Raw genomic sequence first — 144179 nt, forward strand, 5'->3', positions numbered from 1 at the left:
ATAAGATTTGTTATCTAGACTTATGTTGTTTTGCTTCTCAAGTAAATGCATCTTAATTTGAGAGTGTTTAGATATTTGTACTGGAAAACCAGATAAAATTTAAATAATGTTTTTGCAGTGTCTTCCTCTCAGACTTTGCATTCACTCTCCCTCTCCATCTTTCTTCCATTTAGAGCCCCACAAACTTCGTCTTCATCCCAATCTACAGCCTGTTCTCCTCCCACTGACCTCTCTTTTACCTCTCTCTCCATCCTGGTCCCACACTCTCTGGCCGCTGTTCCCCACTGCATGCCTCTAATACTTGCTCCATGTGCTTTTATATGGCCTTATTAGAATTTATATCTAACAACTGTTTCCCGATGTTATGATTCATCTCCTGCCGCATGCTGGATCCGCTGCCTGAAGCTGCTAGAATGGATTCTGGGAATCTTCGCACACAGTAACACCGTCTCCAATGCAAGCATGCAGCACGTTGCTAGAAAACTACTGCTTCCATTATAATCAACAGAGCTGTTTAGTGGTTCTCAGTGTAGGTGTAAAGTGGCAAGATTCCAGTGACAAGCGATTTTTTTTTTTTTTTTTTTTCAGTCCACAACGAATGCAAAAATGTTGCATGACGAAACTAAATAACAGATAATCAGAGCAGTGTGTGAACAAAAGTTCACTGAGTAAAACTAAAATACACATAGAGCCTATTTTGTATTTTCATGACTTCTGTGATACTACTTTAGACAGAGATTTTTATGGTGTTCATTGTGGAACTTGAGGGATTAGTCTCATAATATTGGATGTTTTTCAATTTCCACAACAAAATTCTCCTCATCTATTGTTACAAACCTCTATTTTAAATTCACCAGGAAGGGGAACATAAAGAAGGACACGTGAAACCAAAATACAGTGCATAAACATTTATTAAATAATGAAACTAACTATAACACAAAGGAAACAGATAACTATAACACTAATAGAAACTGTGTTTATTGTTGTTTAAAAGGCTTGTTCACACAAAAATAAAAATTCTGTCATTATTTTCTCATCTTCATGGCCCAAACCTTGTATGCATTTCATTGTTCTGTGGAACACAAAAGAATACATGTAGGAAAAAACATACACTACTGTTTAAAAGTTAGGGTTTTTTTTTTTTTTTTTTTTTAATGAAAGTATTCTCTTATGCCCACCAAGGCATTTGTTTAATATTAAAATTATTACAATTTTAAATATCTGTTTTCTACAATATATTTTAAAATGTAATTTATTCCTGTGATGCAAAGCTATATTTTCAGCATACTCCAGTCACATGATCCTTCAGAAATCATTATAATATGCTGATTTGCTGTTCAAGAAACATTTTGTATTATTATTACTGTTGCAAACAGTTGTACTGCTTCATATTTTTGTGGAAACCATGTGTTTCTCGCTGTCATTGTAAAGAGGGTGTAAGGGGAACCTCAGGTAATGGAGCACAGATAACCTTGTTCCATTCAGAGGGAATGAAAAATGAGCAAAAAATAAAAATGAATGGGGAAGAACTGTAATGTTACATCGTTACTGTTTGACAGTGGAGAATCCCTGGAGCAAAACGGTCAGATTTTCCACAGTTTGGGAAAGAGGGTTGGAGGTGGGGGTGAGGGGCTATTTGGAGGGGAAACTCCATTGGCTCTGAGGCCACTGAGGCACGTCCTGTGTCCACACATACATACAGAATGGGAGAAATTTAAGAGAGACCCTGCTCCAAAACCCACTGAGCTGACTTACCTTAGCATTTTAAGGCATTGTAGGCAAATGCTATTTCAATAGATAGACAGCGACATTATGCTGGCTTCTAAAATACCATTTTATGATCAAATTTTTATATGTCATTTTGTTTTTGGCCTTTACAATGAGGAAAGGAAAGTAGTGATGAGATACTGTGTTAGAAATAGACATGACCAAGGTCAGACTCAAACATGTGTCCAAATAAACCAACAGCTCCTGTAAGTCCTGAGTATATGTGCACAGCCCAGCATGCCACAGCTCTAAAACAAAATCACATGTATCCTTTGAGGAGAAGGTTATCCCATAATGCATTGCAACAAGTTCAATTAAATATAATCCATTCATTTTATTTTATATATATATATTTTTTTAGCTTAGCAATGGAATGACATCAACAAAAAAGTTTGCGTCAATCTTTTGAGTAACTTCTAATTAAATTACATTGAACCAGCAAACTACTTTGAACTAATTACTCATAAAAATTAAGTGGTTCCAACTATTTCACTCATAAACATAGTGGTGGCCATGGAACCAGCTAATCTTATATATTTTAGTTCAAATTAACAGCTAACACAGTGTCACGGGTCAGTGGGAAAACAGAACCAAAACACAATTAAACTAAACAGACATAGAACTACACGTTACATTAGTCCCCCCTCCCGGAAAGGCACGTCCCCGCACCTTAACGAGTCCAACCGAGGAGGAAGGGAGTGAGGGGGCTCTGGAGGAGGATGTGTAGCAGGCAAAGTGTAGGACACCAGAGGAGATGACAGAGGGAGAGAACAGGGCGGTGATGATTGTGGGAGGAGCCAGGAGCAGGAGGAGCCAGACGGTGGACCCAGACCACAGCCAGGACAAAAGCCCATGGCAGAGTTGACAGAGGGAGGAGCCATGGTGAAGACCTGGCAGGTGGACGACAGACGGAGAGCCAATGAGACCATGCGACACCGGGAGCCAGGGGATCCCCTTGACTAGGTGAAGTTGGAGACCTGAAGTCCCAAGGCAAATCCACACAGTAGAGTGGCATCAGAGGAGGAGCCAAGGGACTGAAGGGAAACAGTGGAGGTGGAGCCGAGGAACTGGCTGTCATTAGGAGAGGTGGTGGGAGAGGGAGGCTCTGTGGGATCTCTGGACACAGGTAGACTTTGAGCTGGGCAGGTCCAACGGAGACACAGGAGACTTTGAGCTGGGCGGGACCAGTGGAGATGGGAGATTCAGGAAAATAGCCACTTCCAATTCCTCAATATGATTCCCAGAGGAGAGGCCATATGCAGCTCACCCTCAGCTTTGGGAGTGTGGGCGGGGCTCTATTCCATGCCCTCGTACTGCACGAGCATGCCCACTGGTGTTGCCGGCTCACACACCTGGTCAGACTCTTTGTGGGGCTTGGGCTCTGGGGCGATGGTTGGCTCAGTCCTCACTAAAAAACCCCCAAAAAAACCAAAAAAAAACAAATCTTCTGTTAGGGTTCGGTCCTTTGTCAATAGTGAGTGGCTGCAATGAAGTGCACAATGATACAATCCAGCTAGAATAATCTTTAATTACAAAACTTCATGAAAATAACAGGAGACAACTCTCAGGAAAAGCAACCACAAACAATAAACATAAATGAGACCGAACAAAGAACTGAATGAACTGAAGGCTTAAACACACAGGCTGAGTAATCAACGGAAAGCAGAACAGGTGCATAAATTAGGAACTATGGAAACTAATAAGCACAGGGAACTCAGAACCAAAACTAAACAGACATAGAACTACACATTACACATAGCACATAATAAATATAATTTATTTAAAGCAACTGTTTGTGTTGCGGTCCTGAACTGACCCGCATGCGCAAAAGAAAGATAACAAAGACAGCACGCAACAAGCTGTCATACTATATTGTACATCATTTGCAAGCATCAGGGAGGTGCTATCAATATGCGGTGTATTGAACTAGCTTTTGAATGCACGCTCGCTTTTTAGTTTCACTTTCCAATTATCGATAATGCGTACTCTGTGTATATGGAGCGGCGGTTGTGACCACGCATTTTACAAGATAATATATTTGTCAATGAGGCTCAGGATCTGTTGCGCACCAAAACTTTGTCATGATCCTGTCAGTCATCTCTCCTTACTATCTTCACATGATAAGTGAAATTTGATGTACTTTAATGTAACCGACTACCACAGCAAGTCTAACCATGTCCATTAAGGGGGTCCACAGAATGCGTTATTCATTTTCCATGCCTTTCCAAATTCAAAATTAGGCTTCGAGCACATCCCTAAGCCATTCAGCGTACCATACGATTTAAAACAAACAACAACAACAAAAAAATGTAAAGCTGCTGAAACATAAGTAGTATACAACAAGGCAGCTTACTATGTTTTGGAACAGAGCCAGAGAGATGTGCTTAAGTTGTAGTTAGACTGGCAGGGAGAGGAAATATTTAAATGCTTCCATGCCTTACCACTGAAGCATTCATATAGCATTTATGTTACAGCTATCAAACATACCTGAAACATACACACATAACAACACGCAAACAAACATAGAATTCAGATGTTAAGTAATGCTAATGCATGCTAAATAATACACACATAAACAAAAAAATGTACCTTACTTTGTGAAGTCACCTTGTCATTATAAACATTATGAGGCCACACAGGTTCTGAGCATGTCAAAGCACATTTCTGCAGTGCACCAGTTATAGCATTCGCACATATTTCATGCAAAATAACTGTTTGACAGAAAGCAGTGTGGCTTCTTATGTAATGGTTTTTATGCATTTGTGTGTAGGAAAAAAATAAACTGTCTGTCCAGGATTACATGCAACTAAAGGATCAGATGGCGGCCAAGGCATAAGGGAGACAGTGTGCGTGTGTTAGGGCTGCTGGGTGGGACGGCAGCAGGTGCCTGCACGTCGGACAGCTCGTTTAGAAGAGGCGAAGGCCTCACATGTCTCAGATTTGGCACACGGATCCACCAGCTTCACACGCTACAGACAGATCCTCTTTCAGCACAGACACCTCTGTTATGCGGGATTCCCTTCCTCTCTCTCTTTCGATCTCTGTTTTCTCGGCTCTATACAGCTCCCGTCTGTCTGAAGAGATAGTAGCTCACAAACAGCGTGGAGTAACACAGCCCTTTGTCCCTGCAATGAAAAAAATATGTTTCTTAATCAGCATTTGTTTCAGTTTCCAGTAAAAATATCACAAAAAGACACACTGAGAAGCACACTATAGAACTGCTCAGTGAAATTAATTAGGGCCCGGACTGATGGTGTAAGGACCCTATTGTAATTGCTCGGTCAATTATTCTTCTTCTCCAAAATGAATCACATTTTTGAGGGCCTGAACATGCTCGAAAACTCATTAAACTTTGCACACGCATCAGAAGTGGTGAAAATTACGTCTGATATGGGTTTTCAGAATTAGGTGTGGCAAAATGGCTCGATAGCGCCACCTACAAAATTTCAATTAAGCGCCCTTCGCACTACGTTTCATGTATAGGTATGAAATTCGTTAGACATATGTAAAAGCCCAATACCTTCAAAAAAGTCCCTGGGTGCAAAATCTGAAACCCCAACAGGAAGTGAGATATTTTGAGTTTTCTCTGCAAAATGTTTGAAGTTTTTGCCATTTCCAGACGTTGTACTTTAAAGAACTTAACAAACTAGAGCTTTAATCAGATCAACATCATATTTGGTCAGTCTAATCTTAAGGCCTTTGCGACGTTAAATTGCGAAGATCTTGAGTTTTCGCTTAAGGGCGTGTCCGTGGCGGCCTGACAAAGTTTGATGTTTCACCATGAAACAGGAAGTTGTTGTAACTCGGGCATACAATGTCGAATCTGCCCCAAACTCCACATGTTTTATAAGAGGCCTGGCCTGAAGACATCTACATGCCAATATTCACTTACAGTCATAGTGCCACCTGTGGGCAACAGGAAATTACATGCTTTGCACTGTAATTCACTCCCTGAAACACATTTAAATATAAGCCACAAAGTACCAAACATGCTAGAAACACGTTAAATCATGCAACACTTGGCTAAGTGCTAATGTATGCGATTAATGCCACAAAACAAAAGTTGTTGTAACTCAGGCATACAATGTCCCATCTGCCCCAAACTTCACATGTTTGAGAAGAGTCCTGCCCAGAACACATCTACATGGCAATATTCAGTTATAGTAATAGCGCCACCCACTGGCAACAGAAAGTGACGTGTTTAACACTGTGATGCACTACTAGCAACATCCTAAAAAAAGCAATTGAGTAATAAACATGCTACAAACATTCTAAAACATGCTAGCAACACTTAGCTGAGTGCTAAAGCATGTTATTATCGTCATGAAACAGGAAGTTGTTGTAACTCAAGCATACAATGTCCAATCTGCTTCAAACTTCAGATGTTTGATAAGTGCCCTGGCCTGAAGACATCTACATGCCAAAATTTAGTCATAGTCATAGCGCCACCAGCTGGTAGCAGGAAGTGTGGCAAATACAAATGACTGACGTAGTCCTCCTATATTTATATACTTAAATGCATTTTGCCCACCATGCTCTGTTTTCCTAAAGCCACTGGGCAGCGGTGGCATGGGTGCAAGGGCCCTTTCATCGCTGCTTGCAGCTTTAATTAAATGAAATGACTTTGTTTAACTCATATAATAATGACAGTTCATTGCACTTAATAGAAAAACATAGCATGAACTCAAAATTTCATTGTAGTAAGCCGAACTTAATATGATTGAGTTGAGTTGCATGTTTTGCGTCAGACTGTATAAATAAATGTTGAAATTAAGTGTTATTTTGTGTGTTTATGCATAAGATTAACAGGAAGACATAAGTTAGTGTTTAATGTTGTGTTATGTTGGGATTTACAGGTTCTGTTATGTTAGTTTTAGGGTTGTGGTGAAGAGTAGAGCCTGTGGTTAGGTTGAGGATGGGCTGCAAAACTTTTAAGACAATATATGCTGTACGTTGTTTGATTATATACATGCAAGTATATAATGACAGTCTCTTTGATTGTTATAACAGCCTGTGTTATTTGCTATGTAACATTTAACCAAGATCTGAATATGATGTTTATGTAAATGAACTGTATGTAATTAACATTATGATAAATTGGGCGAGGCTGAGAACTGTGTGAGCGAACACAGTTCACCTGTGCACCACACTGGCCTTGCTCCGCCTCCATGGCTCTTGGCCCCACCCCACTTGTCACAAAAATTTTAAGTTCCACTAACTTAAAAAAAGAGTTAGTTTATTTAAATGTTTTTGAGGTAATAAGTTTCCTCAAAGGTTTTGAGTATTCTGAACTTATTGAGTTTTAAAGTGGAAAATTGTGTAACAGAGCTTTTTAAAAGATGTTTAGATGTTTTTACTGAAAAAAAAAGGACAAAACTATAATTTATCTAAAAACTATTAAAACATCTCTAAAGATTAATAAACTTTGCAACTACATGTCAACTAACTCTCATTAATTTGCAATTACATGTCATCTAACTCTCATTAGAATATTAGTAGACTGTTAGGTTAGGGTTCGTGTTAGTAGACTAAGTTGACATGTAGTTGCAAAGTTACTTAGTAGAATTTCTAAAGTGGACTATCGAAATAAAGTGTTACCTAATAAACATCCCTAACACTAGCAATGCAATGTAAAAATTTGGTTATAGTTTATGCCTTTTAGTTAGAATACTCAAAAAAATGAACTTTCACTGTTGTTAGTTTCACTCAAACCACCTTTGCTCACATTACTTAAAAAACTCATGTAATTATATGAGATTAATTTAACTGCATTGTTTCTACTAAAAATGATTTGTCAACTTAATAAGTGTTTGTTCAGTCAACTTAACACTGCTGAGTGAAACGCACAAATTAATGTTGACGTTAGGCAGTGGATCCATAGTTCCCAGCATGCTTTGCAAGGGACTGCATTAGGAGAGTAAATTTAGGGATTAAAGTGTTATTTTACGTGTTTTTCAGTAAAGGGAAAGATGTTATTAGTTTATGTTAGTGTTTAATGTTCAGTTATGTTGGACATTTAGAGGAGTTTCTGTAATGTTTTTGAATGCTGTGGTTATCTTTATGCAGAAGAGTGTCACCTGTTTAGGCTCTGCGCACCCATACACACATTTTTAGGATGGAATTACTCTCAATTCAATTGAGTTTGTTCAATTAGTTATTTTTTTGAGTGCATTTTGTAGAGCAAATAGTTCATTTAATGAGGTAAATGAAGTCAATAAATGTGTTCACCTTACATAATAAACATAACATTATTAAGTAAACTGCACATATTAATATTATGTAACAGTGACAAATTCAAATGATTTGTATTTACTCAAAGAAATTTTGTCAGCTTTACTTTTTGTCAGCTTTAATTTCTTTTGTTTATACAACTAAATTGTTGCTAAATTGTTAATTACTCAATATAGTTGCATGGAACCACTTGACACTTCTTTTTTAAGTAAATCAAATTCAATTCATTTTTTTGAGTGAACATCTGGCCTTCTCTCAGAAATTATGGCTAAAGACCAGGCCATGAGAGACTTTGCAGTGACTAGCTATGTCAGCAAACTGTTAAGGTTCAAGCAGATGAGAATCTCAGACTTCCGACAGGAAATGGCCGTTAATAAAACAAGGCTTTATTGTTCTAGGGCAGCGCAGGGTTGATTTGTGTGTTATGTTATGTTGTGACCCCGGATGAATCTTTGAGCTGCAAAGTAAACATGTTGAAAACCTAGGATTAGATTGAGCCCTGAGATTCAGAGACAGAAACAACAAATGAGTGTTTTACCACAATAAAATCATGAATCTACACACAACTGAATGACATCAGACACCCATAATCAAACCTTCTCCAGCGACAGTTTGGAGGTGCACAGTCTGGAATTGTTTCACATGCTTTTCCTGCTAAAAAGGTGGGTCACTGCTCATAAAATGATTGAACCTACTGTATGATGCCATGTAAAGTTTTCAAAAACAACAATTCAATTCGGCTACACTGACACAAAATAGTCTTGATTGATAAAACTATCACTCTTATTAGGTATGATTACATGTAATAGTTCATCATCAATCGGAATGAATCCAATCCAATCTGAAAGTTGATGCCTAAATGTTGCAGTCCGATTGACATTCGCTTACATGTGCATTCATGTATTCTGAGCAAATCTTCAGCGCATATGCGCCGAAGTCAAGTCACCGTGTTCAGAACTAATGTAATTTGTTAATCATAAATGCATTCAAAAATTAAACAGTTTTGAGCTGGCCCTGAGTTATGGAAATTACATGTAGGATCTTTATACACAGTGCATGCCATTGTAAAGACTGTAGGTCCCCCTGCCTTGAATTCATACAATGGATAAGTCAAGTCCTGTCCTATTCATTACTTTAAGTTTGCTGGGAAGAATACTAATAATTAGATGATGTGAATTCAAAAATCTAAATGGCAAAATGCAATAGAGGTTTGCTTTTGTTACATTTAAAAATTGACACTTTTTATAAGTTGTTAAGGTTTAAAAAAAGTTATTGACTCAATGAAATACAGTATTGTTTAGTTGGACTCAGACTCGACTAGGACTCTGACCTTTTGGACTCAGACTTAAGTCCGACTTGGCCCCTTTTGGACACAGACTCGGACTCAACTAAGGTGGACTTAAACATTAATATTTCGTATGTCTCTCTAATTTAACACACCTGATTCAAATCATCAGCTCATTAGGCGAGAGCTCCATGAACTGCGTTCCGATTGACAGGGTCCCTACGCAGTGTTCACTACTCCCTACTACTTGAAGTTCACTTCACTCCGGAACATTAATTCGTGGATTTGCACTATGCCACAGTCTGCAATGTAGCACTTATTAGAGAAGTTTGAGGTATGTTATAATATACTTCTGTAAATAAATACAATAAACATTACAATACTTTCATTTAGTATGCATGCAACATAATCCAAGTATATTTATATGAATATTAAGTTATTATGAATTTAACATTAATTTTCATGTTTAAAAGTGATAAACTATGTGATAAATGTCTGTTGCTATGTTTAATGTGAAAATAAATGTAATTTAGTTGTCTTTATATCTTATTTAACCATAATAATGAGATTTGCATTTAGTAACTGTCATGTCTCATGCTCTCTAGAAAGTGAAAGTGACATGCGGCCAAGTATGGTAACCCATACTCAGAATTTGTCCTCTGCAAGTTAGTGCACACACATCAGGAGTAGTGAGTAGTGAATACACACAGCCCCGAAACAGTGGGCAGCCATTTTGCTGTGGCGCCCAGGGAGTGATTGGGGGTTAGGTGCCTTCTCAGGGAATCTCAGTCATTTCCTGCCAGTATTAAGAATCGAACCAGCAACCTACGGGTTACCAGTCTGACTCTCTAACCATTGAAATCTCACTTATGGTGGCGGAATACCCTGTGAAGTCCACTTCGCAGGGCACTTACAGTCGAATTGAATGAACCTCTGATGTGATAAGAAATACATACAAAATCTGCAGAGCATGGAGCGTGAGGTATAAGATTGACAGCCAGTGATTTAAAGGGATCTGCTCTCACTGTGTCTCTCATCTCCAGCCTACATTGTTTCATCCTCTGATTCTGATCAAAACATCTACACCACCTCCAGACTCAAAGACAATGCACTCCATGAGTTACGGCACCTCTTACACCCACTTAAGAATGTGCATACTGCAGATTCCTCTGAAGCGGTTCACTTCGGCTGTCCTCCACCCCCGTCATACCTGGGAGATTATTCTCTTCGGTGCAAATGCTGTGAATTTTTCACATTCTTTCCCCATTTTCATAATGCTCCGGAAAAGTGAGATGAGAGCTGACTGGGAAGGCCAGGAACTGCCTCTGAAGTTACAGGGTTCATCCCTGGTTCATTTGTGTTTGGTTGCAGATGTGTGTTTTAAATTGTGTGGGAATGTAGGAATGAGCGATTTAGAGCTGCTTTTTTCAACGTGGGAGGGTCAAGAGGACATGCTTGTCAGTCGAGTGGGTTAATTACCATTCGCCCTGCATCTAAAATCATGATGCATGATGGTCGGTCATTTTCCAAACTGTTGGTGCGCGACGCCTACGTGCGAGATTTTCATGAAGGCTTTGGCATGTCACAGCTGAAGAGTGGGATCCCATTCAGTGGAGTCCAGGTTAATGTTATCACTTAACAGCTGGCTGGGAGATGACATCAGATAAAGTCAAAAATGTGTTTTGGAGGGAATCTCAGGTCACAGAGACTGGGAAGAAACAAGAGGAGAAAAAGGGGTAATGAGAAACAACTGTGTGTCAAAGTAGCAGGCTGTCTAACATCTTCTACACTGCCGAGAGATAACCTACAACCCTGTTTTCCTGCTTCCAGAGTAACACGACCCCCTTTGACCTTACTGAAAAGTCCAGCATGAATTCCCCTTCTGGGTGAAGGCTAGTCAAAGCCTGGTGGACCAGCACAGCTTAGCTTTGAAACTCTATTGAAACTGACGCATTGCATTCAGGTTAGGACACAACAGTTGTCGCCAATGACGTCAAACCTGGCATTGCACTTCAACATGCCATTTTCAACCCAATCTCACAGGAAAACGTAGCTATTTTACGAGGTGGTGATTTGTGTGATTTGAGTCACACGGAAACGTAAGATTTTTAGAAAAAAAGTAAGCATGAAGGTCCACCCATAAACCAAACCATCAGTGGAGCTTAAGCAGATCGTACAAAAACCTTCAAATGAAATGTTCCAGATGTTCCCCAGTTCAAACAAATTAGCAACCAATTCACCATAGCATAAAATAGTTAGGAATTACCATGAGATTTTGTTTTTCACTTTTTAATCTGAATGCAGATGCAAGCAATTTCAGTTGACTTTCAGCTGAGGGAAAAATTTTCACTCAAAAACTAGTGATGCACCATAACTCATTTTTTACCGAAACAATGAAATCAATCAAAGTTCTCATCTACCCAAAAAACAAAACCAAAAAAAAAAAAAAAGTTTCGGCAACAAACCAGATTATGGTTGATAAACCAGCTGTAGTAAAGTTCTTTGGCAAAGAGCCGACAAATTATAACAAATTATACATATCGCTTGCTTACTTTGTGGTCACAGCGAAATGTGTCCACATTGCTGATATGTTTACCTGTTGTATCTTCTCCACATTGTATGCACAAAATAGATACTGATGCAGTCTGTTTCGATCAATGATTTCAGTGAAAACAGATTTTTTTTTTTTTGGCTGTTTCGGCTGAATATATTCGGTTGCAGAAATTTCGGTGCGTCACTATAAAATATGACTTATATTTTGATCTGAAGTTATCAGAGTACTTGAAAAATAGCTCACAAGTCACATAGACTATTTTATAGTACTTTTATGGTACCATGTTTTTTTTCTGAACAGGTCACTTAAAAATATTTAGGCCTAAATGTAAGATATATGTATGACGGGTAAGATTTCTGTAATAGTACTAATAAACTGAATGTGTTTTAAATACACAATAACCATGTTTATATATATTTATCATCAGTAAATTTGTTTCAATCTCATGCATTTTTAACAAACTGAATATTGCTTGTTTTTACAGCTAGCTGAATTTTAATCATGTTCATACTTTTTAATTGAATAAATTTAATTGTTTTCACTGTTTTAATTGTTTTTACAGTTTCTCAGCAATTTGAATGAATGCATTTCGCATTAGAACATATGTTTATTAAATAAAATAAATAGATGCAAATAGTTAATCATAAACTATGTCATGTTTTTTTGAGTGCAGAAATCTGACCTATTTCATTTATGTATGACTGACAAATATGCATCACGTTATTCCAAATGGATGGAAATTTTATATGCATTTCAAATACATAAATTGGTTTCACTTTATTTTGATGGTACCTTTAACACATTCTGTTGACTATAAGTACTGTTGCACCTACATGTCTACTAACTCTCATTAGAGTTTTAGTAGAGTATTAGTAGACTGTTAGGTTAGGGTTAGTAGAATAAATTGACATGTACTTGAAATGTACTTATAGTCAGTAGAATGTCTGTTGGGGAGCATCTAAATAAAGTGTTACCCATAGATTTAAATTTAGGCCTAAATATTTTTTGAGTGGTCCAATCCTGCTTTCTGCAAAGTTTAGTTCTAGCTTGAATTAAACACACCTGAATCAGGTGTTTCAGAAACTGTAATCTTCCAAGCAGGAGATTTGAGGCAAGTTTGAGTTTATTTCTGCAGAACATTAGCCCTTCAGGACCAGGATTGGACACCCCTGAATTAGAAAGAGCACTGGATAATAGAATGCTTCTGTGTGTTTGCAATTAGTATACAATGGGTATGAGAAAGAGATGTTCCCATGCCACTCTGACTCACTGGCCAAAGACAGGAAGTGCTTAGACCTTCACACATGAAAGCACCAGCACTTGCTGACAGTGCAGCAGACACACACCAGCCCTGCTCAAACACACACCCCTACATACAGTCCATCACACACTCGGCTTCTCTCTGTTCTGTCTGCCTCCCACACACAGTCTGTCTATAAAACTGGCCGCAGACACAGAGAATCGCACGGAGCACACTGTGTTTGGATAAGATATGTTGGAGAGGGGCTTTCCCTGCTGGAGTGAAGAACATCAGATGCCCCCTGTCAGACCAGCGGCCTTCTGTTTTAGTCTCCAGTAAAACACACAGAGCTCTTAGATTCCCACAGGAAAGAAAATAAGTTCTCCTTAATAGCTCAACTGTTTCTTCTAAACAACAATGAAACTAAATGGACACTTTTTAATTAGTTTGCTACTCAGATTTTTCTCCTAAAAGCTTCAGATGAGATCTTGAGATACTCCAATAAAAAGTTAGATATTTCAGTGTGAACAAAAAACATTTTTCATGAAATTCAACATACTTTTAAAAACAGGACTTATTACAGAGACTTTACAAAAAAGTAGGTTATTACTGTTTATTATTAAAGTATTACAGATAAGTGCAAACTGAATGCTGTTTTCAGACACTCCTTTTGTTTGCATGTTAATTGCAATTGCATGAAAATATATTATGTTTTAAATTCATATTAAATGCAATTAGTTCACTTTCTTTTTTTTGGTCCAATTAGGTACATTGTTATGTATTGTGTTTGAAATATGGTTAAAGTGTATTGGCAAATGTACTGACAAGCAGATATACTAAAATATACTTTAAAGTCATTTCTTTTGAAGCTTGTGTCAATAATATTTGTAATTACAAATTTGTAATATGCGGTTGCAATTTAGCATATTTAAACTATATTATCTTTAAATGGGCACTACAGTTAATAATATAATGAGGTACTTATGAAGTGCATGCTTTAGTATGCACATCAAAATAAGTGTACTTATTTAAAGCACAAAAAAAAAAACATACTTGAACCGTACTTGAAAACCATACTTGGCAGGATTGTGTTGTTTTAACTTTCTTACATTTTGTTTTCTTTGAATGAAAAAAATGGCAAAATGTTTATTGTAAGTTAAATATAAAAAATACTAATATATTAATTATACATTGATCATTCATGTTAATTCATAGTGCATTATAACTAATGTAAGAGACAACTTTAAAATTTTAAAATGTAAATGTTGAAATTATCAATGAACAATATTTTTATTAACCTTATTTAATACAAATGGACTCTTATTGTAAAATGTTACCATTTCATATAAATCCAAACAGTCATGCTTAAAAATTGCCATCTTTACACACAAAGGCATAGCATAGGTCTATTATATGTATACTTTTTTTTATTTGGTTCTATTTTAGAAAACTTGATGATTATCTAATCAAAATATGTGTTATAGTGCCGATAAAAAAAGAAATGAAATCGAATACATTTATGTTTCTGTCGCTTCATGATGAGGATACAGTTTTATATGCAACTTCACTGGATAACGAATGCATAACAGCGAACAAATGGATATAAACAAATGCAAATGAATGGTAACAATCGTGACATTAAACAGTTGGTGTTTTTGTCACATTGTTTTAACCGCTTGAGATACTAGCTACTAATGTTAGCATCCTCTCAGCCTCGACGGCAAACATACTACTGTTTTCCACTAATGCAGCATCTAGTCAACAAACTAATTACTTTATAATGATATGAAAATGTACTGTATAACATACCGTTTTGTAGTCTATGTTTTAAATCTGTTTTTGAAGTGTCATGCTCTGTGCAGCGCGCAGCCTCACATCACGTGTCAAAACAAACTCTACGAGCATCAGTGATAGTTTTAATTTCGCCTCTAGAGGTCGCTCTCGTACTGTATAATGACAGCGCACTCTTCTCAGCCGCTCCAGCAACGGACGCAACCCGGAAAATGAAATCAACAGCTGTTGTGCGAGCACTTGTTTGCACATGCTTGCTTGCAGAAAGAAAACTCTGTGTTCTTCCGCCTTTATTTTGTAGTAAGTAACGAAAATGCTTTGGGGAAATGTATCGGAGTAAAAGTATACATTTTATTTAGGAAATGTAGTGGAGTAAAAGTAAAAGTTGACAGAAATATAAACTCAAGTACAGATTCTCCCAAAAAATACTGTACGAAGTATTCTACATTATTACAAAGTGCACCTTAAAAAGTATACATAAGTGTGTTAAGAAACAGTCTTAAAAGTGTACTCTCTTTAAGTACACTTAAGTGGCCTTTTATTTCATTAAAGAGGCCATGAACTGCATTTTATAAAAATATTTTGTTTCCTGAGATGCACTTATAACGTTAGTATGATTTTTACATCAAGAATTGTCATAATTTAGAACTAAAAGGCCATTTTCTACCCAGATTTTAGCCGTCTGATTTGAACGCTGTTTGAAGGGGCGTGTCTGCTGTGAGACTTCAATGTAAACGCCCACTGCTGTGATTGGCTAACATCTTTGCATATGAAATAGGTATTACATGTGGCACTCTCTCGCAAACCTTTACTACATTTTTACTATTACAGGTTTCGAGATTAACTAATCGTGAAAAGTGTGGATTTGCACAAAAAGTTGTACAAAAAGTGGTTTTGGTCAATATAACTAATTTTGCCCTTCATGACAACTGTGAGGGGGGTGAATTTTTTATTTTTTATAACTCATCCATTTAAATTATATTAACCATAGACTGTATAAAACAGTCTGAAACATTGTCATATAATGTTATGCCTGCATTTCATAAATAGTGTAACATTTACTAACATACACTATATTGTTAGTACTTGTTTTAATTGTTGACATGTCCTCAAAAATATGTGTAGGAAATAGGCCTGTAATAGACAGTGCAATGAAACAGAATGAGGACTGTGATGTCCACCACCTTTTTTAAGCTAAAATACATTTATTATGACCTTTTGGACACTGTACAATATCTTCCATCCCAACCGCCAATGCGCCCGACTAGCAACCTCTATGCTACCAGTAGCATATAGCATTAGCTCCTTAGCCTGAGCTAATTTGATTACGTCGAGCTAGGCCAGGTACCTCAGCTCCACCCACGCCCCGCCTCTTTGCCCATTTTCGGCTATCTAGGAGTGATGGGCTGCCAAGATGGCGACGGCTGGCGTCGCCCACTTTGGGCTTAAAAAATGCTCTTCAGAAACCTACGGTTGACGTCACAGGCACTACGGCCATTGTTTTATACAGTCTATGATGTGATTGGACACCTGGACTAACCAGCAGATCCGTTTCATTGCACAGTATCACAAATGTTGGTTTGATCATTCTGAAATGCCTGAAACAAAGTGTGTCATCAGAATGATTTGGTATAATGATCTCCCAGAAACTTCTCACATGATTGCGTTCCCAAACATCAGGTATCGGAATGCAAGATAGCATGCATTTTGCATTTCATCTGTGCGCTCTGAGATGCAAGTTATTTATAATGTAGGAAAAAAGAGCAGTTTCTTTCCCAATTGCAACTTTCATTTTTATTACAGATATTTTGCACCAATTTCCCAGCAAGTGACGATTTTGTTCTCTTGAACACACAGAATGGAAACGCTTCTTTATTCGCAAATATTTTTTGCAATATTCCAATTTTTTGGCATAAGTTACATTCGTGACTTTGGATGGAAACATAGCAAGTGTAAGTTCATTTTAACTACTGCAGTAAACTAAAGTAAATGCTTTACAGTAAGGTTCCATTTGTTACCAAAATTTCTCCTTTGTGTTCCATGAAAGAAAGAAAGTCATACTGGTTTGGAACGGCATGAGGATGAATGATGACAGACTTCATTTTTTTAGGGGTAAACTATCCCTTTAAAGGTGTTTTGTCATTCCTCCTCATCATCATTTGAAAGCTACTGTTACACAAAACAGAATTTAGCTGAAAGGGGAGAATGGATGAGAGAGGCGTCTGTAGTGTCAGTCACGGCTCAGGAGTCAACCTGTGTGAAGTCATGAGCTGTTTAGAAGAGTTCCTCCTCTCGTTCTTTATCTCTGTCCTGTGAAAGCATTACCTTGTTTTTTTCACACGATCCTGCCAGCCTCACATTCAATAGCGCTTCCCCCATCCCTCACATGTGCCCGGGAGGCGTTCTCTCCCTGTCAGTCACTGCAGCCTGAGGGGGAGTTCGGGAGTTCACAGTCTCAAACCACCCAGCGAGACATACAGGTACCGTACATCATTGCGAGGAGAGATAGTGTCAGCTCCAGCAGTCGGTGAAGGCAGCCAGCAGGTACTACACCCTCAGCAAACCACCCAGGATGCACCACTAACGTCTGTCAGCGCTGGAGTCGGCTGGTCTCACAGCGTGAGAGTTATGAGACTAGGGCGGAAACACAGAATATGTGCTTATGTGGAAGTATTCAATAACATTTACCACCAAACATAACAGTGAAAAATTCTGAGTGCAGATTAATAACATTATCATTTTTGTGAGTGTGTGTATCTATACAAGTTTTGTGGTGTGTGTTTAAATGAATGACCTTCTAGAATATTCTAGAATATCTAGTGTTACAGCATTGTTGACACAAAGTAGAGTTTTACTTTTTCTTTTAAGTTATATTTTTGGGCTTTTTTAAACAGTATAGTACAAAATTTGATTTGAGGTATTATCAGGTTTGAGCTGTTCATGGTGGAATTTGCATGCTGTGGGTTTCCTCCAGGTGCTCTGGTTTCCCCTACAATCCCAAGATATGTTATGCTGCCTTCACGTACTATCAAAATTATCCTTATGATGAATTTCATAAATTGAATGACTTCTCAAGTTTCATTTACAACTAGAAAACTCATATATAATCTTGATACATGTGTTTTTGAGTTGGGCAGGCCATAAACTTTTGACATGGTGGAGGAGAGATCTATTGTAATTGTAATGTAATTTTAGTTTATTAATTTTTCCCCATAGCATCTATATTGCATTCTGTTGCCATTAAAGTCATGTATATGTACAGATATAATTGTCATTTGATGCATGTTGTATGTATTTTACACACAGCATTTACTTGACCAAAATTCTGTTATCGTCAGCAAGCTGATTTAGATAAATGTGTGCATTAGTACAGTTAAAGAGTTAGTTCAACCAAAAATGAAAATTCAGTCATTAATTACTCACCCTCATGTCGTTCCACACCCGCAAGACCTTTGTTCATCTTTGGAACACAAATTAAGATATTTTTGATCAAATCCGATGGCTCAGTGGGGCCTCCATTGACAACAAGATAATTAACACTTTCAGATGTCCAGAAAGCAACTAAAGACGTATTTAAAACAGTTCATGTGACTACAGTGGTTTAACCTTAATGTTATGAAGCGATGAGAATACTTTTTGTGTGCCAAAAAATAAATAAATAACAACTTTATTTAACAATATCTAGTGATGGGCGATTTCAAAACACTGCTTCATGAAGCTTCGAAGTTTTAAAAATCTTTTGTTTCAAATCAGTGGTTCAGAGCATGTATCAAACTGCCAAAGTCACGTGATTTCAGTAAATGAGGCTTTGTTACGTCATAAGTGTTTCAAAATTTCAATGGTTCACCACTGGGGGGCGTGACTTTGGCATTACTCACCCTCATGTTGTTCCACGGCCTCCATTGCCAGCAAGATAATTAACAGTTTCTGGGCATCTGAAAGTGTTAATTATCTTGCTGGCAATGGAGGCCATGGAACAACATAAGGGTTAGTAATTAATGACAGAATTTTTATTTTTGGGTGAACTAACCCTTTAATATTTATGTGGTTGCCAGCAAATGGGATGCTACATTTTTGTCAAAATCCATTAAATATTGACTAAATATCTTCTATATGTTTTGGCTTTAATAAAATGTATCCAAGAAATAGGCAAGAATGAACCTAACGACAATTATGATTTCAGAAGTGTGAAGTAGGACATTTGCTATAGGGCCAGCATTAAGCATGTAGGCAGCATTAGCCCTGCGATGGACTGGCCATCTACATCCAGGGTGTTTTCCTGTTGATAGGCCCCAGCATTCTCTTGACCCTACACAGGACAAGCAGTTTGGATTGATGAAATTCAAAGAAATTCATATTAGGAAGGCAAAGAAAAATGTTTAAATGCCACCTGTTGACGTTTCATTTGTAATACGGTACCATGACCAGGGTGGAAGTACACTTCATTTCCCAGAATGCATCACCTATGTTGAATTTCTTTGAATTGCAATTCAGTATATTCCTTCATTTAAGAACAAATTTGAATTTAACTTTCTTTAGGGGAATGGCTAATTCAAGTCAAATGTACATTCATGAATTGTTTTTAAAAAACTGTACTTGCAGATAATATATAAAGGCCACTTAAAGAGAGTACACTTAAATCATGATCTTAAAGGGTTAGTTCACCCAAAAATGAAAGTGTGTATCAAACTGTCAAAGTCACGTGATATCACGTAACAAAGCCTCATTTACTGAAAAGTGTTTCGAAATTTCACCAATGGTTCACCACTGGGGGCGTGGCTTTGGCAGTTTGTTACGCGCTCCGAACCACTGATTCGAACAAAAGATTCGTAAAGCTCCGAAGCTTCATGAAGCAGTGTTTTGAAATCGCCCATCACTAGATATTGTTGAATAAAGTCGTTATTTATTTTTTTTGGCAGGCCTCATTGAGCCTCATTTGTGTTCTGTAGATGAACGAAGGTCTTACGGGTGTGGAACGACATGAGGGTGAGTAATTAATGACAGAAATTTCATTTTTGGTTAACTAACCCTTTAAGAACACTTTTAAAAAGTGCAATTTGAAATAATTTCAGATTAACAGTTTTACTTAAAGTACATTTTAAATCATTCTGTTTTAATCTTTTGTCATGCTTTAAAGAAGTACACTTATTTTATTTATTCGATATTACACTTTAAGTATACTAAATTGCAACTTCATCATTATAAACATGTAATTACAAACACATTTAAATACATGACATACAAGTTTCAATAGAAATGAAATGAGTATATTGTAGTTGACCATAAATACTTGTAAGAACATTCGGCAGTGCACTTAAATCATATTTTAAAGACAATAGAAATAATTATGAAATTACATATAAAGATGTACTTTAGTCCTACTTACAGTAAGTGGGTTGAAAAAAGCATTTATTAGTTAAGCTAATTGAATTTAATATAAATTTAAACTATAATATATTTTCATTTCATGTAAATAACATGCAATTAAGTGTCCGAAAACATTACAATCAGTTTGTAAAGTATATTATTTTTAAAGTAAAAAACTGTATTATTTTTTATTTTAAGGTATTATTATATTATTATTTTTTACTTATTATTTCTTAAGTATTATTATATTTAAAATATATTATTACTCTTTTTAAAAGTATGCTAAAGTGTACATAATTTCCACAACTGTAGTAATAGTGATTTTTGCCTTACAAAGCACCACTAATAAGCTAAAAAAAAAAAAAAATAAAATAAAAAAACTAACCTGGCCCTGTCATGCTCCAAAAGATCTGACCTCAGAAGTGAGATTACTGGCTGATTTGATAAACACATTGAAGGAGTGTGTATTTGTCTGTGTGTGTGCTGAGTTACGAGACCACCAGGGCTCTAAGCTTGTGCAGTGGTCTGTTTTGATCTTGCTCTTGTAGGGCATTAGTGTGGTATCAGTGCACACAGCCTGTGGCATTGAGACGCCCGCTATAGTGTATCCATGTTGGCAGAGAGAAAGGCAGCACATTGTTTAGTATATGAGTGAGGGCTGCTTCAGAGAGCACTCGCCTCACACACACATGCTCGCGGACGGTTTGGCAGGTTTAACCTCGATTAAACCCATCGGACTGATAGACAGGGACAGTTGGGTTTCCTGGCTGCAAATCAAGAAACGCTTTATTCAATTAAAATCGCATTTCACATGGAGGCTCTAGCGTTCAGTTCTTTTTCATGTGCTTGACCTCACCTAATAAATTGTGGGCTAGAGTGTGTCAAGCATGTGCATGCATGTAGTAATTGCATGAACCTCCATGAATACATTGGTGTATTTGGTGTGCAGAGATGTGTCTTTCGTCTTTTTTTGAGTTTGCGTGCTAGAGCTCGTAATGCCAGCCGGCAGGGATGGATTGTCCATAGTCTCTCCTAAAAGTCGCTCAGCTGATTCCCATATATGTAACAGCCAGAGCCGTTGAACGTAAGCCAAGCTGTAGTTTATGGGATGGAGATAAACCTTTGGTAAACAGCAGACTCATGGCAGCTATAATTGGGTCTGTCTATTTGTGTGGAGCGGATACAAGGAGATCAAGGATAGGATAGGAATCATTTACTTGGGAGGTCATTTGCAGCCAGCACCCTTTTTTCTTCCTCCGAGTTTTTCACAAAATGGCAAAAAAAAAAAAAAAAAAGTGAGACATCCTCTGTTTGCTTTTGTAGCCTGTAGTTCATGCACAAAAAATATGTTATCGGCTTTTCAGAGGTCTGATTTAACTGCATGGATGCTGTCTGAAATGCATTCTGTGACTTACACTTTTAAAAATAAAGGTTCTTTATTAACCTTCATGGTTCCATGAAGAATTTGAATTTATTGCAAGGATAGCCTCTTGAGATGTAACATCATTTTCAAGGGGGTCCTAAAAACACAAACAAAATATTACAACACAACAAAACAAACAATATGTTGTATTAACAATATAATCAATATGAGGCTTAAAAGTAAGTTCAGGGTCAATCCAAAGTTGAAGATACTTAAATGAATCAACATTATCAAGAGATAAACCATTATCATCATACAACAAGACTTCTTATTAAATATAAGCATATTGTTATGAAACCATTTTTAAACCAAGTTAAAATCAGATTGTAAAAAATCAGAATTAGTGGTATAAATAACAGTGACATCGGCATAAAGATTTACAGAACAATTTGAACATAATTTAGGTAAATCATTAATAAAGATAAAAAAAAATGTAATGGTCCCAGAGTAGAACCTTGAGGAACACCCTTTTCAACAGTTACATAATCAGACTGAAAACTAAAATCTTTAAATTCCACAAAGATTCTTTATTGTGTAAAAAGGTTCTTTAGATTATTATTAAAATGTTTTTCACACTAATAAGAAAAAAGTTTTTTTAAGAACTCTTAACTGAAAGTTTCTTTGGGGAACCAAAAATAGTTCTTCTATGGCAACTCTTATGGAACACACTCAAACACACACCAGGAAGAGCTGAAGGTCTTGAAGCTCTTGAGACACAGCAGAGGTGCACCAGTTCCCTGGAGGCCTGGCAAACTTGTGAATTATCAGAGCTGTGCAGGACTTTTTAGGGACATGTGAAAAATGATGTTGGCTCTGCAATTGCTCAAAGGCACCCCTGACAGCTCGATTACGCCCAGCAATGCAAACCATTATGTGCCATTAATCTTAGAGGCTGGCGCGAGTCATTACGTACTATTAATCTCAGCAAGCTGGGTGCGACCCATTATACATCATTAATCTTTGGAAGCGGGGTGCAGCGTTCGTGACCACAAGCTGAGCGGGTTCCTCGGGTCACACTCGGATCCCTACTGGTACCTGAGTACAGAGCATTCATCACCACCGAAGATTGAATGCCGTTTAATTGCTTCCTTACAGAGACAAGGTACAACAGGGTTAAAGGAGTGATGGTTATTGTTACCTCTCTGCCTCGCTCTGACCTCGCTGCCCTCCACCAATACATCTCATCCACAGGAACTGATAGATGTGCTCAAAACACTTTTTCCTGTTAGGAGAGTTGTCTAACTATATATATATATATATATATATATACACTCACCGGCCACTTTATTAGGTACACCTTGCTAGTACTGGGTTGGACCACCTTTTGCCTTCAGAACCTCTTTAAATAAGGTGCTGGAAACATTCCTCCTAGATTTTGGTCCATTTTGTCATGATAGCATCACGCAGTTGCTGCAGATTTGTCAGCTGCACATGATGGAAATCTCCCGTTCCACTACATACCAAAGGTGCTCTATTGGATCAACCAGTGTTGTCTTCTGCTGCTTCTTGTGTAGCCGATCTGCTTCAGGGTTGGATGTGTTGTATGTTCAGAGATGCTCTTCTGCAGACCTCAGTTGTAACGAGTGCTTATTTGAGTTTCTGTTGCCTTTCTATCAGCTTGAACCAGTCTGGTCATTCTCCTCTGACCTCTGACATCAACAAGGCATTTTTGCCCACAGAACTGCCGCTCACTGGATATTTTCTCTTTTTTGGACCATTCTCTGTAATCCCTAGAGATGGCTGTGCGCAAAAATCCCAGTAGATCAGCAGTTACTGAAATACTCAGACCAGCTCATCTAGCACCAACAGCCATGCCACGCTCAAAGTCACTTAAAATTACATTTCTTCCCCATTCTGACGACTGGAGTAATGATGTTGAAAGTTCAGCTTAAGCTCACAGGAATAAATTACATTTTAAAAATACCACCTATAAATAGATAGAATAGAAATAGAAAACAGTTATTTTAGTTAGTAATAATATTTCACAATATTGCTGTTTTTATCAGATAATTGCAGCTTTGGTGAGCAGAAGAGAATTATTTCAAAAAACGTCTTACCCTTACCCTTGACCCTAAACTTTTGAACAGCATTTGCTTTGAATTATTATTACCAATGTGTATTGCAAAATGCATGACTGTAGTTGTGACTTTAAATTCTGTTTGGATGAGCTGCATTTGAAGACCTTGTGAAATGCAAATAAACAGACCTGTAACTGCATGTTCTATATTAATGCTTTTATACCTATCTGGAATGCTGGTTCCAGACCCAAAATCTTACATTGCTCTGAGAGCTTATTTTGAGCTGTGAACAATATTTCCACAAACTTTTTATTACATGATTCATATTCTCTTTCTCTCTAAGTTGTGCCATATTTCCTTTCCTATCCTTGTAGGGTGTAGGTTGGCATGGATCATTAAGGTAGACTTTACTTGCAATGCACTGAACATACCCTTGTGAAAAAGAAATACATTTCAGCTTACTGTTAGGAGATTTCAGACTCAAAAGAGAGATGGATGAACAACAATACAACACATTATTGAACAGTATCCAAAGCATTGCGGGAAAGCTGGAGGGACACTGGAGTTGGAGAATAGAGGACCAGGCTCTGTGGGGGAGGAAGATACAGGAGAATGGTAAGGTTTCAGGTGAGATACATGGAAAATGGAGTTAATACGATAGTGTGAGGGTAATTGCAACTCATACATGACCGGATTGATTGGCCTGATGATAGGTAAGGGGCCAGTGATCTGGGACTAAGTTTTCTGCAGGGCAGGCGCAGCTTGATGTTGTTCGTGGAGAAACATACCTTCTTCCCGAGTTGGTATGATAGTGCTTAGGTTCGTCGGGCATCGTCATGACTCTTCTGGTGCACTGCCCTCTGGAGCTGAGGATGTGCAGAGTCCCAGACCCTCTCACTCTCGGAACCAGTAATCCACAGCTGGAACATCAGATGGTTCCCCGGACCATGGGAACAATGGTGGCTGGTAACCTAGCATGCACTGGAAAGGAGTGAGTCCAGTGTGTAGCGAATCTGTACAGGTATTTAATTAATTTATGGGTGAAATATATGAATATAATAAATCATAAAGCTTTATGATTAATTATAATACATATACCGACCCGAGAGGGAATTATACATATATTGTGAATTAATTACAACGAATTATAATCAATTACATATATGATTAGTTCTGACTTGATAATAATTTAGAGAAACTAGTTTGTCCAGCAAACTGTTAGCTCTTCATAGCCGATTATAAAAGGAAGGTTTTTCTCTGGCCACGAGAAAGACTTCCTATTCTAGCATCAATGCGTAAAGCAAGGATACTGGATCGAAACGTTAAAGTGACCTGGGTTTGTTGCATGAGCAAAAAAAACAATCGAGCATGAATATAATGTATTTAATATATGAAACTACGGATACAGAGACTATACTACTAAACATACACAAACAATACACATATATAGAAAGCGAAAGTAAAGTCAAGAAAACAGGTGATCAAAGGAATGGCAACTTACTAACAGTTAAAACCTTTGAGAGCCAGCAAGGAAACTCAGCTTACACATCGAGCTTAAAACGCTTTGGAAAGAATGGTTCTATACTTGCATAGGTTCAGGTGCTGTGGTCGTTTCGTGTTTCTGCAGTAGTTTCGATGCGTGCGGCTGAAGCGATTGGTCCTTTTCCGAGAAGGTGTTCTTCGGAGGGATTTTCAAACAAGGGTTTAACTTAAGAGTAAGATAACCGGAAAATAAAGAAAAAGAGTCCGTCTCCTAGGCGATGAAGAGAGAAGACTTAGGGCGACGGATGAAGAGGGTTTGACAAAGAAACTTGTTGCCAAAAGATGGTCGTCCCGAAGAGAGGGGGCGCGTGATGGAAGCGCGGTCGCCGAGACGTCCGGGAGAGACGTGTGTTAAATGGCGAGAGACAATCGAGAGACAATTGAGAGATGCGTGTCATTGTGTTTTAAGGACAACAGGCCAGAACGCCTCCTGGGATACATCAGCCAATGATGAGGGTGCGATTTTGGCGGGCAAACTCTTTCTTTGTCTCCATTTATGACCTAATTTGCATGGTTTATGAAGTGTCCGATCTGAGTACATTTTCTTCAAAGTACCATTGAAAATAGAAAAATGCATTTTACAGTCATGTGACATACATTTTCAATTAGAGCATAACGAAAGCTTTACAATGAGACCAAACTTGTCAGATGGCAAAGACATAAAAGGTGAGATACAGTTTATACTTGAGTTTTATCGTTTAGAAGAAAACTAATACAACTAGAGTCATAGCTAAGCTTATATACTAGGGATAAATACATGCACCTTTAAATACAGCGACGGGTACATATTGGCACAGTCATATTTGGAGGATAAATGTACATTCACAATCTCCATGCGTGTTTGTGAGTGTCTGTATGTGTGTGTGTATTGGGGTTGTGGCCAGTGTCTGTGACCATATCACCTTTAGTCCCACCAGGGTGACTCTTTGAAGTCTCTGGAGCTGGTGAGAATATGTTCTGTTTTTCTTTACTGGGGTAACAAAGGTGCCAATGGGGCAATTGGTCCCGGACTTGCCGGAGCCGATTCGTGATTTACATGCACAGTTCAGGAGGCTAAAAGCATTCTGAAGATTCTAAAGTTGATTGACCCCGCCGGATCTATCCAGACGCTACAAGTGGTTGGCTGACACGGGGAGTTCTGAGCATACTTGGCTCAAGCAAGGAACTGGTTTCAAGATTTCTGGTGGCTGTGGCAGAAGGTTTGTAGAAAGTAAACAATCTCTTGGATTTTCCAATCCTTTGAGTGGGACAAATTGGCATGCCTTGGAGAAGCTATCAATGATGACAAGGATACAGGTAAAACCATCTGAAGGGGGTAAATCCATTATAAAATCTACTCCTAGGTGTGACCAAGGGCATCAAGGAACGGGCAGAGGAAGGGGCTTGCCTGATGGTAGATTGCGCAGTGTTTTCGAGATGGCGCAATCTGAGCATCCTTATATAAACCTTCTAACATCTTTAGCCATACCTGGCCACCAGAAGTGATCTTGCGGCAGTAAGAGTGTTTGACTGGACCCTGGGTGACCAGTGCCCACTGAGGAGTGAACTGAGGTAATGAGAGGTGTACGTTGAGTACATGGAAGATACTGGCATTCTGGTGGACACCCAGAGGATTCTCAGAGGCATTGGCTTGACTCAGTTGTTCCTCTAAAGACCATTGTATGGGGCTTACAATGAGATGTGGAGCGATGACTGGTTCTGGGGTTTTCGTAAAATCATCAGGAGCATGGAGATGAGATAAAGGTTTGGTTTTGCCATTCTTTGATCCAGGATAATAGTAAATAGAGAAATCAAAATGGGTGAAAAAAGGCCCATCTGGCTTGGCGGGGGTTGAGTCTTTTGGCTTTACAAAGATATTCAAGGTTCTTGTGGTCTGTCAGAACTGTGAACAGATGACGAGCACCTTCAAGCCAATGCCTCCATTCCTCAAGGGCTAACTTTATAGCGAGGAGTTGTCTGTTGCCGATGTCGTAATTCTTTCTCCGCCGGCTTGAGATTATGGGAGAAGAAGGTGCATAGATGAAGCTTAGGTGGAATCCCCTGCTACTGAGAAAGCACCACTCCTACCCCTGTAGTAGATGCATCTACTTCCATGATGAAGGGCTTGTTGGGGTCTGGATGGACAAGGACTGGCGTGCTGGTGAAGGCTTTTTTAAGCTGTTGGAATGTTTGAGGCAGACGGGTCCCAGGACAGAGACTTGGGCATGCCCTTAAGGAGTTTGATAAGGGGACTTCTGATGCTAATTAAGTTGACGATAGAAGTTGGCAAAACCAAGGCAGTGTTGTAATTCTTTAACTGTAGAAGGGATGGGCCAGTTGTGGATAGCTTGTACCTTCCCCTTGTCCATGGTGATGCCGTCTTTACTGATGTTGTAGCCTAAGAACTGTACTGATGACTGATGGAACAGGGTCTTCTCGGCTTTGAGGATGAGGTTGAACTCTCGTAGACATTTTGAGGACTTCTGTGATGTGCTGCCGATGTTCGGCCATGGTCTGGGAGTAAACCAGGATATCATCTACCGGAGCATCTCGTGCATGAAGTCCTGGAATATGGAGGGGATGTTTACCAGGCCGTAAAGCATTATACAATACTCAAAAGCTGTTTTCCATTCATCCACATCACATATCCGGATGAGGTTGTAAGCACTCCGGAGGTCCAATTTAGTGAAGACTATGGCACCACGCAGATGTTCCAGGGCTGAAGGGATGAGGGGAAGTGGATACCTGAACTTGAACAGGATTTTATTGAGGGCTCTGTAATCAATGCAAGGCCTCAAGCCTCTGTCCTTTTTGGCCACAAAGAAAAAACTCAAAGCAGCAGGGGAGGAGTGCTTTACTTTCAAAAAGAATACTTATTACAGAAAGTAAAAGTTGAAGTTTGAATTTCTATTAAATGCAATTTGCTGAACTTTAGAGTGCTTTTTGACCCACTTAAGTAATACTTAAGTATCTTTATATGTAATTTCATAATTACTTCTATTGTCTTTGAAATATGGTTAAAGTGTACTGCTGAATGTACTGCCAAGCATTTATGGTAAATTTAAATATAATTTAATATAATTTCTATGAAAACTTGTATATCATGTATTTAAATATATTTGTAATTACACATTTGTAATGATGCAGGTTCAATTTAGTACATTTAAAATATATTAACTTTAAATGTAACATTAAACAACACACTACAGTTAAAATCAGGTACTGTACATCTGTACCCTACCTTTAAGTGTTAAAAAAAGTACACTCTTTAAGTACACTTAAGTTCATTAATAAAACACTTTTATTTCATTAATTTTATATTATCTGCAAGTACAGTTTTTTTTTTAAATATATACTTTTAATATTTGAAGTGCACTAAAACGGCACATTCGATACAATTAAGCACACTTCTTTTTCTCAAGGGTATCCACACTAAAAAGACTAGATTAACTGGTCACCAGCATAACTAGCAGGCTGCTTAACTAGCTTGACCTTGGTAAACCAACATCACCAGAAAGACCATGCTGGTTGACCAGCTTCACCATCTAAATTTAGTTAGTTAGGCCAGGACCTAACTAATACTGACCAGTAAGTTTGAGAAGCATTTTGAACTTAATGAAACCTTTCTCACACACAGAGCTTCATTGTCATGAGGTGATGAAACACACTGGTTGCTTATGTGCTGAATAAGCTTATGGTGACTGACAGAGCTATGAGGAATGTCTCACCTGGGACGGTCCAAATAAACCTGCTCATCACAGTCAGAGGTGAGACTTAAACTAGCAGCTGACAGGAGTTAGCCTTAGTTAGATAAATGTTCATAAAGTAATGAGATGATGATTTAATGCATGTGAAGAGTCCACATACACTTGGAGAGAGAAGTAGCTGTTAGCATTCCCATTCATCTAAGTGGCAGTTTGGCTACATCTGGAAGATGATCTCTGATCTGGATGCAATCTTAATGGACTCTCTGTTCCAGAAGCCACCATAATAAGCTGCCTTTACTTAGAAAACCTGAAAACATTTGCAAGTAGTTGATCACTTTTGAGTTGACAAAGCTTACTACATTTCATGGGTAACTTGTGTGTTTTTATAGGTAACCAGGAAATGTGAGTGTTACTACCTCAGTTTGACTAGTTGAAGTTAAGCCAACTTAAATCAAGAGAAATACATATGAAAGCTTGTTTCCACCACAGAAACAGGTAATTATGACTTTATATCTCACAATTCTGACTTTCAATGTATCTTAAGACAAATCAATGTATCTTAAATAGGGTTTAGTACTAACTAAGGCATAGTAAATCATTCAGATTACTAGTTTTATACAAACAAGTTTAACATATCGTTACACATTAAGTCAGTTGATAAATGTGGAGTCCTCAACTGTGTAGAGTATTTTGTGATGGTAAGCAAGCTTGCAAATGTTGGGCTCCCTTTAAAAACAAGTCCAGAATACTGTTATTAGAACTGACATGAATGATCAGCATACACCCAAAACACATTGAGCTTCTCTTCTCTGTACCTCCAGTGAGAAGCTGGGTCACTTCCAGGAGCTGCTGAGTTTTAATTGTTATTTTATACTGTGGTGGGTCATATTTTATATGTAAAGCTGGAATGCTCCACAGGGATCCTAAACTTCCCCTCACTCAGCGGCAGGCAAGGTTTCTCACAACAGCAGAGAGACATTGAGTTCCCACACTGAAATGCATCTAATGCCCCTCTTAATGTTGAGTATTCAAGAGAGCAGAGCTCTCATATGTCAGTGTGTAGCACTGTACAGTTAATCTCACAATAATGATTATACTTTCAGAAGTAATAGCAACACTTTTAGTGATTCTCTAATCCAGACTGCATTTTTCATCATTATGTGCGTGATAAATATGATTAGGGTTGTGCAAACTAGGTTAATATTTTGTAGCCTAGTAGCTTTGTGATCTCTGGGATGACATGAACATGCTCCTCCCAGAATTTAATTTGGAACACATTTTGTGGTGTTTCTACTTCTGACCAGCAAACAAAAATATGTTCTAAGAACGTTGTGCAAATGTTCCCATTAAATTATGAAAATTAATGTCTGAACATAAAGACTTCCAGTTCCCTTTTCAAGTGGAACTCAACGCTTGACGCTATGGGAACGATTCTGTGTGAGTTGGTGTCTGAAGCACATGAGGGAAACACCAATCTTGATTGGCCAAAAGCCTGTCAGGTGATGTAGTGTCACCAGCTTCTTTGTCTTCAGGATGTCGTTTGTTTGCATGTGTGGGAATTCACGTTCTGTGTTAGTTCAAAAAAAAAAAAAAAGAAAGAAAGAAAGAAAAAAAAGAAAAGTCGTTATATCACCAAGGATGACGAGCACAGTCTTTGGCTACATTCACACTTTTAGGGATTGACAACCGAATTTACTTACAGGTGTGAGTCTCGAAATGTCCCATTTACACAGCAACTTAGCATCTCGAATACTGTATGAACGTGCAACGAGAGTCGAGCTTGTATTCTCTAGTAACCGTAGTGACAGTGATCAAAGTAATATCAAAGATGGCGACGTCCATAAAACTGAAAAGTTTATCACTTTTGACAGGACAGAGTCTAGTCCAATTGAGTTCATCCATCAAATCTTCATTAACTGACAGCAGCTTCAATGTAAACATGTGCTAGCCGAACACATTTAACCATTGCACTGGCGTCTCACGTCCTTCGCAGTTTCTCATCCATTACATGGCATTTAAGTCGTGCGTAGAAAACAAAACTGATGGGAGCAGCTCCGGTGGAGAATAGTGACTGGATCTAAAACCTTCAGATGACACACAGCTCATATCTCCCTCGTTGTAAGTTACAGAAAGTGAAACAACACACGAAACCCCTAAGCATAGCGGCTCTCTCGCACTGTATGACGTTACAGACAACTAGTTGTCTAGTCCTGTTCTGTTCACACAGTGCGAATTTTCCGAGAATGCAGTTGTGAAAATTTACGGGTGTGAGTTCGGTTATAGAATGCGGTTGTCACTCCCATAAATAACCGTACTGTGTGTGAACATAACCGTATTAAGGACTCAAATACAGGACTGACAACCTTATTCTGTTGCTGTGTGAATGTGGCCTTTGTGTCATCTGCTTGGGAGTGGAGCACGCTTGATCGGCTCTCGAGGGAGCCGATTCCCCTAAATGTGAGAAACTCACTTTGAGAAAGCTCCGCTCACATTTGGCTCTCTTCACGAGCGATATGAGTCTGTGCCCAGTAGTTCAAGTCCCACGTCTGCCGAGGCTACGTGGCGGCTTAAACCATGGGGTTCACAGATCTAGTTGATGAGTTTAAGACAGGCTTTCTCTTGCTCAATCGGCAGAATCCGAGGGACGCATTATGGATCTGGAAGTTCGCCTAGCAATTTCTTCTGATCCAGATAAGGACCTTTCGGTCGCCTCTGGTTCTAAGGAGCTGGGTGGTGACCCAGATGCCGTAAGTGCCACCCATACATCTAAAGCACAGTCAAATTGTGTGTTTGAAGAACTTTTGGAAGTGGTTACTTGTGCACTAGACAAATTGAAGTTAGAATGGTCAGAAGCCTCGTAAGTGCCATTCTTCCCAGACCTCCCTATTGAGGTATTGAGGTCTTGGGGCAACCCATACTTGGCATGAGTCCATTACCACTCAATGTTGAATTACTCCTCCATCGTGGGGCTTGGAGAGTATGGGCATGGTGCATTACTGTGGTTTGAGGACACGCTTGCTTGCTATCTCTCCCCCAGGGTGACGACTTCACTAAAGAAACCCACACTGCCCTCGAGGCCTTGCAAAGTTACATCCAACCTCATGGGAAAAGCTTATTAAGCAGCAGGTCATGCTGGTGCATCCTTGTACACTATGGCTATTCTGCAGGTGTACCAGGCCGACCTGCTCAATGACCTGGACTCCAATGAGGCTACTGACCCTGAGTCGGTCAGGGAAATCCGCCGGGCCACATACCTTGCCCTCCGTGCCACTAAGCAGACGGCCCGCTCCATTGGCTATGCAATGGCTGCTATGGTTGCCACAGAGTGGGATCTGTGGCTCAACCTGTCTGGCATCAGGGAAAAAGAAAGCCTTTCTCCTGGAAGCCTTTTGCAGTTGGGCCTGTTCGGTGGAGCAGTCAGTGCTGTCGCTGACAGGTTCCAGCCAGCCAAAAAGCAATCGGCAGCATTCAGGCAGTTCCTGCCTTTCTAGAGCCAGGAGCCGGAGGCTTCCTCAAGCCAAACCAGGCCAACTCTTCTCTGGTTCATTCCTTCAGTTGAGTCCATTGAGGTAAGATGTCTGCGGGTAAAACCATGAGCACACTGGAGAGCCACTTTATAGTAGAAAATGAAGTTGTGCTTCTGATGAAATAAGACACTAACACAGTAAAGCTGCTTGCTTTTTAAGCAATCTATTGAATAAAGTGCTATTTAAATAAACGTGACATGACTTTACTGGAGTGCGAATTTGCAGAGTGCTAACATTTACATGTTGCTATGATCAGATGCTTTTCTTATGCTTTCTATAAAAAATGCTTGCTGTTTTCTCATTTTTGTTGTGGTTATTTTGTTATTGAAAGGAAAGCACGCAGAACATATTTACGTATTCATCTAAACGGCACTCTCAGCAGAGTGGGTGGTGTTGAATGTTCGCTAACACATAATGCTGCTTTGTTTTACACCTACACGAAGAATGAAAAAGCTGTGAGTATAGATAGCTTCATTTGCATTCCACAAAGAAATGCATAAAAGTTTGGAATAAAGAGCATCTAAAGCATCTTCTGTTGCAGAGCCAGTTTTTCTAGCTCATAACTGCTTTTTCTGATGTGGAAATGCATACAACAGTTCCAGACTGAGCACCGACTTTGTGAAAAAGGCACTAATGACTGCAGCACGTCACCTTTTTTCCCAGAGGGATTGATACAGACCACCCCATCTCCTCACTTAGCCTCGAGTATGTGCTATAAATACATCCCTCACCCTTCTTCAACTGTGTTTGTCCTCATTCCTCCCAAGATTTAGGATGTATACAATATGACCATATATGTGTGCAAGGGTTACGGGGGTCCGTAGTTCAGTGGGGGGCCCAGAGTCTGGCCCCGTCGCCAGGCAGACCGGCGCTGCAGGGATTGAATGTCCACAGATCTCTTCCTGCCTCTCTCTATCATGACATCTCCAAGACGCCTGTCAAACTCAAGGGAAGGGCGGGTGGAGGAGCACTTTGTACTCGGATTCTGTGCGATGCTTCACTTGGACTGCCTTCATGCCCCTTTTCAGTGCTAACACAAAGAGTTACTAATCCTCAGCTCAAAGGAGCTGGCTTTCCTGTGTAATTACAGATGCAATACAAGCCTCTGTCTGCAGGGCAATTACTGCTGACACACACGAGACAGGCCAAGAGCGCTAGAGACAGATGTCAACACGGCATCAAAGGAATTCTTTGCATTTTCATACAAACATTTGAGACAAGAGGAACGTTGCTTTCCTCTTATTTTTTTCTCTCTGCATGAATGGACACACAAACAGCCTTTGACAAGTAGTCCCAAAATTCCTCTGTGTGCTAATGGGGTCCCTGCATGGTTTAGTGCTGACATCACCGCTCAAAATGCTTCTCGCTAATTTCATATTGTTGTGTGCAGCCAGCTGCGGCTGAATTACTGAATCCCCAAATCATTCAGATCCCAAGGGGCCAGAGACCCTTTCACCTCAAACCTCTCCTGCTGGATTACAAGAGCTTTTTTGTGTGTGTGTGTGTGTCTGTGTGTGTGTGTGTGTGCCTGCACATGAACACTTGACGGAATGAAAGCAGAGAGCAAGGAGTCGGTGAGAGAGAGAAACTTGGATAAAGAGATAAAAGAAAAAAGTGTTTTTGTTGAGTGTGAAACTGCTTTTTTCAATCCCATTTAGGTCTCATTCTTACAATATGACGAAGACCTGAAACACACTCTATGTAAAAGCATGTGAACGCAAACATTTCTAGCTATGCAAGCTCAATTTTTGTGCATTGTTCAATTCATAATGTAATGCCAGTCTCAGGCATTTGTGTATTAGCAACTATTTTTCCTTGTGGAAAAGAAGTACCCCTTTCAGTGGCCTTTTCTTTCATTAATATTATCTACAAGTACAGAATTTTTTTATTTTATTTATTTTTTTAAATACTTTTAAGATTTGAAGTACACTATAAGTGCACATTCAATACAACCCGAATTCCGGAAATGTTGGGACGATTTTTAAATTTGAATAAAACGAAAACTAAAAGACTTTCAAATCACATGAGCCAATATTTTATTCACAATAAAACACAAATAACATAACAAATGTTTAAACAGAGAAATTTTACACTTTTATCCACTAAATGAGCTCATTTCAAATTTGATGCCTGCTACAGGTCTTAAAAAAGTTGGCACGGGGCAACAAATGGCTGAAAAAGCAAGAAATTTTGAAAAGATTCAGCTGGGAGAACATCTAGCAACTAATTAAGTTAACTGATATCATGTCTGTAACATGATTAGCTATAAAGGGGATGTCTTAGAGAGGCAGAGTCTTTCAGAAGTAAAGATAGGCAGAGCTGTGAAAGAGTGCGTAAAAATATTGTGGAATACTTTAAAAACAATGTTCCTCAACGTCAAATTGCAAAGGCTTTGCAAATCTCATCATCTACAGTGCAAAACATCACCAAAAGATTCAGAGAAACCTCTAGAAATCTTTGTGTGTAAGGGACAAGGCCGAAGACCTTTATTGGATGCCTGTGGTCTTCGGGCCCTCAGACGACACTGCATCACTCATCGGCATGATTGTGTCAATGACATTACTAAATGGGCCCAGGAATACTTCCAGAAACCACTGTCGGTAAACACAATCCGCCGTGCCATCTGCAGATGCCAACTAAAGCTCTATCATGCAAAAAGGAAGCCATATGTAAACATAGTCCAGAAGCGTCATCATGTCCTGTGGGCCAAGGCTCATTTAAAATGGACTGTTTCAAAGTGGAAAAGTGTTCTATGTTCAGACGAATCCAAATTTGACATTCTTGGTGGAAATCACGGCTAAAGAGGAGGGAGACCTTCCAGCGTGTTATCAGTGTTCAGTTCAAAAGCCAGCATTTCTGATGGTATGGGGGTGCATAAGTGCAAACGGTACGGGCAGATTGCATGTTTTGGAAGGCACTATGAATGCTGAAAGGTATATAAAGGTTTTAGAGCAACATATACTCCCCTCCAGATGACGTCTATTTCAGGGAAGGCCTTGAGTATTTCAGCAGGACAATGCAAACCACATACTGCAACTATTACAACAGCATGGCTTCATCGTAGAAGAGTCCGGGTGCTGAATTGGCCTGCCTGCAGTCCAGATCTTTCACCTATAGAGAAAAATACATCAAAGACGACCATGAACTCTTCAGCAGCTGGAAACCTATATCAGGCAAGAATAGGACCAAATTCCAACACCAAAACTCCAGACAATGCCCAGACATCTTCACACTGTTTTGAAAAGAAGAGGAGATGCTACACCATGGTAAACATGCCCCCGTCCCAACTATTTTGAGACCTGTAGCAGGCATCAAATTTGAAATGAGCTCATTTTGTGCACAAAATTGTAACATTTCTCAGTTTAAACATTTGTTATGTTATCTATGTTCTATTGTGAATAAAATACTGGCTGATAAATATTTTATTATTATATCATATTATATATATATGATAAAATATTGTGATTTGAAAGTCTTTTAGTTTTCATTTTATTCAAATTTAAAAAAAAAAAAAAAACATCCCAACATTTCTGGAATTCGGGTTGGTCAACTGAGCACACTTTTCGGTTGGCATGGAGAAATCCTGCTGAGCAAGTTGTCAACACATTTATATCTAGCTACCTGAATAAAAACAATCTAGTTTAATGGCAAAATTGCAATTTGAAAGAATTTAGAAATGAGATTCAAGACCTTCACGGATATCTGTAAAACAGCATTGTGCACTTGCATAGTGTCAGCGAACCATTTCTATCTGCATTTGCGTACTAGCATAAAGTATGTTTTGGCTTTAGGCCTACTTATTTAGCTTGGTCAATTTAAGTTTGCTTCAAAAGAATGGAAAATCTTGGTTTATGCTTCTTTATGCCAGGTTATCTTGAAACATCCAGCTAACTATGTAAGCCTCATTTAAATAAAGGGACCTTGGACTAAAGATTCATGTGAGATTCCAAAACAAACACAAAGCCACAGCTGAGCTAGTTGCACATCAGTTCTATGTTGCTGGGATGAGTGAAAGTCAGCATATTAGCAAACAAGATTTATAGCATGAGGAATCAATGTCCTTGATCTTTTGAAATAACTTAAAAACATACTGTGACTTTCAGTACCAAAAATGTTCTAATTAATCTAAGAAGGACATTTACTGAAAATAATCTGCAAAAACATCTTGTCCCAAACCTTTTGCCTTCATTTATTTGTAGAGTAGACAGTGGAACAGGATTAAAAAAGGACCTTAAAACTGGGACTCTTGTTGAACTTGAAGGACTGATTGTTTTATGAATTTGTCACAATGTGATGCAGCTTTAAAAAAGAGACTGTTATTAAAGTATCCTGTTTGACCCGACCACAAACCAAAAGACTGTTTGTGAAAGTATTGAAGCTCTGTTCACATGTGAGGAGAGCATTTACGTAGAAGTCTTAAAGGCGCAGTGGCCTAAATAATGGTTTTTGAAATAATACATTATAATTCAACCTCAAGGAAAAATCGAATAAGAACATATAGGAAAAACATGTCTCCTCTGCTATCCCCATATCAGCCAATGAATGCCATATTTTACAATGTGTTGCAAACCATTTTTTAGAATTTTGTTTTATATATTTTTTATTACAACAACAAAAAAAAAAAAAACATTAACAAATGATAATAAAAAAGATAAAACAATAAAATAAATACAACAGCAATAAAACCCATTACAAATACAGTATTAGCGTACGTTTACACTACAACGATGTACTAAAAATGGAAAAGATTTGCATTTTTCACATACAGATGACAACGTTGTCAAAACAATCCCTGTTCACATGGATCCGTGAAAATGATTAAAAATACTGTATTCTGCTGCCAGGCCAGTAGTTGGCGATGTCACTTTGTAAAGAAAAACTACATGCCTATAGACTAGCACTGTGTGCTAATATGCATGTGCATGACGCCACTGTTTTCACAAATTCACAAAGTTTACACGATGATAACAGTATTGTTTTAAAAAACCTACACTTTGAATCCTTTTTTCAAAAGTTTGTATTTTCAGGCCCCCAGAATGCCATTGTCGTGTAACGTTTGGTCTGTGTATCTGTTCGATTCTGATGCATTTGGTTTGTCTCTGTTTTCTATTCTGTTTCTCTGTTTGCATTTGTCGCCATAGTTGGTCATTGTTTCTTGTTTCTTTGAATGGTTTGAGTTTGAAGCTATCCTGATTTTCAGTTGTTCTTGGTCTGATCTCATCTATACTGTGGTTGTTTGGTTTCCCATGTTTGTGTTCCCAGATTTCTTGAAAAGTGTAATTTTGAGTTTATTCTGAGTAAAAGTCACTGCTTGCACTTAGAGCTCTTTATTTCTGTATTTGCAACCCATTGCGTGACAATTAACCTCTTTAATTGTTTATATACTCTGCCTTCCGTCAAGGTTTTCTAAAAAGGTCAAACACTTTCCAAACAAACCAAAAGCTTGTTTGTCATAAAATATAAGTAATATATATAATCTAGGTAATGTTTCTCTTCCAGCAAACAAAGAGTTAACAACAATCCTTCATATTTGGCCATTTTAAAATTCAGAGATTTGCAATATGCACAGCTTTACAAATATTTGGACTTATTATCATTATTTTCAACCAGAAAAAGTCCCACAGACAGTGGAGTAAATTTTGCAAACTAATTTTCACAATTGTGTCCTATGTCAGAGTTTGTTCTGCTATGTTTAATTATGAATTCTCTAGTGAAGTACCAAGATGGTATCCGACTGAAAAAAGTCGACGCCAGTCCCAAGAACTTGGTAAAAACCAGCAATTTTCACACAGCCTATATGTGTGACATCATCCGTTTGCAGAGCGTTTATCTGCAGAATGTTGAGTTGAGTCTTAATCAATCCGAACCTAATTCCAGATTGACAGTCTCCAGAGCTTTCTGCTGCTCGAATCCTAAATAAGGAACCACAAACTCTCGGCTAATGAGCCTGGCAAGCCTCCAGAGTTGAAAGGCCACTGGGAGGATATACAGTATCAGAGCGTCGTCAGAATAAGCTCAAGGTTTTGTACTGTAGTTTATGTCCACTTGCTCATGGCATATGTAAGTTAAATAAACAAATGGAGTAAATGGAGATTAAATGTTTAGGGTTTTATCATAAGGCAGTGTAATAGTCTGGTTATGTTAGCGGAGTTTATAAAAGTTTATATGCACCGATCAGGCATAACATTATGACCACTGACAGGTGAAGTGAATAACACTGATTATCTCTTCATCACGGCACCTGTTAGTGGATGGGATATATTAGGCAGCAAGTGAACATTTTGTCCTCAAAGTTGATGTGTTAGAAGCAGGAAAAATGGGCAAGCGTAAGGATTTGAGAGAGTTTGACAAGGGCAAAATTGTGATGGCTAGACGACAGAGCCAGGGTCAGAGCATCTCCAAAACTGCAGCTCTTGTGGGGTGTTCCCGGTCTGCAGTGGTCAGTATCTATCAAACGTGGTTCAAGGGTGAACCGGCGACAGGGTCATGGGTGGCCAAGGCTCATTGATGCACGTGGGGAGCGAAGGCTGGCCCGTGTGGTCCGATCCAACAGATGAGCTATTGTAGCTCAGATTGCTCAAGAAGTTAATGCTGGTTCTGATAGAAAGGGTGTCAGAATACACAGTGCATCGCAGTTTGTTGTGTATGGGGAGAAGGTGGCCTGGTCTGATGAATCACGTTTTCTTTTACATCACGTGGATGGTCGGGTGCATGTACGTCGCTTACCTGGGGAACACATGGCACCAGGATGCACTATGGGAAGAGGGCAAGCCGGCGCAGGCAGTGTGATGCTTTGGGCAATGTTCTGCTGGGAAACCTTGGGTCCTGCCATCCATGTGGATGTTACTTTGACACGTACCACCTACCTAAGCATTGTTGCAGACCATGTACACCCTTTCATGGAAACGGTATTCCCTGGTGGCTGTGGCCTCTTTCAAGAGGATAATGCGCCCTGCCACAAAGCAAAAATAGTTCAGGAATGGTTTGAGGAGCACAATAATGAGTTTGAGGTGTTGACTTGGCCTTCAAATTCCCCAGATCTCAATCCAATCGAGCATCTGTGGGATGTGCTGAACAAACAAGTCCAATCCATGGAGGCTCCACCTCACAACTTACAGGACTTAAAGGATCTGCTGCTAACATCTTGGTGCCAGATACCACAGCACACCTTCAGGGGTCTAGTGGAGTCCATGCCTCGACGGGTCAGAGGGACCAACACAATATTAGGAAGTTGGTCATAATGTTATGCCTGATTATATATATACATATATATATATATATATATATATATATATATATATATATATACACACACACACATATATTATATATATATATATATATATATATATATATATATATATATATAAAAGTTGAGACATTTTTAAAATTTGAATAAAATGAAAACTAAAAGACTTTCAAATCACATGAGCCAATACTTTATTCACAATATAACATAGATAACAAATGTTAAACAGAGAAATGTTACACTTTTATCCACTATATGAGCTCATTTCAAATTTGATGCCTGATACAGGTCTCTTGCTACAGGTCTCTTCTTTGTTATGTTATCTATGTTCTATTGTGAATAAAACATTGGTTCATGTGATTTGAAAGTCTATTAGTTTTCATTTTATTCAAATTTAAAAAAAATGTCACAACTTTTCTGGATGCTGGATGGAGAGTGATGCTCAACTTGTCTCTGCAGAATTAGGTGTTTGATTGGGTTCAGATCAGGAGCCACTGAATCACTTTCACCCTGTTCTTCTTCAGAAATCCAACAGTGGCCTTAGATGTGTGTTTAGGATCATTGTCATGTTGGAAAAGTGCACGGAGTGATGGTAGCATCTTCTCTTTCAGTATAGAGCAGTACATCTGTGAATTCATGATGCCATCAATGAAATGCAGCTCCCTGACACCAGCAGCACTCATGCAGCCCCACATAAGGACACTGCTACCACCATGTTTCACTGTAGGCACCATGCAGTTTTCTTTGTATTCCTCACCTTTGTGACGCCATACAGTTTTGAAGCCATCAGTTCCAAAAACATTTATCTTGGTCTCATCACTCCAGAGTATAGAGTCCCAGTAGTCTTCATCTTTGTCAGCATGGGCCCTGGCAAACTGTAGGCGGGCTTTTTTGTGTTTGGGCTTTAGGAGAGGCTTCTTTCGTGGATGGCACCCATGCATGCCATTCCTCTGCGTATTGTGTCACGGGAAATAGTCACCCCAGTTTGGCTTTCTACTTCTTTAGATAACTGCAGTGAACTTGCATGCCGATTTTCTTCAACACTTCTCATCAGAAGACGCTTCTGTCGAGGTGTTAACTTCCGTGGACGATCTGGACGTCTCTGTGAGATGGTTACAGTTCCATCTTTTTTAAATTTTTGTACCACTTTTGCTACAGTATTCTGACTGATAAGTAAAGCTTTGCTGATCTTCTTGTACCCTTCACCTTTCTGGTGTAAAGAAATGATTTTCTTTCTCAGGTCTTGTGACATTTCTCTTCCATGTGGTGCCATTGCTGACAGCATGAAATGGGAAGGGGTTTTAACACCCTTTTATAGTCATCTGTCTGCTGGACACCTGTGTAATGAATAATTAGACTCACCTGTGGTTGAATTCTTGTTAAATTAGACATTTGTAGTATAAAATTTAGCTTTGCTCCAGAGACTTTCAATGGGGTGTACTCATTTTTTGCATCACCCTAATTTGAGTAAAACTGAAAAATGTGCAATCTAAGTTATATTATTAACCTTACTTTCATGTTATAAGTTAAACAGATGTTACATAAAACTTAGTCCTGTCAACATTTTGGAAATTGTTTTTGTGTTCATTGAGATATTGTTTAAAATGTAACTTTTCAAAGGGGGTGTACTCATTTACACTGAGCATATATATATATATATATGTATGTGTGTGTGTGTGTGTGTGTGTGTGTGTGTATGTGTAAATGGTCCTAAAAATAACTTTTCTCTATGCAAAATGTATTTTTTAATAAGTATTTAACTTAAGCACATTATCATCCCAAATAGAGCACACACACACACCATCCCTTGTCACTTAAATAATTTATTTACCACTAGAGCACCACAACAGTAATGTGTTACAATACATCATAGTGGGTCAACAATATCGACATCATCATCATCATCATAGACAACAATAACAATAAACAGCTCTAGTGTGACAATGCTGGTGTCTCCTTCTGCTTCCTGTGTCTGCAGGAAGTCCACTGGCATTCTTGCCCTAATACAAATAAAATAAGTGTCACCTAAAAATCCTGGGCGTGAGTGGACGTTTCTCTTTTTCTCTTCTCTAATTCTTGTTAAGATAAGGACTTAAAAGGTGAACCTCCACCTGGAAGCCACTCACATCATCAGCTCATGTTATGTGGGTGAAGCTATAACTACGAATAAAAACCAGCAAACAATAGTTACAAATAATAAAACAAAACAAAACAGAAAATGTAGAAATAAAATAGTCAGTGCAATTCTTCATAACAATGGATCACTTTCTCTGAGAGAAAACAAAATCACAAATTCAGGAAGACACTTTGAGATGTGTATAAAACATTTCTCCATGAAAACGCTGCTGCAGTGCATTTGTCAAGCTGGCCTCTGCACAACATGTTCAAAAGGATGAACCGGGGTTACTGTCTCTCACTTACATGACCTGTCCGTTACATGTCTGTTCACATTCTTCAAATCCTTTCATCAAAATCTGACTTTACTGACACAACTCTTCTAACATCAATAGCTACGTTTACATGCGAGACATGACTTCTCACTGGTAAGACTCGGAATATTTACAAAAGCTCCTTCTTTTTAGACGCCATTGAGGCAAAAATATGACAATTTTACTCACGGTAAGTCTGGTTTTGATTGGAATATATGTAATGCACACGAATGTAAACGAATATGTGAATCAACGCAACGCTTAGGGAACGTTCAGAATCTGAAATGGGATTGGATTCATTCGACTGACGAAAATTAGTGCATGTAAACATACCTATTGTGAATTACCCACCGTCGCCTCAGTCTCTGTACCATTCTGATGACATCACTTCCTTTCAACACTGTTGAGTTGCTGACATCATAGCTGCACCCGCTCTGTAATAAGGCACCAAGGGGTGAATTCATGAAGTTGCCACTTTTGCGTGCTTTATTTCAGCACAAAACCAGCGTGTTATTCACTAACCACCCGTATTCCAGTTTAACCAGGCACTATATGCTCTGGTATAGCTCTGTGTGGTTTTCTGAAACGCCTCCTTTTTGCACACTAGCATAAACTTCTAGTCGCTTTTCTCTTTTAGATCAATTACTGTCATGCTGGAACAAAGCTTCTTGCTTAGCGATGTCGACATGTTTATATCTAGCTATCTGCATGATGAAACATTTGGCTTAATGGCACAGACATTTGATAGAAACTGCCACAATAATGTAAGAATGTGCAATGGTTTTGCTTGCAATGTGTTGGCCAAGCATTCGCGACTGCAGTTGCAGTTGTACTTGTGTAGAGAATGTTTCTGACCTAAATGACTGCTCGCAATGGAACAAAAACGTCCTTGGCTGCTTGGAGCAACATGACTTGTTGGTCTTGGCCTTTTTTACACCATGTAAGGTGGTAAAACTATGTATTTCTGAGGCACGCATTAACTTTAAAAATATTTCATCTTTCAGTCGCCAACTCTACCCCCTTGCAAAAACGGTTTATTCGTGCCAAACTTGGAGTTCATTTGCAACAGCTACACAGTTTGCGACAAACGCTTGCCAGAAGTTTCCAGCTCTTCACCGGTATTGGTGAACAATATCATGGGTTTTAAATATTATCAAATAGTCAAGCAAACAATATCTGAATTATTGAGGGAAACAAAATCAACAACAACGACCAAAAAAAAAAAAAAAAAAGTGTTTGTTTGAAATAAATGGAACAAGGGATTTTTCTTCCGCTTGCTTCACATATAGACACCTATAACATACTTCCAGTGTTTGCCAAACTCACATCCATAGAGTGATGAGTGGGTGACGTGACACATGCCGACAGTTCACACATCCACACACCATTCAGTTGTGTGTTTTTACATATCATCTTGGTTTTTGAGAGTTTTTTATGGTCTGTACTTGTTGTAGGAACTATTCTGTAGGAAGTACCTTGACACCCTGCCCAGCATGTTTGTGATTGGGTTTAAATTATTGTATGTTTGTTTGTGTGAATGTGTGTTCTTGGAAATGGAGTTAATCGGTTCCTAGCTGCACTTGCAGGACTTGACAATCATGTTGGAGAGCTGCTCAATTTTGGGGTTTTTGCCGATGTAGTAGAGGATTGTGAGGGGTTCCAGATCCTGAGACACACAGCAAGGAGATGCAGACGCTTCTGGATTAATGGTGTTATAGAGGCCAAGGATCTGAAACGGGACATGAAATGCAGTTATTCAAACTATTTATTATTCATCTGTTGTCTTCGGCACTTAGTAGCTTTACATCTACAGTAGAATCATTCCAGCTCATTCCAACCAAGCACAAGGTAATAAACGATACAAGTTTTTTTCCTACAATGTCTTACATTGCTGTGCTGAGTGTCTGCGCTCCACAGATACGGACAGGCTCCTGCACAGAAGTTGGCGTTGTAACCTTTCGGTTCATGGATCCACCTCCAGCCCAGATCCTTCTTGAAGTCGATGTAGAGAGAGCGTAAACAGCAGTTGTCCTGCACATTTCTGTGGGATGATGAGCAGAACTGATGTTTAACCCAATGGCTTGAGGGCCAGAGAAGTTTGGCATGCAAAAATTATTTATTGCCGTATTGTTGCTACACTTTCATATTACATGCACATAAAACTGCATATTCTTTAAAATGTAAATAATCAATTATAAGCTTAAAATGAGAGGAAAAAAAAAAAAAAAAACACTTTTTGACAGAAATAACAGCAGTAGCCTTCTCTATAGCTCTATGCATATGTTCACAGGACTAGTTTTACATGAATAGATTTTCCACCGTTGAATCCCACAGTAAATTTTGCAGAGGCATATTTATTTTTTTGTTCTACAAATGCAAATGCACAATAGTGGTATATGTTAAATGTCCAGCATTCAGAATAAAATGAAGCAAGTAAAGCCTTTAAATTTAATTTCAGTTATTGAACTTGAATTTAAAATGGAATTAGATTGAAAGAAAATCATATAACTGCTCAAAATTTAGTTTTTAATGAAACATTTGATGTTTTTACCCATAAACATTTTCATACACAAAACGTACAGTAGTGGCCAAAAGTCATGTTTGGCCTAAGTAAATTGACATCTTCACCCTTTATTCAAATATTATTAAAAATGTGTTAAAAATTTTGTGAGCACATTGTGTATATTGTGCTTTAGTCAACTGTTTCATTTGTGATGATATCGCAATGAAACATGCCAAATCGCGCAGACATAATTTTTAGTCAGGCTGTCATACAAAGAAATTATGAACACATGCAAAAACAAGAGAACCAATGAACAGATTATTAGCAACTGATTATGCTGTAGTCAGTGTATGCTTTTTACTGTGAGCTTTTTGTTTTCTCTGCTTTTATTTATTTATTTTTTGCATAGTAAAAAAAACGAAGCTTGTTTCAGCCATGAAATAAAAAATAAAAAAGGCAACAGAAAAAACTTGCAATAGCGAGTTTATATCTCACAATTCTGAATTTTTTTTCTCAAAATTGTGTTATAAAGTCAGAATTGCGAGATATAAAGTCAGAATTGCATGATATAAAGTCAGAATTGCGAGATATAAAGTCAGAATTGCAAATTATAAAGTCAGAATTGCGAGATATAAAGTCAGAATTGCGAGATATAGTCAGAATTGCGTCATATAAAGTCAGAATTGCGTGATATAAAGTCAGAATGGCGAGATATAAAGTCAGAATTGTGTGAAATAAAGTCAGAATTGCGTGATATAAAGTCAGAATTGCGTGATATAAAGTCAGAATTGCGAGATATAAAGTCAGAATTGCGTGTTATAAAGTCAGAATTGCGAGTTATAAAGTCAGAATTGCCAGATATAAAGTCAGAATTGCGAGTTATAAAGTCAGAATTGCTTGATATAAAGTCAGAATTGCGTGATATAAAGTCAGAATTGCGTGTTATAAAGTCAGAATTGCCAGATATAAAGTCAGAATTGCGTGTTATAAAGTCAGAATTGCCAGATATAAAGTCAGAATTGCGAGTTATAAAGTCAGAATTGCTTGATATAAAGTCAGAATTGCGTGATATAAAGTCAGAATTGCGTGATATAAAGTCAGAATTGTGTGATATAAAGTCAGAATTGTGAGTTATAAAGTCAGAATTGCGTGATATAAAGTCAGAATTGCGTGATATAAAGTCAGAATTGCGTGATATAAAGTCAGAATTGCGAGTTATAAAGTCAGAATTGCGAGATATAAAGTCAGAACTGCGAGATATAAAGTCAGAATTGCGTGATATAAAGTCAGAATTACGAGATATAAAGTCAGAATTGCGAGATATAAAGTCAGAATTGTGAGATATAAAGTCAGAATTGCGTGATATAAAGTCAGAATTGTGAGATATAAAGTCAGAATTGCGTGATATAAAGTCAGAATTGTGAGATATAAAGTCAGAATTGAGTGATATAAAGTCAGAATTGCGAGATATAAAGTCAGAATTGTGAGATGTAAACTTGCAATTGCAAGAAAAAAAGTCTGAATTGTGAGATAAAAAGTCGCAATTACCTTTTATATTTTTAGTTATTTAGTGGCAGAAACAAGCTTCCATAAAAACCTGTAACAGTTTGCCTTTTTTCCCCCAAATAATTTTGTTAGATAAATACCTTAACCAAGTTTAGTGTTTTGTTCTTCCCTCATATTTAAAATATTTGAAAAAATATTGCTAAACGAGTATTGGATTAATGTAATTTCACTGTGACTAATTCAATTCTAATTCACAAACATTTAAAACATTCATAGACATTTAAAATATTGATGACTCATCCTGCGCTACAGTTTTCTGACCAATCAAATACTTTCTAGAATGAGAATGAACCCCCCCCCCCCCCCCAATATAACCTGCAACTGACTAGAAAGTAGCAAATAATGGTTCACAGCTGTGATGTGTTTACTGTCTACTGGCTATTAAAAAAAAAGAAAAAAGAAAAAGGATGAGTCCTTGGAGACGTCCCACCCAAACCCTCTATTCCAATAGGAAATTTGTCAACACGGGAAAGAAAATGTTTTGTTATTTTTCAAGTGATTTCTTAAAATTCTGAATTCTGGCCAACACTGAAAATCAGATCAATCCACTTTCCATTTTCAATGTCGATTTTTCTTTTTACGATTTGGACAGAAATGTCTGATAGTTTCTCAGCTTGTTAATACTGGATGTTATCATGGAAGTTATGTCACGATATGTCAGGAAGTATAAAATTAACAGCACATTCGTATAACGTGATCGTGACAGCAATGGGCTTGACGAGAAAGAATACAGATGATTTTTATTAAAAGACAATTGAGCCACATTAGCTTTAATCTAACAGTGAAAAGCTTTCCAGTTCATTGATTAAGTTCAGTCTGCATTGATAGGTGGTCCATTCTGCTTTGATATGTGGCCCAACGATTGCATAACCCTGGACTGACATCTGGCAACGACAGATGAGTATCTATAGAGACACCAGAAGCACTGTGCTGTTTTAAACAGTTGTGCTTCAGATACAGACTCTGGGGGAAAAAGTCAGTTTAGCCGTTTGTGAAAAGGTCCTACCTGGAGCAGAAGGCTGCGTCCAGAGCTCGTTTCTGTCGGTGGCTCTTGTGTTGGGACTCCAGACGGTACGATGGAAGCAGCATCAGCAGCAGGTGTGGAGACTGGCCACTGTGACGGCGCTTTTTAAACATCTTCAGATCCCCTCCGTGCACAAAGCTGTCATCTATACCTGTGAGACAGACAGAAATCAAACAATTATACAGGGCATTCCTGCAGCTCACTCAGTAGAGTATGGTGCTGGCAAGGTCAAGGGTTCGATTCCCAGGGAATGCCATGACCTAGTCATCGAGTCATTTATTTAAATTGCATTTTTATATTGGTGTAATTGAGAATCATGGTTTTGTTAATATTCTCCATAGAAACAATTAAAAAGAAACAATTTTGTTTAATATTAATTTTGCTGTTGATATGCAGAACACACGATGGTTATAGTTTTACAGATTGCTGAAATTATTGTGGATTTTATTAATTTTCTGTTGTTTTTTATTTTTTAATTAATTTAATTAATTTAAATTATATATAAGTAATATGTTTTTGGCTTGTGTCTAAAGCAAACTGATTAAGTACGGTATGATCTTTGAATGACTGTTTATGTCTTTGCGAAAATAAATATTTTGAATTAACATTAAATCTAAATTTAAGATTTTATACCAAAAATATAATTTAAGATAAAATGTCTGTAACAAATTTAGAGTTTTTTTTTTTTTTTTTTTTTTTTTAAAGTAAAAGTATATTTTTTTTCAGTGTACCTTGAATGCAATATCACTTTGGATAAAATCTGCCAAATTAGCTCTTCCAAATGCATAAATGTAAATCTATACAAAAACAATTAACCAGGAGACTCAAACTCAGGTCGCCTGAAGTGCAGCCGCGCTATACGTTGGAGCGCTGCCCACGAGGCTATTGGCTCCGACCTGTCAAAACATTCTTTAAATAATAATAATAATAATAATAATAAATTATATATATATTTTAATAGGACCAGATAGTCAAGGAGAAGAATCAACATGTGTCTAGCAAACATAAAAACTTGTTCAATACAGTTGAAAGCAGTATTTGACTAGAATCTGGAATCGAGACAAAGGGTGGAAACTTTAAAGAAGTTCAAATATAAGCTAGTTTTCATTTGTGTCACATTTTTTGGTCAATACATAATTCCCAGGTCTTCAGTTGTGTTGTTTCATAGTTTTGATGACTTTATTATTATTCTAAAATGTGACAAATAGGCATAATCTATAATGAGTTGGTGTGTCCAGACTTTGGACTGGTTTTTAAGCACCCTTTTGCTTTGAATTTATTCGGGGGGATTCAGGCCTCAATCAGACCCACTTCTTTTTGACAGAAGTAAATATATATCTGATGGACTCTATGAAGAAATAAAAACATTTTTTTTCCCCCACTTTTCTTTTCTTTTTCTCCAAGACACACACACACACACAGCCCTAACACACAAACTAACGCACTCACTCGCACCCCCACCCAAAGCCACCTGCAAAGCGTGTCTCCAGCTCCTCGCTCTTGTTGGGGATGATGTAATTATTTGACGGCACAAATGTGCAGCAGGGACAGTGCAGGCTGATCTTGAATCCATTGTTTCTGTCTGGTGGGAGAGAAAAACAGTGAAAAAACCCCACATGCACAGCAAGGTCAGATAATCTACAGCAGATAAATGAGCTCATCTCTGGATCGGGCCCCTGATGTGAGTGAGTTAGGCTGAGATAGCCCACTCCCATGATCCCTCAGGAGTCACACACCGTCACTGCTGTCTCTCAGCTCCAGCATTCATCATAGCCACTCTAGTAATGCTGAATATCTCCCGCTGTAGCCTCTGCTGCGCGGATGTCTATCGCTCTCCTGCGTAATGTGATGGAGAACCGCTGGGCTCCAACTGTTATGAGCTCATGTATGCTGACGATGATCCTACACCATCATGATTTCTTTTGCTCTGGCCTGTTATTATTGCTATTCTCTTGCACTTTTAAAAGCTATGGTGAAAACTCACTAAACTTGCATGCTTTGAGGATGTGATTTTTTGAAGATTATTAAAGTACATTTTACAGGGGAATACTATTTCACACTTTCTACTTCAGAATGTCATGCTTAATTTCGATGTGTTATTTACCATGTCTTTGTAATTATTTGTGAATTTTTTCAATATTCTTTCAGACGAACACAATCAGAGATATATTTAAAAATATTCTGCCTCTTCCAAGCTATATAATGGCAGTGAATGAGGGGGTTTGAAGCAAAAAAAAAAAAAAAAAACGTCTACAAAATGGTAAAGCTGAAAGTGCATCATAAAGAAAGTTATTGTCTCTCAAAATAAAGAGTCGACTCTGAACCGCTAAACCGAGTCGTTTTTAGTTCGAATTCAATTTCGCGAAGTTCATACGTCACGAGTTAATACATTTGCATAATGCCCGCCTTTGTTCTGCGTGGACATCCCGCGAAAACTTGAACCCTCACAAAGGCTGTAGCTTGTTAGTGTGGATAACATGTCGACAAGACGGTGTGCTCTGTGCTGTGAAAGGAAAGATTTCTGATTCGTTTTACATACTTTAATAGTTATTCATGTTAGTACTCGGCTAACGTATGCACTGTTATTGATACGGTTAAATGATACAGTTCCCACATGTGCAACACAATAAACTAGAAATATACACATTTAATTTGTTGATGGACATACACTTGTTGATACTGATGTAGAAGAATTACAGTTGCAACATCTCATAATGAACGTCAAACTGAGTAGCGTATCACTGAGAAATGTCCTGCTCAAGTCGTCCTTGCGATGGATGATCGGGTTGAATAACTAGTTCTTCCAATATTTCATCATCGGACTCGCACTCGGAGTGATATGGTAAAATCGACGCCATCGTTACTGTCTTTACGGTGTGTACAATCGCTGAGCTTTAGGAAGCTCCGGGAGCTGCAAGCGGTAGACCAATCACAACAGACTGGGCCATCTGGCCAATCAGAGCAGAGCAGGCTCGTGGAAAGGAGGGGTTTAGAGAGATTGAAGCATTGGACGAGTTGTTTGAGAATCACTAAAAAATGTGGTGATGTGCAATGTATATTATGAGAAAATGAAAGTGATTTTTGACCTTTGATGCATGTAAACCTGTTATAGGAGACCTCCAAAACAGAACTAAGAACCTTTAATATAGCATAATAGAGAGACTTTGATACTTTATTAACTATAATAACTAGCTTCCCGCAGACAACCATATGCATCATTTTACAGCGGAAGAGTGACCTCTGACCCGACGCATGACGGAATGAGGAATGTGGAAGTGCAGAGGATAGAGCAAAACAAAACACCGGTCACAAATTAGATGTCTAAAACAAGAATTTTTAAAGAGAGGATTTCGATATAAGAGAAGAGGAGCTTGAGTTTGTTGCACGGCCCTATTTGTTTAATTCGCAAGAGGCGTCTAAGCTTACGATACTCCTACATCCTACGTCATACATCGCGTCACGGGTTACTCTTGTGGAGCAAGTCTACTTGCGCAGTATGCGAAACCAATTGTTTCACTTCAGAAGGCTTTTATTATCCCCCTGTAGCCGTATGGATTACTTGGATAGCTTGGAAGAGCCAGGATATTTTTAAAAATATTTCCGATCGTGTTTGTCTGAAAGAAGATAGTCATATACACCTAGGATGGCTTGAGGGTGAGTGAATTATGGGGTAATTTTCATTTTTGGGTGAACTAACCCTTACAAAGTGCACTTTTTAAAAGTGTACTTAAGTTGAGAAACAAAGTGTACTCTCTTTAAGTGGCCTTTTATTTCATTCATATTATATTACCTACTGTATATTATAGTACACTACAAGTGCACATTCAATACAATTAAGCACACTTCTTTTTCACAAGGGACACACCCTTGAGTACAAGATGAGTCATCAAAATTTTTGTCGAGAAAGATTGACATTTTTTGTCAATGTTTTGGAGAAAACTACCATTAATATTCAATTTTGGTTTCATTAGGTCTTTATGTTGGTTTTGGGTTGGATTTTCCAGCAGGACTTATACATAAATATGCACAAGACATTAATAGTAAAACACTCTTTACCTCTGTGCAGCAGCCACTCACTGACGGCCTCCGTCACGTCAAATGACAGCCACTCCCCCTCCATACGGGTGCGCACCACCTTGCTGTCAATGTAGCGCTGTGTGGGTGATGTGAGCTCTTTATGACCTAAAATCTAAAGAAATAGGAAACGCATCAGCATTGGTCGACCACAGACCGTAAACACGTTCATCGATGTGCCAGCCCCCGTTCACCCCATATATAGCGGTACCCTGTCCAGTGCCTCAACAGCAGTTCCCTTCCTCCCATTGGAAGCTCCCTGATTGATTAGCCAGGCCTGGGAAATGCTTGGAGAGGCTGCGGTGGCGGAAACAGATGCTGGACAGGGTGCACTGTTATTCCTCTGTCCTTCGTGGCTGCGTGTTTACATTGGACAGCGCAGCTCTTAATGCGTAAAACACTGCTTCAGCTGCAACGCTGCAACGGCTCAGCTTCCTTCCATCAGGCCGTGGAGGTGAACGTGGGATGGAGAGGCTCAGACGGAGGCCAAAACGGAGATACTAATTGTAGGATCCTTAGACTAGAGCTACAGGGGTCTGCTGTCCATAAACCAGTCGAGGGGCTTTTGGGCCAGTTTGGAATCTAGTTACACAACTGCTGATATGGAGATAAATCTTCACGCTGAACTGCAATAACACTTGATTTGTTTAACAGGAGAGCTGAATTACTAAGATATGAGGGATCTATTCATTTATTGTAAAATACTCTAGCGTAAGATTTTGTTTCGAAAGAGATTAATATTTTTATTCAGCAAGGATGCATAAACTGCTCAAAAGTGACAGTAAAGACATTTATAATGTTACAAAAGATTTGTATTTGAAATAAATGCTGTTCTTTTGAATTTTCTATTCCTCAAAGTATCTTGAAAAATGTGTCACGTTTTCCACAAAAATATGAAGCATCACAACTGTTTTCAACATTGATAATAAGAAATGTTTCTTGAGCAGCAAATCAGCATATTATTTTTATTTGAAATTGTAATAAAATTTAAAAGTATTACTGTTTTTACTACATTTTTGTTTAAATAAATGCAGCCTTGGTGACTTTCTTACTGGCCCCAAACTTTTGAAAGCTATTCATGCCTTCACTCTAAAAAATGCTGGGTTAAAAACAACCCAAGTTGGGTTGAAAATGGGCAAACCCAGCGATTGGGTTGTTTTAACCCAGCGGTTAGGTTAAATATTTGCCCAATTAAAATCTGGCTTAAAATGAACCCAAAATAGGTTGGAATTGAAAAATCAGACACATAATTACTAGAGGCAACAATAATAATCAAAAGGTGAACATTTATTAATAAGCAATTTAATAAATGTTTATTGTTTAATTATTATTCATTAAACTTATTAATAAATGTTCATTTCCAACATACTTTAGGTTCATTTTAAGCAAGCAATACAGTAATATTTAAACAATAGTTGAGTTGAATAAAACTACCCAGCCGCTGGGTTAAAACAACCCAGTCGTTGGGTTTGTCCATTTTCAACCCATCTTGGGTTGTTTTTAATCCAGCATTTTTTAGAATGTACAATTCTACACCTCTTCTGTAATGAACATATTTAATTTAATTTATTTAATTTTATCTTCAAAACTCCAGTGCGATATCTCTGTCCTAACATTTGTAAAGCAGTTTTGTTGAAATATTATAAATATCTGAAAAAGTTTTGTTCAAGTCATGACGACTGTCAATGTCACTGATATTCATCAAATAACAATTCATGATATTTGAAAAAAAAAAGAAAGAAGGTTTGCCATTTTCTTGGTCTTGCGGTTTGACAGCATAAATAAAGTATAGGGAAAAAAACTGAGAAATTGCATAAAATATTGCTCTTTCTTCTCTTTCAGTTTAGCTGTTTCATAATTTTTTCATATATCAAACTTCAGACATCAGTCCATTCCTGAATCAAACTTTTGCCTGTATGGTGATTAGATTGACTGTTTTTGACTCATCTTGAACTAATCAATCCAATATGTAGTTACACTATATTAAATGTATTATATAGCACTACATTAAAGTTCACTTTAATTATAATGACTGTATTTTCCTGACCAGCTACAACAGATCATTAACATGAGTAATAAAAATGGAACAGGATCAACCTCTCCCTTTCTTGCAAACTCCTTTTAAAACCTCCCTAACACATTCACCATCTCTGTGTTAGTGGGACAGTGTTTACTGCACCTGTCATGACAGACCTGACACATGAACAGAGAGGAGGGGAGCGAGGTTAAATGGAGAGGCAGGTGGGAGGTGGGGAGCACAGACCTCGACAGCGCTGGGATTTTATTTGGCCCTCGAGACCCTCGAAACTCTAAATCACCAAACAGCATTCCACACTCACTTCTCTCCACACACACATAAAACCCCGCTGATCGATGGGCCGGAGCTCTACAGCACCCTTAAGATAAATAAACGAACATACGAGGAAAGAGAAGGAGGAGAAGAGAGGTTAAAAAGTGCATGTGTGGGCGCTTTCACACTGCGTACACAAGTCTGTTTGACGTCAGAGTTTGGTTCACTTGGTTGGTGTGAAAACGTTTTTCTGAACTTGAGTGTGAGTTAGTCCATCTGAAAAGTGACCTGGGTTACAATTAACTCTGGTATGGTTCACAGGCTCATTCATTGCTTGGAATATTTATTTATTAATAACTTCATCTTCGAAATTTCACATTTAATTCAATCCGTTACTTGTAGATTCTTTGTAATTATTCGTGAAATGTACTAGAAATTTCTGAGTGACAATTTCTTTCAGTGTATTACCTAGAACTCCTTTAGCAAAAATAAAAATGCACATATAAAACAAGTGTTGATTATGGAAGCTTGTTTCCAAGGAATAAAAAAATAACTTTTTTTCCTCGCAACTGCAAGTTTTTTCCTCACAATTTGGACTTTATAATTCGCAATAGAAAATGTATATCTCACAATTCTGAGAAAAAGTCAGAATTGCAATGTATAAACTCGCAATTGCGGAAAAAGTCAGAATTGCGGGTTTATAACTCGCAATTTTGAAAAGGTCAATTGTGAGTTTATATCTCACAATTGCAAGAAATAAAGTCAGAATTGTGAGTTACAAACTCACAATTGCGAGATAAAAAGTCGTAATTGTTTTATTTAGTTTTTATTCTTTGGCGGAAAAAGCTTCCATAGTTAACATACATACATTAAGAATACAGGTCTTTAATGTGGATGGCATAGCTCAGATCATTTGGTTTTGGTATTTGTATTTGATGAGAAATCTTTGAGTTATTGAAATCTCTGAACTCATTTGTTTGTTGGGATCTATCAATTTATTTATTTATTTATTTAAAGGTACACTATGTAACTTTTGGCCCCATATAGCATTTAAAAACAAAACTGCATACATTTTGCAGAAGAACGTTGTTTCGGTTGTCCTTCGGCTCTGCGTGTATATGCGGATGAATATAGTTCTTTCTCATAACTAAAAGAGAGAGAGAGAGAGAGAGAGAGAGAGAGACTATCCTACTGCTCATAAAACATTCACTACCAGGCTTAAGAGATATAATCAGTTTAGATGGAAAGGTTCTCAATCTGACTAGCTGAAGACGTTACTAGCTTTAGCCATTAATAGACAAGGTACTTTCTTGGAAATAAATTCCAGCACAGTGCTAGAACAACCATAATGTAATGAGCCTTCATAACAGATAATGCTTTACAATGAACTGTTAGAGAAATACATATGGCAGTTTATCTGTTCAATAAAATACATTACTCACCTGTGGAGTAATAAAAACGCCATCATCTCCACATCGCTTTTACATTTCAAATCCCTTTCTTCGAAAAGCCAAGCCAATGTTGATTCTTGTTTTATTACAAGCTCTGTCACGTTCTCTTTTTGCCAGCAGACTCTCCTCTGTTCAGCATTTGTTTAAAAAAGGGTGATTCCCCAGAGGTTGGAGATTTAACTGCTTCATGTCAACCTTTCTCACTCGTTGTGACAACTAACCTATTCCACTCCACACAAGACTCGCATCAAAGTAGACGGAGCAAGTTTTCTCTATTTACGGATATGACGAGACACTCACGGGTGAGTAACGTATATGCAATTTCCTACGAAAACCATCCCGACAGGTCTTAAATATAAACACTTATCATAGGCTTACCATAGTGAATCAAAAATAAGACAAAAACATTTTTCGGAAAAAGGATTGATGATGTATGGACTAATTATTTAAATTTAACAACAAAAAAGTTACATAGTGTACCTTTAAAAATAAATCAAATTGCAATTCTTACGTACAAAGGGCCTCATTTATGAAACACAAGCTGAACAAATTTTCATGTAAATTGTTTGTAAAGCCATTCTGAATGTAAATTTTCAGATTCATGAAAATGTTCGTATTTTCAAAATATTAGTTGGTACGAAAGAAATTTACACCTGCTTCCAACCACGTGTAAATGGTGCGTAAAACATTTGAATGTTCTGCATTCTTTTAGGCAAACTGATGGCACTGAATTTTGATGATCTATGTACCATAATAATATTTCACGAGTTTGTTTGCCGGTCTTTTTTATGTAGCTGAGAGTTGAAAACTGTTCAACTTGGGGTAAAACACAGAAATCTCTTTTTTTACCCAGCCATCATCACAGTGGAGGGGCGGGACAAATACTACACCGACCAATCATCCTAATTGTACAATGAGAAGTTAATATTGCTTGTTACTGCATTTTTATATTCAGTAATATTCTTCAAAATGAGATACTAGTAACACATTACTGCCATGGATATTCCAAATCATAGCAACCAAAGCGTCTCAGCTTTAAAAAATGCTGCGCCTTCAAAGCGCTCTCAAGCTCCACCAGCTGGCTGTTTTCAGAAGAGCACCAGGCACTTATCAGCTGGCTAAAAATGCTTTGGTGGACACGCATTAATTGAATATTTATTGTTAGGCATATGGCCTATTAGTCTCTTTTGCATTTATGCAATATACTGGAGCCAATCCTGAGAAGGGAGTTCGGAGGATTCCACAGTGTTCCTGGACACGTAATTTATGTAGCTGAAATTCGTAGGTGGGGATTATGCTAATTGTAAATGAGGATGCACGCACGCCCTATTTATGAATGATTGGAATTCATTAACACACAGGTTTAACTATCAAATCTGAAGCATTTGTGAATCCTGAGTCGAGTTTTCAGGAAGGTCTGTTTTACGTGCAAATTACTCAGAATTTACTCATATATTTTAAGAAAGTTTCATGAATGAGACCCAATGGCTTGAATACACCTCTTCTATGATAATTATGTTTTCTGAAATAATTTCTGAAACAAAATTCATTAAAAAAATGTTGGGGGGCATAAAAAAAAAAAAAAAAAGGGTGATACATCATTTCAGATCTCATAATGAAGAAATTATAATAGTTTGGCATAAACTTTTAATATTGTTTCTTAGAAAAACAGTAATTGTGCAGACAAGATTGTACCGCTGCTGTCATGACAGTTGTTCGAGGAGTTGAATGAGCGCCTGAAATCAAAGGAAATGCTAGAATGATGAAGGTCTGAGGGACAGGAGAGAACTGACCTGGTAAAGCTCAATCCGCTGCTCAGACACACGGGCCTTTGGGTTCTGCAGCCTGAAGATCCTGAGCTCTGCCTTCACCAGGTTTGAGGCGTTTTTCTCCATGGAGCTCACATCAAACCTCAGCCTCCTGAAGTATGGGTTGTAATGTGTTGGAGAGATGACATCTGGAACAAACAGTGGCCACCGTTACTGACCTGCTGAGACACTTTCTTTATACCTGCATGTGTGGAGCTACAGTATGTACAAAGAATCCAGTTCATTATAATTTTATCTGTTATTTGATATTACATTTAAAGTTAACATGGTTACACTTTATTTCAGTGGTCCACTAACTAACTACAACTATAATTATATAATTATAACTAACTATAAGTGACTTTGCCACTACATGTCAACTAACTCTTAGAGTATTAGTAGATTGTGGTAGCCTGTTAGTGGGCTGTTAGCTTAGGGCTTGAGTTAGTAATTATTAAGTAATTAGTAATTGGAGTAATTATTTGTTAAAATTTACTGGAAATTTCTGAGTGAAGAATGTTTCAAAGTAAATCTAGACCATTTTGTTTTTGTCAGTGTATAAAATTACATATAAAGATGTACTTACGCCCTACTTAAGTGGGTCAAAAAAGCACTCTTAAGTACTACAAATCGCATTTAACATAAATGTAAACTAAAATATAATAAATGTAACTATATTCATATTCAGTTCACATTCATAAAAAGTGTACTTCTTTTTCACAAGAGTCTGCATATTGCTTACACAGCGTATGGCACTCAATGCGTTTAAACCATTTAAAAACGTTGACTGTGCAAGGCAGAGTCTTGTAGAGGCAATGCACAGTGCTGCAATGATGTCACTGTATACGTGCAAACCCTCGTGCTTGTTGGGCAGTGATGTAGTGTGTACACTCAAAGTGTGATGAAACAACAGCGGGACACACCTCTCGGGCCGAGCTGTCACGCGAGGGTCAGCTGGGGTACAGACCCGCTCCATATGCTTCCCGAGTGAACCCAGTAGCCCAACATTCATGCAGTACTCAAAACCATGTGTGAATGTCATGTGCTTTGACAGGCTCCGTACGCACACTGCGCGTGCCGAGAACCATGTGTGGAACAGCGAGATGAGAGCGACACTCCGCACAGTAGCTCAACAAATTAACAAAGACAACCAAAGCCACATGCACTAACATTTGAGGGATACGGCAACAGGCCGCCGTGACACCGCATGAATTACGGTGGCGTAATGTCATGTGACATGCAGCGATATACACGGTTTGCTCGAAATCATCCCATGTGGGAGTCTGATTCGAGAGGGTTAACGCACATACAACGGCAACCATGAGCTTAGCATGCAGTAATACAGAGAGAAACCATGTGTGCGACGCTGTCAGGCGGTGTATGATGAGGCCTGAAGCACTTAACGGATCCTGAGCGTTGCACAGAAGCCAGGGATCACAGAGGCTCAACGGTTTGTTTAATAAGCCTACGCAAGCAGGACGTCCGTCCACATGAGACAGACAGAAGAAAACATTCGGCAGCTGCAGTGACTGTAAGAACAATCAGGGCTTTGAAGGAAAGCTGTGAATTTTCACTTTAAGAGAAATAACTTTATTACGAGGCTTTCTGAATACTTTATTCTGATAAACGTCTTTACTGTTACTTTTGATTAATTTAACGGATTCTTGGTGAATAAACAAAATAATTTATTTTAAAAAACAATATCTTACCGACTCCAAACCTTTGATCGGTAGTGTATATCCCAACAAAAGTGTTTTTTCTAAGAGGCTGACTATGCATTATTAAAAATATAGCTGCAAGCAACAATTAAGGGGTCAAGCACAACAGAAGCAAACAAGGAAGCTAGCAGCAGACCAACAATGTCGTAATAGACTATGATAGCAACTGAGACAAAGACACTGCATGTCAATTTTGAAGTCAACCAGACCAACAGTTCTGTAGTTAGAGCCAATTTCATGTTTTGTGCAGTCCCATCACTTTTTTGTGTGTCCTCAGAGTGCCCCCATACATAAGCGTGTCAAATTTGCTAAAAATATCTCATTTCATTTAGGATTTATAGACGTTTATATGTATGAACACATAAAAAAATACCCACACCTGACTGTGTTTGCTTTATTTTTTGGCACTTACTATCAAAATTTTGACATTTGGCAATTAGCGTTTAGTCAATGGCCTGTGTTTTCGATTTTCCTACGGTAGTTTCGTCTCGATCGGACGGTTTATATGATATTCGCAAATGCTGATTAAACACTAAATCACAACGTTGCACTAACCATAAGGTGAAACCTAGCATGTGTGGTATCGTTGGAGTCGGCAAGGATTCAGGAATCCAAGGAGATGACTCCCGTGAAAATAAGTCAACCACATCCGAAGTTATAAGCATGTAAATACTTTTTTCCACCACTAGGTGTCGCTGGTCCGAAACTTCTCAGACTCCTTCAGGGCATCGTGCCTTTGACCCATACTGAGTTTCGTAATGATACGTTAATGCATTCATAAAATACAGCATTTTACTACAAAATTCAAAATGGCCAACGCCCAAAATGGCCAATATCGGAAAACTGGATATCATTCGACCTGGCGTGACACCCCGAATTTAGACAAACCGTTCAGAAGATATAAGCAAAAATAGCCATTTTTTGTATCTCTGGACCAGTAGGTGGCGCTGCCCCGACATGTAGCATGTAACCTCAGATCATGCTATTTTCGCAAGTGCCACGTAAAATTCGTTCGCACATTTTTTTAAAAACGGTTTGACAAATCAACTTAAATTCCACAACTTTTTCTCAGCATAGTCTGAAGATGATGTGGTTCAATTTTTGTGAAAATCAGAGCAACAGTTAGAAAAAGTAGGCTTTTTTGGGAAATTTTTGGCAGAAAATTTTCATGATGGAAAAATGGCGTAATCAAATCGTCTTGAATCGTTTTGTTTCTAGCCCTTATGGTTCAAAAGTTATTAGCATAAACATAAGTGCAAGTTTGGACAGTTGGTGGCACTAGAGGGATTGAGTTAGAGACTCCAAATTTGCTGACAGTTCAGAGTGGCCTCTATCAGTGTGCCAAATTTCATAACTTTCCCGCAAGCGGTTCTACATTTTACATTTAATAATTTAGCAGAGATTTAAAACAGTCAAACCGCCTGAAAGCCACTGGATAATTCTTGAGGGTCATGTGGTTCTTTTGAGATTAAAATATATTATATTTAGAGCAGCCTTTTGGTTGTAGGTTGTAATCTTTCACTGTAGGTTGTAATCGGTTCTTTATCTGTAAGAGTGTTGAAGCACATAAAGAGGATTTGAAAGTTCTGATGGTTTCTGCGTTTTACATTTGCAAATGTGAATTCTCAAATGCTCAAGATGTCAAATAACAGACATCTATAAAACTTTGTAAGCATGATCACATTCATGTAGGAGGCAATTCTACCTCTAGTGCCCTTCTCTGAAGCTTTCTCCCTCCATCAACAGACAAAGTCACACTTACAATGAGCCAGCATAAGGCGCAGTATTTACATCCTGACTCCATGAAAGGCTCTGCTGTGCTGGTTTTACACTGGACGCTTTGAGCAGGGTTCACTGGAAACCACAGCGCACGCTCTTCTGAGTTCACACACGAGTGAGTGCGCACATACGTATAATGATACTTCTAATCTCTATACACCACAAGTTTCCTGTCACTCTCCAATCCACTGGGGAATATGGGCTGACGCAGGAAGCAAACCGCTGATTTACAGAGATTCAGTAGCAGAGACTCTATAACCGCTGATTTATACGAACGTGACATAAAAATGATTAGTTACATGTGGTGCCGCTGTGGTCTGAACAAACTCATCAGAACCACATTAACATACACAGAGAGACTGTATTATAATTACAGTGAAAACACAGAAAATATTAGAATGTGTATAGACTTTCAAAAGTGATAAGTACTGATTATTTCGCATAAACAAAGCAGATTATATAGTGCTGCTTGTGGACATGTGGTTTAATTTTTCCTAAGTGCCTTCAACATCAAACTCTTTCAAAGATTAGAGGCTAAAAAGTAATTCAGGGGAGCTGTTACCACAACTTAAATAAATGCATGGTTGCAAGTTAAAAATTCTAATTTATTATCTTTTGAGTTGCAAACATTATTTTGTAGAGTTCTGTTGACATAATGATGTTGATCATTACATCAACTTAATATCGTCTGTAATTTTAAGAATAAATGTTTAAATTAGGTGTTAATTTATTTGTTTTTAGTGAAGAGAAAGACCTATTGGTGTTTAATGCTGTTATGTTTGACATTTAAAAGAGTTTCTGTAATGTTGAAGTTTTTGTGGTTACCATAAGTTATGTTAGCATGTGCTATGATAGCTGTTGCGACTTAATTTTTTTGAGTAATCAAATTAAAAAGGTGTGTTTATGCTACAAACTCAATGTAGCTTGTTAATTGAATGTAAATTCACTCAAAGTTGTCATAACTCAAAACAAAATTGATGCAAACTGTTGCGTTATTTTTTGTTGTTGTTGTTGTTGAGCCAACACATTATTTTTTAGTGTACTGACCTAAACTTTTGAAAATTCAGTGATTAGTTCTTCCTCAAAAGTCAGCCAGTCAGTTAAAATGTATGAGACTGAAACAAACTATATATTGATGATAAATATATAAACCTAGTTATTCTGTATTTTGGTCATTGATGATTAAGGTTTTTAAAAGTGTAAAAAAACACAATGGAGATATAATTAATTTTGAATTTTTTATATTCAGTGTTAACAATGTGATTATGTGTATAATCAAACACTGCTTTTGTCATTTTTTACAATATGGACAAAATTTGTCACCAAAAAAGTCATTCGGTTTAACCAAAATTTCGGTTTTACCGAATTACACTTTTGGTTATACCGAATGATTATATTTTCAAACAATGCTAACAGGCTGATATCTAGCTAGCTAACAAATGGTCAATCAAAATTTTTATATTTAGTAGAAGTTTTTAAAATATTACAACATTTTCCATGTTTTATAGCGGTTGTACCGAATGACCTGATGTTAAATCATTAATTTTTCAAATAGTTACAAGAGATTTAGTTACTTTGCTTCATGACCATGTGGTCCTTTGCAGGTGTCTGAATGATGTCACATCCTGTCACATGATACTGACCGCATGACTTGATCCAAAATGGTCTCTTTATATTGGTTACTCTGAATGACATCAATGAAATTAATTTTTCCGGACATTCTTTCTCATAACAAAACAACGACTTCTACACATAATTTTAAAACCATTTTGCACTTTGTTGACATATGATGTTATAAAATCATGCCAGAATAAAATATAAATACATTTATTACATATTAAGATATGTTAATCCCAAATGAAATGGCTGTATTGGCCTTTGAACGGTTAAACCGAATGACCTTTTGACACTTCAAAATCTTTAAAATACCTTTATATGTAGCAAAATATAATTAAAACTTTTTGGATTCAATAAAAGAGATCTAGTTGTACTTCCTTACATACTTTGGATGTCATATCTTTGTTTTTTATTATTATTAAAGCCTTTGGACAACAAAAAAATAAAATTAAAAAAAGACCTGTCACATCATTGACCCATTTAAAACATATTCAGTTTATTACTTTTCCAGAAATCATACCTGTTTCATTTATGTATGACTGAAAAATATGCATCCTATTAAGTTTATTTGTTTCTTTATGTTAAAACTGTGTAAACCAAATGGTTGGAAATTTTATAAGCAATTCAAATACATAAATCTTAAATTTAGGTCTAAATATTATTTTGAGTGCAGCATGTACAGTAGTTGCCAAAAGTTTGTTAATAACCCTACAAGTTCAATTAAACTATTGAAATATGAGAAAAATATTTTATATTTTTCTGCAACAAAAACAAAACACTAAACTTGCCAAAAAGGCAACCTACAGCTACAGGTTTTATTTTACTATGCCAAAGAAAAAAAGAAAAGAAAGGGAAAAAAAAAAAAAAAAAAAAAAAAGAAAAAGGAAAAAAGTGATTGTCTCTTGTTTTTGCATGTGTTCATAATTTCTTTGTATGACAGCCTGGCCAAAAATGATGTTGGCACAATTTGGCATGTTTCATTGCATTATTATCACAAATAAAACAATCGACTCCAAGCATAAGTATGCAATGCTTACAAAATCTTTAACACATTTTCAATAATATTTGAATAAGAGGTGAAGATGTCAATTTTCCTAGGCCAGACATGACTTTTGGCCACTACTGTATGACCTGGCTTTATAGGCACTGTAAAAAGTGAAACTGGGCATATTTTCTTTTTGATCGTGCAAGAATGAAAATATCTTGCAAGGGCTTAATATTCCCATCTAAGGAATTTTACTGGCTTACATAAGCTCGTTGATAGCACCTCGTTACCAGACACACAAAAAATGATGTAATATAAAATAATGTAACAGTTTTTCAATATAGATAACGTTGGAAAAGATTAGTCAGATCTGCTGCTGAAATTGAACTGGTTGAACCCGATAAAAAGTGCCCTCAAAGAGCAATAGCCCTGATGAATGATTCACATCTCTCTCTCTCTCTCTCTCTCTCTCTCTCTCTCTCTCTCTCTCTCTCTCACACACACACACACACACACACACACTTAATACACATTAATAATAACAAAAAGCCTTTTTTTACGTACTCATAAATCACTCGTCAGGTTTGCCATTGCAAACACTTGGATCTTAAACTCAGGAAGTCTTCGTGAGTGAGGACCACTTGTGATGTGCTCCAAAAAATATGCACAGTGGCTTGATCTCACAAGAGCTTCCTTCCTGAGAGGAAAGACGTTACAGAGCTTCACCAGTTGTTTAGTTATCGAAAAACACTTATCTGATTCTTCTGCACAGTTTCCTATATATAAACCTTAACTGAACCCTCGTACGCACATCTGTGAAGACATGACATCATATTCAATTTAAACACTGAAACCATAAGCTGTTTACCCTATGTGGAATATACATCTTGAAGGCATTAAGTAGTTAAATAGACATGGAGACTGAATCCCGGTTACTGATCTGCACCCCTGAATGCTCACTGATCAAACACCTGTGCCAGGAAATGCCTCCCAGTGTCCTTTGCCTCCCCACTGACCCCAGTCCTACTTCCTGTGTGCTGGATTTCCTCCAGGCTTTAATGAAACAGATAGATTAGTGAGCTTGTCTGCTCAATGACACGGCTGTCCGTCCTTCAGTCTCGAAATAACTCCTGTTGCTGAGTGGACAATCTCTCTCTCTGGCTGGAAAACACTGTCAGATGTGTGGTTGACAGGGAAAGAGTTAGCATTTGAATCAAATTACACATACAGCGCTACGCCTCCGCGACACACACCAACTATACTATTACCTTCTATCTACATTACAGTAAAACACCCCACTCATCATCTACTACAGATGTTCCAGGTCGTCAGTCACAGGCCTCATTAGTGGCCAGAGCTCTTCATCAGTGACCTGTGAAGAGCTTTAATTGGAGTCAGCAGACAAATACAACAGTTGGATGGGAAAGCTATTTGGCCATGTTAAATGAGCAATCCCACATGAGTAGTAGTTCAGCCTTAGGCAATCACAGCCGTGCTAATATAGAACCATATTGCATGGCTATGAGTGTGATATTGTGTTTATACAACAGTTCGATGGCACAAGTGTGTAAATAAATAAGAAACAACAACGGAGTGTCTTTAAAATCCCTCTTTTGTGAGGAACTAATTCCTTCCGCCATGGATTCAAATCTCAAGTTGACAGTTTAACAGTTGAGCCCAAGCCTCCGTTACTAATCCTAAAACGTCATTTTAGAACTAGTAACGAAGGAATGTTGAGTCACATCATCGAAGCTTATTGTATTATGTAGAGTATTATGAGAGAGAGATCAACTAAGCAAGTAGTAATGGAAGAAACAAAGCTTTTCAAAGCTTCGAATCAATTGAACCAATTGCTTCGCAAAATGATTCACTGTCTCGCTGGTGACCCCTGCTGGTCAGAACAGTGTAAATGCAACAAAAACTCAAACCAAACATACATAAAAACGCCTTTTACACAACCATCACTTTTTACTGAAAGAAAAATCTATCAAATGCAATTAACTAATCATCTGATAAGATTAAACATCACATGTCTGTATAATATGTGTTATTTTATCAATTTTCAGGGCTTGTTTTGTTTGTTCCATGGATGGCTCAGCTAAACAGGACAATAAGAGACTATTATTCCTTTACTATTATTCCTTTTAATTATACTAACGTCTCATTAAAACGTCTACAAATGTATAAAACTGATCAGAGATCAGGTAAAACCCATAGACATTTGTTCAATGGCTCGCCGCTGGCGGGCGATCTCAGTAAATCTGCATGATTCATTAGTTCACAGAGATCACCCCCAGCGTTGAACCATTGAAATTTCGAAACGTTTCGAAACAGTTATGACGTAACGAAGCCTCTTTTACTGAAATCGCGTGACTAGTGGCAGTTTGATACATGCTCCAAACCACTGAATTTTATTTCAAAACAAAAGATTCGTAAAGGTTTCGAAGCAGTGTTTCGAAATCACCCATCACTATAAGCAAGTGCATTACCTGCATCTAGCTGATATTCTTCAGGTCAATCTTATATACATAATCACAAAATCAGTATGAATGTCTGCTGATATCTTTGTCTTTGTCCTTTTAACATCTAAGGGGATTTCCTATGACAGCGCTAGTCAATGCTTTTATAAGTTGCGTCTTATAGGTTTACGTCCTTGTTTACAACCTGGTTTCACTCTCTTTCAATATAAAAGTCTTTGCTACTCACTCACTGATAAAGACAGTCTTTGCTGCCATCTACTGGCGTAATAATGTAACTTTCACTGAAGTCGAAATCACAATCACTCACGGATCATTTCTCAATACCAAATATGACTTGTTATTTATATAAAATATTACTTTTTGAAAAATAATATTTAAATAAACAATATTAGTCACGATGAAAGTATACGTTTGTACAACAGCAAATAAACACAAGCAAACAGTTCAGTCAAAAGTACAAAAGCAGCGCTAGTTATAGTACAGGATTTAATTTAAATAAAAATAGAAAGTTATGAAACTGAACTTTGCCCTTAGCCAAATCGATTTGCTCTGGAACAAGTAATAGATTAAAAAGACCAAAGATTGCCCGTTTGATATACTACCCAAAATGAATTATATCTCATGTTTAAACACTATCTACATAAGAGCCAGCGGCAAATTCCCGACGGGCTGGTTGGGATAAAGCTGTTCTCTCGGCGGGTACATGAGCGCTGAATGGCTGTTGACGGCCTGGAGCTCCAAAAATGTCTAAACAAAATGTCAAATAGGCGCTATGTTTATATATAAGTAACATATTTGAGGTCTAAATAAGTACATTCTCACCTTAAAAAACACTTCAAACTACATTCCGTGATACAACAACAACAGTATATGTAAAAATATGGTGGGTTTGCTCATCCACGCTGTGAGAATGCTGAAAGCGGAGTGATACAAACAATGAAATGGTTCCCGTGGCGATACTGGTAGAATATCGCATAGCTAGAAAAGGCTCTCAGCCAATCAGACTAGAACCAGAACAAACTGTTGTATAAACAACAAATATCGGTCACACTTTATATTAGGTGTCTTTAACTACTATGTACTTACATCAGAAAATAAGTACGATATACTTATTGTGTTCATGTTGTATTGCAAAACACTTCTGCTGCTATTGAGGTGGATACGGGTAAGATTAGGGACAGGTTTGGTGGTATGGGTAGGTTTAAGGGTGCGTTAAGGGAAGGTCAAAAGTGTAATTATAGAAGTAGTTACAGAAATTAATTGCAGATGTAATTACATCCAGGTATTTTTTTAAAATATAAGCACAATGTAAAAACTATATACACAAGTGCATTGTATAAAATGATTAATTTAAATGTTAGTACATAGTAACTAAGACACCCAATATAAAGTGGGACCCAAATATTTGTTATATTTACATTATAGTGTTGTCATGATAGTGGACTTTCTAACTTTGATGCACTCCCCTGAACAATATAGATAGTTGATACCACAGGAGAAAACTGACTCAACATTAGGGACGTAAAATTTGAGCAGTATCTAAGTTAATTTAATTAAAGTATTTTCTTATTAATTAACAACTTTCCAACAAGATTCCTCAGGCCTGATAGCTCTGAGTGGGATAATAATGATACTAATCACATTGCAATTTAGTTCGCAATCAAATTTGTATTTTTAGGTAGCAACAGCATTCATTTCACTGTAGCTCGACATCTAAATCATCTAAAACGCCTGTTTCACACTGAACATGTAAACAGAGCAATTTGTTTATTTATTTTTTTGTGCCTATGTTAACAGATTCGAGCATTCAAACAGCACGCCGAGGCTCACATCGTTTTGGCGCCAAGTCTGCACTGCTCACACTGAATTAAAGCCACAGTGCATTGTTCTTGGTAAAAATACACCTGAGTTAACACGAAAAAATAACACATTTCAGCATAAGAAAATCATATAAGTGAGGTGTTCTGTGTTTCACAGTGACCAGTGCTGCAGCAGAAAGGAAGATACTTACTGAATAACAATGTAAATTTGAGTCTGTTTTCCCATACAAAGCTACCATATGATTGCAGAGGTTTTGGTTACACTTTATTTCGATATAGTCCAATTTGGACATTCTACTAACTAGTAACTTTGCAACTACATGTCAACTAACTCTCATTAGTGTTATAAGTTGATATGTACATGCAAAGTTACTTAGTCAGTAGAATGTCTGTTGGGGAGCATCAAAATAAAGTGTTAGCAGACAGTCTACTAATACTCTAATGAGAGTTAGTTGCAAAGTTATTTATAGTCAGTAGAATGTCTAAAGTGGACCATCAAAATAAAGTGTTACCATTTTTTTTTTTTTTTTTGGAACCATTCCTTTAAACAGCTGAGCAAGCAAAAGAAGAGCTTTCTAACACACACACAAAAAAAGCCTTTTTGCCTTAAATATCACAAAACCAACACTGAAGCCTACTTATGTTTAACACACAGACACACAGAAAAGTGTTTATATTATTTTCAAAGGTATAAGTTTTAGTTACCGTGGAGACCTATGGCACGACATGTGGCTTCAATAAAACTATGACATTAAGGGCCTTATTTATGGGGATATATTCGTTTTCTCAGTTTTTACAAGCAGTGAATTATGAGGAAAATATTCAAACGTTTGTTCACATTCAAAAGACTTGATCCTGATTTATGAGTTCGAGAAATTGCCGGATGCAACCGTTTGCAACCTCAGAGTCACTTTTACCATTTGAAAATGGAAACTGAGACCAAATACTGGTAGCAATGTGCTAAAACTCCGGGAAGGAGAGCGGAGGGAAAGCATCTGACCTACTTTTGAGCATTTCTCACTTCTGTAAGACATGCTCTCGGATTCCCCCGTTCCCTCAGCAGGACGCGCTGCTCTCGTCCTGTCCTGTGAGGGTCAGAGAGAGAGAGGAAACAGAAGGCAGCGAGGTGAACGTCGCACTGTAAGCTGCTGCTGTGAAGCAGAGTAACGAAGAGTAACGAAGACAGTAGTGACTCTAGTCCTAACTAGAACAACATTTCAATAACATGACAGTAGTTAAACTGTTTTCAAGACACTGTTGCCCTTCCAATAATGAGCTACTTTTTCCATTCACATCTTAAAATGCTACATCCCCAGCTAACAAAAATATGAACATTTTGCTAACATTCCCATTAAGTTATGAAAACACTTCCCTTTTTTATGTTTTAAAAAACCCATACTGCTGGGTTCTGCCTGTTGGCTCATTTTGTTGGGTTATTTGCACAGTGTTGGTGGGTAGTTTTGTGTAACACACTGCTGGGTTAAGTTTCACTGATAGTGGAAATGATGCAGCTCCTCACAAAATACCCAGCCTGCTGGCTTATACTCACTGCTGGTTTGCCAAACTAGATTTAACCGGATCGGTTTATCAACGGTCATTTTGTCTCCTGTCCTGAGAGAAAACTTCCTGAATTAAGGTTTGTATTCACTTGTGTATCCGATAATTAGCCTACCGTACAGACAAAAACATCTGTAGTTTCACATTTTTTCAATTACATTTACCGTTGTTTTGAGTTGAAGACCGATGGAGAGATGTGATGTGGACATTGAAGTTTCATCTCCCATTAAGAAAGTATCATGGCACCGGCCGTGATGTGTTTCGACTATGGCTGCCAAGTGATTTTTTTTTTTTAAACGAATTAATTACATGATGTGGCAATTAATTAGTTAATTGCAAATTAATCGCACACCAAATTTGACTGAGAAACTACCTCCAAAAGATAAAGTCATTATTGTGTAAAGCATCAAATAGACATTACAAAAAGTAGCTTAATATTTGATTCAGCATAGAATTTATTACACATAAATATATTTGGACCATGAGGCTGAGTAAATGTTGACTGAATTTTCATTTTTGGATGAACTATACCTGTAATCATCAAACTCATACAGGGCATTTTTGCACTCATCTTGACTTTTAGGGACATTCTTACTGTATTCTAAAGGCTCCATCGTTAAAGTGCGTTAAATGCGTTAATAATTTTAACACGTTTTTTTACTGTAATTATTTCATCTAATTAACACGTTAAATCGACATCCCTAGTTTCGACACAACCAGGGTTAAAATCAGCTGCCACTATGAACATCTCTGTTGCTTATAATGGGAGAAAAGCTTGTGCCATGCGTTTGATGGAAGGTGAGACTGTAATTTCCGACAGAGGAGACAGAAAGCGTTTTTCACTTAGCAAACGCGAATATTGTCATCTGTTGCACAAGAATAGACATTTCACACCATACTGATACCAGTTTTCTTCTTCCCACAGATGCCAGAAGCGCAATGAGTCTGCTCCTGTCACAAATGTTTTATGATGTTAATGAACTTTCTATCAAATAAATTAAATGATCTAGACTGTTTGTTTAATGTCCATTCATTTCATAAATAGACAACTTTTATCAATATATGTATAGCTAAATAATTTATATAAATTGAATAAATACATAAATAACATTTTGCTGCGAGAAAACTGGTAATAACCATTTATGAGGTAAACTGAACCCAGCTTTTAGTCAATATGAGCTGACTTAGCATGAGCCAACTTACTAGCATGTGTTCTGTCCAGTATCTAGCACTGGGTTGCCAATTAGGCTGTTTTTAACCTAGGGTTTTTTTTTTTGTTAAGGGAACATTCTATTGTTCGAATATTATACAAATGTTACTTTTGAATGTTCTCTGAACATTCTAAAACAAATAGTAACATTTACAAATGTTGGACGAATGTCCAACTAAAACGTTTCCGAAAAAGCACTACATGAACAATGTATAAATAATGTTTTTGTGCTAATGTCTTGTTACTGGAAGAATGTTTGCTCATAACTTTGAGAGAACCTTGTCAGGATGTTAGTCAAAGTTCTAAGAATGTTCCCTGTTCCCAGCTGGGTCACTACTTTTGGTAACATTGCAATGCAATGTATGATTCATTGTAATGTATCAGTTCATTCAGATGAAAAAAAAAAAAGCACTACCATTCAAAAGTTTGGGGTCAGAAAGAAAATAATACTTCAATTCAGCAAAGATGGATTGAATTGATTAAAAGTGACAGTAAAGGCATTTACAGTAAAGATTTCTGTTTCAAATAAATGCTGTTCTTTTGAACTTTCATCAAAGAATCCTAAAAACGGTATCACGGTTTCCACAAAATATGAAGCAGCACAACTCTTTTCAACATTGATAATTATTTAGAAATGTTCTTGATCATCAAATCAGCATATTAGAATGATTTCTGAAGGATCATGTGACACTGAAGACTGGAGTAATGATGCTGAATATTCAGCTTTGATCAAAGGAATAAATTAGTTTACTATATATATTCAAATACAAAATATTTCTTGTAAAATATTTCACAATACTACTGCTTTTACTTATATAATGCAGCCTTGGTGAGCATAAGAATTTTCATTTAAAAACATCTTACCGACCCCAAACCTTTGAACGGAAGTGTGTATGAATTATGTTTTCTCTCTCTCTCTCATTTTCTAAAAGAGGTATTTAGTGTAAATAGATCTGTTCAAATATTCAGATTGGAGAAAAACAACAAAATTGTCATCTGATGATATATTATTAAAAAATATATTATTTCTTTAGCGTTGATATTGCCCACCTCCACCACATACCTTGAATGATGTTAGCTGCTTGTATTAGTATCTTATAGTGAAGCTAACTACTTAACTGTAGTTTAGCTACTTAAATAGTAACTTCGTTTTCAAGGCTAAAATCACACAGCCGCTGAATACAGTAGTCAGTTTTGTTTAAAGCACCACATAAAATTCTGTTCAAACTCAGAGACTGACAACATCATACTATAACCCAAGCATCTACCATGCATCAGGACTCAAATTTTGAGTTTGGTTTGGTTGATATATGTGCTGCATGACTAGTTGTTCACTGTAAGGTGTAAGCAATTCACTGTTTTTCTTTTCTGTCAATCACCAATGTTAGGGCTGTCAACTTTACTCAGGTTATGAAAACTGGCACAATATAGTGGTACTGTGCAGTCATAAAGTGAGACAAAACTCCTGTTAAGTGTTTGTGCAGAAGAGAAAGAGAGGAAAAAAACAAGCCAGATCCTGCAGAGGATGAAAGCATTGGGAGCTGCTTTTTAGAAATAAATATGATATGCAATAAAAACTCAAGACATTTAGTATGGTTACCTGCATTCCACAAATCAAAAATGACTCAACTTGGAAATGGACTTTGTTGACCTGTTCATGCAGACATTTTTCTCTTCCTGTCTGCTGTTGTATGTACAGGACATTTGGAGAGTCGCACGACTCGCACCTGTTAGTAAACACTGTTTTTCCGATCTCTGTGGAAGCAGCCAAAGTAGCTTCCAAAAAACTGCTGCTGAGAGTCGAGGCCTTGAGAGGCCGAACGGAAGCCAGATTAAGCAGCGAGGGCAGAGGAGTGGGAGTGGGAAGAGAAGGGAATGCTGGGAAAGAAATGAAAGACTGAGAAAGAGTGGGAGGGAGAAAAGTGACTGAGAGGGAAAACAGAGAGAAATAAAGAGAGGGAATGTGAGATGGAAGAGTTCTTCCCTCCGCCCTGACGCTCACCTGCCAATAGCAAATTGAAAACAACTCTGTTCATAATCCCTGGGAACTAAAAATACTTTTAACCCATACTTCTGAAGGCCCTTCCATGAAGGCTGCTCCGTCCCTGCAGGACTCCTTCTGAGCAACGGTCCAAAACACACACACACACACACACACACACACACACACACAGAGAGAGAGAGAGAGAGAGAGAGAGAGAGAGAGAGAGAGAGAAATGATAGACAAAGAGCTGGAAGAATATATATTGGCACTTTAATTTGAATCAACAATCAAAAAAAAAAAAAAAAAAAAATTGAAAGCGTTCAACTCTTCTTCTTCTTCTTTTTTTTTTTTTTCTGAAGAAAATGAGAGTAGTTCTTGCCATGCAAAAGTTGCTGCCACAATGCTAGGGTGTTGTGTGTGATTGCCAATATGCATGCTGCACTGTCAGAAAAATGTACAAAGTTTGTACCTTCAGGGGAACAACAGCTTGTCTTCTTGGGCAATACCCTTAGAGTAGTAATATGCACCCTTAAGGTACTATTATGAACTTTTATGGGTGGATAAGGTAGGGTACTGCCCCAGTGACAAGCTGTTGTACCCTTAAATGTACAAACTTTGCACATTTTTTTCTAAGAGCGTGTTGATAAGGTTTTCTTAATGGTTGCCAGGGTGTTATGAGTTGTTGCTTACTGACCAAAAATGTCATGAGTCCCTTCTCAAGTCTCTGTGTATATGACGTGTGTGCCTGTATGTCTGGAATGGATGTTTTTTTCACCTGTTTTAATTTTGTCAAAGTAAAATAAAAGTGATAGCACATCTCTCCTCAACAAGCTGCATGACTTGATAAATCAAATCTGTAGCACAAATGGTTCTGGATGACATTTAACACTAGAGTTCAAATCCTTAACCCTGAAAAGCATGACATATGAAAAAATAGTCAGGAAAAAAAAATCATTTTTGAAATGGAATAGTTGATTAAACATTTAGACTAAATATTGTTTAAAATCTGTGGGTAGGGGGGTGAGTATCATATTTGATATATCAGGGTTTTATGGCTCATAAAGTGAGAATATGGAGCTCATGCTAGAGGAGGAAAAACAGCTGTTTCATCCAGAGGTTCAAAGTGAGCAAAAACATGCAATTTGGAGTAGATTGCTGGTATTTATATGGACAAAAAGTGCAATGAAATTATGATATATTGCAGTGTAAATCAATGAGATCTTCATAATTATAACAGTATAACAGGCTTCTGACATAAAATGCTTATAAATATCACTTGTCAATCAAAATATCCCCCAATTATATGTCTTTGTGGGATGGTTAGTTTTATGATCAAAACTCTGTAGTTTTTATTGTGTGGGCAAAACATATAAATCAATGCAATAAATTGATGATTGAGAGATGAACAAATAAACGTTCCTCAAAAGCCTGATGATCATATTTGATACTTATACTTGATACATTCTTATACTTGATACTTGATACTTTTTAACATGATGTATGGATAATCAAGTAAACCTAAGGTGCTTCAATCCAGTAAGTGTTCATCTTGAAAATATTATAGTTATATATAGTTATTCTTACATTGCTTTCTCTTCCATGTAAATCTAAATTTTTGTAACCAGCCAGGACCACCACTAAATGTCATTGGCCCAAAATCCTGCTCCACATTTCTGCATGTTAAAATGTCAAATATGATTATGTGGCAGAATATTCCCATTCAGTGTGTACAAAAAAGTGATTTGTCTTTGGAAACTCAGTATGCATGGAAACGTATCTCTGTTCCTGCGGCCATCTGTCCTCTACTTTCTAACCTCCCAGAGCATCTCGATCTTCCTTTCTCGCTTCTTTAGAGGCCCTGGACATGTAGAAGGGCCCCAGATTTCATTCCCACACTGTGCTGAGCTCGTGTTAGAGTATTGTATTACATGAGACCTGGTCTCTGCCTGTAAACAGTATAAAAGCGTTGGAAGAACAGTTGTTATTCTTTCACAATCTCTCTCTCTCTCTTTCTCATCCTTTACTCAGACTCTTTCTGTCTCACTCCCTTTCACTCTTTCCCTGTTACGCAATGCAGTTTGGCTGTCGCTAACTCCCTAGTAGAAGCAGAAGAGGGTCCAGGTCTTGCGTAAGTACCGAGTCCCCCTTTTTCGACAATAACCCCACTCGAGAATCTTACCGAGAGATGTTTGGTGGACCAAAACCAAATCTCTCAAGGCAGCTATGAGGAAACCGAGGGTTTTGTGATCAGGATGTTCTGTATAAACACACAGGCGGTAAATCTGCACTCAGTCTACTCTTAATGCTCAGATCCAACTCGGTACATTTCTCCCCAAGCTTTCATAATATCAACAGCTTGCACTCACATCTGAGGGAACCCAAAGAAATGTGCTAAAGTAGACGTTCATAAATAAATAGCTGGTGGATAATCTCACTCATCCAGACCTCTGACTAAATTGCAAATGTCTGGTCCACATCGCAGCTCATTCTGGTAAAGAACCACCAACACATAGACAAGAAAAGACTGACTCACATGTAAAACAACCAGCCGTAGTTGGTTTTTATCTTCCATTCAGGGGTGCATTTACGTTATGTAGACTATAGAAATAGATTATGCCACAATAATAGGTCACTGTGTGGAGAAAAAAACAAAACACTAACATTCAATAGTCTGGGGTCAGTGAGGATGCATTAAATTGATCAAAAGTAACAGTACAGACATTTATAGTGTTACAAAATATTTATATTTCAAATAAATCTTCTTTCGTGACAACTCTCTGAGTGTTTGACATGGTAATGGGTATGACACTGTTGATATGTTTGGTCTTGGCGGAATAGATCAACTACGCTGCTGCTGCTGCAGAGCAAGTACAGGACTTTCTATTGCCAATACATACACGACACGCTGCTGTGAGCAAGTAAGACATGCTGCTGCTGTACAATATAGAGTACATGAATTACCCGTAGCAGATCTATACAGGTGGAGCTGGGGAAGGTGGAGGGTTTCTGAAAGCGAGCTGCACTGCTAAGGCAAATGCTAACCACGTACAGTATTTGAAAGTTGAGCAGCGAGCTCATTTGCTACTGATATAGCAGGAACCAATCATCTGTGTGCAATAGATAATGATGTGATTACGAGCAGGTTGAGTTAAAGGACCTATTAGCCTGTGCCATCTAGAGTTTCATGACAGAACTTGCATTTCTGTTTAACTTTCTATTCATCAAATAATCCTGAAAAAATGTATCACCATTTCAATAAAAATATGAAGCAGCACAATGTTTCTCGAGCAGCAAATCAGCATATTAGAATGATTTCTGAAGGATCATGTGATCATGTAAAATAGAAAACAGCTCTTTTATATTGTAATAATAATATTTCACAATATTACTTTTCCCCCATATTTTTGTTCTAATAAATGCAGACTTGGTGAGCAGAAGAGACTTCTTTCAAAAACATTAAACTTGAAATAATGGGTCAGAAAACTCTGATCAGAATTTCTCCCAGTCCTAAAGATAAGAACCTATTATTTCATTGACATAACTCAGAAAGCAAAGCGGAATATGCTCATCTTCTTGTGAACATGCTGCTACTAAGACAAAGCTCATTGTATCAACCTGTTTCCTTGTAAACAACCGTTTCCAGAGTGATTAAAAAACATTTTACTCTTGGAAAGTGCCTAAACTCCAAGATTAGAGCTTGCCAGTATGATAAAGTGCCTTCCAGTTTTGTGTGCAATACGTGGGGTTGGAATAGCATGCTCTGATTGGCTGGCTGTATGATGTAATGCACGCTTTCTCCTGCAGGTTGCTCAAGATCAAACTTCATTTGTATCCATCAATATCACTCAAATCGGCTCAAAAAACAGCCACGCACGCCCCAGAAGAGCTGACGTGAGTGGCTGTGACAGGCAGCGCAGTGGAGGTTCAAGCGCCCGCCCTTGGCCCACACTCTCTGCTGTGTTGGGTTGTTTTTGGGATGGCCTGTCCGCACGCCTGTGTTTATTTACAGAGGGAGAGGCGCTGGGAGATCTCTCAGAGTCACTAAACATAATCCGTCATGCACACGCACCGGCCTCTTCTGGAACGAACACAAATGCTGACACACTTCTTACACCCATGCACTCCAAACACACTCAAGAACGACTTCAACTTTCTAAACAAGCACAGAGGACCCTGTATTTGGACACAGAGAAATGACTAAACGTCACTGCAGTTGATCAAAAAGCAAGTGGAAAGATGACGGCACGAGCAGACCTTTCTAAAATAAGTTTGTTAGGTTTCAAATGATAAAACACTAGATCTTCAGATCGTTTAGCTACTATTTACTTCCTCATAAATCTATGATTCATTTAGTATCATCTTGTGAGCGTGTTTATATACTGTAGCAAGACAGATATTCTCTGGAATATGTTGTTATTTGGGTAAAATTAGCGCCATTTGCCATATGTAACAAATTAGTTTGTACACCCTGTAATTTTCTCAGAGATAAAAGAGCAACTTCTGTCTACAACTGTGTTAAAAGGCACAAATTACTTTGCTCTTAAACTAACAGAATGGCTGACCTCAGACGAGCAGAAATAGCAACAAAAGCAATACTGTTTCGATGCGGGTTTAAATTTAGGGTGTTTGCAAACCTTTTCATGACTGCATGTTTGCTTAGAGACAAAACCTCACTGTCACAGAGATTTGGGTAACACTTCATAATAACTTCATCAATGTACATTAGTGCGTTATATAACTCTCAACAAATCACTACTTAATGTACATTCTGATGAAGTAATGAAACCTTGATTCATACATTTTCACAAACATTCCTTCATTTGGTTGTACAAGAACGACTGATATGTTGAGCATAATGCTTGTTAATGATATATTAGCGAAAATGAGCGTTAGTATGATCTGGATCCTTTGGCATTCTCAGTGATTTTACCCACAGGGTAGAATGTGAGCCGTCTGGCACTGACTGCAGTCATTCTTCATTTTGAGGAACATTTAGGTTTATGTTAGTACGTGTAGTGTACAGGAGACAACGTATATTTACTCAGTGAACTACACTGTTACAGGTATCCTGCTATAGTTCAGTACATTCACTCACGTAAGGCCGGAAGGTGATTAAATAAACACAAATCAAACATTGTATAAACTCCTGTAATGATTAATGTTCTATAATAAATCATATGAAACTGTCTATATGAAAACTGGAAAGGTTTTTTCTACGATTAAAGTGCTGAACAATCATTAAAAGAGTGTAAGAGCTCAAAATATTTCTACAATGCCAAATACTGAAACTAAAGCAATGATCAAGTCAATCTGAGATGGCAAAGCTCAATTTCGCTAATTCGCTTTAATGAAAATGTAAATTTAAGCTATTACAAATAATGGGGAGCATGAATGATATCCCCAGCTAACAAAACTATTTTCTAAGAATGTTTGCTAACGTTCCCATTAAAGGGATAGTTCACCCAAAAATGAAAATTTGATGTTTATCTGCTTACCCCCAGGGCATCCAAGATGTTGGTGACTTTGTTTCTTCAGTAGAACACAAATTATGAATTTTAACTCCAACCGTTGCGGTCTGTCAGTCGTATAATGCATGGCAATGGGAACACAATCTATAAGAGTAAAAAAAAACATGCACAGACAAATCCAAATTAAACCCTGCGGCTCGTGACGACACATTGATGTCCTAAGACACGAAACGATCAGTTTGTGCGAGAAACCGAACAGTATTTATATCAATTTTTTACCTCTAATACACCACTATGTCCAACTGCCTTGCGCATCCGGTGTGTGAGGTGTGTACACGATCTGACAATGGAAGTGATGTCTCGAACACATTGAAGTATAAGCGCCAGTTGGACATAGTGGTGTATTAGAGGTAAAAAATCATATTAATACTGTTTGGTTTTTCTATGACCTATCGTTTTGTGTCTTAGGACACCAATGTGTCGTCACAAGCCGCAGGGTTTAATTTGGATTTGTCTGTGCATGTTTTTTTTCTCTTATAGATGGAGTTCCCATTAACATGCAGTATACGACTGACAGACTGCAACGGTTGGAGTTAAAAATCATCATTTGTGTTCTACTGAAGAAACTTTTTTCTGAACATTTAAAATGTCCAGCATATGGAAGAGGGTTAGGGCCAAGCAATAATAAAAAATAAAACCATCTCGAGATTGAAGTCATTATAATGCAAGATTAAACTCTTAAATTTTAAAATTAAATTCCGAGAAAAATGACGAAATACAATGTTGAGAGTAAAATAATTACATTTGGAGAATAAAGACATTGTGTTTCGAGAAAAAAATCGTTAAATTTCCAGAAAAAAAAGTTGAAATAAAATGTCGAGAATAAACTCATTAATTTTTGAGTTGTTGTATTTTGAGAAAAAAAAAACACGTTGAATTTCGAGAAAATAAAGTTGAAATACAATGTTGAGAATAAAATAATTTAATTTTGAGAATAAAGTCGCTGTGTTCCGAGAAAAAAAATTAGTTAAATTTCGAGAAAAAAGTCAAAATGAAATGTCGAGAATAAACACACATTCAATCAGTGTCATGTTCACTGCATACTGATAGAGGACATGACAGAGTTGGATCACCGAGTCAAAAAGCTTAACGTGGCTTAATGCATTAACAGTGATATTAAAACATCAAATTTTGTACACAACTTAATAAAGCATTCTATGTAAGCAGACGCCCAGAATATGAACACATATGAACAGAATATGCAGGGGTGCACATAAGTGGTGGGCATGCGTGGTAAAAATAAACGATGCGCACCAGAAAACATGGAGGGAAGCACTTTTGAGTACCAAGGACCGGTTCACACGTTTACTTACTGGAGTAGGATTTTTCTCCATCTCTGGTAAGATAGCAATCATGATGATAAGTGTATTATTTAATTATTAGGTGTGCAACGGATCGCAGTTAATCCGTGATCCGTACGGATAAGGTCCAACGGTTCGGCACGCATGTGATTCACGAATTAACTGCTAAATTTAACCATCTTAGAGTGAAAGTTTATCATTTGGACGTGTTTTGTCTCACCAATTAACACATTCAAAGTGGAAGAAGAGGTGAAAATCGTGACTCACGAGCTGTTATCTGTGCGCACAGCCTCACACTCCCGAAACACGCGCACGCAGAGAGAGAGAGAGAGAGTCAGACACCGATTTAATTCCTCTTTCACGTTTACTTGCGCTTGAACGGACACATACACACAAAATCATGTCAAAATACCCGTCTCAGCAAGTTTTCTCTCGGTTATGTCATAAGTGAACAGCTGAGAAAGAAACCGGATGTGTGTCAGTTATTCGGTCCGTGCTTTCCTTCTTAAAGTGACAGCAGCCTAATATTCTTGCTGTTGTCTGTGTCATTAATGTGTCATAAAAAAACTGTTAATAGGTTAACAGTAAGTTCACGTACAGTGAAAAATTCTAAAAGATCTAACCAGACATTTCAATTTAAATTTGACAGCTGTTGTACGTTGTACAGTTTTTAGAAGTAAAAAAGAACAAATCAACATATAATTTACAGTAAAACAAAAATGTAAACTGACATTCTCAGAATTCCCTGTGTGACACTTCACATTTGAAGGTATTTTGTTTAAATAATCATGTTTCTTAATAGTTTTTGTTATCAGATATGTACATTAGGGTTTTATGTTACTTCTTCTGTTGTTTAATGAATGTTTATTGCATTATTCAAGTGTCATCTGTGTCAATAATGATGGTGTTTTGTGGTAGCGTGAATGACTCTGAGCACCTGCTATATACTAGTTTATACTTCTGCCTGTGGAAAAGCTAATTGTGATGAACTTAATCATGATTCCTCATGTGGATTCCTCTTTTGCTACCTGCATTATGGTGGTTGTCAGTATATTTTAAAGGTACAAAACAGATTTTAGTAGCAGTTGGCGTTGTTGAATTTACTGGGTTAATTTTTTTAAATGACAGTTTTATACTGTAAAATTTATAGGTTGTTTTATAAATATGTTTACATTTTTATTATTTTTTTTTTTTACAGAATTATTCTGGAAACCACAGCTGCCTTTTTTTTTTTTTTTTGAGTGAACGATATAATTGGAATCACTTTCAGAACAAGTTTTTTTTTTTTTTTTTTCCAGCTGATAAACGATAAAAACTTCCAAGAATGATGTATAAATAATGTTTTTGTGCTAATGTTTTGAGAACATTATTAAATAGCAGATAACTTTGAAAGAATGTTCTGTTAACGTTACTGGAAGAATGTTTGTTCATAATTTTGAGAGAATATTTCCAGACCATTTTCTGAGAATGTTCCCTGTTAGCTGGGTTCATGCTTAGAAATGGCTTTTGTTCGGCTAGTTATTAATTGCATGAAAGTTGGTTTAACAGTGTAATCATGAGTGCTATTTTAGTTGCTCAGAGGAGATAACGTTAAGAAGTTTAACAGCCACGTCCAGCTGTTTTTGCTCAATGACTCACTGTCATTTTTTAACAGGTTAGGTGTGTTAGTGGCAAAAAATACAGTGCTGATATCCAGCGCAAACAGAGAGCATACTTCAGCAAGCACTCAAAGCACGTATATACTAAGTCATATACTCTTGAACAGCATAAACCACACAAAGTCATAAAACGGCTGCAACATAAACCATTTCCTAGAGCCTGGTCCCGCTGCACAGAGGCGGCCTTGTGTTCCTGTGCATACAGTCACAAGGGAGCTCTGTACTGGGCTCCAAGAGACCTGCGTTTAAAAACTGACCGGTGGGGCCACGGTATGTTAGCATTTATGCATGCATGGACATTTAATACCACAGTGAAAACATACGGACCTGTTGAGCTGTATGGGACATTAGATTTAATGGACATTCCTGCAAGACGGACAATATTTAAACGAGTTGGTTTGTTTCTTAAATAACGGGGCAGAATAATCCATGTGTCACGAGAGTGGCTGTAAATAACCGGTGTTGTGAGCGTGTTTTACTGTGTGAATGATGTATGGGCAACGTTCTTGCTAATAATAAAGCAGTAAACTAAAAATTGATGCAATTTGGTGAATAAAAGTACTCTTAAAAAAATATTCCAATTAGAACCAAAATGGGTTTTAGAGCCTGGTTTCATTACACTCCAAGAACTCTATCAATGCAAGAACATACATTACTGGTTAAAAGTTTGAGGATCATCATATTTATAAATAATAATAATAATACTTTCATTCAGCAAGAATGCATTAAATTGATCAAAAGTGACAGTTAAAGACTTTTACATTGTTACTAAAAAATCATATTTCAAATAAATGCTGTTCTTTTGAACTTTCTATTTATAAAAGAATCCTGAAAAAATATGAAGCAGCACAACTGTTTTCAACATTGATAATAATCATAAATGTTTCTTGAGCATCAAATCGTCATATTAGAATGATTTCTGAAGGATCATGTGACACTGAAGACTGGAGTAATGATGCTGAAAATTCAGCTTTGATCACAGGAATTGTAATTGTAAATTTCATGATAGTACAATTTTTACTGTATTTTTTGATAAAGTAAACGGTGAGCCAAGTGACCTCTTTCAAACACATTAAAACATTTTAACTGACTCTGAACTTTTCAGAACCTTTCAGTGCACATTTTTGTCTTAGTGTGTTGTCAAGAACTTTTTTCCACTAGAACCTTTTGTGGAATGGAAATGTTCCGTGGATGTTAAAGGTTCTTCATTGATGCAAATAAACAACCTTAATTTTTAAAAGTGTACCATTTTATTTTGGTGCTTTAAGGCAGGAACACACCAAGCCGACGCCGACGAACTAGTGGCGACGAAAGCAGACTGCAGGGTTGGCTCACGTCGGCAGCGTCTGGGTCCACAGTTGCCCTGACAGACCAAACTGACGCTCGACAGCCAACGGCCAAGTAGCACGTCTGTTCTGCGCCTGCGTAAGATGAAATGCCTTTCCGTACCAGCAGGTGGCAGTAGCTGAACAGCCAATCAGAATGATCAGATGGCCCGACAGACCGACGAGCTCCGACGCCGATTCAACATGTCGAATCGGCCGAAAAAAAGCAGACGAGGACCAACTTCAGCCGACGGTGCGGAACACACTGAGAAAAATTAGTTGGCCGACAAACAAAAACTGCCCGACGGCCGACCGTCGGCTTGGTGTGTTCCTGCCTTTAAAGAACCCCCAAACCAGTATGTCGTTCTGAAGAAACCATAATACACCACAAGAATTTTTTAAAGAGGCCATATCATGCCCTTTTATAAAGTCTTGATTTTGTTTTTGGGCTGTACTTGAACTGGTTTTCATGCTTGAATGTTCAAAAAACACATTATTTTCCCCATATTTGACATTGTTGCAGCTTCTCTCTTCCCAGTCTCTCAGTAATGCTCTGTTTAGTTCCTGTCTCTATGAAGCCCCTCCTTCTGAAGAGCGCAACATGCTCTGATTGTCGGGTGGAGCAGTGTCTTTTGTGATTGGACAAGCGCTTCGAGCGTGTTTGAGAAATGTCCCGCCCCTTACCATAACCGCCAGTTTTAACACACTACTAACTAACTCAACCACGCCCCGCCCCTTTATTCTGCATATGAATTATTTAAATGAGGAATATTGTGACGTGTTTGTTCCCAGAAGAAAACTCAAGACTACAATGGAGGCGTTTCAGGGACTTCAGAAACAGTGACACTGATATAGAGAATAACTCCCGCTGGAGGGACTTTGCAGACCTTTTTCATGCTCAAACAGCAACATTACAAGAAAGTTGAAAATATAAAAAAGCATGATAGGTCCCCTTTAAACTCCACAGAACCATCCAGCCAACTCTTAATCAGAAGTGAGTTCACTGCTGAACCCAAGAGCCACTGAAGAACCTTTATTTTTAAGAGCACATGAGATTGGCTGGAGGTGGGGGAGAGGGGAGAACCTCTCCAGTGACTCCAGCTCCACACCCCAGCAACAGTGGGTCTCTGGGTGGAATTTTCCATGGAGCATGTGGCACGGTGCGGAGTATACGCACACTGCTCTCTAGTTTAAATAGTGCTGTGTGGGCTCTGCCAGCGCTCTGTCTCCGCATGAGCCCCACTCTATATCTCCCTCTTTCTCTCTCACATATTTGTGTGGCTTCCAGTGCCGTTGTGCCCTGCAGTGCTGCCTGCGAGCGCTTCCTGGCGTCCAACCAAATAAGGCTGATAGGCTGGATGTGTTTATTAGCCAACACATTATTCTGACACAGGACACTTCATTCCAAGTCCAGGAAAAAAAGTTAACTATGTCCTATATATTCTGTTTTCTTTTCTATTTGCTCTTTGTTTCTTTGCCACACATTGGCTCCGTTCCAAAATCTGCACTGTCTACATAGGCAGCTGCCTTCTAAGGATTCTGAACTGAAATGGAATCTCACAACTGACCGATTTGGAACGCTCTACATAATCAGTCACTACAAATAGCACTCCTCATAGGAAGTGCATGGGATACTTGACTCACAATTGATTTCAGTAAAGTTTGATGTTAGCGTGTTGCTAAGCTAACGTCATTAAACTTTAAATAAAGTACATGGCAGACAAATATTTGGCACATTTGTTCATTTTTAACTATTTTTAGTCCATACTTTTTACATACTTTTTAATTATATTTGTAGGGTACAACGGGGTTAAATTCACACTCTGGTAAAAGGTGCATTTTGATTACATTCTCCTCTAAACCACTAGAAGGTACAAAAACTCTTTGCAGCACTATACTAACCATCACTGTTTCACGATGCAAGTGTAAATTTGGCTGATTCTTGATGCAATCATTCTGCGCTAATTTGATCTAATATTTAATGTTTTTTTTAAATGTTGTAGATTTATGTGGCAAATGGGTATCAATACAAGAACATACTTTTGGAGACAAAGGTCTTGTTAATGATTTTTCAGTTTTGTACAAGGTAATTAAATCAACATATCAACATATGTTGGGACTAAAGGCACAATAATTGACAAAAAAAGCTGGCTTACTTTTCCATTTGTTATCATGATACGGTCAGATTCTGATTTTAAAGGGGACATATCATGAAAATTTGACTTTTTTCGTGTTTAAGTGCTGTAATCGGGTCCCTGGTGCATCTATCAACCCAGAAATGTGAAAAAGGACAACCCAGTAACTTAGTTTTGGCAAGCTTTTCTCTGCAAGCATGTGAAAAAACGAGCCGCTCAGATTTCGCTCCACTTGTGACGTAGGAAGGGGATCTTATTATAATATTACCGCCCCTTAATCTGCACGTTTCCACCCACGGCACCGCCATTTTGTTTTCACAAGTGACAGCAGTGTACCAGTTCTAACGCCGTGGCAAAAGTTTGAGCAAAGCATGCTAACTGTTCTGTCGTTGGCTGCACAGACGAGCGCAGAACACTATTTAGAGACTCATTCGCTTGGATAGCCTGCAAGTTGACCCTGGTAAGCTTGATTGCTAAAAAAAGGAGCATTTCTGTCCGAGCGATATTTTGGAAAAAGATATTAGACCATTCACAGCATTTGATAGCAATCATAAACGTTAGCCTGGTGTGTATGGCTCTGTTTGGCAAACAGGTACACTATGTATAGTGGTCATCCATACTGGATTTGCACAAAAGATTAACATGACGGCACATGCTAGTCGATGAGTTGAATCAACTCCACAGCAACTACATAAATTTATCCACTAACCGTTCAGAAACATCCAGTTTCATTCTAAAAGTTGTAACTTCTTCCTGAGTCTCTCCATCAGTGTCGACTCCGGTTTGAACAATGTAAGGCTGAACACCGTTACTGACAATCCTCATTTTGGCTGCGTGAGATTCTCCAGCTTTGTTGTTGTTGAGCAACCGAAGCGTGAGCTGTTAAAGCTCCGCCCTCTTCTGGAAAGGGGGCCGGGAGCAGCAGCTCATTTGCATTTAAAGGGACACACACAAAAACTGTGTTTTTGCTCACACCCAAATAGGGGCAAATTTGAAGTTGTGAAAAGGGTCATTATAGGTCCCATTTAAATATCATTTAAGTTGGGTGTGACCTTAGAGATAATCACCATATTTGTAATTAAACCATCATATTAAAACTGTGATATTATATCATATAATAAAATATATGCATTGTTACTACTGCAAAGCTTTCAGAATCTTTACTCTTTTTTAAAATATTTTTGTGTATTCTTAAAAAGAATGATAATTTAAATAATGATAATCTTCAACTGAGAATTGGGAAGCACATTTTCCTTAAGATTAGCCCTGTTATTCCCTAATCAACATTTCTGTTTTGCTTCGCTTGAGCTCATCGCAATGCATTCTGGTATTTCAATATCCATTAGGGACACATGTGATACTGCTTTAAACTTGTTGCACACCGCATCGCAGACAACTCACATCACAAACCAGACGAGCCATTCTGTACTTGCATGCTCAAGTTCAAGGCAGACGTCCAAAACAGTGAATCTAATCACCATACAGGCAAAAGTTCACTTCAACAATGAACAAAGTGGATTCAGTGCATTTGGTGTATATATACAGTATATATATATATATCAGCTCAAACTGTTGAATTTGATTAGAAAATGTGATGCATATTATGCTTTATCCAAAGGAGAGTGCCTATGATGCCTTCAAATGCTATACGTAGGCAGCTCAGGTTTTGGAGCAGAGCCATTGTGATCTAACCCACAATCTTAAAGTGCAGATTGCCAAAGTTCAATTCTAAAATAATCAGCGCCGTTTCTCTGATCGTTGACACAGGATTATTTATATCCCGTAAACTGACTGGGGCTGGCACTGTGCCATCTCTATTCATATTTGGAGTATTTATACAGCCGGCAGAGCCAAGAATAACATTTAATGCAAAATATACCTTGGGACATAAAAGATCTCCTCGTTTATTTTGCTTTCATGCTGTATACTCACATTTGATCTGGGAACTCACAATGATTACATAATTAATGGCACAATAAGGACATTTAAATGCATTGATTTGCTTATATAGGACTGACTTTCAAGACACAGTGGGGTAGTATTTCGGTACACTGAGAAGCATTATTCAAACGTGGTGTGTGTGTGTGTGTGAGAGAGAGAGAGAGTAATGGGGGAAGGAATGAGGATAACATTCTGGTTGCTAAAAGAGAACATGAAACATCCTTTCAAATGATTGCTCAGCCCAGCAAATTGGTGTAAATAACGTAAAGATGGTGCACGAGGGTTGACGGTCCTCACTGCAGACAGCTGCACAAATATTGATCAGGGGAGACCACACTATAGCCTGTGATGTGGTGACTGTGGCTTAGTGGTTAAATCTGTGCTGCAACTGAAAGGCTGTGGATTGAAACCCCTCCAAGGGGTGATGCATTGCCACTGTGTGCTTGAAAAAGAAGCTTGGTTATTCCAGTGGGACTGAACCTCTAATATGTGTACTAAATGACAAATTTAGAATGTAGTCAGGACTCTGGCAATAGTTCTTGGATAGCAAAGTAAAATAATCTCACCTTACATTTGACATGAGGTTCACATTACACAATGGGATACTCCAGTCTATAACTATAGAGCATCATATTTTCTTTAGAATTATGTAGGATATTTTACAAAACAAATTTCATAAAGAAGATAATAAACCATGAACCAGATCTAAAGTGGTATCTAAGGATTAGGGGAATGAAGGGAAGTTAAGTAAGTCATTTAGCTGGTTCTTTTATGGGAAGTGCCTTAAACAGTGGCGTCACTACCGGCGGTGCGGGTGGATCTGGGGTTCTGTGACAGCCGAAACCACAAGCCACAATGTTAAATGATTGTGGTAACTGAGTAAATGCCAATTTTCAATTTTGAAAGCTCTCTATATACACACATATTGCATTTTATCCAAAGCAAAATGAGGCTAAAACTCAATAAAAAACCAAAAAGACACTAAAATATCAATAAAATTGTCATGTGCATTGTTAGTACTTTGATAGTTAAAAAGGTGCTTTGAGAAGATCACCTGCAAACAATGATTGTTATGAATAGCAGTGTTTACATGTATTCCTATTTGCATTCTTTCATTTAAGCTGAGGGAGGGTGAGGGTGGCAGAGAGCCCATCAAGTGTTTTGCACTTGGGCCCATGAGATCCTATTTACACTACTGGACTTCCGCACACACAGCGATATCGAGGTTTGAACCTACAAGCCCAAATCTTACACCATTACTCAACCCCACCCCAGAAACAGGTTTGAAACACTCACTCTCGGCAGGGTAGAAAGGCTGCATGTCTATCTTGTGGACTTCTTTGGCGTAGTACTCCTCCTCGCTGCGCTGTCTCTCGCAGGTGGCCGCTCGCTCGTTGGCTTTCTCCTGCAGCAGGTCCCGTGTGCTGTTATAGATGGCGATGATGTCCCGGGATACCTCCTCGGGCTCGGGGTAGATCTCAGGAGGACTGCTCAGCTTGAGTTTACTGAGGATCTGACCGCGGATGGCCTCGATCCGTTTCTTTTTGAACTGGTCCATGTCCAGAGTGCTGCATGTGGATAAACTAACGGCCACTGTGGCTAAATCCAAGGTCAGAAGGAGACTCAAGACGTACAAGTTCATTTTGTGCTTTTGTTTTTGTACCAGAAGCGAGTCTGAAAATGCTAATTAATGAATTGAGTCACGCAGAAGCCTAATCATTTCACTAAAATATCCAACTTCAACCTTTATTGTCAATGGCAAACGTCTCTCTCTCTTTTTTTTTATTGTACCTGCAAATCCATCCGAGGTGCCCACATGAAATGGTCTGTCAGATCCGTTATATGCGGGAGAGAAACTAAGATCTTCATTCCAAATCACTTCATGGTAAGTGCACAAAAGCACGGGGCACTAAAACAGCCGTTGATTTGGCCATCAAAAGTTTCTGCTTCTCAGAGCTCTGTTGATGCAGTTGTTGATGACAGACGCGTCGCCTGCGGGCTTTTTGCGCGCACCTCCACCGCATCAGAGCGCCGCGAACTCTCTCCAAACCGCCGCGCAATCACGCCTCCCACTCGCCCTCAGTGTATGAGAAGATGTGGAGGTCCAGGAAAAGCCTCTGCTCACTCCGCAAGTCGCATCGCCTCTCCTCTGACGCACAGGTTTGCGCGTTTGGCACCAGCAGATGCTGAAGAAAATAAAGCTGTACCTGTCTCACGCGTCCTAAAGTCGTGGAACAGAAAAGAGTACGGAGTGATGGGATAAATTACTGTAAGAGCAGGTAAAAGAGATTTCCTTTTCAGTTTACGCACTCCTCCATTCCTTCTGGTGGAAAACAACGGTCCCTGTGCCAGCACACACATGCACATCTGAAGGCAGCCGGCTGGAGAGGGAGATTTATATAGGACTGACTTCACCACGTGGTTGTGGTCATCACGGTGAGACCGGGAGATTCGTCAGCGCGCGGGTTTACCGAGCACTTCAGTGTAAATATCTCAGCGTGTCGTTTCGCTTCAGCACTGCGGCCAGGTCCTAACGCCCACTGGGTAGGCTACTTTCGCTCTGGCACAACCCGACTGGGGGACCCTAATTTGAACCTCCCCAATAGAAAATCAAAGTAAACCACAAAATAGCAAAAACGCTCATAAGGTACATCGACAAAACATAGGCTACTGTAAATATTTACAACTTTATCAAAGTGTTACACATATAACAAGGTCATTAAAAACTTTAATGTTTTCTTTAAAAAGTCTTTCAGATGGTTGACGTTGGCGATAAAGTGGAAGTACAATACATACACAACATAAACAAATAAAACTAACTAGGTCATTTGAAAGGTTGTAATTAAACTTTGTAAGATTTTATATATTGTATAATGTATTTAATTGTTTTTTGTAATTGTAATTCATTACATTGCAGCATCAAAACATTTTAAATAAGTTTGGTCATAATTAAGCCTTGAGAAATTTACTAGTTTTAGAGTATTCATTTGACATTGCAAGTCTTGTGTGTTCAAGATGCTTCTCAGAAAGAGATATTTTTACAACCATCCACTTATCAGTTGTTTACAGTATCATGATAACAGGGTTGATATTTTAAAATTACACACACACACAAATATTAATCATAACTGTCCACATGTAAGATATCCATCATCAGGCAAACAGTATTGAGGTTTCAGGAATAAAATGTTCACTTTATTATTCTGCAGTGTGGAACAGTTTATATTTATAGCCTTTATAAATTCAATGAAATGAGACAGAAGTCCTTGTACGAAACCACCCATCTAATCTGTACTGTTATCTCGCTTCATTTGGTATAGTGCAAAAAAACAAAAAAATACAAATAGTAGCGTATGGTATTACTACTGTTATGACACAGGCAACTGATAAGGACTGAGAAAGCAGGCCCAGCTGTTGCATCAGCGTATAAAAATCTTGCTGATAACCTATTTCGGGAGGTTGCTAAAAGTTGGTGGATCACAGGGCCTAAGCAGTGTGGAACATGTAACGGCAGGCATTTTCCACTCTTCCTCCGCCTCCCTCAACGCACCTGCTTGATTTACTCTTCCATCCATTGAGCTTATGCTTTAAAAAATTATAATTTGCCAAAGCCTTTTGTACCCGGCCCACACTCCAGTAATCTATCAGGAATGACAGGCCTTCAGAACCCCACCGAAAGCCCTACCAACTGCTGTAAACCAGATGTTATCACTAAATCAGTACCAACAAAGACAGATGTAAGACTCTATGAGAGTGAGGGAGGGAGAACAAGGTTAAGGATGTAAAGGAATAAGCCAAATCATATTAAGTGTAGAGAAATTGCACAACTTTTTTTCCCTGCATGGTCCACCTGATTGTTCTCACAATCACTTGCTGTGGACTCAAGCAAGCTGATGAAATGAGGAAGAAATTTTGTGATACAGGAAAAGATGAGCAGTAAGGGAGCAATAGAGGAGCTTGACCCATTCTAGGGCGCTGTGTCAACATGCCCTGGTGAGGTCGGGCATTCCTGAGTGGCAGGTCACAGTGTTGTCGTGACAAATGGGCGTTTTGCATTGGCCAAAATGAAGTGCTGTACCCTCTGAGGGTGATAGCGTACCCTCTCAGACACTGGGTAAATATATCCCAACTGGGTGTGTACACATAGCTCGACTGAGAGAGATAAAGAGAAAGTCTAGAATCAGCACAACTGTCATTCCGGCAAGGCTGCACCCTTGAAGGTCAAAGGTTAACTCCTGGCAACCCTCCAATCAGAGAGGCCTACAGTGCACTTCTGCTAAAAGGGCCTGTTATATTACAACCTACAATCCCAATGAGCTCAAGAGAATACAATACACCATACGGCCCATATCATGATGGAAAGTATAAATTCAGTAGGAGTTCAGATTGCATGTACCGAACCGGCTTCTCCTAGAGGTCAGAGTGTCAAACCAGCGGTAGAGCACTGCACTACTTTGACAGCAGCGCCTCCCTATGGTCAACTAAAGCATCACTAAAGCCAAGGGTGTCCAACCTTGCTTCTGGAGGGCCAAACCTATCCGGCTCCAAACCTAATCAAACACTTGAACCAGCAAATCAAGATCTTCAGGATTACTAGAAGCTTCAAGGCTGGTGTGTTGGGGAAAATTGGAGCTAAACTGTGCAGGACATAGGCCCTCTACAGTCAGAATTAGACCCCGACTAAGAAACATTTGGAAACTTGTACTTTGTGTTTGTGAAATGTTAGTGCAACATGTCTAATGTAATGACAATCAGATTAAAAGTACCTAAATCAGGAATGTTGTGCTCCTGGAGGTCCACTGTCCTGCAGAGTTTAGTTCCAACCGTGATAAAACACCTACTTTCAAATAATCCTGAAGACCTTTATTAGCTTATTTAGGTGTGTATGATCAGAGTTGGAGCAAAACTCTGCAGGACAGTGGACCTCCAGAAGCAGAATTGGAAAAACCCTGACCTAAGTATCCTGCTTCGGAGCCAACCCTGCTCCTGTAGTACCCCCAACTGTTCACATGTTGGATGACTCCTTTATCTGTAACACCCATTTTTAGTTGAGCCGAAGAGATGATTCATGTGTGTTTAATTAGGAAGACACTAGTCTACTGCAGGCTTGTTTTAGGGCAGGGGTGCCCAATCCTGCTCCTGGAGCACCACTGTCCTGCAGAGTTTAGCTACAACCCGAATTAAACACCTGAACCAAGGTAATCAAAGTCTTCAGAACCTCTACTAGAAACTTCTAGGCAGGTGTGTTGGGTAAAGTTGGAGCTAAACTCTGCAATACATTGAGCCCCCAAGACCAGGGGTACTTCTCATTTATTATTCGTGCATACTCTTTTCCTTTCCTCGCGTCTCAGCTCCACCCCCTTAGGATGCGAGGGAAGGATACACCTGTGTATCCTCGCTCATGACTCCTCTGGTAGCTTCCTCGTGGTGCAATTATAGAATTGAGATGCCCTTCAAGGTGGCTAAATTCGATTGGTTTCCGGGTCGCGGGTTGGAGAACAGAGGAGCAAGGAATTGAGGAAACGTCAATTTGAGTATTGAGAAGCACCCCAGGATTGGACATCCATTTGACAGTCTCTGATCTTAAAGGGTTAGTTCACCCCAAAATGAAAATTCTGTCATTATTTACTCACCCTCATGTCGTTCCAAACTCGTAAGAGTTTCCTTCATTTTCAGAACACAAATGAAGATCTTTTTGATGAAATCTGAGAGAGTCTGTTCCTCCATTGACTGCCAAATGTGCTGTGTAACCAATGAGGTTCATTCTGGTGTGTTATGCGGCACATTTCCGGAAGGTTTGTTTACATGTGAGTAAAAGCCTAAACTAATTCTTCTCATCTTTAAAAGCGATCGAGTCTCTTCAGAAAATTTGAACTAAACCACTCGATTCATATGGATTAGTTTTCCAATCACTTTATTAACTTTTTGAAGCGTCAAAATGGTAGTTGCAAAGGGCGTCAATGGAGGGACAGAAAGCTCTCAGATTTCATCAAAAATATCTTAATTTGGGTTCCGAAGATGAACGAAAGTCTTACGAGGCTGGAACGACATGAGGGTGAGTAATTAATGACAGAAATTTCATTTTAGGGTGATACTTAAATTGATGCTTCCTCGATTCCTTGCTCCTCCGTTGTCCAGCCCATGACCTGGAAACAGATCAAAATAAGCCATCTTGAAGAGAATCTTAATTCATTAATTGCACCACAAGGAGGCCAGGAACAAGGAGTGAGGTGGAAGTCTTTGTCAAAAAACCTGACGAACATATAAATTCTCCTCCCCCTTCACACCTGTCACATCTGTCAAGGTCTCAGCATCAAATCAAACTATACAGTAGTTGTGCACAAATTCATCAAATGATAGAAGCTAAGCCAATAATAAACAAGTTGCATGGCATCTCATCCTCAATCCATGAACAAAACTACACAAAGTTAAAGAAAATCCCAAGTTCACTTGCAGCAAGGATAAACATGGTTGTGCTGAACAACGTGTTTTGTGCAAGTGAATTCTTGCCCGTTGGAAGCATGAAAGTGACCATCTTACATGTGTGACTAAAACAAAGCAAAAAGAACATGACATTATAAACACTTAATAAAGAGTGACGTTAAACGGTTATTATCTAATCGTAAATCCGCAATATTTGGATTGGTCTAATAATATTTTGAAATTAACAGCCATGATTCTCCATACTGCTCACTTTATCTTTATATTTATTGTTTATTTAAAATGATATACTGTATCAATATAAAAGCCAACAGAAATCATGACAGAAATTTTTTATTAGCAAAAAACACTGATATAAATGGCTATATACATAAATAAAGCACTGAGGTTTGGCTAAACCTGCAGCACTCATCAATGCACTCAAAAAGAGACCCAGCTTTACTAGGAGATCAGGGCAACATCACAGATGAGCGTCTCTCCCTACTCCGGTATCATTAATCCACCCTCTGAGAACTCTGGGTAATGTCGAGTCTTCTCTCTCTGTGCACAGGGCAGATCTCAGGGTCTGGAAATACACTTGTCTGTATGCACTACTCTACGCACATGGATCAGTCTGATTCACTGCTGTAGTCTTCAGAAGGCTCACGGCGGCCCTCTTCTCCTCCATCCTCTTCGTCACTCTCCTTATCCCAGTCCTTCATGGATGCGCCCATCATGAAATCATCCTTCAACACGCTCCAGGATGGATTCTCCACTTTCACATTTACAGGCTGCTAAGATCAATCAAGAGGACGAGTTCAGAATCAGTCTAATAAATCACACACTGCTATGTTTGGATTGTTCTTAACATGACTAAATACAGTAAGACCTGTAATGTAAACAGTGCAACTAAGTGGACACAATGAATGAAATTAAGAAAAGCAAAAGAACTAGGGATGTCCCGATCTGATCTGAGTCAATGAATATTGAGTATCTGCCGATACAGAGTCTTAATTCGATACTTGTATTTTCCTAGTGTTTGGTTCACACTTCCAAGTAAATTAGGCAGTCAAATAGTCTAATGGCAGATAAAAATAAACCGTAAATAAATTACTCTTGAGGGATTCATTACAAAAGTGTGCATCAAACATGCCAAACACGGAAGCTTGAATGTTTGTGTGTGACACATAAGAACAGACCTCACTGCACACACATTTGAGCTTCTTCCTTTCCTTTTAGTGGCAGTTGGCAAACCCATTTGAAGGTGCATACCGCCACCTACTGCACGACACCTGCATGACAGCTGACGTAATATAAAGGATTGAGCTTAGGATAGCCAATACCGATCAGTTAAAAAAATGCTTAATGTCCCCAATACCGATCCTTGAGATCGGCTTAGGACATCCCTAAAAAGAACAATGCATTTCTTGAATAGTGCCTGAGTTTTTAAAGTGCATCCCGCCATCATAAAAGTAATCCATATGACTCCAGGGGGTTAAAGGGTTAGTTCACCCAAAAATGAAAATTCTGTCATTTATTACTCACGCTCATGCCGTTTTACACCCGTAAGACCTTCGTTGATCTTCGGAACGCAAATTAAGATATTTTTGTTTAAATCCGATGGCTCCGTGAGGCCTACATAGGGAGCAATGACATTTCCTCTCTCAAGATCCATAAAGGTACTAAAAACATATTTAAATCAGTTCATGTACAGAGTACAGTGGTTCAATATTAATATTATAAAGCGACGAGAATATTTTTGGTGCGCCAAAAAAACAAATTATTTAACAATTAAATAAAATAAACAATTATTTAGTGATGGCCGATTTCAAAACACTGTTTCAGGAAGCTTCGGAGCATAATGAATCAGCGTGTCGAATCCGCAGTTTGGAGCGCCAAAGTCATGTGATTTCAGCAGTTTGGTGGTTTGACACGCGACCCGAATCATGATTCGACACGCTGATTCATTTCGCTCCGAAACTTCCTGAAGCAGTGTTTTGAAATCAGCCATCACTAAATAAGTCGTTTTTTTTTTTTTTTTTTTTGGCACACCAAAAATATTCTCGTCGCTTTATAATATTAATATTGAACCACTGTACTCACATGAACTGATTTAAATATGTTTTTAGTACATTAATGGATCTTGAGAGAGGAAATGTCATTGCTCCCTATGTAGGCCTCATTGAGCCATCGGATTTCAACAAAAATATTTTAATTTGTGTTCCGAAGATCAACGAAGGTCTTACGGGTGTGAAACGGCACGAGGGCGAGTAATAAATGACAGAATTTTCATTTTTGGGTGAACTAACCCTTTAATAAAGGCCTTCTGATTGCTTCGCTTCCAAAGGCCTTTATTAACCCTCTGGTGTCTTATGGATTAGTTTTATGATGGATGGATGCTCTTTTTAGAGCTTCAAAAACTAAATGCCATTATAAAACTGGAAAGAGCCAGGATATTATTATTTAATATAACTGTAATCATATAGGGATGACCGAAATGAAAATTCTGGACCGAAACTGAAAATTCTGGATGCACTTGGCCGAAAACTGAGGCCAAAAATGCTTTTAAAAATTATTTATTTATTATTTTAAATTAGCTTATTTTTGTATAATTGTATTAATACTAGACTTTTTAATGAAATTCAATGATTTTAATGATACTGAATTGAAAATAATAATAATAATAATAATAATACAAGCCAATAAAATATATATATATATTTTACAAGCATAGATAAATAAAGTACAACAAGGTAATGTAAAGTCTAACTGTAGTGTATTCAGGTACAGACATGTAATAATTCGGTCTAAATGTAAAAAAAAAAAAAATACTATTGTGTATTAAATTTAGATTAATCTTTAAAAGCTTTGTTGTTTGATTAACATTAATGACTTAGCAGCAGGTTGCTGTCACTTTAAGACTGAATGCACGGATCCAATAAAATGATACACATTATACGATTTCTTTCTCAACTGTTTACGTTCATTTAAAGACATAACTGACTGTGTTTATGAGAATACTTGACCAGACTGGTATTTTGACAATTTTATATGTCCGTTCAAGCGCATGGAGATGCAAAAGAGGAATCAATTCACTGTTCGCATGCACTATCTGAAACACGCCTCTCTGTGCGCCCTTCGGGTGTGTGCAGCTGTGCGCACAGATAACAGCGCGCGAGTTACGAATCGATGGTGAAACTTAGCAAATAATCCGCGAAACACATGCGTGCCGAACCATGGGGCCTGGTCCATATGGATCACGGATCAACTACGATCCGTTTCACACCGCGCAGTGATAACATCTAGAGCGAGAGTGAAACCTGAGCTCTGAACACTGAGGGGCAGGGCGGCATACGGCTTATATTTTCGACTGTTTTTCTCTTTCGGCCAAAAACGAAAAATGCCATTTTCAGTGGCTGAAATTTCAGTGCATCCCTAAATCTGAATATTCAGTAACATTTAAGAGTGAGTTAAAAAACAACAACAACAAAAAATAATAACAGTAAATGCCAAGGACAACTGTGATTAAAGATGTGATCTGTAAAGATCTTTGAGACCCCTTTTGACAAAAAGGAGCAAAAAAAAAAAAAAAAAAAATTGTTTGGTGGCAGTGGTCAGTAATTTGATTACCGTAAATCTACACTGAATGACAATGCTGTTATTTTAAAATTAACACGAAATGGCATTCAAAACCCATTTTACTTACGTTATGTGTATTGCTGAATGGAAAATATTTATTTTTACTAGTTTGAGTTTTTTTTATTATAAAATATTTATATTTAGCTTTAATTTATTTCAGTTTTAGTATTTTTAGTACTTCAACTTAATCTTATTACAGATAATTATTCATTTTTGTTTAAGTTTTTTTTATCTAATATTTATATTTTAAATTAAATTGATTTTGTTCTAGTTTACAATAAAAACACTGGTAAACTCATGCTGACTTGAAGCAAGGAAAATGTGCCATGTAAAAAGGAAGAGGAAAGAGAGAGAGCAAGTGTGTGGGGAAAGTAAAGTAATCTCACCACCTTCTCTTTCTTGACGGTCGAAGCGCGAGCCACATCTGCTCCTCTAAGGACATCAATGAAGTCCTTCTTAGACACGGAGGACAGAATTTTGGATTTCTTTCTCTCTGAGCCCCCAACTTCCTTCATCCTTTCATCAACATTCTTCTGATGTTTCTTCAGCGCATTGAACAACTGCACCACACCTCTAAAGGCATCACACAAAGAAAGAATAAACTACATTAAACTGAAACTAGCTCAAGAGGTCATAAATTGCTTGGCTAATCACAATAGTGTTGGTAAACGGGGACTGAATGATGTTTCACCTGGTAGCAATTCTTTGTAGGTTCCTCTCGTGCTCTCGGTCTCGAACCACATCAGGTTTCACTCGGCACATATTCTCCCATGCTCGTTTCTTTTCAATCTGTCAATTATATATGTATACATAAGAAGAAGAAAAAAAAAAAAAAAAAAAAAACATGCTCCAATGTGATGTGCCTTTTAACACCTCTCTAATGCAATGCAAAGAAAAAGGGTGTTTTTTACATCTCTTTTTAATCTTCCTTCAAAAGTTTAGAAGTTCATACTGTGCATTGCCACTGTTCACAAATGAAAAAGTAGAACATCATTAAGTAACATCTACATTTGCTCCAAGATTAAATTAATTAAATTTCTTTTCATTTACATGCTGATTCTTAGAAGTGACAGTAGCTAAAGTGTTTTTAGTACCATAGTGAGTAACAGTTCTGTACACTTAGTTTAAAGCTTAATATTAAATAAAATTGTACCCCTTTCTAGACTTGAAAAAAAAAAAAATTGCTGTTCACAAAAATCTTAAATTCATTTGAGATTTGGTAAAGCCCAGCTTTGAAAAAGGTCAATCTTAAGTTCACCTGTTTCTTTCTTTTAAGACGCTCTTTCTTCTCCTCCTCCTTGATCTTGTCCAGCTCTTTGTTCTTCAGGAGGATGCTGGGTTTGCTCTCTGGTGTTTTTTTCCCCAGGACTTTGGCCATGGCCTCTGCCCATCCAGCGTTGGGATTTTCCTCAGCGTCTCCATTCTGTTCTTCTTCACTCTTTCCATCCTGATCACCGCTGTCTTCTACATCACTTCCCACATCAGATCCATCCTGATCACTTTCTGGTCCACTCTCTTCATCATTACTGATGCTGTCATCAGAAACTCCACTCTCTTCCTCTGAACATCCAGACAGATAGATAAAAAATATATATATATATATATATATATATCGCTATGTCATCACGGTTTATGTTCAAGCAGCTGCTGCTTAATTTTAAAAGTGACCAAATAGACAACCAGTGAAATGTTGTAAAAACACAAATGACTGAAATTGTTTCGCCTGATCTTAATCTCTTAATCAAAAAGCTTAAATGCTTGAAATTTGTTTTGTAAACAGCAGATCAGGATGCACCATATGAAGTTAGTTGGGAGAATTTGCAGTCGCGTGTTGTACAGTAAAGTTAGAATGACCCTAAACTGTATAACTCTAGGCAGTTAAAATGTAATCCATGGAGATAAGAAAACGCGTAACACTTTTGGCAAAGACAAGTCAGATATCCAGCAAGTCACTAATTGCAAAGAGGATGATTGTGTATTCTAACTGTAGAGTCTAACGTTACATTATCTACTGTAAAAGGAGACTAAGTTTGAGTTACGAACAGTCGTTTAATTAACGATTAATAATACGTATCCTGTTATATGTGCTACATTATAATTTGATCGTAAAAGTGCAATTTCTCACCATTTCCATCTTCAACAACGACATGTGGCTTCTTCATGAGCGTCGCCATCTTTACTGATATTTACGAGTACTCTCTAAACAGTCCGTGTGAAACAAGAGGCGCTTCAGGAAAGGTTCCGCACCTATTTAGTTTCGACGTTTTCTTCTAGTCCTGTCACGAACATTGCAAAACATTACAGAACATTACAAAAACCCAATAAAAAAATCGAAAGGCAACGTGGCAAAGAAAAACTCCTTGAGATAGTTAGATGAAATGAGGACTCTTGAGAGGAATCAGGTATGGAGGAAGCCCAACATTCATAAGTACATAATAATACTAATTATAATAAAAATAATAATAATATTCAATTCTCAATTTTTTTTTACAGTCAATAGTATTTCTCTATATATATATTTCTTAAATTATTTAATTTTTAGAACGCATTAAATAATAATAATAATAATAATAACAATACCAATAATGAGTTATACAGCTCTGGAAAAAAAAAAAAAAATAATAAATTAAAAAAATAAGAGACCACTGCAAAATTAACAGTTTTTCTGGATTTACTATTTATATGTGTTTGAGTAAAATGAACATTTTTGTTTTATTCTATAAACAACTAACAACATTTCTTCCAAATTTCAAATAAAACTTGTCATTTAGAGAATTTATTTGCAGAAAATGAAAATGGTCAAAATAACAAAAAAGATGCCATGTTTTCAGACCTTGAGAAATGCAAATTTTATATTATTTTTTTAACAACATGATACTATTGTTCTAACTTCAGAAGAGTTAAGATAGCCTATTAATATTTCTTAGAAAATATTTCTATATAATTCAATATATTTGTAAAGACTATGCCATATTGTATAACAAACAAACAAACAAACAAAGAAATGCCTAAAAAAAAAAAATACTCCACACAAAGATTAAACCACACAAACACACACAAATTCTTGTACATCTACAGCATCTTTGTGAGGAATTCATTGACACAATGCAATAGCTCCTTACCCTAAACTACCCATCACAACTAAGTGCCTAACCCAAACCCGTACCCTCTACCTACCCTTACACTAATCATAACCTTATCCTTAAAACCAAATCTTGACCCTCAAACAGGCCTTTAAAGGGGTTTCAGAAAATGAGGATCAACCATATTGATATATATTGATAATATATATAAAATTAAAATTTTATTTATAATTAAATATTTGTAATACTAAATAATTTATGTGTGGTTGGTTCCATTAATTCTAATGATGACATTTTTTTGTTTGTTTGTTTGTTTTTTTACAATCACTAGGACACATTTCTCTATACTTAGGTCACTTTTTACAAAATGCATTCCATGACTACATCTATGAATTGACATAAATTCTTTTCAGTAGACACAACCAACTAAACTCTACTAACAGGCCAATTTGCACGTTTACAAAACTGTTAATGTTTAAGGGCACCTATTATGCCCCTTTTTACAAGATGTAAAATAAGTCTCTGGTGTCTTCAGAGTGTGTTTTAGTTTTAGCTCAAAATATCACACAGATCATTTTTTATAGCATGTTAAAATAGCCAGTTTTGGGGTGTAAGCAAAAACACGCCATTTTTGAGTGTCCCTTAGTTCACCCAAAAATGAAAATTATATCATTATATAATTTATTACTCACCCTCATGCCGTTCCACACCTGTAAGATCTTCGGAACTTTGTTGATCTTCGGAACACAAATTAAGATATTTTTGATAAAATCCGATGGCTCAGTGAGGCCTGCATAGACAGCAATAACACTCCCTTTTTCAATGCCCAGAAATCTACTAAAAACAGTTCATGTTACTACAGTGTTTCAACCTTAATATTATAAAGCGACGAGAATACTTTTTGTGCGCCAAAAATAACAAAATTGCAACTTTATTCCATAATATCCAGTGAAGGGCGATTTCAAAACACTGCTTCATGAAGCTTCGATTCTTTACGAATCATAGGTTTTGAATCGTACAAGTTGTAGCAGACTCCGTCCAAATGATGGCCAAAACTTTAGTTTTATGAAGTTTATTGTCCTTCACACAAAAGATGAAGCATCTGTTTTCATTCCAGAAAATCACAATAACACAGTACAAGAAGTGCGCATTAAAGTCTTATACATAAACTCTCTCTCTCTCCCTTGCATTATCATCAACATACACAGTGAATTACACAAAAACACTCGTTACATCTAAAAGTAAACAAATATATACAGACCTATTCTCTTTTATTCGATGCCGGTGCTTAATAAACTGGTAAACATTATATCCGTAAAAGAACTCAGATGAACTGTAATGAAGTGCGTGCTGTCCTCTTTATTGCTCTCATAACCAGTATTACTCCGGAGACTATAAGCTGGATCAGGAACAGTTGGTAGTGATCCATCCTTGAGTAACAACTTAGCAAAACCTGTGTTTTGTATTGTCCCTTTGCATTGACCCTCATTCACAAAGCAGTCTGGAGTGAAACGATTTCCGCAGACATAAACGAATTTAGGTATATTTTGGGGCTTATTACCTTAAAAAATGAATCCACAGAGTCCTCAGTGGCTCAGATGTTGGGAGAAAATGAAGACTCCAATGTCACTCTTACATCCAACAACAGAACAGCGGGATTGCTTACGAGACATTGTTGTCGGTAAAGCTGATCGAGCGCAGAGAAAATGACGGACAACGTACAACTCGCTGAGGACAGAAACTATGTTAATGCAGGACTGTCAGTCAGCGGCTGTGGGCGGGGCTTGAGCAGTGTGATGTCACACTGAGAATGTCGCTCAGAGAATCAAAACAGCATGTCTAATGAGACTGCTTTGGTTAAATGGGGATTTAAAAAAAAAAGGAGTGGGTGGATTTTTATCATTGTAGGGTGATTGTGTTCACACACTGCCAACACATATTTATGTCCAAACACCATGTAATATAATATAAAAATAAATACTGCAACAGCAATTTGCTACATTTCTACAATAATACCATATTGAAATAAATTCTGAATCTAAAAAAAAAGAAATACTATGAAAATACCTACACAGGTCTTTAATTTCATTACCATCTACACAAAAGGGCACAATTTAGGAATAATTTTGTACTGTAATGTAAACATGGACCATGTAACTTATACTGCAGTCAGTAGATAGCTGTCATTCTTGTTTTGTAAAGAAATTTTACAAAAGAAAAGGTCTAGGTTACTTACGTATGTAACCTGGTTCACTGAGAAGGGGAACGAGATGCTGTGTCATGGAGTTGATGCTATAGGAACGCATTGCGTGAACCGGTGTCTGAAGCTCGTGTGAATACACACCAATTTTGATTGGCTACCGTAGTCAGCTGATGTCACAGGCGCATAGAGAAAAGTCATCAGCTTCAGATTGTCTGAAGGAAGACATACAGGCATGCCTGAAGTATGGCAAAGTGACACAGTCTCATTCCCCTTCTCAGGGAACAGGGTTACATACTGTACTTAACCTAGTCCTCGACGTTCCCATTAGAAGTGGAATTTTGATGCTGTGTCATGGTGTTTACACTTAAGGGAACACAATACCCACTGCGCCATACTGAACCAATGACTGCTCACTGTGCTGTGAAATATTACCAGTAAGCTAGGCTGTAGCCAAAGGTTGCCATACAGCACGCCCAGTGACCAAGAGCTTAGGTTCCTGAGGTGTGAGTTCTGCAGCTAAATACTCTATATGTTTAACTACATAACTCACCTGGGGCCAGAGCTAGCTAGGGAGACCACAGCCTAGTGCATCCGCCAACACCTCTCATAGAAAGCGGGCAGACTAAAGTACTGCTACCCTGACCGTCCTATCTCATTACCTCTAAGGGGCAACCTAACCAAAGAGAGCATAGAATTAAGCATCCTGTCCTTAAGGACTGGAAGAGGCTCCAGGAGAGAGCCGTGCTTTCTAAACTGCCTGCTCCATTTAGGGAAGGAATAGCGAAAGTTCTTTTCAGGAAATCTGGCAAGGGAGCACCGAGAGTGGAGAGCCTATGACAGCTCCACACCTTCATGCTCTCCATCACCGACCATCAATAGGGCGTGTCGACACTAGATTGACGACACCCTACCTCTGCAACAGGAGGGGCCACAGAGAAAGAATGACGCCTGCAGTGACTTAACCACTTCTTTCTCCAAAGTGCCCTAATACCAAAAGACATTAGCCGCCAAACACCTAGGGAAGCACTCTACCTGATAGTCAGGTCTCCTAGGGAATCCGGGGGGGCTAAGAGCGAAAGAGCGAGGCGCCCTCCGAACCACTCCCTTCGAGTAGCCCTTATCGGCTGATGGTTGCCCTTTTCTTACAGTTCTAGTGAGGAGGACAGAGAGTAGGTCGCTAATGGCAATGATGTCCAATTTTTATGCTCTCTCGTCCATTACTCCTCATGACCATTTAGGAAACGTGTTAACATATTCCCCCCCACTATGTCCAGGTCCAGACTGGAGGGGTGAAAAATGAGGGATTGAGATGCAAAAGCAGTAATGCCAATTCTCCATGCTGTACAGTCCATTCATATGTGATTACATGGGCAAGCACATTGATGCAACCTCCGTATCTCAGAGGTGGCGACAGATAAGAAGTTAGGACGCTATACACAGTCATGCCCACTCTTCCAATTCTGTGAACAAGGGAAGTGCAATAATGCTGTTTCCATATTCCATGCATAAACCATACAAATGTGATTCTAAAGGAAGCAGAGAGTGTGAAAGATGAGGTAACAATCTGTAACAGCCTATTAATATGTGATTACAGAGGGAACACATCGTTATACCGGAGAGGCGACAGATGCATGTGGCGGTATCGCCCACTCTCCTCTTCTGTAACAGCCAATTTCTATGTGATTACAGAGGGAGCACACAGTTGTCACCTCTGTACTTCTGGTACGGGAGGGGAGAAGGGAGACAGATGAGGAAGTGGGACGTGAGCAGCAGAATTACCCACTCTTCACATCTACTATAGCCCACCTATTATGGAGGGAACATATTGCTACTACCTTCATACTCCCAGTACCAGGAAAAAAAAAAAAAAAAGACAGATGAAGGAATGGGGCACGAATAGCGGAATTGCTTAATTTCCTTTTTTGCATTCGCCAACAGGCCGACCTGCTGAAGGACCTCGATTATGCAAGTGGATGTCTCCAGATGCAGTCCTGGAGCTCCGCCTGTCACAACTATAAAAGTCCAAAGATGAAGAAGAGTCAAAAGGTTCCGATACAAGGGTATTTAATAATAAATCAAACTCAAATAGACCACAAGGCGTAACAATGTGTACGTATAACACAAACAATAACTGACAATGAACTGAGGAAACACAGGAACTTAAGTATACAATGATAACAAACTCAAATACAAACAGCTGTGATGATTAAATATTAATAGCAACAAACAAGCGGCGGGAAACGTAGATGAAGACAACAGGAAATAATGACAAGCAAACTAAAAAGTCCTAAACTAAACTGACAGTTTGTGACACCGCCACACCACAGATCTAGCCCTCCATGCCACCAAGCAAGTGGCACATGCTATTGGCCGCTCTATTGCTGCAATGGTTGCCATATGGAGCGGCTCAATGAGAAAGAAAAGGCGTTTCTCCTTGATGCCCTGGTTTCACCTTCTGGACTTTTTGGTATCACCGTTGACACTTTCAGAAGTTCAGGCAGGCAAAGGCCAGTAAGGACCCAGGCAGGGTCCTTCATCCCCCTATTCTGACCCAGTAGCTGGAGACAGGGTCAAAAGACGTGTGGCTGCCCATGCCCCATCTCAGAGGCATCAGATCTTAGTGAGGTTATTTCGGCCAAGAGACAACATAACCCCCCTCTCCCATTTCCTTTCTCCATTTGCCTCTGCTTTGAGGGGTGTTGGGGCACAAGAGGTTGTTTGAGCATGAGTGCTTCCCATGTATCACGTATTATGGTTGTTGCAGGTGAAGAGATTGGGAAGTAATGCCTCTCACATCCCACGCTTCCACCTGTCGCCCTTCCTAGTTCGTCATGGGCTGTTAACAGAGAACAAGTGGATATAAAAGAAAAAACGTCCCACTTTTCTCATCTGTCACCCGCTCGAGTGCTAGGAGTATGGAGTTTATATTGATGTGTTTCCCTTGTATCACATATTGACACGGATGAAGAGTATGGGCATTACCGCTTTCGCATCTCAATCTTTCATCTGGCACTCCTCTAGTATACAGGGTACGCAGGCAGTTTCAGCATCCTTCATGTTTTCATATGATGATGCAACACCATGATGCAGTGAACTTTGTATAATGCTACCTGTTGTTAGGGTTTTTAGGTCATTGTTTTATGAGTAACAGTGTGCTTGTTGGGTGAAAACCTTTGCTAGTATTATGGAAGAATGGCTTGCTTTGGGACATGTATGAAGTGTTTTGGTAGTTTTAGTGCATTTTGAATGTGAAATTTACTTCTGTGCCAAGCTGAAAGTTGGTTAGGAGAACCATGTGAAGAATTTTTGGAAAAGTGACCAAAGTATTGAGAAATGTGTCCTAGCGATTGTTAAAAAAAAAAAAAAAAAAAAAAAAAAATCCCTGTAATATGAATTCCTGATATGTGAAAAATATATAAAAAAAGTCACAGGTGGTGAATGACAAAAAGATTCCAGAGAGAAGAGGAATGTGTCATGTGATTGTGTGATTGGAATGAAAAGAAATTGCTAGTGGCGCTTTGAGGAAGTTGGTGGAGAAACAGCAGAAAGTATGTGCAGGTGCACAGAGCAAATGTGAACACACACACACACACACACACACACACACACACACACAGGTTTGTTTTGCTATCTTAGTGGGGACATTCCATAGGCGTAATGGTTTTTATACTGTACAAACTGTACATTCTCTCCCCCTACACTACTCCTACTCCTAAACCTTCCCATCACAGAAAACATTCTGCATTTTTAATAAAACATTGTTTAGTATGTTTTTAAAGCTATTTTAAATATGAGGACTCATGAAATGTCCTCATATTTCATGTTTACCTCGTAATACCAGTGTAATACCCATGTCATTATACAAATTTGTGTCTTCATAAACCACGAAAACAAGCACACACACACACACTGGGCTTCCATGTATTATGGCGACTTTCCATAGACACAATGATATTTATACTGTGCAAACTCTATATTTTATCTCCTACCACTAAACCTACCCATTACAGAAAGCTTTCTGCATTTTTACATTTTAAAAAAGATTACACTTTACAATAAGGTCTCATTTGTTAACATTAGTTCATGTATTACAGTTTTTCTTGATTGCTTAAACACTATAACCAGGCTTTTGAACTAAAATTTCAATAACTCCATTTATCAAAAAGCACACCCATTTCCCCAAACCATAAACACTATTCCACTGTTTTGACATGAGTCAGATTTGTTGCCCCCCTTTGCGGCTGCTATGCGCCCTCGATGCGCACTTCTGTAAGTTTGCGAACTACGCAGAGGACTTTACCCGGCAGTCAAAGCGGCATTACGTCAAGAAAGTGCGGACAGAGAGGAAGACTGTGAGTGTTTAAGGTGCCATTTTGGAATCCAGCTGTAGCTGTGTCAGACTAGGGTCGAGACGTGGGGTGATGACATCACCATTTCACAAATTTTATGGATTGGCTGTACACACGAAAACGCAAGGGTGTCATTTTCAGATTTATCCACTCTGGTACCCGGTTTCAAAAAATAGCAGTTTTAGGCTCCCAAAACGGTGGATCCATCTGGACAAAATGCCGTTACGATACAAAATTTTTACGTATACATCTAAACGCGTCTCCATGTGGACGGGCTTTTAGAAAGCACAAGCATTCAATATTGTTCACTCAAGTCAGCACAGATTGAGCTCAATTAGCACACAATTACCCAGATGGAAACACCGAGGGGCTGTTTACATAACACCATTTTCAACTAAAAATGTAACGTAAAACTTTTAATGCATTTTGGCTGTTCATTTACACGACAACAGCGTTTTGGGTGCGTGAAAACACACGCTTTTGAAAACAGGTTTCAAAGTGCAAGTTTTTGAAAACGGTCTCCGTGTAAACAATAAAAACGCTAATCTGTGGAAACAATGAGGACATGCACATGCATATTACATGTTCAGTCTATGGTGTTTCATCGCCATCTAATGGCCTGGCAGCAGAATACAGCGTTTTTAGTCATTTTCGCGGATCGGTGTGAATGGGGATCATTTTGACAATGGTGTCGTCTGTATGCGGAAAACTCAAAGGAAAAACTTCTCCGTTTTAAGCATATTGTTGTCGTGTAAACTTACCCTAAGAGTCAAAATTGATCACACACCAATCAGAACCTTCAATAGATAGTTTTGGAACAATGAATCCAGAGAGACATGATAGAAGAGGTCGAGGACACCCGAGAGGAGCACATTTTTATTCCTTAAAGGATTAGTTCACTTTCAAATGAAAATTACTCCAAGCTTTATTCACCCTGAAGTCATCCTAGGTGTAAATGACTTTCTTCTTTCAAATGAACACAACTGGAGTTATATTAATAAATATCCTGATGCATCTGAGCTTTATAATGGCAGTGAATGGGATCAACGAGTGTGAGCTGAAGAAAGTGCTTCCATCCATATCCTTCCATCCATCCATCCATCCATCCATCCATCAAAACTTCACATGGCTCCGGGGGGTTAATAAAGGCCTTCTGAAGTGAAGCGATGCGTTTGCGTAAAAAAAATATCCATATTTAACAAGTTATGAAGTAAAGTATCTAGCTTCCGCCAGACCGCCTTCCATATTCAACTTACGAAGAAAGTGTAAAACTCTACAGGTGCTGGTCATATAATTAGAATATCATCAAAAAGTTCATTTTTTTATTATAAATTATTTTTAAAAATGAAACTTTCATATATTCTAGATTCCCCACATGTAAAGTAAAACATTTCAAAAGTTTTTTTTTTAAATTTTGGTGATTAGAGCGTACAGCTCATGAAAGTCCAAAATACAGTATTTCAAAATATTAGAATATTTCCTAAGATCAATCAAAAAATGGATTTGCAAAACAGAAAAGTTCAAGTTCTTTAAAGTATGTTCTTTTGTGCACTCAATACTTGATCGGCAGGACATATTACAGCAAATGACTTGCTCCTAGCACAAATTACTGCATCAGTGAAGTGTGGCATGGAAGTGATCAGCCTGTGGCACTGCTGAGGCACTATTGAGCCTTCAGATCATCTGTATATTGTTGGATCGACTGTTTCTCATCTTTCTCTTGAAAATATCCCATAGATTCAGGTCAGGCATATTGGCTGGCCAATAAAGCACAGTAATATCATGGTCAGCAAACCACTTGGAAGTGGTTTTTGCACTGTGGGCAGATGCTAAAGTCCTGCTGGAAAAGGAAATCAGCATCTCCATAAAGCTTGTCAGCAGATAGAAGCATAAAGTGCTCCAAAATCTCCTGGAAGATGGCTGCATTGACTTTGCACTTGATAAAACACAATGGACCAACACCAGCAGACGTCACGGCCCCCCCAAATCATTACTGACTTCAGAAACTTCACACTAGACTTCAAGCAGCTTGGATTCTGTGCCTCTCCAGTCTTCCTTCAGACTCTGGGACCATGATTTTAACATGAAATGCAAAATTTACTTTTATCTGAAAAGAGGATTTTCGACCACTGTTCACTGTCCAGTTCTTTTTCTCCTTAGCTCAGGTAAGATGCTTCTGACGTTGTCTCTGGTTCAGAAGTGGCTTGGTAGTCCTTTTCCTGAAGATGTCTGAGTGTGGTGACTCTTGATGCGCTGACTCCGGCTTCATTCTACTCATTGTGAAGCTCTCCCAAGTGTTTGAATCGGCTTTACTTGACAGTATTCTCAAGCTTGCGGTCATCCCTGTTGCTTGTGCACCTTTGCCTACCCAATTTCTTCCTTCCAGTCAACTTTGCATTTAATATGCTTTGATATTTCACTCTGTAAACAGCCACCCCATTCAGTAATGACCTTCTGTGACTTACTCTCTTTGTGGAGGGTGTCAATGATTGTCTCCTGGACCATTGCCAAGTCAGCAGTCTTAGTGTGGTTTCAAAGAACAAGAGATACCCGGAATTTATACTGTAGGGATGGTCATTTAATCAAACTCAAATGTAAATATTCTAATATTTTGAGATACTGGATTTTGGACTTTCATTAGCTGTACGCTCTAATCAACAAATAAAAAATAAAAAAAAATTTGAAATGTTTTACTTTACATGTAGGGAATCTAGAATATATGAAAGTTTCATTTTTTTAAATAATTTACAATAAAAAAATGAACTTGTTCACGATATTCTAATTATATGACCAGCACCTATAGCAGTTCAAAAAGCTTACGATACATCTTACGCCTTCACTATTCAACTTACGGAAAAGTGTTACTTTTTTTTTCTAGTTCTTTGTAACTTGAATACGAAAGACGGTCTGGCGGAAGCTAGATATTTTACTTCATAACTTGTTAAATATGGATATTTTTTTTACACAAACGCACCACTTCGCTTCAGAAGGCCTTTATTAAAGGGTTAGTTCACCCAAAAATGAAAATTCTGTCATTTATTACTCACCCTCGTGCCGTTTTACACCTGTAAGACCTTCGTTGATCTTCGGAACACAAATTCTTTTCTATTTTTGTTTAAATCCGATGGCTCCGTGAGGCCTACATAGGGAGCAATGACATTTCCTCTCTCAAGATCCATAAAGGTACTAAAAACATATTTAAATCAGTTCATGTGCGTACAGTGGTTCAATATTAATATTATAAAGCAACGAGAATATTTTTGGTGCGCCAGAAAAAACAAAATAACGAATTATTTAGTGATGGCCGATTTCAAAACACTACTTCAGGAAGCTTCGGAGCGTTATGAATCAGCGTGTCGAATCATGCAATATCTCAATTTGCGTTCCAAAGATTAACGAAGGTCTTACGGGTCTGGAACGGCATGAGCGTGAGTAATAAATGACAGAATTTTCATTTTTGGGTGAACTAACCCTTTAACCCCCCGGAGCCGTGTGGAACACATATTTATGATGGATGGATGTGGATTGAAGCACTTTCTTCAGCTCATACTCATGAACCCTGTTCACAGCCATTAAAAAGCTCGGATGCGTCAGGATATTTATTAATATTTCTCCAATTGTGTTCATCAGAAAGAAGAAAGTCATATACACCTAGGATGGCTTGAGGGTGAGTAAAGCTTGGGGTAATTTTCATTTGAAAGTGAACTAATCTTTTAAGGAATAAAAATGTGCAAATTTATACATTTGTTGTCTTTTGTTGTGTTCATCATGGGAAAATATTTTTGAGGCGGAGAACCACAAGCAACATAACTTATTACTAGTATTTGTAACATTGTTTTGAATTTATCTGAGATGGTCCTCACTGCAGAACTCAAGATCCAGGGGGCGGGGTTGGATCTAGATCCAACTCCTCCCACTTTACATATCCCTAAACCTACCCGTCTCCGCCCCCTGGATCTAAACCTACCCATCTACACCCCCTGGTTCTAGATCCAACTCCTCCCACTTTACATATCCCTTAACCTACCCGACTCCGCCCCCTGGATCTCGAGTGTTCTGCAGTGAGGGGCTACTGATTTACCTCACCAGTGTGTAAGACTATGTTGTAGTCTGTGTGTTTTTGAGGGCATGTCTGAGGGTAAAGTTTGGTTTTTCAGCAAAACTGAATGGTTTTGAGTGGAGAGCTTCATTTTGACCTGAAAATTGGAAGTTTGGGGAGTGGGAAGTTATGGATTTGTGTTTAGAGTTTTAAGAAAAGCAGGCATAATTTAATGAAATGTGTTTAAGCAATTGATAAAAACTGTAATAAATGCTGTAGAAGTATTGTTCATTCTTAGTACATGTTAACTAAAGTAGTAAACTAATGAAACCTTATTGTAAAGAGTTACTAAAAAACATTCCTCATGGGTAACCAAAAAGAAAAAAAGTCCCCACAAGGTCAAACATGTCTGGTATTACCACACACACATACAGAGCTGTCAGCAAAAGAGCTGCTGTCTCAGCTGTACAGGTGCACTGAAGGAGAGGAGAGAGCCAGGGCGAGTGATTTACACAATCAAGTGGAAGGACTTTACCTGTTTGCCTGAATCTCCATGGTGTCATCACAGCAGAGTAAGACAAAACCTGATTAACATTTAACAATAATGAAAAATAGTCATAAAACGAAGAGGTCAGAGCTTGTAATTGAAGACTTTACATTTATGACAGGTTGGACATCTGTAGTGTTGATTGTGCAAATTATAATATCTGTAGTGTTGTTTTTCTTTACCATTGTTAAATTCTGAAATATGAGCTGAAATATCTTCTGGTATGATATGCTAAATTCCTTCTAAAACTATTTTTGTGTACCATCTTATTACTGATTGAGAATACATGGACTAATATCTAAATATTGACAAAAAATCTGAAGATAAAAAATGCTAATGGACATGTTACAGTATGTTTCACATGCCCTTCAGGTAGAAAATATAAGACGACCATTTGAAAAACTAGGTGCAACAGTTTGAAAAATGTTTTGTGCAATTCTGATTGACAAAAATTTAAACTGAACTGACAATCACTGAAAATGTACTGACAATTCTGTATCATGGATGTCACATAATTAAAGTGTGAATAAAGTGTATTTAGAGTGCAGTGGGCAGAAAATGGAATGCATGGAAAAGTATGGAACAAGATACATCAGGTTACATCAGTCGTATTAAGGAAACAGTTTTGTTGACTGAAGTTAAAACCTATGTTGTCACATTCATATTTAACTACAGCCTGCATGTTGACAATATACACATCATCATGATGTATGGCACCTGGGTAAACTGGCTCGACATGTTTCAATCTACTCTCTTTCCTCTGGATAATAGCTGTTTAAAAAACAGAGGTAAAGTGTGAAGTCTTTACTATTAATTTTTCATTTAGCTGTTAAAATTAGATTTAAAACAAAAACTTAAAGGCAGCGTGAAATGATAATTCACCCTTTCTATTTTCTATGTCACCGTCCGTTGGAGTGACTGCGGTTATGCCCACTGAGTGGCAGCATTGGTTTTCAGCGTGAATGCCACAAAAAAAGCTTTGTGATTGACTGTACAAATACACATGACAAGAAATCTGAGGTATATTTTTAAAGACTGCTGGAAGCTACAGAAAAGAGAAGCAGATGGATATTCTGCAATTCACAGAAACAGCTGGAGTCCAGGCAGCGAAACGAGGATTTGCAGTTATCATTTTGTTCCAATATGTTGAATTTTGGGGTAAAATCATACCCTATATATTGTATTGTTATATATTGCTGACAACTATTCAATTAAATATTTAAGATTTTATATTCTGCATAATTGGGTGTTTTTAAATAAACACTGACAAAAACAATACAAGTTTTAGAGCTGGACCATATGACGATATATATAACATTGATATAAGTGATCACCCGGATTTAGACCTACCTATATTGTATTTATATAAAGTGTTCACAGGCAGATTTGCTTTATGTATTTCCCCAGCATCGAAATTAGGCACATGGCTGCATGTCAATATCCATGGATCACTGGATCTTTGGTAAGTTGTAAGGAAATCTATATTGAGTCTAACTTTTAGTTTAAACTGATAATTGTTTGTTTTACTCAAGTTTTCACAGTTTCCCCTATTAAATCCAGTCATGCAGCAGGCTCTTTTGCCACTCTGTCCGGCTGAGGGTGTGTTATGGTGGAAAAGTAATGTCACTGCATACCTAATATTGATCTTATTGTAAAGTATTCATCTGTACATATGTTTAAATTTTTACTTTCTTTGACTTCATAATTCTTAAAGGGTTAGTTTCACCCAAAAATGAAATTCCTGTTATTAATTACTCTCCCTCACTGCGTTCAAAACCCGTAAGACCTTCATTCATCTTCAGAACAAAAATTAAGATATTTTTGATGAAATCCAAGAGGTTTCGGAACCACATAGGCAGCAATGTCATTGCACCTTTCAAGGCCCAGAAAGGTAGTAAAGACATCTTTAGTCCATGTGATTACAGTGGTTCAACCTTAATGTTAGGAAGCGACGAGAATACTTTTTGTGCGCAAAAATAACGACTTTATTCAACAGTTTCTTCTCTTCCCTGTCAGTCTCCTATGCTGTTGACGTAGTGAACACAGTGCAGCACTTCCAGGTTCTACGTCAGAACTCCAACTCAGTATTGGCCGACGCTGTTCACGTGAGCAGCACAATGCATGCGTGTGATGCTGACGCAGGAGCCGGCCAATAATGAGCCGGCGTTCTGATGTAGAACATAATTGGATCTTCCAGTGAAATATCAGACTTCTTTCTGGTGATGTATGCAAGTCTTTTCCAGTCATTTAGTCCGTTTAAACCCCACCCCTTTCTTACAATCAGCTGCAAGCTTGCATTCAGATCTGCCTCCAGCCAATCAACAACCAAAGGATATAACCAAAGTGCCTTTAAGACAAGTCATTTCACTTGCCGGCCATCTTTGAAACACCTTTCGGGCATTCAAGTGCAGCTCCTATCTCTTTGAATGGGGAAACATCAAATTCTCTAAAGCTGTTTGCCAAGCTTTCGATTAAATTTCATATTTGAAATCACCAATGAAATCTGACAGCAACTGTCTCATAAATTTTGTTTCTAAACGCTCAAATCATGACAAAAAAACGGTATTTTTCAGGCTGGATCAAGCTAATGCGCATGCACAGTCCTAAATGCATGTCTCTTGTGCCTCATTTCGGAGGCACAGTCGTCTGACTGTTTCTATAGGAACCAGAGCTTCTAACGGCCACCGCAGTGACACAACGACTTTACCAATCAGCGACTGGCTCTTATTTAGAAGGGCGGGACTTATTCCGCCATATTGCGCATTGCGCATTCTCCCATTCAAAACAATACGAGTGACGCGTCTTGTGTTATTCTATAGTCTTTGATATAACCAAGCCTTGCATTTTCTTTTTTACAATAAGTTCAATCAATCACAAACTTGGATGTACATCACGATATGGAAGAAAATATCTGTTGCTATTTCAGCAACTTTAAGGGGCATAACCGAGTTTGAAAAAATGCTGTGATTATTCCATTTAGTGACACTAGTGGCACAGGAATTACACATTTTAGCTTTGTGGTAAAAAGTTGACATTACTGTTTTATGTTATTGACTTGATGTTAATAACTTGTAACAACTGGTTCTTAATTTTTTTTCCAGAGACCACCAGCCCAGTAATGGTGTATGCCATTAGTTTTGTGCTTGGAGCAGTGGCTGGAGGTACGCTGGGAGCCACGGAGGTACCAGTGAATCAAATTATGACAGGGATCATCTCAGGAACCCAACTGGACCCCGTTATATCTGGCATTAAGAGCGTTGGGGCTCTGGGACTGAGCTCACTTCTTGGAACTACTGCTCTCATCACATCAATGACAGCGGTGGTAACGGGAGTCATCGTAGCCGCTTCTGTAGCCTTGTTTCTTTTAAGAGTGAGGAAGAGTGAGGGATGGGTGGCAGCAGGACTGGCTGCGGCCCTCGCCACAACTTCAAGTGGTGCAGCACTAGGGGCCATCATTGAAAAACTGAGCATGAGCTACGGGATAGTCAGCCTGGTTTGGGCATTGGTGATTTTCACAGTCTTGAAACTATTAATGTACATCTTCATGAAGTTTACATGCACGGAAGGGGAATTCTGTGGAATTTTAACTGAACTTAGCAAGAAAGAACAGGCGAGACCACTTGCAATGGAAGTAGATCTAAGACAGCGGGTAGCAATCGAAATGGAACAGCGGATTACTGCCTCCAAGTTGGAGAAACCAGAAAAGGACGGTCTAGCTTCTTGGGAGGCCCAACAAAGAGAAAGTGAGGAAATAAAGAAACAGCAAAGGAAGGCTATTGAAATGGAAATGCAGCAGAGGAGGTCTCGAAAACGGCTGCTCAAAGCGGTGGACAAATACATGGAATTTCTTGCATTATCTGGCATTCCGATGACTGTGACTGCATTTGTGACCACTGGTTTAGGCATCTTTGGGTTTGGAGATTACAGATTTGTTTTTGTTGTCCTGTTAGTTTTGGTGTTGTGCATGTCATTTTGGCTCATGAGATCACAGCGTTTGAACTTTTGGATGTTTATGGGATGCATGGGAATGTTTGCCACATTTGCCATCGCTGTGCTGACTGTTCATGCCGGCCAGGAGGTGGCAGGCATGTCTGTAAAAATGCGCAGGGCAGGAAAAAACATAAGCAAGGAGAATGTTGGCAGCAGGATGATCCATGAATCCTCCGTACAGGCGATTTCTGCAGGATTCTTCATGTCAGAAATGTGTCAGGTTGGTTTAGGGGCAACAGTCGCTGGTCCAATGGCACGAGAGGCTGGAGGAAAGGTGATTGTGGGGGCGTCTGTAATTGCGGTGGTTGTTTTGATGATAGTTAAAATGTCGTCGCTGATGCTGGGAGTAGGTGGTACGGCGGGGGCTTTGTTGGGGGCTGTTGGAGCGGCTGGTGTGTCCATGGGAGGCGCTGCAGCTGTAGCAGTAAAAGCGTCCTCATGGGGAGGAACAATAGCGACCACCGCTGGGATGATCTTTGGGTTTTTGGTATTTGGAAAGTGGGACATTGTTAAAATAGGGCTTCAGGTCTGTGTGGCATACATTTTCGCCATGACAAATCTTTAATGAAATGTCACAGTGTTCTTTTTAGTAATGGGAAGAATGCAAATCAGCCTCTCTGGACTTTATAGCAGTGGATGTAGTGCTTCATATCATGAGTGTGCAGTCATGTTATAAATGGTGTGTCTTGTTATTACTCTTTGATGGGGGTTCTATGCTAATATCTATAAGTTACTTAAATTTAAAGATACACAACAAAAAGCATATTCTTAGTATCATATAATGAGTATCTTTAACTTGTTTTCCAGAAAAAAAATATCTTAACCCTTTAAAGCCTAATGTATCACGTCTCATACACAGAATTCTGATTCCTCTAAATGATCAGCATGATCAAAACTTTGCTGAAAAACCTGTTGCACACAATCTACTTCATGCCTTCTGTTGTCTGATTGATAGTTTAGAATTTTTTTTTCAGCAAGTAAAAGGCCTTTTAGTATAATTGTAAAAATGAACATTACTGGACTGAAGCAACTTTGGTTTACTTGATTATCAAATATATCATTTTTGAATTATATATGATACATCAGGCTTTTGAGGATTTTATTTATTTATTTTTTTGAGGAAGTTTATTTGTTTATCTCTTGATCATCATTTTATTGCATTGCACTGTATGTTTTGTCCCCAACAATAAAAACTACACAGCCTTTTTTAAATTTAAATATCATCTTACAGAGAAATAATATTGCAGATATAGAGTGACAACTGATATTTATATGATTTTATGTAAGTAGTCTGCTATACTGTTATAAAGATCTCATTGATTTACATTACAAGCTATCAGAATTTTATCTTTCTTTTTGGCCATATAAATATCAGCAACTGTACCTAATTGCACACTCTAAAAAATGCTGGGTTGTTTCAACCCAAATTTGGGTCAAATATGGACAAACCCAACCATTGGGTTCAAAATTTAATTAAAAACTTTAAACTAACCATATTTGACCATGTTTGTCCATATTTGACCCAAATTTGGGTTGAAACAACCCAGCATTTTTTAGAGTGCATGTTTTTTTTTTTTTGCTCAGTTTGAGTCTCTTTTTTAGTTTTATAAATTATAATTTATAAATGTTTCATATTTCTGCAACCAATATTTTTCATATTTTCTAGACTATTTTAAGTCGTAAAGTGAGCAAGATATATTCAAATGTAGCGCATGGATTCGGCAGGCATGTATTCATGATACTAATTCTGACACCATATATCTCAGAACCCTTCCTAGCTCTACAGCGCCCCACAAATTTCCAATGTAAATCTGTGGTGAAAAATGGAACTGCAGCGCGCTCTCATAGAGAGCCATTGGGGCAGATTTCCTGGCTGCCCAGCTTATTTTCTCGTTAGGTAAACACACCTTATGTAAACCTCGCTCCAGACCAAGACGATAGTCCACTTCAGATATGTGTCTGTATCAGGTCAGTAACTAGTTGGCATGTCTGTTCTTCCTATGTAGAGTACCATATCAAATTAATCAGAGTATAAACTCTTTAATTAAAGATGCTCATGTAAATAGCTTTCATATACAATAGTTCTATTGTAGACATTACTTTTTTCCTCACTAGAATTCCTATATAACTTGCAATATTCTAAAACAACATTCAGAGATAATAAATACTACATTAAAGGATTAGTTCACTTTAAAAAGAAAATTAGCCCAAGCTTTACTCACCCTCAAGCCATCCTAGGTGTATATGACTTTCTTTTTTCTGATGAACACAATCGGAGAAATATTAATAAATATCCTGATGCATCCGAGCTTTATAATGGCAGTGATAGGGATCAATGAGTATGAGCTGAACAAAGTGCCTCCATCCACATCCATCCATCATAAATATGTGCTCCACACAGCTCCGGGGAGTTATGAAGTAAAATATCTAGCTTCCGCATGATCCGCCTTCCGTATTCAACGTATGCAGAAAGTGTAAAACTCTTGCAGTTCAAAAAGCTTACGCTACGTCCTACGCTTTCCCTATTCAACTTACAGAAAAAGTGTAACGGACGTGACGCCAGTTTACACTTTCTTCGTAACTTCAATACGGAAGGCGGTCTGGCGGAAGCTCGATATTTTACTTCATAACTTGTTAAAATTAATTTGTCAGAATCATAGTTTTCCTCTTGCCAGTGATAAAGTCTCAGAATTCAGTTATTCTTTTATTATTGATTTTTGGCTGGAGAACAAGTGAAAAACTGTGGAAAAAGCTCTTCTTTTGATATCACATGAATAACCTTACTGGTAATATAATATAATATAATGTAATGATTAAAGAGGGTGTCCTATAGGTTGACACATGTCAATCAACCCATCTGTTATTGTTATTTACATATGAATCCCATCTTCACAAGATGAGTAGTAAACCAGAAATTAGATCTATTTTCTCTCAAGATTGACAAATTGAAAACAATAAGTGACCACTAGAGGGTGGAACACACCATGAAAACCACTAACCAATCAGTGCCAGTGTCTTCTACCATTCACAACAGTTTAGATCAGGGGTGCCCAACCCTGTTCCTGGAGATCTCCCTGCAGAGTTCAGCTCCAGCCCTGCTCAACACACCTGTCTGTAATTATCAAGTGCTCCTGGAGATCTTAATTAGCTGATTCAGGTGTGTTTTATCAGGGCTGGAGCTAAACTTTGCAGGTAAGTAGATCTCCAGGAACAGGGTTGGGCACCCCTGGTTTAGATCAATCAGCACACCTGTATGCTATTCCAGCTGGTCAAGAACAAAACCTCATCAATATAAGTGCAACCATATACTAGAGCATTGCTCTTCATGGATACAGTAGAAATGACAGAATTGACAGAAATTCATAGTGGTAATTTATCACAATGAGCCTCATTCATGACACTTAACATAGCACAAATATATGAGTAAATTCAGACAGAGCAATTTGCACTTATTATGGGCCTTTCCGATACACGAACACTTCGTAAACCTCAGCTCTGATTAGTTAAACGTGTGTGCGTTAAAGTTGGCATGAAACTGAAGTTGCGATAGCCTTTTCTGACCTATTGTGAAGTATTTCCAAGTGAAACGGCTTCTGGAACAAGAAAAAATGTAAGGAGGGGCTTGATTGTGTCCGTGGGGAATTGATTGGATGGATGTGGTTTGCTATTGGTGGATCTCATGTGATTGAAAGGTTGTCCCGCCCTTGTCATCAGAGAAGAGACAAGGGCTGCGTCCGAAAACCTAGGTAGCTGACTTGCTGCCTCGCTGCCAAGCAGTGTCTTGTAAGGCAGCGTTTGTGCATGAAGGCACCTCATGAAACAGATTTCGGACAGACTTCTGAGGCAGCATAAGAGTTTAATGATCTACAGCAATATAACGCGAGCTTTGGTGAGAACTAAACAAATATTTAATTACTACAGTAGTAATTTCTCGCTAGAAATGACATCAAAAGTGGAAAATGTTGGTCAAAAATGTACATTTACTCACAAACTGGCCAACAAACGCAACTCTCGGACGCCATCTTTATTTTTCTAGCTCAACTGTCACAGAATGGAAAGCACAGGATTGTGGGATATCAAAAACAGCTAAGGATTCATCTATGCTGCTTTCAAAAATCGATCAGATGAAGGTATCTCAGTAAACAGGAAGTGAAGCTAACATTGAATTCGGACGTGCCTTGATGCCTTCTTACCTTGAAATGTGTCCTCCGAAGGCAGCATTTTCCAATTTTCGGACGCAGACAAGATGTCGCTGCAAGAGGGAGGGGAAGTTATTTTGATTAAAGATTAAAAGAGCAGATGAATTAAAAAAATTTATAATAATGTGCACAGATAAATCATTTATAATAAACACTGCAGTATTCCATAAAAAAATAAGAATTGGCAATTTTGATTTCATGGTGACTTTAATAAATTCCAGTCACCTTCAATACAAAGAATGTCATTCACAATTAGCATAATCTCCACCCACGAATGCCTAAAAATAACACAAAATGTTTAGATGGTTTGTGCATGGAGCAGGAGTACTTTTTTTTTTTTTTTTCATACCAACTAACATTTTGAAAATATGAACATTATCATGAATCTGAAAATTTGTCAAAATGACTTCACGAAAGATTTGCACAAAATTAATTCTGCTTGTGTTTCATGAATGAGGCCCATGTTGTGATAATGAATAGACTTTTTTTTTTTTTTCATTCATCAAATAAAATGAAATAAGATGGAGAATAAGATGGAACATTATATGAATAATTATTTTAAATTATTGTCATATCTATAAGCTTGTGCTATTCAAATTCCTTTGTTATGTGAATCTTGAATTTCTTTGAATTCTTCCTGTCATTCCAGTTCAACATCCGGTGTTGTGCGACCAATTCAGATTCACCCTCATGAGCTGAAAGCGAGGCCAGTTGTGTCCATCTCTGGTGGTCTGTGCTCTCAGGTGCTGCCAGGACAAATAGTCTCATTCTTTGTGTGTTTGGCATGAATGACAGATACCAGTAACAACACAATTATACAAAAATATGTCCATTCCAGATTAAAAACAGAGATCAAATCGAATACTGAATGCTCACGAGATGCAGTTTGTCACTGTTGTTTCTTAAAGGACATCTCCTGTCACCCGGCTCTCTGCATGCACACGTGTGAGCCGGGCACAAACTAACCAGCACTGATCATCTGAGCATGCTCAGAATCCTCATACAACAGCATCACTGTTCACATAGCAACAAAGCTTGTTTGTGTGCATCTAGCGTGTCATTTTGTTCTGTTTCTTGTTGTATTTTCACGTTATGTATTAATGATTCGATAAACCAATTTGATGCTGTTGTCCCAGTATGCTAAGTTTTGGGAAAATAAATAAATAAATAAATACAATTTATTGTGTTTTTGTCATTTTTTATAATTATTTTTTAAAATATATCTACTAATAATTAGTTTTAGTTATTTTAGTACTTCAAATTACACTAAATGAAAATTAAACAATAAAATAATAATTTTACCCTTTTTTTATATTTTATTTGATTTCAGTTAAAGGTGCAATATGTAATATTTTCTGTCCGCTAGAGGTCGCTAGAGGCCTATTCAAAACAAGGGCGTAGCTTGATGACGGCAAGTTTGAGCGCGGAATCTTGGGACATGTGGTCTTTACATCACTGCCGGTGGAAATAATTGGGATTGGACTTGGGAAGAAATCATGTTCATGGATGCGATTATTAACGTTACTGTAGTATGAAGCAGAGCAGGATCGAGTGTTGTGGGAGCTGAACGAGGCCGCTGGAGCGATTGCACAACACACGCCGTGAGCAGCGGAACTTCTATTATGCCACAGCAGAGATCGTATTATTATAGGGAGATAAGAGGGTCTGTATCTCTTACTAGGGGTGGGCATTTTGCCAAAATATTGTATTCGAATATTTGGGCTCGTAAAAAACGAATATTCGAATATTCGTTTATTTAAATGACGTTAAACGAGAAATACTTTTTTTTTAAATTCATCATGATTTTGTAACCATTTCTGTTCAAGCTTACGATTAGTCAATATATAGAACAAGCTTACATTATATCTTAAGGTTTTCTTTTAGTTCAAAGCATTAAACAATATGTGTAAACCAAAAATTATAAAGAAAAATGCATTTAAGCTCAAGCAGCGCGAACAGGAAAAATGCTAATAAAGCAGACGGCGCCAGTTATCGTACAGAATGTACATAATACACTCGAGTCAGTATATGGTTATCGTGTTCTGTTTCACATGTTCATGTTGAGAAAAACAATAATATCCACATGATTGGGTGAGAAAACGCGCTGCCCTGACAGAAGTTGCAGAGACACAAAGATAACGGTGTGCTAAGCTAGGTTTCTAACAGCAGCACTTTGTGTTTTCTGTTCGTAAATATGTCTCCCTCGACGAAACTTTAAGGAAGCATATGTATCGAGATCATTTTGCTAACAGATAAGATATCTTCTCGGCTCACTCAGGGTTACAGCTGTGCTTACCTGTCGCGAATGCAGTGATGGACAGCTGTCTTTGATCATTCGACTGGTGTTTTGATTTCATGTGCTTTCTCATTATCGTGGAGATATTATGATAACTCGGTTTCATTAATTTATTTGATCAAAAGTAATTCTATTTTGTAAGATCATTTTCATCTAAGTAACTCCAGACTTCTCGAGGCAGACGACAACATTATGTGACAATCAAATTCAATAAACTTGTTAAACACGCTCCACAGCACCACCCATTGCATTTAGTTATAACTGCGAGTTTTAGTGCGTAGGATTTATCACGAATTCACTGCATTTACGGCCAGCAAAGCAACGTAGTAAAATTCGAATAGTATTTTTATTTTTCGAATATTAATTACAGATTGAATATTCTACTATTTGTGCACACCCCTATCTCTTACCATTGGAGAAAGCGTAACGGCTAACTTAATCACGTGCGGCACCTCTCAGCCTATCGTGTTGCCATTCAAAACTCCTCCCTGCTTAACGCCAATGCATACCGCCAGTTAGCATTAGCTAATTAGCTGCATTAGCATTAGCTGTTTATCATATTAGATAAATTTGAGAGTGTTGAAAATGATGTTATAACGTTACTCTGTGCATTTGCTCGGCGGCTGCTGTGAGACACTGTTACACACTGCAGTAAGATAGATCGATTTTAGAATATCATATTAAATGCTGGGTGGCTTGTGTTGATAAATGGCATGCAATTAATTTTAAAATGTATTGTATGATGGAGAAAATTCTGTATTACTGTTACTAAAAATAAAGCTGCATCTGATTATGTTATGTTAGCTACTTCACAAAATAGTGTTTTTCTCTGAGGCGTGGTAAAGCATGGTACTCACAAAAAAAAAAAAAAAAATCAAGAAAATTATATTTAAACAATAAGACTAAACGTGTTGAGCTATACAACAACAATTAGTTTTCTGTCTATAAATGTAACCAAACAGTTGTTCCCTTGTCTATTAAAACATGTAATATATTAAAGCGTCTTTGGTGTTTCCATGGTTTCTACAAAATAAAACCGGAAACCGAGGATAATGCGGGTATGACGCAATTGACAGGCGACTCCTCACACGTCCCGGAGCCTTGGTTAAAATTGCAATTTTCTCATCGTTTACAAATAGTAGGAAACATTTGGGATATTCAGTTTTAGTTAATGATAATAACCCTGAAACAAACAAACAAACAAAACTTGGGAAATGAATCTCCCAAGGATGAAAAAACAAACAAACTATGTGTTAGTAAGATAAACAGAGGATCCTGATGCACACGGTTACAGTGTTCATGTGAACAGCCTGACTTCTGTAGGACATGGAAACATAGTTTCCCAGCAGATGCTTCACCGCAGGATCTTTCCTGTGCTTTTCCACATTTGAGGCAAGGAAGAAAAAAGAAGAGAATAGGCATGTGTTATTGATGTTATTGGCTTTTAAAACCCAGCAAGACAAAGTTGAGAGGACAGGGCCCTTGTGATTTGTTAGAAAAGTATTTGTGTTGGCCGCAGTACAAACGTATCGCACGACTAATGCCTTATGTTAATAATACGTAATGTATTACAACATTGGTACTGGACATTCTTTTACAGCTCTTTCCCCAAGCACAACATATTTTAACAGAAGTGAAGAACTGAAAAATGTCATAAAGACGAAGAAAGAGCCGCTCCCTAGTTCAGGTCCAAAGGCTCAATGATCTGCACACATCTGCAGCATGTTCCCACAATGCCTATTCCCATCCACACAAAAGAGAAATCGCCAGTGAGAAATTGCTTGTTGTACAATAAAGCAATTATCTTTACTAGAAAGATTAACTTTTTAAATTAACACATGGATCAACTGGAAACGATAACAGATTTAAATGACTTTAATAAAGTGTAACCATAAATTAAATCAAACAATCTGTAGAAAATGACACTGTTGTCAATGGCTCAGTGTGTTTAGCAGCGTGATCTGGCCATGTGATATGCTTTGTCTTTGTGAATGGGAAATGACATTAGTGGAATAAAGGACCTGATTGTCATTGTGCAAAGGCCACTGGAACTTGGCAATGAATCGTGCTTGGCGAACTCATTGAGGGCATCTGACTTTGATGATCCATTGTAAAATAAAGCCCCATCAAAGGCATCAGTTATTCCTTTGGAATGACTAACATGTCTGGATAGAGGCACGAGATGCAGATGAGAAGCTTGACATAATCTGTAGAAGCAGGCATGTTTGTGTCGTAAAATACATGCCATGATTTACATATTCAGCTTAATGCTGTTGTGTTTTTTGGGGGAATGTCATGCATAAAATACACTGAAAAAAAAGAAAAAAGAAATGACAGTGTCATTTATTTAAAGTGCATATTATATTGGTTTAATCGGAAATCATGGTTTCCAGTTTAAATAAAAAGTTCTGTCATTAAACTCTAGATGGCGCAGGCTAATAAGTCCTTAACTCAACCTGCTTGCAATCACATCATTCTCTATAGGGCACAGCTGATTGGTTCCCACTGTATCAGTAGCCAATGAGCCCGCTGCTGAATTTTGCACTTTTCTTTCTTTTAACAGAAAGATGATGCATATTGTATCACAATAAACATTAAGGTCTTTCAAGGAGAATATTCCTGTTTTATAGTAAGTAAACTAAATTAAACATTGATTAACAAAATGTTTTCAGTTTTATCTTAAAGCTGCAGTCTGTAAGTTTTGCCTCTTTGTCGTCATCTCTGTTTGAAACCTACAATTGCAGTTATTTGAGGAATTATCATCTTTACATGGGTTGTGCATCAGCACGGCTCCTCAGCGCGCGTGAATCTAATGTTTGCTGTCAGTCACTGCACTGGTGTGGATTCTGTACTTCAGAATCACAGATTCTACATCTTGGAAGTATGACCAAAATAAGAATTTTCACTGGAAAATGTCATCTGAACAAGTAAGTAACAAATCTGCCACTTTTGTTCTGACCAACTGAAAAAAAAAAAGCATTACAATAAATTGCGCTGCCAATGGTGATTAAATCTAAGGATCGCTTAGCTCAGATCACGTCAAACCGTGCAAATTATTATTATTGTTATACTTTGTTCTCAAATTGTTAATGTTAACAACATCAGCATTGCGTGACTATGTGTATTTAGTGTGTATTAGCATTACCTGTAGATTTCAATTTCTGTAGCCACTCCGCAGTCCGAAGTCTTTTGCTTTTGATTACGGATAAATCTCCAGTTTCTGGATTACAATCCGCCATCAAAATGATAAGTTTAATTATTGCAGCTGCTGTGAGAAAAGGCCATAAATGATCCGCTACCAGCAGCACATGTGATATAGCCTACTAGCTGGGACTCCTTCTTTATGTAGACAGACATGACGTAATGACGCAAAGACGAACGGCGGCATGCTCGAATTTCCCGCGGAAACCTACCAGTACCACCCAAATTAGAAAACATTATTACAAGCTTACCATTGTAAATCGGGCTAAGGTATAGTTTTGAACATTGGCTGGTTATGTACTTGCTCAAAAAAAAAAAAAAAAAAAAGATTTTGGATCATTTTTAACCAAAAAGTAAAATTTCTAATTTAGCTTTTGTTTATAGTGAAATTAAGTTGTAAAAAGTAAAATTGTTGCCTTCAATCTCAAGAAAATATATGGTCTTTATAATAAATAAACTTTGAATGAATGTTTTTTTTTTTTTCTTTATGAATAGAAATGTTTTTGATCAATATTAAATCAAAATGTAAGGTTTAACCAAACAATACTTTAACAGACTCCCTGAAAACAGGGGAAAAAAAGAGAGAGAGAAAAAAAAAATTGAGCTGAGAGAGGGGCTTTAATTTAACCAATCATATAATCTCTGCTTGTGAATAATTTTGCATATTCAGGTTTGCTGACATCAGGTTGGATGACTTTTCTTTAGAGGGTGGGATTTTAGACAGAGAGGGTGTGTTGTTGAAGTTAGTAGCTAAAATCACTGACAGAACCTTTCAGTTGTCATTAGCACAGAGTTTCCCTCCATTAAGGAAATTCCTTGTCTATCTTATAGCGGCTCACTCAACCCAATACTAGACCGATTACAATGAACTTAGTGATGCAAATCGATGCAGCAATCCTGGGGTCTGTTTCCCAAAAGCATTGTTAGCCAAATATGGTTACAAGTTCTGTCGTTACTAACTTAGTTCAGCAATTATGCATTTCCCAAAACGTCTCGGTTACGTTTGTAACCCTCGTTCCCTGAAGGAGGGAACGGAGACGTACGTCAGTAGTGACCGACTGAAAGGGAACCATAGTTCCAATGAACATTCATCTCTGAGAAATTACGTTTTGGAGAAAGCTGGTGACTGAATGTATATGGGAGTAAAGTGTACGGAAGTTACACACAGCATGATTGGAAAACAGCTTTCTGTTGCTTGTTTAAATTAATTTAATCTTTGATTCATTAGCAGAAGTTATTAATCCACCACTCACATGTGATGTCAATAACGACAGTTGTATATTATGGAACCACCCATGGTTAAAATGATGACCATGTTACTAAGGCATTCGGAAACAGTCTTGACTAGCTAGTTAAACAATGCATCATACTATGGTAAGAAGCGAGTTATATGGGAAAAAGCACCCCTGACCAGTGGCACGTGGAATCTAAGCAATTACCAAATTCAAATGTCTGTTATGTAACCAATTACTTTCTACAGTACATTATTATGCATGACCACATCTGACACAGTTCTGTACATATAAACCCATATGAAGTATCTTCCACTGGTTTAACTGAATCCGATCACATTTGTAAAACGTATATATCAAAAGCATAATTTTTTGATGAGACAGTCTACAACATTTAGGTTTCTTATTCATGAATGAATTCATTCTCTCTTTGCAGTGCATTCATTTCTGTGGGGCTGAGTCCGAGTGCCTACATGAGCAGTCGCACGTTTGCAGTGGCTTGTTTGGCAGAGATCCAGTCTATCAGCTGCCAGTAAAGGGTGGGTGAAAGTTAATGCCACAAAAAGCTTCACTGGGGGCGCTGGTGAAAACCGTATAGAGAAGAATGCTTGCAAGATAGCACAGAACTTGACTGGAGTTTTACACAGGTTTACTCACAGCACAAAGTGCACCCCTTGATAAGGGCTTTCTGGAAGTCAAATGACATGTTTATTGTGAGACTGTATTCATTATGGAATGTATTCAGTGTGGATTGTGGCCTGATACAAATGAGAAATCTGTTCATTTAAGGGTTGAGTTCTTTCTCCATGATGATTGGTCTGGTGATTCGCAAGTTTGATGATTGGTATGGTCGTATCAGTAGCATCACTCACATGGTGTCTGATCACTCAGGCAGGACTTGTTTCAATACAGGATAATGTAGGTGATATTGCTGGAAGGAAATTATCAATATCGCATTCACTGGTTCAAAATAATTCAGTGACTCAAGACTGTCATAATCGAGCCTCCATGTAAAAATGTTTGGAAAAAAAGGACAGCCGTGTATCTTGCTTCTGAGTTAGTCAAGACACAGCATAACGAGGAAGATACAGAAGAAAAATAATGGGGGAAATTGTGACACTCATTATGTTGGCCTAAAATTACATATTTGAAAAAACGCACAACAAAACTACTAAAACTTGAACTAAAATTAAAATTAAAAAAAAATATATATATATATATATATATATATAAAAAATATAATTTAATTCAAAATATTAACAAAAACTATAATAGTACATTAATGATACTAAAATAACACTGGAACGCAAATGGTCATTAGTTGGATCAGTTTGAAAACGTCTCAGGTTACGACTGTAACTATTGTTCCTTGAGAAGGGAATGAGCCTCAGCCTCAAGGCACCACGGAGGAAAAGGGTCACCAATGGATTCCTCCCCAAAGACTCGCCACCCAATGCATGGTAAGCCACAATGGCCGCCACATAAACCTTTAAGGTAGATGGGGATAACCCTGTGGGGAACCGTTCCTGGGAGCTCTGGAGTGAAGTATGGTCTCCACAACCAAGAATGCCACTCAGTATCACCAGGTTCAAGCTCTTTGAACCAGGAAGCATGATTTCTTCTTGTGTGGTATCACAATGATTTGTCCTATCTCACTTTTAACTTGTAATGTTTAAGATATTGTCATTTATTCACTGTATAAGCAAATTATTGTGAATACATCTATACATGTATATTTTCAACAACAAGTACTTTGCAGTTGCTACATTCAGGTTTTATTTGCTGTTTTTTTGTTTGTTGTTAGTACTACCAAACTGTTGTTCAATGTCCAAAGTCTTATCTTACTAAACAATCTTATCTAAAACAATTTGATTGTTACCATTGTGATGTTGTGCATGCTGAATGTTTATGTTTCAACACAAATCCTAGTGAGGTCATTTGCAAGGTATTGTCAGAACATTATTGGTTCTGTATCAGCCCACTTCATTACAAATGTTAATTGTCCACAATAAAGATGTCATTTGGAAATTTGATACATCATACGTTTATACTACAACATTAAATGTGAATTGGCGAATGATCATGATCTGAATCAGATTCAAAAAGCAGCCCATCCACACTACTTTATACACTTCCTTTGACAGCCCCCCAAAACATGATTTCTTGTCCTAATGGCTATTTTAGGAAGACAGCATTGATGTGTGAAGTCAACTTTACTGGTGCTCTCTCAAAATTTCATTTGTACTGACAGTTTAACATTCAAGCCGACTTCGGAAAATGAGTGATTAAAACTAAACAGAAAGATAACTGCATCATTTGGGGAAATGACTGATAATTCAATTGAGATTTCTCCACCTCAAAAAACTTTCACTTTTCCAGAAAGGTCATCGGGCAATATGGGAATTCCAAACTTCACTGATGAAGAGTTTAGACTGTATGTAACAGCACATACAGCACATGGTGGGTGCTTTATGGTTCAACCAGTAGTTGAACAGGTAGGTTCATGAATTACAGCAAAAAAAAAAAAATTCACTTTGCCCCACCATACCACATTGCCTTTAGGGAAATACTGGCGAGGTCAGTGCCTTAAGATCATCTGGACCGTATCTCTTTTCTTTTAGCACCTCCTCCTCCCTAACACATTCCTGCCAGGGTCCTGAGATAATGGCAGCTGTGCAAGGTTAATATTTAAAACAAGAGGATATCTGCTGAAGGTCTGTTATGAATATTATGGCTAAGGAGGTCACTAACTGATTTCGTCCTCTATAACCTCTGTGTACTCTTAGGCCAAGCACACGATACAAGAGTGAAGCTCGTCACAATTGCATAAATTTTAAAAAAATCACAGTTTTTGTTGGCACACTCTGATGTTATGATCTGAAATCAGTTCTTACTCAGACTCGCGTACATAGCAGCGCAAGAACTGATTCTTGACAACACGTCAACAAACTAGATTGGAGGAAGGGTTTGCAGTTGAGTGACTTTTCACAAAACACGTTTACCTGAAAAATATGGAGACAGTAGTTGAGCAGAAGCTAACTGACTCTTTGATGCCATGTTTATTGTTTGGCTTCCCTAAGCTTCTCCCTCATTTTGCGCTATTTTGCAATTTCATTGAGCATGCCTGATAAACAATCTGGTCGGCCAGATTTCAAACTAGTTTGAAATGTATTGATCTGTGCACACTATAAGAATTTCAGAAACAGACCTTTGCTGTGGAACTGTAATGTATGTTGCAGATTTACAGGGATAGTTTACCCAAACAGGACAATTCTGTCATCATGCATTTACTGTGCATGTTGTTTTGTTATTTTGGACCCCACTGACTTTCACTATATGGACAAAAGCAGTTGAAACATTCTTCAAATGATCAACTTTTGTTTTTCCACGTAAGAATACCATAAAGGTTTGGAATGACATGAGATTAGGTGAACAATTTTCATTTTGGGATGCTATCCCTTTAAAACAAGAAAGGGTAGAAAGTTTCAGTCCTGTACTGTGCCCTTGGCTATAAGATCCAATATCACAACTGTGTAGAGAGCATACTAGAATTTCTTGTAACAACTAATTGATAGAAAGATAATCAACAACAATAATTTTTTTTGTTATCAGTTCTCTGTCTGTCCCTATCTTCCATATCTATTCACGGTTAGACTCACAGCCACAGTGCACCCCAGTTCCTTTCTTCCCAGAGGTTCACAAGGAGCTCACAATGTCATGGATGGCACTGTTTACTGCCAGAACATGCTTCACGGGTTCTTCTGCCCTCGACAGCCAGGGGATACTCTGTTTCCCAGGTTGAGCAGGTGATCGCGGTGCACCTGTGCCCACAAAACGCCGCCACATGGAGGAACCTTTTGAATATCCCCTGGCTGCCCCATTGTCAAGGGTAGTAAAGGCAGAAGAACCACACCGCCTCTGCCTGCCGCCGAGGTCTTCCCCTATGGCTGCTGCACTCGCTCTGCCCGAGCCAGCAACCCGGCCCCAATGGAGGCACTTCTTCAACTGTCGCAGACTGGTTCTATTGCAGGCTCTCAGAGCAAGGTAGGTGTCTCAACACCTTTACAGCCACAGTCACAAGATCTGGAAGCAAAGCTTCCTGATGTGGCGTCCCCTGCTTCACCTCGTGCGATGCTTCCACCACTGGTATGTTGTGAACAAAAACTGTTGTTCCTGTGGTGCCCCTAGTGCAGATTTTGGATGCATGGTTGGTAGTAATGGGTGCGTAGCTGCATTGGCACATCAGTTGCCTCAAGTTGCTCCTTTGGAGTCAGCAGTGACTAAAGTAACTATGTGAAACTCTTGCAACAGGTGACACTCCGCAGAGAGTGGAGAATCCATGCCCAGGTGGAGGTGATTCAGCAAAGCACAGATAGATCTGTTTGCTCAGCACGGATACCCTGGTACACAGCTGGCCCCTGGGGACTGTGTAAATATGCGTTCCGCCCAGTGAGCCTGATTTCACAGATACTGTGCAAGATTAGGGAGAACAGAGAAAGTCTTGCTGGTTGCGTCTTATTGGTCCACCCACACTTAGTTCTTGGAGCTCCTCACGATAGCCCCTCCCTGGCGAATTCTCCTGAGGAAGGACGTCCTTTCTCAGGGGCAGGCCTCTACAAGGCAGCTATATGCTTTGAAGTGGCGAAATCTTTTCGCTAATTGGTGTTCTTCCTGAAGTGAAGACCCACAGAGATGTGCTGTTGGGTCAGTGGGTTTCTTTTCTGCAGGAAAGGTTGGAAAGGCGATCCCTCCACCTTGAAGGTGTATGTGGCTGCTATAGCGGTACATCTGGATGGTAAGTCATTAGGGAAGCACATCCTGAACATCCTGTTCTTTAGAGGTGAGAGGAGGTTAAATCCTTCAAGACCATGCCTTATCATATTATATATGATACTATATTTAATATATGATTTCTAACTTGAATGGATTTATTAAGAACTGGGTGCAGTACCTCTAACCAGTTTAGTACTAACCACTTAGTTTGTGGTTTGGAAAGGTTATTTCAGCTGTTCTGTTAAATTCAAACCAATTACTTAATAGTTTAAATCATAGGCTTTGAGAGCATCTGGCATAATATGAGATACGTTCCAAGCGACTGCAAGTGCCCTACCAAGTGGACTTCACAGGGTATTCCACCATCTTAAGAGAGATTCCAGTCTGTAAACCCTCAGTATGGAAGGCAATGCAAACGACATAGGGAATAAGAGAAGGCTGATACATGCAGGAAATTTGCCCACCAGTCACTGCGCATAACTCTAGTACTGCAAGTTTGACTAAAATGAATGCAGTGACAAGGTTTGTACACTTTTGTACATGTAAAAAGTGTGTGAGATGCAACATTTACAAGGCAACCGTCATGATTATGGGTTAAATGAGATAAAAAGCCCATCTAATGAAACCAAATTATGTGTATTTTATATTACACATCACAAAAGCATTTATCATTCATTGAAGCTCTCATCTGACAGTCTGAAAGTCATTTGATTAACTGAAAAAAAAAAAAAAAAAAAGAATCAACAAATCTAAAAGCTCTAATCTGACATACATGATCTAAATTTTTAATGATCTAAAATTGTTTGTGAATAGTAGGGATGCGTATCGGTATCGGCCCGATACCAAGCTCATGTACTTGTACTCGTACTCGTAAAAATACCCCCGATACCAAAGACCGATACCTCACGTGACGGAACTGACAGAATTTTCCGTCCACCTTTCCGTGTGGAAATACTTCAGAATTAATGATGACAACAAACACATTGCGAACTGCATGCTTTCAATCACAATTCGTTATCGATTAGTGAAGGCGGGATAGGCGGAATCGCGCTGAATGACACAGACCAGAAGCGCTCTCTTTCGCGCGCGCTCGATCTCTTTCTTGCGCGCGATCCCAGTTCTCTCAGACAGCGCGCGATCAGTTCTCAGTGATAAATTTATTTTACACTCACATAGAACACTATATATATATATATATATATTATGTCTACAATGGTAAAAAAAAATCAAGGTACTTCAGTCAAGGTAGATTGCATATTTGTTTAGCACATCAATTTTGTCACATGACGAAGGCAAAAGGGTGAATAAAAAATAAAAAAAATTGAAGAAAAACAAAAAAAACAACATAAAACAGTAATGTTGTAAAATATTATTACAATTTAAATAACTGTTTTCTATTCGAATACATTTTAAAATGTAATTCATTCCTCTGATGACAAAGCTGAATTTTCAGCATCATTACTCCAGTCTTCAGTGTCGCTTGATCCTTCAGAAATCATTCTAATATGATGATTTGGTGCTTTATATATATATATATATATATATATATATATTACATTAAACTATTTTTTACATTAAAATATTACTGTTTTAATTGTATTTTTTTTAAATCAAATAAATGCAGTCTTGGGGAACGTAAGAGACTTCTTTTAAAAACATTGAAAAATTGGTAACTTTACAGTGTCCTTGTTACATGTTACATGTACTTATTATAGTAATTATAGTATAGTATAGTATAGTATATATAGTATAGTAACAGTAAATTATGCATAATTACATGCAACCCTAAACCAAACCCTATTCCTAATCCTAACCGTATAGTAAGAACATATTGTTAATTATTATTACTCAATACTGTATTATTACACCGTAACATTGACATCTTAAAGTGTAACCAAAAAATTATTATTCCAAACTTTTGAGTGGTAGTATTTATTCATATATATGTTAACCTGAAAACTTATTGTTGATATAAAAAGATCCATGAACACGTCACGTGTCAGATAGCCGTATGACTTTGTCTCGACTGCCCCTTTGGTCTGCAGCGAGGTCTAAACAACTTTATTTCATTACTTCATCACATGTGCTGTCATCACTCATAAAACCAAAGACAGAACACTCTGAGGAACAAGCTATTCTGCTCTGCCTGTTCCTTACACTGTCAGCCAAGGGACACGATCAGCTGTGCATGAGAATGTGCAAGACTAGTGGCAGAAATAGCCAACCTTGATAAACACCTTTATAAATAAACATACCAGTGGCTGACATTCACACTAGAGAGATATGCTTTGCCAAAGCTGGAACCTTGTGCTTTGTCATACCCGTCGAGGAATGACACATGTAGACAGCATCCCTTGTCAGACTTCCATCTCTGAATCAGGACTACCAAACAAAACTGCTCCCAAGGTCCCTGTAGGTTACATAATAGAAGTCCAAATGAAACGAATTAGTGACTTTTTTTCCATATTATGATATACATCTGAGTGTGATAGATTATCAAAAAAAAAAAAAAAAAAAAAAAAGTAAGGTGGGATTTGGTCCTTTGCAGCAGTTGTTGATTGGATGTTGAGATGTGGGTGTGGCTCTCAAAAGTGAAGGCAGATGAACGTGTGCTTGCAGGGGCGGGGCTTAACACACTACATGATTTGAGTCCTGCATTCGTCATCAGAGAGAAGTCTAACGCTTCACTGGAAGATCCAGTTATGATATTTTGATTAAACATTACAAGGCCAAAAAAAATAAATAAAAAAAAATAGATATATTGTACACAATAAGATCAATAACATGCATTTAGAAAATATGAATTTTCATTTCATCACAAGGCCCCACCTTTTACGGTCCTGCTCTGAATTTTCAGTTTCCAAATGAACAAATGTGTTGCTAACTTTGGAAGTTTCCATCTATGTTTGTCTGTGTACATTTGATAACAGCTTGATTAACAGATGCCCAGTCTAACTTTAGAGGATAGTACTTGGAAGAATAAGCACTAAAGAAGGAACATTTCAAGGTTATGACGCAAGATTTCACACATGGCCTTGAACTTGTGTGACCTTCTTTCTCCTCTTCATTATGTGTGGAACTAAACATGTCCATAACATTTCCTATCCTACCTTGTAAATGTTTGGGGTCAGTAAAACATCTTTTTTTTTTTTCTCTCCTTGAGCAGCAAATCAGCATATTAGAATGATTTCTGAAGGATCATGTGACACTGAAGACTGGAGGCTTCTTTCAAAAACATTTAAAAAAAATTGTACCAACCCCACATTTTGGAACACGTACTGTGTGTCAATGTCTCTTCTGTTTACCAAGGCTGCATTTATTTAGTGAAAAATAGAGTAAAAAAAGCAATATTGAGAAATATTATTATTATTTAAAATAACTGTTTTCTATGTGAATATATTGTAAAATGCTATTTATTTCTGTGACCCATCAATTTTCAGTGTCACATGATCCTACAGAAATCATTCTAATATGCTGATTTGCTGCTCAAAAAACATTGCTTATTATCAGTGTTGAAAACAGTTGTGCTGCTTCAGGTTTTTGTGGAAACCATTCAACCTTTTCCATACAAAAACAGTTCACACTGATCATGATTATGAAGCTCCAAAAAAGAATACCATAAAAGCATCATATATATTAATATATTGTTCATATGCTTTATGTGCTCTGCCTTCTGAAGTCACGTGGAGCTTGAGTCTGTTACAAATATTCAGTCTTGTTCGTAGTTTCGTTTTCATAGACTTTTAGTTTGTATTCATTAGTCACATGTGTTCCTTTGTTTGACTTCTCTTGTGTTTTCATGGTTACTAACGTCATTAGTTTGTTTAGTTCAGCTGTGTTACATTAATTACCCCGTTTGTCAGTATACTTAAATTCAACCTTTTCCTTTGTTTAGTGTCTTGTCTTGTTTGCGTTAGCATTTGTGTTCAGAGTGTATGCAACTTCCTTTTGTTCTGTTTTATGCTGTGGATTACTATTATAGACTTGTGTTTTGAGCTTTATCCTTCTTCATTGTCTGTCTGTGTAACACTTGCTGACAGAAGACCAGACCCACAAGAAATGGATTATGCTGCTAAATTTGCGGCAATTGCCCAATAGGGCTTGGACTTTTTTCATTTCACTGAGCAGTTCTGCCGTCTTTCTGTCACCTGTGAGTGAGCACCCACCACGATGAGTGAGCCAGAGCCCGAAGAGGAAGGGACAGTGCCGACCATCACCCCGGAGCCGGAGCCCCAGAGTGAGTCTGACCAGGGGTGTGAGCCAGCGACCTCAGTGGCAGAGGGAGTGCTGGTGGAATTGGACATTGAGGATTGGCTGATCGATTTGGACATGGAGGTACTGCCTCCCACCCTGTATTATCTACTTGTTCTTCATCATCGCTGTTTCAAGACAATAGTGAAACCGTATTATCGACCTTTTGGGAATTGGAATTACCATCATGGATCCCATCAAGCTTACCTCTGTCATCCTCACAGCAAAGCTCAGCCAGTCCTCCATCCCCGCCTCAGCTAGATGCCTACAGCCATTCGCCTTCCCCGGTGATGGCTTGCTGCGACATGAAGCCTTGGGTTGGGCAATCACTAGCCTCGCCTGAGCAAGAGGATCCTTTGGTTCTGCCTCTGGCCCTTTGGTTCCTTCACTCCACCTCAGCACGTCGACCTGTTGGCTGCACTTTAGCTACTCCCACCCTCGGCTCCACCAAAGACCCTCGGCCTTGCGGCCCCACTGGGTTCCCTCGTCCCACCGGATCCACCTCGGTCAGTTGTCACCCTACTTTCACCACAGACTTACGAGCCGCCCACTGCGTTGAGTCCCTCCATACCTACAACTACAGTGGATTCGGCTCCGCCTCTGTCCTCAGTCACACTGGCACCGCCTCAGTCCTCGAGCACTCTGGCTCCGCCTCAGACACTCGTAGCCATGACTCAGCCTAGGTCTCCAGTGCCAGCAGTGTTGCTCCAGTCCATCGCCTCTGGGATCTGACGGTTCCTTCTCCATCAGTCGTTGCATGGATGTTGTCAGCCCCTTCAACACCTTGGCTCTTCCCTCCCTTGACTCTGCCATGGGCTGTCGTCACTACCATGCTCTGGGTCGGCATTAGCGGGCATCAACCATTATTGCCACCAGGGTTTCGTCGTTCTCCTGTCATCATCACTCCGCCATTTCCTGACACCATCACTTCTCCATCTCTGCACCCTCCTCTTAAGCCGCCTCCTACTCCTCTTCACGCCATGAGGTCGCACCTTCCGGGAAGAGGCGTAATTGTTACAAATATTCAGTCATGTTTGTTCTTAGTTTCATTTTCATGGCCTTTTAAGTTTGTATTCATTAGTCACGTGTTTCTGTGTTTGATTTTCCCGCTTCTCTTGTGTTGCCATGGTTACTAATGTCATTAGTTCATTTAGTTCAGCTGTGTTGCATTAATTACCCTGTTTGTCAGTATACTTAAGTTCAGGCTTTTCCTGTGTTTAGTGTCCAGTCTCGTTTGTGTAAGCGTTTGTGTTGTGTGCAGAGTGTATGCAACTTCCTTTTGTTCTGTTTTATGCTGTGGATTACTATTATAGACTTGTGTTTTGAACTTTATCCTTAAATCTTGTAGCACTACCCATTATCAAGTGCTTTGATTACCTTACCCTTCACAAGATCTCTGAATCTGAATCACTCAGAAACTATAATTAAACAGGCACATTCATCCCTAGTAACAGTTACGGTACACCTAACAATCCTTCTGGAGTAACTCTTGCTCAAAGACACAATGATGATAGTGCATGGATCATGCGTCAGATCTTTACAGCACACCATCCTCATTGGTTGCTATCCCTTGATATCCTCCAAAGAGCACGTGCTTGTATACTTTAATTTTGTTCTTATTTTGGCTGAAAGAAGTGGAAATCATATCATCCACGGTAGTAGCCATATCATCTACAGCTTAGTGATTTCATTTTTGTTGCAGAGCAAGGATGAATGTCTTGTTTAGTCTTAATTTATGATAACTCTCTCTTACTCTCTACCGCTAATCTGCCTTCATGCAGCTTACACTGCTACTGAGTTTTAATGTTTTACATGATAATAATGCTTCAAAAGATGTTTAATGCTTTATACAGTACAGATTGTTTCAAAGCAGCTTTACAGTAATAACAGGAAAATCACGCAACAAAGTTAGTTTCGGCTGTACAACAGCTCTAGAAGAAAATAATGTAATTGTTTCGAAAGATTCTAAGATTCTCAATTGAGATTCATTAAGATAATGTGGCTAGGTGCAAATAAATGTTTGACGTTTAACATCACAAAATGTTTCCTACATTTTACTCATTCATGACAAAAGTTTTGTTGAAACTGTCCAACACATAGATAATTTTTGTATTACTATGATATATTTATATCATTAATTTCAAGATTTATCAAGTTATTTAATCACCTAATAAGTATAAGGACATGTATGTGTTTGTTTTTATTTGCATGTTGTAGCATATATTATATTTGTGCTTTGCATATGCAGGTGCCTCTATCTATGTATGCAGAGGCATCTGTTAACTAAAAACTATTAAATACCCCAAATACTAAGGTCTTTCTGAAATCAAATTCGCTACCACATGGGGGAGCTATAACATAATGGCATGCATGCAATCTGCCTTGAATGAGACCTCTCAACAGTATTGCAGACTTTTCATTCGGCCTGTAGCAAGATCATTTTAGGGGAAAATCCAAGGGAAGTGAAATGGTCAAAATCATTGACTGAAAAACAGCAATTTTTAGACATTTGTTGCATGTTACCAATGCTGACACAATGAGCCTGTTTACAGGAACGCTGATATGATAATAATTACCAAAAATCAGCTTATCGAAATAAACCATTTTACCAGTTTGCAAACCACTATACCAGTCAGCAACACAAGAAAAGTCAAGTTTTTCCTTGGTTGTGATGTTAAAACATAATAATTGGTGTACCTGACTCCTAGTATTTAATTTATTATGTGAGATGTGATGTAAAATAAAGAATTAAAAACCCATTCCAAAATGTCAGTGGGAAATTTGTATAGACTCATTCAGCATTTTGACTATATTTCATCAACTGCATAAGAACATATTTCTTTGTTCAGAGTGTAGGCTACAATATATTTTCTCATCCCCTATTGTGAAACACTTAATTTAGACATTTAGAAACAAGCCTTACATCATCCAACTGCCGTCATCATGAGTATATATGCTGACTATATTGGTTGTGAACTGTATTGTTTGTGAAAACACCATAGATTAAGCACATTTGCCACAAACACACCTAAATGCAGAGCTATTGAAGCATTTTTAGCTGCATAGTGTGTACACGCACCATAATGGTCAAATCACATTTGCATAAATAATGCTGAGATTAAAATATAAAATTTTAAACATAGAAATATAAAATTATGGAAATTATACTTTTATAAACTAAAACCACCAGTAGGTGGCAGGAAGTCATTATCTTAATGACTGAGTAATTGAATTATTCATTCAACCAGAAACAAAGCGAGGGACTGTCTTTATAAATGAGCCATTGAATCATTCACTCAACCGATTTATTCAAAACCGTGGATTCATTCAGTAACCAAACACCATTGTGTTGACACGCAACGCTTCTGCAGTGAATTTGTTTGGAACTGGAAATATTGTGAAACTGTAAATAATGTGTCTAATGTAAGTTGTGAAATATTAATTCTTGTTTATTGAATTACAAAATCAATAGTAATTTATTTAATGTAAAATCAATATCACATTTGCAATTGCAGGAAAACAGCACTCTTTCTCATGTGATGTTGATTAACCACTGTATATTATGTTATAAACATAAAAAACACAAGAACTTAGGGACATTTCTTTGCCCCCATATCTGGAATTTTGTGAGAATTTTGGTGGCATTTTTGCAAGACGAATAGAAATGCTAATGAATTGCTTCTCCAGTTGTTATAGATCTTTTTAATTCCATCCAACATTTTTCTTGTTTAAAAATCCTGTTTCACTCAGAAAGTCACATTACAGAAGAAAAATTAGTTGTGAACAGCATGTCATGTGGACTTAAAGACATTTAGCCATGCCTAGATTTGAATCTCACATGGCTCCTGCACCACTGTTGACACCTGTTAAGGTCACTGAGCGTATTTCAGTGTGACAGCTCCAGAGATGGTGTGTGAGGTCTTTTGTGACATGGTGTGAGGTCTCTGCCAACTGATTTTAATGGCTACTTTGCAAGTGACTATAAGCTTGTGTGGGCAGGGGTGGTTGAGCCTGTGTGTGTTAAAGCAGAGAGAAACTCTTAGGTCAAAAGGTTTAAATGAGGACATTTCAAGCCTTTGACCTGTGTCATCTGTGTTCACATAGCCCACCTACCATGTCATGTTCTAGGATATGGCTGTTTCTAGAACCCAAGAAGAGTTCTTGAACTAAAAATCCCATTGATTTTCTTCCTAGAAAATTTGTTATTTAGCAATAACTTTTTAACCTTTCAAGACAGATCAGATATAGAGGCCACAAGTCTGCAATTTCAACTTTTATTTTTAAAAAAGTGTGTAACTGACAGATTTTGAGTGAAATAATGCTCCATCAATCACACCGGACAGGAGCGACACGTTGCAACAAGTTGAAAGTGCATCACTCTGATTCTAATAAATAAAGCTGTCTCCACTGGAAGCCTACTCGAGACATTTCATTACACCATCCAAATGAAAGAAAATGATTTTATGCCATAATCTTATTCGGTATATATTAGGTATATATTTAACCATATAAATAGTTTATACTTTTTAAGCAGGTAAAAGGATAATTCCAAAAATGTCCCCCTTCAGCTCGTGGTTCACGTGTCTTTTTACTGTGAAATCTTTACTGATTTTTTTAAAGTATATGTAAGAATAACTGAGAGCCCCCAGGGTGGTTGGGAGCATAATATTGGCTTTATTTCGTTGTGTTGTGGCTTGATTTCGTTGTGTTGTGACTTGTTTCCATTGTGTTGTGCTTTTTAAACTTTGTTGTGCTGTGCAATACTGGGCCACCATAAGTAATAGATTTGTGGTTCAAGCTGAATCACGAAATGCAATGTATGAAAACTATTTTGTGTTCTGATTCGGCTTGTTGCTGGTTGGTTTGGCTAATATCCTACTGGGGATTTTTTTTTTTGAAATCCTCATAGAGAAAATGAAAACAACTCCAGAACTAAGGCCGCTGTTAAAGAGAGCAGTCACTGTCATGCTTTACTGGAGCAGCAGCAGCATTGCTAAATAGTTTGGTTAACCAACTTATTGTGGTGTGTACAACTCAGCATCTGCTGGGACTCAAAAAAGATGCTGTAACATGAATGTTACAAAACCCGTCTGGCTCAAATGATTGAGGTTTTGACAGCAGACCAAATGGTGATGCAGGACATGGATAACTAGGCAAATGCATCATACTGATCGTCTTAATCTGCTGGCAACCATGCGACATGTTTCTGTTGAAGCTCATAATCACACAGGATGATTTTCTGTAATTGCTGATTCTTCCAGACTGTGCTTTTACAGGAACATTACAAGAAGGGAAAGTGAGCAAATTTGGTGCGTTTGAGGGTTGCCGAGCATTGCAGATGACAGCTTCTCTTTTCTCTGTGCTTTCAACCATTCATTAACCTCTGAGAAGCATGAATTTGCCCATTTTATGTTATGGCCATTTTCTTGTAATCAACAAAAGCCGCCCACGCAAAAATGCATCTAGACGCATTTAGACATAACTGCATGGTTACAGATATAGTGCCACCCATTTTAAATAAAGAACGAGAGACAGAATGTAATGAGGAAAATCATGCAAGCAAAACCAAAAGTACAAGACCCATGATTCATGAATATTACCAGAACATACTCTTTTTATGTACTAAAACATTTACAGTAATTAGTTATGTTTGCTAAGGCAAGCTATTACTTTTGCTCAAACCCTAACATTGCGATGACGAGTTTTGCACATGTAAGCACCACTCAGATTTACCCTCTGAACACTTGGTTATTTTTGTATGTTTGCCTGTCTTTTCTTGAATATTGTTACCCACAGCCTCTTGTGCTATGATTTAGTTAGTAGCTATGTTGCAAATGAAACTTGTGCAAAAAGTTGTGATATCACATAAAGCATTTGCGAAAAAAAGCACCGTTTTCATCCCATGTGTTCAAGAGGGGAAAAAAATCAGTTAACTTCCTGGGAAACTGGCGCAAAGCATCAGTAATAAAATAATGAAAAGTTACTGCAACCGGGGAATCGTGTGACTCATTTTCCCTAAATAATAAATGACTTACACCTCAGAGAGTGCTGATATAACACAATTACAAACGCTGTCATGTTATCTTGTGTTAGAATGCCTGATTGTTTGGTATTGCAATCAGAGACAGTTGTGGGAGGTAATTATACTAAATTGTTTTGATGAGACTTTGGCCCAACAATATTTCAAATATTTATTTTAAAAACTGTGCAATGAGAATATACTATTCCATAATTTATTTGTTATTTAAATCCGTTTCCATCATGATTTATGTGTTTTCTTACGGAATCAAAAATTATCTGCCTCAATTGAGCGTGTGCATTTTTACACTTTTTTAAAGATTTTCATCCAGGTGATCCAGGTTTTTTTTTTTTTTTTTTTCCCAAAACCTCAAAATTTAGATAAAAATATGTGGGTGGGCTGGGTGTAAAAGCCTAATCAAGATGGCTGTTCTTCCCAAGTTTTTGTACTTAGTCTTATTTCAACATATTCCAGTTTAAGTGGGGAAATAGGCCAGCTCGAATGAAGAAAGCAATTTTACAGCTCCCTAAAAATAAAGGAGGTTTTGCACTACCCAATTTTTTACACTATTTGATCAGCTCTGATTTGATGTTCCATGCAGAAAAATCTAATAAAGAAATTAAATATAAAAATATGTGGGTGGAAACGTGGCTAGTGACAATTTCCTTCTAAAAACATGATGGATATATGTGAGAGAAACACTGTTTAAATGACACATGAGTAGGAATTGTAAAAAGCATTATTTAATGATAATTGGGATGCAGCCTGAGAGTGAGCAAGATGTGCTTATTCAACTTTTTTTTCAAATTCCCCACACATATGGTATTGTGTACTTAAGGGAAAACTCTATTTGCTTCCATAGGCAAAATCTCCCCACACTGCCTTTGCTTGGTGATGTGTGGCCCATAGCAAACATCGCTAATGGAAGTAATCTGTCAATATAACATTCACTTATGCCTGTTTGTCACCCTAAGCAACGCTGTCTGAGTCAGCAGTGTCAGGTAACCTGATGTATTCGGGCCAACCATGGAGACAAAAGAATGAAAATGGGTATACAGTACATGTAATTATGAGCTTGAAATCATTCATAATAATCAATAGAAATGCTAGATTCTAAACTAGGTTTATTAGGGTTAGGGAAGAAAGGTTAGGTTAGGGGCTAATTGTGGATTAAGAAGTATAGCCTGTGCAAATAAATGCACCTTTCTGTGGCCAATTCATGTTGTCTTGTCAGACACAGGCCTCTTTCATCATTCATCATTGATCTATCAGCATTCCAAGGGGTTACTACCCTAATTACTATTGATTTTTTTTTTTTTTTCAAAGACACGTAGGCATATCTTCTCCAAGCAGAAAATACCCAGAATTCCCAAACCAGTTCATTCAACATGAATCTATTTCAATGCATTTTAAGATATCAACCTCCACTGTTTGATGCCATTGATGACTGGATACAATGTAGCAGTAGACGTCAAGCTGCTGCTTATCAAACTGTAAGAAATTCATTGACATAGACCTTAGTCATGGTAGCACCATATTTAATTTTTGATTGGAATAAAAACGAGGCTGTGAGGGACAGAATTCAGTGAGTTCAATGGATAGTACTGTTGTTTAACAATTACAGATTGTTCAGCTAATTAATTATCTTTCTGATTTAAAAAAAAAAAATGTTCAGAAGACAGAAAACTCCATAAAACATCTAGTATCTTTATAAAGTGTGTGCCATTGTATGTATCTCCCTCACAACCTTGTTTTTATCCATTTTAAATTCAATATGGCGCCTAACCTGACTACTCATGTAGGAGGGGACAGTCTCACGACCTTTACAGAACATTAGGGACATTCCTAAAGCATCCTCTTTTGGTTATAAAAGTGCTCCATTTTGGTTATTTTATGGTCACATAATAACGTTACTGTCACAGTCACCATCTGGTTCACCTTCCCCGGACTCCACTTCCCAGCATCCCTCTGGTTCCTCACCTGCACTCCATTTGCAATCACCGATCACCACCAGCTGCCACTCATTCTGCACCACACAAAAGGCCCTCACACACTTCACTCGTTGTCTGGTCTTGTCAATGTGTAGCACAACAGTCACATGTACCTTGGACTCCTTACCTGCCACTTACCGGTGTCTTCCAGATCCACTGTCGTTCCTTCGTCTGTTCTCCCATCAGCTTCGCTCCATACCTGCAAAGACATTAGCCATTACCTCTTCAGCTAAGTGACTATCCAACGTGCTTGTTTGCTATACTCACCTGCTTCATCTGTCTGCCAGTTTCCGTGCCTCTGTTTATAGTAAAGAGCTTGTTTATCACTTACCTGCCTGTCCAGGACATTTGGACGTTAACAGAACGTTCCCACATGGTCCTCTGTTGTTCCATGTTCCTGATATGACTTTAGGGGGATGTTCCATATTGGTTATTCTATGGTCACATAGCAACGTTACAAAGAGGACATTTAGGACATTAACAGAATGTTCCCTTTTGGTTCCCTGTTAGTCAGATGGAGATGTTTCATTTGGGCCTGTGCTACAACATATCTTCACCGTAAAAGACGACAACAACAACAACCTCACTAGGTCAATCACACTTATATTAGGTTATATTATTTGAGTTTGTTTAATCCTATTGTTTACATTAGTCTAACTTTAATTTTACTGCATTCCAACTTAAATGTATTCATTTTTCCCCAAAACAGAACTCAAATATCTCACTTTCATCTAACGTCTAATTTCCCTTTAAGGACCTCACGTCAGACGTTTCTGACGCATGAGCCTGCCTGTACTTTCTGCTCGACCGCCATTTTTTTTTTTACTCCCCGGACTCGTATGAAAGGTAGATTGGAAATTAGTTTTAATTAATATACTCTAATGCAATGTCTGAATGTGTGTTTTAGTTGTTTATGAGTTACGTTGTATGTGAGAATGAATACTTACGAAATTAACATAATTAACCGAATATTTGAATTTGCGCAACCTTACGTTTGCAATATACTGGTTAGCACTAAGTTATGTTATGGAATATTTCTCTGTTGCATTTATTCGTTTGTTTTATAGAAATGGTATTCAGTTTGGACCTTGGGAGTATGTGTATAAAATTTTTTTTTTTTTTTTTTTTAAATAAATGCCCCCATTTTTGATGAGAATCCTATTTTAAAAATGTTTTGACCAATGAAGTGAATTCTGTGGAGTGTCTTATATTGTATGAGATGTAGGTTGGTATTTTTGTCATGGCTTTTTGTGTAAGTTGCAGTGCCTTGCCAATGTACTCAGCCCCCCCTGAACTGTAAGTTTATCCCATGCTCTAAATGTCTGTTCTCAGACAAACCGCTTCCTAACGTCACAGTCACTGCTCACGCACCTGAGGAAGATAAGCCATCCCTGCCTAACCTTTCAGCTGACAATCCTTTCGATGGTATGTGCGTTTTATGTTGGGCTTCTATCCATCTGTTAAGATAAATGTGTTGAAGATGGCTACGCAATCCATCTTTGTTCAGTGTTGCAAAGTTTTAGACCCAAATATGACCTAAGTCTACATGAAAACATGGTGAAATGGCTCAAAAATTTGGGAAACTGAAAATAATCATAACACTGAAATTTGTGTCAATAAAAGAAAATACCCATTACACACAAGAAACCAGTCACGCAGAGGGTGCAGTAAATGCAGATAAGTGTATATGGTTGCACTTTTTTCATTAGTCTACCAATGACATTAGGCCATAGCAATGCATCTGGCAACAAAATCACGCCAATGTCTATATTTTATTTCTTGAATATCACACATGCCTGAATACCACTAAGCAAATACTTGAATGTCAAAATACCAATTTTCCTGTCTCAATTTCTCAGATGTCCAGCAACTCATCGAGCAATCTTAGCAGTGGATGCTGCTCGCAATAGAGAGAACGCAGACAGACATATCAAATTCTATTGAGCGCCTGGTCCAGGCTATTCAACAAAATCATCCTGTTCCGGCATCCATCACAACACCGCCACAGGAGACCATTGAGAGGCCCTGCAAAATAGTGCAGGAGCTGCAAGTGTTAACATTAAAATTGGAGGGCCCAGAAGGGG

General features: G+C 38.1%; 2 protein-coding genes across 5 annotated transcripts; both read right to left on the reverse strand.

Moving 5' to 3' along the window:
• Positions 1-41485: 41485 nt before the first annotated feature.
• On the reverse strand, positions 41486-88275 carry tgfb2 (transforming growth factor, beta 2). Its single transcript, XM_051864911.1, has 7 exons — positions 87160-88275; positions 56811-56974; positions 51259-51391; positions 48674-48784; positions 47185-47353; positions 43997-44150; positions 41486-43838 (listed from the first exon to the last, which is right to left on the reverse strand). Exons 1-7 carry the CDS (start codon positions 87503-87505, stop codon positions 43680-43682), a joined length of 1236 nt encoding a protein of 411 aa, XP_051720871.1. The 5' UTR covers positions 87506-88275; the 3' UTR covers positions 41486-43679.
• A 4278-nt stretch (positions 88276-92553) lies between these two features.
• Positions 92554-98215, reverse strand: rrp15 (ribosomal RNA processing 15 homolog). 4 transcript variants are annotated; one of them, XM_051864917.1, is made up of 5 exons: positions 98048-98215; positions 97181-97482; positions 96614-96711; positions 96312-96495; positions 92554-93074 (listed from the first exon to the last, which is right to left on the reverse strand). In XM_051864917.1, exons 1-5 carry the CDS (start codon positions 98094-98096, stop codon positions 92913-92915), a joined length of 795 nt encoding a protein of 264 aa, XP_051720877.1. In that variant the 5' UTR covers positions 98097-98215; the 3' UTR covers positions 92554-92912. The 4 variants fall into 4 exon arrangements, with proteins under 4 accessions (XP_051720877.1, XP_051720875.1, XP_051720876.1 ...); XM_051864915.1 differs by having other exon boundaries at positions 92554-93077; XM_051864916.1 differs by having other exon boundaries at positions 96309-96495.
• Between the last annotated feature and the right edge of the window lie 45964 nt (positions 98216-144179).

Source organism: Ctenopharyngodon idella, chromosome 16 (genome assembly GCF_019924925.1).
Source record: "Ctenopharyngodon idella isolate HZGC_01 chromosome 16, HZGC01, whole genome shotgun sequence".
Classification (NCBI taxonomy): Eukaryota; Metazoa; Chordata; class Actinopteri; order Cypriniformes; family Xenocyprididae; genus Ctenopharyngodon; species Ctenopharyngodon idella.

What these genes read in the sequence shown, in the direction of transcription:
- tgfb2 (XM_051864911.1), bottom strand. Translation starts at nt 87,505, where the DNA reads ATGAACTTGTACGTCTTGAGTCTCCTTCTGACCTTGGATTTAGCCACA. An exon ending in GCCTTTCTACCCTGCCGAGA is followed by an intron (nt 56,975 to 87,159) that starts GTGAGTGTTTCA and finishes TGTTTGTTCCAG; the next exon opens with ATGTCATCTCTCCAACACAT. An exon ending in CAGACACTCAGCACAGCAAT is followed by an intron (nt 43,839 to 43,996) that starts GTAAGACATTGT and finishes GTCCCGTTTCAG; the next exon opens with ATCCTTGGCCTCTATAACAC.
- rrp15 (XM_051864914.1), bottom strand. Translation starts at nt 98,096, where the DNA reads ATGGCGACGCTCATGAAGAAGCCACATGTCGTTGTTGAAGATGGAAAT. An exon ending in CGTTGTTGAAGATGGAAATG is followed by an intron (nt 97,483 to 98,047) that starts GTGAGAAATTGC and finishes CTGGATGTTCAG; the next exon opens with AGGAAGAGAGTGGAGTTTCT. An exon ending in CCGTCAAGAAAGAGAAGGTG is followed by an intron (nt 93,078 to 96,308) that starts GTGAGATTACTT and finishes GATTGATCTTAG; the next exon opens with CAGCCTGTAAATGTGAAAGT.